The sequence below is a fragment of the Moschus berezovskii genome, chromosome 8 (assembly GCF_049115385.1).
Source record: "Moschus berezovskii isolate FMDL1 chromosome 8, NW_MosBer_1.0, whole genome shotgun sequence".
NCBI lineage: Eukaryota > Metazoa > Chordata > Mammalia > Artiodactyla > Moschidae > Moschus > Moschus berezovskii.
The window spans coordinates 82483476-82627654 of NC_142467.1; the positions used below are offsets into that span (position 1 = coordinate 82483476).

At 38.6% G+C, this 144179-nt stretch overlaps 1 protein-coding gene across 4 annotated transcripts; it reads right to left on the reverse strand.

Annotated features, from left to right (window-relative positions):
- Nucleotides 1-23294: 23294 nt before the first annotated feature.
- CEP120 (centrosomal protein 120) lies at nucleotides 23295-111595 on the reverse strand. 4 transcript variants are annotated; one of them, XM_055429287.2, is made up of 21 exons: nucleotides 111578-111595; nucleotides 111213-111291; nucleotides 103884-104040; nucleotides 102180-102294; nucleotides 96394-96535; nucleotides 72699-72847; nucleotides 64757-64954; nucleotides 62788-63015; nucleotides 61607-61823; nucleotides 59893-60070; nucleotides 56447-56596; nucleotides 55510-55692; nucleotides 53677-53773; nucleotides 53420-53572; nucleotides 52575-52664; nucleotides 48387-48479; nucleotides 47106-47267; nucleotides 43425-43547; nucleotides 38302-38400; nucleotides 27817-27962; nucleotides 23295-25044 (listed from the first exon to the last, which is right to left on the reverse strand). In XM_055429287.2, the coding sequence occupies exons 2-21, from the start codon at nucleotides 111259-111261 to the stop codon at nucleotides 24810-24812; spliced, it is 2964 nt and encodes a 987-aa protein (XP_055285262.2). In that variant the 5' UTR covers nucleotides 111262-111291; nucleotides 111578-111595; the 3' UTR covers nucleotides 23295-24809. The 4 variants fall into 4 exon arrangements, with proteins under 4 accessions (XP_055285262.2, XP_055285263.2, XP_055285264.2 ...); XM_055429288.2 differs by lacking the exon at nucleotides 111578-111595 and adding an exon at nucleotides 111545-111562; XM_055429289.2 differs by lacking the exon at nucleotides 111578-111595 and having other exon boundaries at nucleotides 111213-111514.
- Nucleotides 111596-144179: the final 32584 nt, after the last annotated feature.

Here is a 144179-nt window from a genome sequence, read left to right on the forward strand (position 1 = left end):
TTTCATATAGATCTTCTGACCCCTTTTTTTTTTATTGGTTTGTTTGTTCCTTTATATAGAACTGCATGAACTATTTGTATATTTTAGACATTAATCCCTTTTAGGTTATATAATTTGAAAATATTTTCTCTCATTCTGTAAATTATCTTTTTGTTTATGGTTTGTTTGCTGTGCAAAAGCTTTAAAGTTTAGTTAGGTCTCATTTGTTTATTTTTGTTTTTATTTTCATTTCTCTAGGAGGTAGATCCAAAAAGATACTGCTGAGATTTAAATAAGAGTGTTTTTCCTGTGATTTCCTCCAACAGTTTTATAGTATCTGGTCTTATATTTATGTCTTTAATCCATTTTGAGTTTATTTTTGTGTATCATATTAGACTGTTCTAATTTCTTTTTTTACATGTAGTTGTCCAGTTTGCCCAGCACCACTTATTGAAGAGACTATCTCTTCTCCATTGTATATTCTTGCTGCTTTTGTCATAGATTAATTGACCTTAGGTGCATAGGTTTATTTCTGGACTTTCTGTCCTGTTTCATTGGTCTGTAAGTCTGTCGTTGTGCCAATATCATACTGTTTTGATTACTGAAGCTTTTTAATATAGTCTGAGATCAGGAAGCCTGATTCCTTCAGTTCCATTTTTCTTACAAAAGAGTACTTTGACTCTTCAGGTCTTTTGTGTTTCCATACAAAGTTTAAGTTTTTTAATTCTAAATCTGCAAAAAAATTAAAAAGGCATTGGTAGTTTGATAGGGATTGAACTGAATCTATAGATTGCCTTGGGTAATATGGTCATTTTGACAATATTGATTCTTCCGTTCCAAGAACATTTTACATCTTTCTATCTGTGTAATCTTGTTTCTTTCATCAGCATCTTACAGTTTTTGAAATACAAGTCTTTTGCCTCCCTAGGTAGGTTTATTCCTAGGTGTTTTATTCTTTTTGATGTGATTCTAAATGAGATTGTTTCTTTAATTTCTCCTTCTGATTTTTTGTTATTAATGTATATTAATGCAACAGATTTCTGTATTAGTGTCCTGAAACTTTATCAAACTCATTCAGTTCAGTTCAGTCGCTCAGTCGTGTCCGACTCTTTGCAACCCCATGAACCACAGCACACCAGGCCTCCCTGTCCATCACCAACTCCCGGAGTTCACTCAAACTCATGTCCATCGAGTCGGTGATGCCATCCAGCCATCTCATTCTCTGTCATCCCCGTCTCCTCCCACCTCCAATCCCTCCTAGCATCAGACTCTTTTCCAGTGAGTCAACTAGTCGCATGAGGTGGCCAAAGTATTGGAGTTTCAGCTTTAGCATCAGTCCTTCCAATGAACACCCAGGATTGATCTCCTTTAGAATGGACTGGTTGGATCTCCTTGCAGTCCAAGGGACTCTCAAGAGTCTTCTCCAGTACCACAGTTCAAAAGCATCAATTCTTCGATGATCAGCTTTCTTCACAGTCCAACTCTCACATCCATACATGACCACGGGAAAAACCATAGCCTTAGAGAGCATCACTATGAACAAAGCTAGTGGAGGTGATGGAATTCCAATTGAGCTATTTCAAATCCTGAAAGATGATGCTGTGAAAGTGCTGCACTCAGTATGCCAGAAAATTTGGAAAAGGTCAGTCTTCATTCCAATCCCAAAGAAAGGGAATGCCAAAGAATGCTCAAACTACCGCACAATTGCACTCATCTCACACGCTAGTAAAGTCATGCTCAAAATTCTCCAAGCCAGGCTTCAGCAATATGTGAACCAGAGATCAAACTCATTAATGAGCTCTAATAGTTTTCTGGTAGAATCTTTAAGATTTTCTATATATAGGATCATTTCATCTGCAAACGGTGACAGTTTTAAAGGATTCCTTTTATTTCCTTTTCTTCTCTGATTGCCATGGCTAGGACTTCCAGAACTATGTTGAATAAAAGGAGAATGGACTTACCTGTCTTGTTCCAGATCTTAGAGGAAATGCTTTCAGTTTTTCAGCATTGAGTGTGATGTTAGTTGTGGGTTTGTCATATATGGCCTTTATTGTACTGAGACATGTTCCCTGTATGCCCACTTTCTGGAGAACTTTTATCATAGTTTAGACTCCACATATAAGTGATATCATATAGTATTTGTTTTTCCCTTCTGACTTACTTCAGTTAGTATGATAATCTCTAGTTGCGTCCATGTTGCTGCAAATGGCATTATTTCATTCTTATTTATGCAAAGTAGTATTCCATTGTATATATGTACCGCATTTTGTTTATCCATTCACCTGTTGATGAACATTTAGATTGCATCCATATCTTGACTACTGTAAACAGTGCTGCTATGAACGTTGATATGCATATATTTTCAAAGTGTGGTTTTCTTCAGATATATGCCCAGGAGTGGGATTGCTGGATCATATGGTAGCTCTCTTTTTACTTTTCTGAAGAACCTCTATACTCTTTTCTATGGTGGCTGTACCAATTTATTGTAACAACAGTGTAGAAGAGTTCTCTTTTTTTCATACCCTCTCCAGCATTTGTTGTTTGTAATGATGGCCATTCTGACTGTTGTGAGATGGTAACTCATTGTAGTTTTGGTTTGCATTTCTCTAATAATGAGTGATGTTGAGCATCTTTTCATGTGCCTGTTGGCTATCTGCATGTCTTCTTTGGAGAAACGTCTATTTGGTCTTCTGTCCATTTTTCGATTTGGTTGTTTACTTCTTGGTTTTTGAGTCATATGAGCTGTTTGTAGATTTTGGAAATTAAGCCCTTGTTTGTCACATCTTCTGCAAATATTTTCTCCCATTTTGTAGGTTGTCTTTTCTTTTTGTTTATTGTTTCCTTTGCTATGCAAAAGCCTTTAAGTTCGATTAGCTCCCCCCCTTTTTTTTTATGAATTTCTATTGCCTTGTGAGACTGACCTAAGAAAACATTGGCACAATTTATATCAGAGAATGTTGACCTGTGTTCTTTTCTAGGAATTATATGGTGTCATGTCTTACATTTAAGTCTTCAAGCATTTTGAGTTTATTTCTGTGTATAGTGAGAGGATTTAATGTCATTGATTTGTGTGTGGCTTTTCAACTTTCCCAACACTACTTGCTGAAGAGACTGTCTTTTTTCCCTTGTATATTCTTGCCTTCTTTGTCAAAGATTAATCGATCATAGATGTGTTTATTTCTGAGCTCTCTATTCTGTTCCATTGATCCACATATCTGTGTGCCAATATCTTGCTGTTTTGTAATTACAGTAGCTTTTTAGTATTGTCTGAAGTCTGGAAGGGTTTTACCTCCTGCTTTGTTCTTCTTCTTCAGGATTTCTTTGGCAATTCTGGGTCTTTTAGGGTTCTATATGAATTTTAGGATACTTTGTTTTAGTTCCATGAAAAATATCATGGGTAATTTGATAGCGATCAGGTTAAATCTGTAATTTGCTTTGGATAGCATGGTCATTTTAATAGTATTAATTCTTCCAATCCAAAAACATGGGATATCTTTCCTTTTTTTGAATTGTCTTCATTTTTGTTTATTAATGTTTTATAGTTCTCAGTGGATAAGTCTTTCACCTCCTTGGTGAGGTTCATTCCTATTTTATTTTTGGGGTTGTGATTTTAAAAGTTATCATATTTTTACTTTCCATTTCTGACATTTCTTTGTTGATGTAAAGAAATGCAAATGATTTCTGTATGTTAATCTTGTATCCTGCTACCTTGCTGAGTTTACCAGTTATAGTAGTTTTTGTGTGGAATATTTAGTGTTTTCTATATACAGTATCATCTCATCTGCTTATGACAATTTTACCTCTTTACTTCCAATTTGGATACATTTTATTTCCTTTTCTCATGTGATTGCTGTGGCTAGGACTTCCAATACTATGTTGAATAGAAGTGGTAAGAGTGGGCATTCTTGTCCTGTTCTGGATTTAGTGGGAAAGCTTTCAATTTTAACCGTTGAGTATTATGTTGACTGTGTATTTGTCGTAAATAGCTTTTACTGTTTTGTGATATGTTCCTTCAGTACCCACTTTGGTAAGAGTTTTTATCATGAATGGATTTTGAATTTTGTCAAATGCTTTTCTGTATCTGTTGAGATGATTTTGTGGTTTTTGTTTTTCTTTTTTAGATGTGGTGAACCGCATTGGTTCACATATGTTGAACCATCCTTTTAAACTAGCATGAATCCCACTTGGTTGTGGTATATGATCTTTTTGTATTGTTTGATTGGTTTGGTGATATTTTGTTGAGAATTTTTGCACCTATATTCAAATATATTGGCCTGTAATTTTTTTTTTTGGTGGTGTCTTTGTCTGGTTTTAGTATCAGAGTGAGGGTGGCTTCATAGAATGTCTTTGAGAGTGCTCCCTCCTCTTCAGTTTTTTGAAAGAGTATGAGAAGAGTTAGTATAAATTCTTTGCAAGTCTGGTAGAATTCACCTATAAAGTCATGTGGTCCTGTACTTTTGTATGTAGGGGGTTCTTAAATTACAGATTCTATATCACTTCTAGTGATTAGTAATTTCATGTTATCTAATTTCTTCTTGATTCAGTTTTGGTGGGCTGTCTGTTTCCAGAATATTGTCCATTTCTTCTCGGCAGTTAAATTTGGGGGGATAAAATTACTCATAGTATTCCCTTATGGTTTTTTGTATTTCTGCAGTATCAATTGTTATGTTTCCCTTTTCATTTCTTATTTTTGTTTATTTGGATTCTCTCTCTATTCTTCTCTGGGAGCCTGGCCAGAGGTTTATCAATCTTGTTTATATTTTGAAAGAGCTAGCTCTTGGTTTTATTGATTTTTTTTCTATTTTTTAAATCTCTATTTCCTGTCTGATCTTTATTATTTCTTTTTTTCTTCTGACTTATTTGAGATTTTTCTTGTTTTTTGAGGAATACCTGTATTGCTATGGATTTTCTCTAAGAATTGCTTTTGCTGTATCCCACAGATTTTGTACAGGTATATTTTCATTGTCATCTATTTTTTAATTTCCTCTTTGATTTTATCATTGACTCATTGATTTCTTTGTAGCATGTTTTTTAGTCTCCATATAATTATTTTTCCTCATATCTTTTTCTGTGGTTAATTTCTAGTTTCATGTCATTGTGATCAGAGAAAATGCCTGAGATGATTTCTATATTTTACATTTGTTTACATTGTATTGTGCCCTGATATGTTGTTGGGGGCCTAGAGACGAAGGTGAATGTGTATTCTGGGTTGTTTTGGGGGGGGTTGTATATAAATCTTGAAAATCTCAATTAAATCTACTGTTCTGTTGTATCATTCAGTGTCTCTGTTGGCTTACTGATTTCTCTGTCTGAAGATCTGTCCATTGATGTCAGCGGGATGTTAAAGTTTTCTGTTACCGTATTGCTATCAATTTCTCCCTTTATATCTGTTTGAAAAAATGTGAAACACCTGATGAATTTGCATGTCATCCTTGTGCTACCAAGGTGATCATATGGTTTTTTCTCTCCAATTTGTTCAATTTGCTGGGTTTTTTAAAAAGTATTTATTTATTTGACTGTGGCAGATAGGCTTAGTTGCCCCACAACATTTGAGATCTCAGTTTTCTGATCAGGGATTGAACCTACATCCCCTCATTGCAAGGATTCTTAATTACTGGATGACCAGGGAAGTCCTGATTTGCTGGGTATTTTGTTGAGGATTTTTGCATCTATGTTTATCAGTGATGTTGGACTGTCTTTTTTTTGTGTGTGTGTGGTATCTTTGTCTGGTTTTTGGTATCAGGGTTATAGTGGCCGTGAAGAATGAGTTAAAGAGTGTTCCTTCTTCAGCAATTTTTAAAAATAGTTTCAGAAGGATGTTTTAACACCTCACTAAATATTTTATAGAATTCACCTTGAAGCCATCTGGTCCTGGATTTTTGTTTACAAAGAGTGCTTTAATCACAGTTTCAATATCAGAGCTTGTGATTGGTCTATTCATACTTTCCATTTTGTCCTGATTCAGATTTGGGCGATTGTACCTTTCAAAGAATTGTTTCTTCTAGGTTTTTTTATTGGCATATAGTTGCTTGTAGTAGTGTCTTATGACTCTCTGTATTTCTGTGGTGTCCATTATAACTTCTCCCTTTTCATTTCTAATTGTGTTGATTTGAACCCTCTCCCTTTGTTTTTTATTAGAGTTTATCTAAAAGTGTAACAATTTTATCTTTTCAAACAACCAGCCTTTAGTTTCATTGATCTTTTCTATGGTTTTCTTAATTTCTATTTCATTTATTGCTGCTCTGAATCTTATGATTTCTCTTCTTCTGCTAATTTTGGGTTTTGTTTGCTTTCTTTTTCTAGTTGCTTTAGGTATAAGGTTAAGTTGTTTATTTGGTATTTTTGTTTCTTGAGGTAAGACTGTATTGCCATAAACTTCCCTCTTAGAATTGCTTTTGATGCATCTCATAGTTTTTAGATCATTGTGTTCGGGTTTTCATTTTTCTCTAAGTATTATTTTATCTCCTGTTTGATTTCTTCTGTGATTCTTTGGTTGTTTAGTAACATATTGTTTAGCCTGCAGTGTTTGTGGTTTTTATAGTTGGTTTGTTTTTTTTTTTTTCATTTTTCTTATAGTTGATCTTGTAGTTATAGCTGATTTCTACTCTCATAGCATTGTGGTCAGAAAAGATGTTTGATATGATTTCATTTTTTTCAAAGTACTGAGATTTGCCTTATGGCACAGCATATGTTCTGTCCTGGAGAGTGTTACATGTACACTTAATAATGTGTATTCTGCTGCTTTTGAATATAATGCTCTATAAATATCAATTAAGCTTATCTTGTCCAATGTGTCACTTAAGGCTTGTGTTTCCTTATTGATTTTATGTCTGGATAATCTTGTTTGTTGGCATAAATGGTGTATTAAAATCCCCCAGTTTCATTGTGTTACTGTCAGTTTCCCCTTTTATGGCTATTAACATTTGCCTTGCATATTGAGGTACTTCTGTGTTGGGTGCATATATATGTATAATTGTCCCTCTTAGTCTTTTGTAACAGTCTTGTGTTGAAGTCTATTTTGTCTAATGTGAGTATTGCTGCTCCAGCTGTCTTTTAATTTCCATTTGCATGGGATAATTTTTTCCATCCCCTCACTTTCAGTCGATGTGTCCCTAGCTCTGAATGGGTCTCCTTTTGACAGCATATACATGGATGTTGTTTTTGTATCCATTAAGCCAGTTTGTGTGTTTGGTTGGAGCATTTAATCTGTTTATGTTTAAGGAAATTTCTCTTACTGCCATTTTATTAATTGTTTTGGATTTGTTTTGTAGATCTTTTTTCTTCCTTTTCTCTTGTGTTCTAATCTTTTTCAATGACTGTTTTTAGTGTTGTGTTTGGGTTGCTTTTTCTTTTTTGTGTGTATATCTACTATGGATTTGTGGATTTATATCTATTGGTTTGTGGTTATCATGAGGTAAATTTTGATGTAGTAGTCTGTATATGTACAAGATCGTCTTAAGTTGCTGGTCTTCATTTCCAATATCTTGCATATGTACTCTTGCTTGTTTTGATATCATATTTATGTTTGTTGTTACTGGTGAGCTTTACCATTCATAATTTTCTTGTTTCTAGTTGTGGCCTTTTCTGTCTAGAGAATTTCCTTTAGGATTTCTTACAAAAGTGGTTTGGTAGTGCTGAATTCTCTTAGCTTTTTCTTGTTTGTAAAGCCTTTGATTTCTCTGTCAAATCTGGAGGAGAGCCTTGCTGACTAGAAAATTCTTGTTTGTAGGTTTTTCCCTTTCATCACTTTAAATATATCATGCCACTTTTGGCCTGAAGGGTTTCTGATGAGAAATCTCCTGATAACCTTATGGGAATTCCTTTGTATACTGTTCGTTGCTTTAATCTTGTTGCTTATAATATTTTCTCTTTGTCTTTAATTTTTGTCAGTTTGATTACTGTGTGTCTTGGTGCATTTCTCCTTGGATTTATCCTGCCTGGGATTCACGGCATTTCCTGGACTTGGGTGACTATTTCCTTTCCCATATTAGGGAAGTTTTCAGCTATTATCTCTTTAAATATTTTCCCATGTCCTTTCTCTCTCTCTGATCCTCTGGGAACCCCATAATACAAATGTTGATGTGTGTGATACTGTCCCAGAGGTCTCTGAGCCTCTTCACTTTTCATTCTTCTTCATTCTGTTCTGTGGCATTGATTCCCACCATTCTTTTTCCCATTCATCTATTCTATTGCTTCATTTATTCTCTCATCCCTTTGGGTGTATTTTTCATTTTCATTATCCCATTGTTCAACTGATGGTTTTTTACATCATCTAGCTCTTTGTTAAGAATTTCTTGTATCTTCTCAGTCTGTGCCTCCATTCTTTTTCTCAGATCTTGGATCATCTTCACTATCATTACTCTGAATACCTAAAAAGGTCTCTGAATTCTTTTTCAGATAGATTGCCTGTCTTCATTTCACTTGTTATTCTTGTTTTGTCTCATTCCTTCATCTGGAACATATTCCTCTGCTGTCTCATTTTGTGTAAGATGCTGTGTTTGTGATCCCACAGGCTGCAGGATTTCAGTTCCTCCTGTTTTGGGTGTCTGCACCCAGCTTGTCGTGGCTTCTTCTTTGTCTTTGGAAGTAGAATATCTCTCTTTGTAGGTTCTATTCTTTTTTTTTTTTTTTGCATGGTTGTGAAGCAAGTAGTTGTGATTTTGATGTTTCCTTGAGAGGAGGTAAACTCAGGTCCTTCTACTCTGCCTTATTGTCCTCAGACCCTATAAAGCTTTTGTTTTTCTTTGCTCTGTCTAGTTTTACTTGTTCACAGGTTCTTGAATCTGCCGATTCAAGCACAATTCCTGGTGAGAAACAGATGTGTCACCTCGTGATGTATGCAGAGGTTTTCCCCTTGTTCTTGCATTCAAAACAAATTCCTTTGTCTTCTCATTTTCCATAAGTCTCTCTATCTCTCTGAAGTTGGGTAAAGTAGTTACCTATCCTGGTCTTTGTGTGGCTGTGTCCATCCACAGTCTGTGTGTATCTAGCGGCTTTTGGTGGGAGAACATGAGTCATGTCTTCTCCCAGGGCATGCTGGCAGCTGTCACTGAGGTGGGGAGCAGAGATGGCAAAGCTAGAGCCAGAGCCACATGTGAGCTGGGGTTTCTTCTATATTCAGTGCTTGACACCACCCCACTGGGGGTGGGTTCAGTTCCCAAGGTGCTAGAGAAGATGGCTTGAGGTTCAGATCCAAACTGGTTCTGTTCTAAGTGTGTGCTCTGCATTGTCCCCAGCACTGAAAACTTCACTCTAGACGGAAGCAGAGTTGGAGCAGGTGAGGCCAGATCAGGCACCCAGTGCAGGCCAGGACACGTTCTGTGGTGGTTCCATATACCCAGTCAGAGTTTTGGACCACTTCTGATCTGCTGCCTCTAAGAGTGCCAGCAAGGGCTGCCCTTGCCCCATTCAGATATAGCACCAAGTATAAGCCAGCTCTGTCCCCCGTAACAGCACATGCCCCCTGGCAACAGCAGCCTTCATCCTACTGGGGGGCTCCCCCACAGAGCAAGAGGGGCCAAAGTGGGCCCTCATTATGGGCCAAGGTACAGTGTTGGGTGGTCATGGGAAACTGGCCAGAGTCCTGGGAAGTCTCAATCTGCTTACTCAGCCTTGATTGGGGAACAAGGAAACATGTGAACTTCACAAGTGGAGTCCAAGTTTCTCATAGTGCCCCCCACCCCTGCCAGTCCTACTGGTCCTCAAGCCAGCCAACAGGACTCATCCTCCTGGTATGGGACCCAAAGTCTGGTATATCTAATATGTGGTTTGAATCACTTACTCCCTAGGAAATATCTCCAGGCCTGTGTAATATCCCCCTTCTGTGTCCCCTCCCAGGGGTGCAGGTCCTGACGTGATCACTTCTCTTTTATTCCTACCTGACACTCTTTGTGGATCTTTCTTTATAGCCTTTATAATTTTTCTGCCAGTCTCCAGTTTGTTTTCAGTGAGAATTGCTCCACATGTAGATGTATTTTTGATGTGTTCACTGAGGGAGACCAGCTTAGCATCCTCCTACTCCCATCATCTTTATCTCTCCAGTCATTATTTCTTTAAGCTTTCTGCCCCTTTCTCTCTTCACTTTTGCTTCTCTCATAATACAAATATTATTTTGCATAATGCGATCCCATAATTCACATAGGCTTTCTTTGCCTTTCATTCTTTCTTCTCCTCTGACTGGATAATATCAAATGACCTGTTCTCAAGTTCACAAATTCTTTCTTCTGCATGATTAAGTCTGTAGATGTACTTGCATTTTTTTTCATTCCATTCATTATAATCTTTAGCTCCAGAATGTTTGGTTCTATTTTATGATTTCTCTCTCTGTTGATCTTCTTGCTTAGCTTATGTATTTTCATAATTTTATTGTCTATATGTAGTCTCTTATAGCTCATTGGTCTTCCTTAAACCAAATATTTTGAATTTTCTGTCAACTCATAGTTTTTATTTCTTTGGAGTTGATTACTGGAAAATTATTGTTTCTTTGGTCATGTCATTTTACCTTGATTTTTCACCTTTTCTTGTAGTGTTTTGTTGATGTCTCTGCATTTGATGGATCAGTCATCTCTTTCAGACTTTATGGACAGATTTTAGTGGGAAAAGGTTATCAGCAGGTGGTCTAAGGGCAGTGGCTGAGTGAGATGTGGTAGTCCTTGGCTCCAGTTAGGTCCTGATAGTGCTGCTCCATGCAGGTCCACCAGCTGAGGTCACTGTTCCCAAAGATTGCTGGGGTCTTCACTGGCCCAGGACTGTGACTGTCTGAAGCAGTGGTGGGGTCTGACGAGGTCTTTGGTGGTAAAGGCTTCTGGGGAACTCTGATCAAAATTTTATCATCTGCTGGGCACGTCATGTGAGAGGGTATCCCTTATGGATCCATGTCCAGCTCATGAGTGCCCTCGTGTTTAAGTTGACACTGGTGTCTGATACATAGGTACCATGGAACAGCTGTGAAGTTGGGCTCTGGAGTGTGAATGATCACAGAGCAACAGTGGCTCCAGGGTTTGGGGCAATGGCTTCCACAGTGGTGGTTGCTCTGCTGTCTGAGATGTGCATACAAGTCCAGCAGCCCTGGTAGCTGGGATCTTGGAAGTAGGTGCATCTGCTGAGACAGGAACTATGCTAATCTCACAAGGAGTCATTTTTGTTCTTTATTCTCCAGTTCGGTTGCACTGTCTTGCTATAGGCTTTTATTGGACTCTTGAGTCCTAGCAGGGCTGTTTTCATTCATGAATAGCTGCATACTTGTTATATGTTCTTGAGGCTGGGTACCTGCAACTCTATTACCTTGTTCTTTTCTGCCTTACTTCACTGGGTATACCACGCAGTGCTATTTGAACCTTCCATACAATATTGAACAGAGATAGTGAGAGGAGAAGCTTTTTTGTTCTTGATCTTTTGGGAAAGCACTCACTCTTTTATCATTTAAGTGTGTTAACTCTGGGCTTCCCAGATGGCTTAGCAGTAAAGAATCCACCTGCAATGCAGGAGCCACAGGAGACGCAGGTTCAACCCATGGGTAGGGAAGATCCCCTGGAGGAGGGCACAGTAACCCACTCCAGTATTCTTGTCTGGAGAATCCTGTGGACAGAGGACTTGGCAGGCTACAGTCCATGGGATCCAAAGAGTTGGACATGACTGAAGCAACTTAGCATGCACGCATGCGTGTTAGCTCTAGGGATTTGTAGATGCCCTTTATCAGGCTGAAGAAGTCCCCTTATATTCTTGGTTTTCTAGTAGTGTTCATTAGGAATGGATGCTGGATTTGGACAAATGCTTTTTCTCACTTGACCACTACTATCACTTGTACCCCAAAATGTCTATTGCCACATCCTATGGAAATACTTTGGACCCTAAGGACTTTAAGGCCATCTTAGATTCCAGCTGTGGTTGCCTATTCACCCCCTTTGCAAGCTAATTTTTGGGAGCACAGGCTTATAAACATATATTTTTTTTAATTTTTTCATTCTCCCCCTATACCTACCTCTGAAATTTTAAGGTGATTAGTAGCTGCTGCTGCTGCTGCTGCTAAGTCACTTCAGTCGTGTCCGACTCTGTGTGACCCCACAGACGGAAGCCCACCAGGCTCCCCTGTCCCTGGGATTCTCCAGGCAAGAACACTGGAGTGGGTTGCCATTTCCTTCTCCAATGTGTGAAAGTGGAAAGTGAAAAGTGAAAGCGAAGTCGCTCAGTCGTGTCCGACCCTTAGCGATCCCATGGACTGCAGCCTACCAGGCTCTTCCATCCATGGGATTTTCTAGGCAAGAGTACTGGAGTGGCTTGCCGTAGCTACTTTGATGTAAATTGTTCCTCTGGTTCAAACAGATATGATGCTCCTTTTAATATCAAATTTAATGTCCAAATACTCATGTGAACTTTGAGGGAAAGTCTTGTGAGATAAAATAATTAACATGCTTGAGGAGAGCTTTTTTTAATAAAGCTGAGATTGGAAACTTTTGTTCACTCTATAGTAACAGATTCTATCATAGAAATGATAGAACAATGAGTGTGGATAAAGGATGTTATTGTTGTTGTTTAGTAGCTAAGTTGTGTCTACTCCTTGGGACCACGTGGCCTATAGCCCACCAGGCTCCTTTGTCCCTGGGATTTCCCAGGGAAGAATACTGGAGTCGGATTGCCATTTCCTTCACCAGAGATCTTCCCAACCCAGGGATTGACTTGCATCTTCCGCATTGGCAGGCAGATTCTTTACTGCTGAGCCACCAGAGAAGTGCAGATAAATGATGAAGAGAAGGAAAATGCAGAAATGCTATTTTGGTCATTCTCTGCTGGTGATTCCATAAGGGGATTGGAGGCCCACTGTCACCAATAGTTTCTATTGATCACCATGAACAGTATAATGTATGTTTTATAACATAATAGGAAGAACAGTGTTGTTGTTCAGTTAAGTCATGTCCATTCAATCAGTGATGCTATCTAGCCATCTCAACCTTTGCCACCCGCTTCTCCTTTGCCTTCAGTCTTTACCAGCATCAGGATTTTTTCCAATGAGTTGGCTCCTCACATTAGGTGGCCAAAGTACTGGAGCTTCAGCATCAGTCTTTCCAGTGAATATTCAGGGTTGATCTCCTTGCTGTCCAAGAGACTCTCAGGAATCTTCTGTAGCACCACAATTCAAAAGCATCAGTTCTTCAGAGCGCAGCCGTTTTTATGGTCCAACTCTCTCATCTGTACATGACTATTGGAAAAACCAGCTTTGACTATGCAGACCTTTGTCAGCAAAGTAATGTCTCTGCTTTTTAACACGCTGTCTAGGTTTGTCATAGCTTTCCTTCCAAGGAGCAGGTATCTTTTAATTTCAGGGCTGCAGTCACCATCTACAGTGATTTTGGAGCCCAAGAAAATAAAATGTGTCACTGCTTCCACTTTTTCCCCATTTATTTGCCGTGAAGTGATGGGACCAGATCCCATGGTCTTCTTTTTTTTAATGTTGAGTTTTAAGCCAGTTTTTTCACTCTCCTCTTTCACCCTCATCAAGAGACTCTTTCGTGCCTCTTCACTTTCTGCCATTAGAATGGTATCGTCTGCATATCTGAGGTTGTTGATATTCTTCTGGCAATCTTGAGTCCAGCTTGTGATTCATCCAGCCTGGCATTTCACATGATGTACTCTGCATACAAGTTAAATAAGCAGAGGGCAATATACAGCTTTATCATACTCCTTTCCCAATTTTGAACTAGTCAGTTGTTCCATGTAAGGTTCTAACTGTTGCTTCTTGACCCTCATACAGGTTTAACAGGAGACAGGTAAGTGGACTGGTACTCCCATCTCTTTAAGAGTTTTCCACAGTTTGTTGTGCTCCACACAAAGACTTTGGCATAGTCAATGAAGCAGAAGTAGACATTTGTCTGGAACTTCCTTGCTTTCTCCATGATCCAAAGAATGTTGGCAATTTGATCTCTGGTTCCTCTGACTTTTCTAAACCCAGCATGCACATCTGGAAGTTCTTGGTTCACATACTGCTGGAGCCTAGCTTGAAGGATTTTGAGCATAACCTTACTAGCATGTAAAATGAATACAATTGTATGGTAGTTTGCACATTCTTTGGCATTGCCTTTGGAATTGGAGTGAAAACTGATATTTTCCAATCCCATGGCCACTGCTGAGTTTTCCAAATTTGCTGATATTTTGAATGCAGTACTTTACAAAAATAATTTTAATATTTTAATTGATTGTTTTACAATATTGGTTTGATTTCTGTCATACATCAATTGAAATAACCATGGGTATCCATGTGCCCCCTCCCTCCTGAAATTTCCTCTCACCACCTGCCCATTCCCAACCCTCTAGGTTCTTACAGAGCCCCAGTTTGAGTTCCCTGAGTCATACAGCAAATTCCCATAAGCTATCTGTTTACATATGTTGGTGTATAGGCATTCATGCTACTCTCTCCATTCATCTCACCCTCTCCCTCTTCTCCCGACCCTTGTCCATAAGTCTGTTCTCTATGTCCATAAGCAGTATCTCTACTGCTGCTGCTGCCGATAAGTCGCTTCAGTTGTGTCTGACTCTGTGCGACCCAATAGAGGGCAGCCCACCAGGCTCCCCCGCCCATGGGATTTTCCAGGCAAGAGTACTGGAGTGGGGTGCCATTGCCTTCTCCGGTATGAATGTGAGAGTTGGACTATAAAGAAAACTGAGCGCTGAAGAATTGATGCTTCTGAACTGTGGTGTTAGAGAAGACTCTTGAGAGTCCCTTGGACTGCAAGGAGATCCAACCAGTCCATCCTAAAGGAGATCAGTCCTGAATCTTCATTGGAAGGACTGATGCTGAAGCTGAAACTCCAATAGTTTGACCACCTGATGTGAAAAACTGACTCATTTGAAAAGATCCTGATGCTGGGAAAGATTGAAGGTGAGAAGAGAAGGGGAAGACAGAGGATGAGATGGTTGGATGGCATCACTGACTCAGTGGACATAAGTTTGAGTAATCTCCAGGAGTAGATGATGGATCGGGAAGCCTGGTGTGCTGCAGTCCATGGGGTCGCAAAGAGTTGGACATGACTGAGCAACTGAACAGAACTGATGATGGTTTTATTCCTAGTTTTCTAAAGTAATCTCCATACTGTCTTCCATAGTAGCTGCATCAATTTACATTCCCACCAGCAGTGTAGGAGGGTTCCCCTTTCTGCACACCCTCTCCAGCATTTGTTGTTTGTGGATATTTTGATTATGGCATGAGGTGATACCACACTGTAGTTTTGATTTGCAGTTCTTTAATAATGAGTGATGTTGAGCATCTCTTCATGTGTTTATTAGCCACATGTCTTCTTTGGAGAAATGTCTATTTAGGTTTTAGCCCACTTTTTGATTGGGTTGTTTTTCTGGTATTGAGTTGTGTGAGCATTGAATGCAGCATTTTAGCAGCAGCATCTTTTAGGACTTTAAGTAGCTCAGCTGGAATTCCATCACCTCCACTAGCTTTATTTACAGAAATGCTTTCTAAGGCCCACTTGACCTCACACTCCAGGATGTCTTGCCTATCCTTGCATGAAATGTTCCCTTTATCCCCAATTTTCTTAAAGAGATCTCTAGTCTTACCCATTCTATTGTTTTCCTGTTTCTTAGCACTGTTCATTTAAGAAGGCCTTATCTCTCCTTACTATTCTCTGGAACTCTGCATTCATTTTCCCTTTCTTCCTTGCCTTTTGCTTCTCTCCTCAGCTGTTTGTAAGGCCTCCTCAGACAACCAATCTACCTTCTTGCATTTTTCTCTTGGGGATGGTCTTGGTCACTATTTCCTGTACAATGTTATGAATCACTGTCCATAGTTCTTCGGGTACTCTGTCCACCAGATTTAATCTCTTGAATTTGTCACCTCCACTAAATAATTGTAAGGGATTTGATTTAGGTCATACCTGAATGGCCTAGTGGTTTTCCCTACTTTATTTAAGCCTAAATTTTGCAATAAGAAGCTCAAAAGCTGAGCCACAGTCAGTTCCAGGTCTTGTTTTCACTGACTGTATAGAGCTTCTCCATCTTTGACTGCAAAGAACATAATCTGATTTTGGTATTGACCATGTGGAGATGTCCATGTATATTGGCCACGTGGTGATGTCCATCCAACATCTCTTGCATTGGATATGGTGTTTGCTATGACCAGTGTGTTCTCTTGATAAAACTCAGCCTTCACCCTGCTTCATTTTGCACTCCAAGGCCAAACATGCCTGTTACTCCAGATATCTCTTGACTTCCTACTTTGGCATTCTAGTCCCCTGTGACAAAAAGGACATTTCATTGTTGTTGCTAGTCCTAGGGAGTCTTGTAGGTCTTCACAGAACTGGTCAACTCCAGCTTCTTTGGCGTCACTGGTTGGCATACACTTGGATTCCTGTGATGCTGAATGGCTCATTTTTGAGATTGTGCCCAGGTTCTGCACTTCAGACTCCTTGTTGACTATGAGGGCTACTCCATTTCTTCAAAGGAATTCTTGCCCTTAGTAGTAGATATAATGGTCATCTGAATTAAATTCACCAACTTCCATCCATTTATCTCACTGATTCCTAAAATGTCGGTTCACTCTTACCATCTCCTGCTTGACCATGTCTAATTTACCTTGATTCATGGACCTGACATTCCAGCTTCCTATGCAATATTATTCTTTATAGCATCAGACTTTACTTTCAGCACCAGACAGGTTCACAGCTAAGTGTTGTTCCCACTTTGGCCCAGCCATTTGGCCCATCTTCATTCTTACTGGAGATGTTAATAATTGCCCTCCATTCTTCCCAATAGCATATTGCACACTTTCTGATCTGGGGGCACTTATCTTCTGGTGTCATGTCACATCTTTTTGTGTTTTCATTACTGCCCATGGGGTTCTTTAGGCAAGAATACTGGAGTGGGTTGCCATTTCTGTCCCCAGTGGACCACGTTTTGTCAGACCTCTTCACTATGACCCATTCATGAGCCATGGTATGGCTCATGGCTTCAATGAGTCATGCAAGAACAATAGGTATACTTCATATATAACCATAGGTTGACCACTGAACAACACGGACTTGAACTATATGCGTCCACGTATATAAATATGTACTATAGAGCTATGTGATCTGTGGTTAAATCTACACATGCAGAACCACAGATAGGAGAGCCAACTGTAAAGTTATAGATGGAGTTTTCACTGCCAGTGTTGGCACTCCTAACACATGCATTGTTCAAGGGTCAACTGTTATGCAGAATTGTATATTACATAAAGCACTTGTATATATGTATATATTAAATAATTATACATATAATTTTATATACTTATATATGTATATATTAAATTGTATAATTTTTTTTAATTTCAGTGGGACAGGCAGATTATTCTCGCCTTTGGTAGACTGGCATGCCACTGGCAATTGCCAAATAAGTACACACATGGAAGGGAGCATTAAAGACTATCTCATATATGTTCCAAATTTTAAGTTTGGATTCATGCCAGAATATGCTAGCTGGACAGTTGTTTCTCAAACATATGTATACTGCTGGGTTCATAAATGCATTCAGATAGATCTGGAAGTAACACTGAGGTTCAAATGAAAAGGAGTCAAGAATAACTGAACCACTGAAACCACCTATTTTATAGACCTTGGATAGAAAAAGAAAAGGTAGACCAAAGGAAAATTGAGGGGTGAGCTCTTCTATCCACTCTTTCCTTTTTTTCTTTTTTCCTTTTCTTTTCCGAGGAGTTAGAGGCAAATTTTGGGTGTCATTTGTTCCTGATAAACACACATTTCTAGGGAGATAAGAAATAAGTGTGGACTGGTAACAGGGAAAGAAGTGATCAAATATGGGCTGGCTATTTCACCTTTTATTGGTGAAAAAAATCTGTTGGCCTAAATCACTTCTGAAGACTATAAAACTTCCCTATTTGGTACCTTTATTTTCTTTGTGCAAATTTTACAAATTTTGGTTGGTTATCTAAATAAACTTCTGCTAGAAACCAAAAGAAGACCATTACACTCATCTGCCAACAATGAAGCTAAGTCAGAAATTGAAAGTTCTTTCCTTGAGGCAACAACCAGGCCACTAAACCAGTCTGCTTTCCTGCCTAGCTCAGTTGGTAAAGCATCTGCCTGCAATGTGGGAGACCTGGGTTTAATTCCTGGGTCAGGAAGTTCCCCTGGAGAAGGAAATGGCAACCCACTCAAGTATTCTTGCCTGGAGAATCCCATGGACAGAGGAGCCTGGCAGGCTACAGTTCATGGGATCGCAAGAGTTGGACACGACTTAGCGCTATCTTTTTCTTTTTTCCTATCTCATCCAATCTAAATAGAATGACTCAAGATACATGCTGAATATTAATGCCTCGAGTTCCTGATCTGACATCCCATCTTCAGGGCATCTTTGCACACAATCTGAACTGAACTCAAGTAACTCAATAATAGCCTTGCTTGAAATTCAGTATTTCTCTCCAGAAAACAGATGGAAATTTTAGTGACCAAATCTTTCTCAGTTTTTCAGACTACAGAAAGAAGTCATAGACATAAAGCCAGTTCTTTAATGCTTTTAGTCTTGCTCCATCTATTAATATGAGAATCTGCTAAAAAACTGAGCAAACCTACTAGGCACAGACCTTCTCACTATCGGGTTGGCATTCACTAAAATTTACAATAATGTCAAAGTAGGATTCTTGTGGTAATATTTTATTTGTTCTGGCCAAGTTTTAATCTGCAGTATTGAGGAAAATTCAGCACTCATCCAACGTGTCTGCAGGCTTTTGACTAGTTAACATGTTAATCGAGAAAAGGGTTATGCTGTCCAACTATTAGATAAGCTATTTGGAAAAGAAAAAATATTTGTCTATGAATTTGTGGATGAAATGTTTCCAAGAAGAAATTATAAATGGGCCCTATTTTAGTTCTCTCCTATTATGAATGACAGGTTTAACATTCCTAGAAACCCTAAGAATATAATGACTACATCTTTAAAAGCCTCTCGGGATTATTGTACGTTAACGTATCAGAGTCAGTAAATTATTTATCTATAAATTAATCTTTCTAAACAGATTTCCACCCCCCTTCAATTTGAAAGCTAAACTTCTGAGTCTCTATTTCAGCAACTTTATATCTGAAGAGCCTACATCTGTAAAAACATTCCTAATGAAAACATGAAGACAACCCCCAGAGAAGCAAATAAAATGAGATTTAAGTATATAGCAGCCTTTCTACAGTTACATTCCTAACAATAGTGGATTCTAATTTGATGCCAAATAGAGGTTATATAACAAAATCAGTGACCACTCTAATTCTTTTGGTTTCAGTGAAAAATGTAGGTGCTTAAACAATTCTGTCTGTATTTCCACATTTACACCAGAATGAAGGAGTTGCACCCTCGTCTGCCAAGTCACAGAAGCAGAGAGGCCACTGGACAGGAAGAAGCATAATGACTATGCTCTCGGGCAGGTGACAAAAGAACTGCAGGCGGAAAAGTCTGGGTTCCCAGGCCTCTGTCCCAGTTGCCAAAACCGAAATATCAAAGATGGCTTTTCATTTTCAAGTTACACCATGTTAAAAATTATCCACCCAGACTTTATTTAGCACTTACTCCCACGCAAACCATTTTGTCAGTTAATAAGACAACCAACCAACAATCAGACTACCTCAAACAAAAAGATTTATTAAGCCCAATTTAAGAAACTAGTAATTTATTGTAAAAAATTACCACTCAAATTTATGTCCATGGTCTGGACTATCTACTAAATTACATAACCAGTATTGTTTTGATTTTGTCATTTTTCTTTCTTATAAGGATAATAAGACCTTAATTTTATAATACGTGAAGGCATTATAATTCCAAGTTTCAAGGATGCTCCAATTTTACCTTTAGAAGTTGGGATGAAAAAGTAGCCATTAATTTTCACAAATTGCAGATTTTGCTAACAAAGATACTATAAATATATAATGAAGTATCTGATGCATTCCTAGGAATGAGAAGATAAATATCTTTAACAATGGCTTGCCGGGAGACTCGTGCAAAAACCTTTTAGCATTTAAACACTGAGGAGAAGGAGACAATAGAGAATGAGACGGCTGGATGGCATCACCGACTCGACGGACATGAGTTTGAGTGAACTCCGGGAGTTGGTGATGGACAGGGAGGCCTGGCGTGCTGTGATTCGTGGGGTCGCGGAGTCGGACACGACTGAGCAACTGAACTGAACTGAGGCAGATTTGAAGCAAACATTTTTTAACTGTAGTAAATATATTAATTCATAAAACAAAAATTTAACAGTTTTAAGTGTATAACTCAGTGGTATTACATAGCAATATATTCACAATGCCATGCAGTGATTTTCTACAATCATTATCCTAAGCAGAAACTCTGTACCTACTCAACACATAGCTCCCCTATTCCTGCCCCCCCATCCCTTAGGTAACCTTTGTTCTACCTTTTGTCTGTGTAGTTGAAGCATCCTTTTAAAAAGGCCAACAACCCAACAAACAAATCCCTCAATTTCAGCAGGGGCTGGGCAATGAGGCCAGGAAAGCCTGTTCTCCCTGTACCTCAGTCATCGTTCATTTTTATGTCTATTTTGACTGGCAGACCATAAATGATTTGTTTCTTCATGTATTTCTTCATGAATGCAGCAACTCCTGAGTGCCTGCATGGGGCAGGCAAATGGCAGACAGACGTAACCTCTGTCTTCATGGACCTTATATTCTAGTTAACCATACTTCTCCTTATTCACACTCTAGAAATCACATGGGAAAGTGTGCAATTTTTCTCTTGAATTTTTAAATTTTTTATTGGGATATACCCAATTAACAATATTGTGATAGTTTCAGATGCACAGCACAGAGACTCAGCCATACATACTCATGTATCCATTTTCCCCCAAACACCCCTCCCATGCAGGCTGACATATAACACTGAGCAAAGTTCCATTTACTATACAGGAGGTCCATTTTAAATACAGCAGTGTACACATGACCATCCCAAACTCCCTAACTACCCCTTTCCCCCAGCAACCATAGTTCATCTGAGTTTCTTTCTGTTTTGTAAGTAAGTTCATTTGTGTCATTTCTTTTTGGATTCCACATGTGTGGGGTGTCATACAGTGTTTCTCCTCTGACTGACTTCACTCAACAGATACTCTCTAGGTCCATCCATATTGCTCTGAATGGCATTTCATTCCTTTTAATGGCGGAGAAGTACTCTATTGTATACATGTACCTATGTACTGCATCTTCTTCATCCATTCCACTGTCCATGGGCCTAATGTTGCTTCCATGTCTTGGCTATTGTAAACAGTGCTGCAATGAACATATGGGTGCATGGATCCTTTTGGATCATGTTTTTTCCTGGATATATGCCCAGGCGTGGGATTGAAGGGTCATACGGTAGCTCTACCTTCAGTTTTTAAAGAACCTCCATGCTGTTCTCCATAGTGGCTGTGCTAGTTTGGAAAGTGTGCGATTTTGATAGGGTGTCTGTGGCATCTCACATGCCTTGTATCAGTAATGCATTTCCAGCACCACAGGACTGATCAGAGGGGTCAGCGCAGAACATTATCTACCTTTCACTATTTCTGGTGACTGCTTTACAAAGGAATGGATAATAGCACAGCTAAGCTATAGTAACTGATTGACAAATGTTATACCCTTATTTGGGCCTTCTGTCACTTTTCACTGTCACACATTGGAGAAGGAAATGGCAACCCACTCCAGTGTTCTTGCCTGGAGAATCCCAGGGACGGCGGAGCCTGGTGGGCTTCCGTCTATGGGGTCACACAGAGTCGGACACGACTGAAGTGACTTAGCAGCAGCAGCAGCAGCAGCATCTATCTCTATTACTTAACATATATATATATATATATACACACACATAAAATACATTAAGCAGAGCAACTCTATATATACACACAGAGTCCCTTCGCTGCTATATAGCATTTTATCAGATGTTAAATGATAAGGAGATGCAGAAGGCCCAAATAAAGTTTTATATATATATATATATATATATGTATGTATGTATATATAAAATCACTGACTCAATGGACATGAGTTTGAGCAAACTCTGGGAGATAGTAAAGGACAGGGAAGCCTGGCATGCTGTAATTCATGGGGTCGCAAAGAATCGGACACGACTGAATGAACAACAACAAAAGTGCTATATACCACAGAAATTGGGCACACGAAAAATATTTCAGGGTTCCAATTTTAGTATCAAATTTAGAATTTCATTTAAATGAAATATCCAGAATAGGCAAGTCCGGAGAGACAGAAAGTAGATTAGTGGCTGCCAAGGGCTAGGGGGAGATGTAAAGGGGTAATGATTACTAATGAGCACGCTGCTTCTTTGGGGGAAGATGTTAGATAGTTAGTGATGACTGTGCAACCAGGTGAATATACTAAAAACCACTTAAGTGCATCAAAATGGTGAATCCTATGGTATGTGAATTCTATCAATAAAAACATCAGGTTAGGTATTCAGTCAAGCCAGACACAAGGGTAGCGAGAGGCCAAATTTTAAAAGTCCATACATAGCTACCAGAGGAGAGGACTCTTTTTTATAGACTGCAAGAACCAGATCAGGTGGTCCATTCTGAGGTGGCTAAGGACAAGCAGTATGGACTGAGGTGATCTGAGGATTCAGGCTGGGAAGTAACTGGACAGAGCAGTATGTGGATGAGAAAGTCATCTGGTCAGACTCACCTGCTGTACTCTTAAGCTGTTCATGCAGTGCCTTTATACATCCTTAAATCCTACCCAAAACTCCCACCGCTGCTGAAAGCAACAGGATCCCAGGTCTATATAGAAATCACTGGGTTACACCTGTAAAGGAACTCTTCCAACTTATACAGACATGGCACCACACGTACCTGGAAGATGTGATTCACCTCCCCTGCAGTATGTGCTGGCCTTAGGCATGGAAGCTAGGCTTTCTTCATGAAAAGGAATCACAAACATTTTAAAGGTAAATTTTGTTTCACAGGAAAGTATCTGGTGAAGCGTCTGCTATTACATCCAGTACTGAGGAAACTTCTTATTCACTCACCTACTCCTTTTCTCATTCATTTATCTGTCTACTGTGGTCATACTCAAATCCCAGGCACTGATGACAAGCTAGTAGAGCAGTCAGTACAAACACATTAAATATCACTGACAAATGAAACGTCTGTTGCTGAAGGACCACAAAAAGGTGTTAAAATGTCAGACTCTCCCAATCAATTTTAGAACATGTAAAGGTATCTGCAATGTAAACATTTAAAAACCAAAAATACAAAGTTAGTTACTTGATACAGGAAGTGACAACCACTAGCCCAATTTATTTAACAAAAAAGTAACAGACTGCTCAGAAACTCAAAGATGTATACAATTATGATTTTTATTTGATAAAATACATAGCCTAAAGATTAGAGAAGGCAAACCACACATCCATTTTAGAACTGTCCCTTTTGTTTCTTTAAATCTAAGGCCCCCTCTAGTGTTTGAAAACATCACATGCAGCACACAAGGCAGTTGAAGGCACAGTCACAATATTTCACCTGAGACCTTCCCAAACAAAAAGAATACTTGTTTTCATGTGGCACAAAAATTAATGAGAGAAAATGTTTAGCCATAATTAATATTTCACATTCTTTCTGTAATTCTCATATTCATTATTCTCTCATTCAGTAATTTCTTTATTTACTGTTCGGTTGTTTTTGGATTAACACTTGGTAATAAGGGAAAAAAAGAAAATATAAAGCATGGAGGGACCTTAATTTCCCAAACAAGAAATACACCTCCTTGAAAACAACAGAAAATAGCCTATTCTGCTTTTGTGGAAGTTATCAGTAAACAGTATATACTTCCTAAAGTATATACTTAAATTTATTATATTTGGGAATAAGAAATTTTAAACTACATCTATTGTAAAGCTGACCTAATCTGTGAATTTGCTAATTAAATCTTTTTAGTACCTGGTAAAAGGAAGTAGAAAGTGTTGCTCTGAGGGGAAATGTTTGCTCTGAACAATTTTACACAAAGGAATCCTTAAAAAATTTATACTGACATGGCACTATATCGATACAATGACTTAGTCTCATGTACTTCCGTAAAAGATTGATTAAAACTAGGGAAAATCAAAAATAGGTTTCCACTCTACCTTCTTAGCTGAAGCGTTTATGCGTCTGCTTTTATGTTTTATTAGAGAAGGTTTACGTTAACAACTAGTATTACTATTCCTGGACAATGAAATCTCTTTTCAACAAAACAATGCAGTCTTGAGCAGGAGACTGACAGAGAAGACTTATTAAGCTATTACTTCATATTCTTAAAAGTTTGAAAATTTAATAGCTATTGAAACAAGTTTAATCTGTATTAATTTTATTTTAAATAAACGACTAATTTGTCACTCAGTAGATCACATATGATTTCTCTGCAAATGTTTCAAGCTAAAAAAAGGTAATCTAAAATGAATTAAATAAAACTAGTTGGATTTTAAGTGGTATCAACTTTTAAGACATCACTTCAAATGAACAGCATTTTTAAAGTGCAACATATACTCTTTTGGCTCAACATAAAAAATTATATATAACTGGAAATTAGTATAATCATTTCTCTGAGAACAAATTTAGAGAAAAGCTGTTTTGAAAATTAGCCATGAAATGATACACACTGACGTCTTTAAAAAATGAGTATATAAAATGCAATTACAAATAAACAGGGTGGGAGAGGTAGCACACAGCAAATAAAACCAAATAAATACTATACAATAACGTACAAAATTCTGCTTATAAAAAATTGAAAACTGCATTTTAAAACAGCCGTTTTCCCTTCTTTTGAGGGCTTTGCAAGTAAAATTTAGACCTGGAGTCTGAGGCAAAGTTTTTCAAAATGTTACTAGTTACTGGCATTGTTTTTTGCCAAAACCTCTCTGATCTGTCGGTCGAGTTCACTTATTATTCGATCCTCATGATTATACACACCCGTCCTCATCAAAGTATCCCTTTCTTCTATTAGGCGAGTCAAGTAATCATCCAAACCTTCTTCCAATGCACTGCCATGGGGGCCATCCATTTTTCCACTTGCAATCTCTCTGGAATCTGGGTACTGTTTTTGTTCTTGTTGCCTTAACCTGAGAAGTCAAGAACACAGGCCACTCGAGCAGGCAACACTGTTTTGGTTTTTAGTTAATACCGCCACTTAAAAAAATGACTCAATGGTAAAATACATTTTCAGTAATATTTTCAGGAAGAAAACAAAAACCTACTTGGCTATCCAGAGTTAGCACACTTAGACAGTTTTAAAAACCAATACTTGCATAAAATACATGGAAACTGTAGAAATTTTGGGAATATGAAGGAAAAAAATCATTTTAACCAGAGATAAGCAATCTAAGTAATTTTCTATAACTCTTCTCAATTAAAAAATGCATGCATTTTAAATAGTTTTCTAAAAAGCAATTGAATATATGCAATTCTGTACAATTATCAATATATTTTCACTATTATTAATATAAAGAATATTTTCCTATATCATTATTATTGATATTTAGATTGCTATTAAGCCCTTGTTATTGTTTCTTGAACATAATTTTCTTCTAACTGTATCCCACAAATATTTACTCATACCAAAAGGTGCTAGGTTTGGGGGGGATACTGTGTCAAATCAAGAAGAAAAGTTTCTGTTATTATAGAGCTTATATAAATATTATTTGTAGAAAGTGATATTCTATAGATGTGAATGCTTGAATCTAGGGTGTGCACCTTTTAAGAGTTTGTATGGATAGCTTCAAGTTATGTTTATGATGATACCTAAAAGATGAAGAAAGGGGAGCAGGTGCCAGCCTGGGATCTGGGTATTTCCAATGGAATATTATCAATCACATTACCTTGAAAATGGGGAGTACACCTGGCATTACTATCACTTAGAAAGTATACTAAGTTAGTTTGGACATGGAGTAGGTTTTAATTTGATTTGGAATCTACAACTAAGATACAACTTTATACTTCTCTAAGTAACTAGCTACAAAAATATTTTAATTTGCAACTACTCCTGACTTTTGTGTTTATAAAGAAGATAAAAAACAGTTGAATCTAAGTCCCTGCTTCTAGATAGCCTTCACAGTAAGCAAGCCAATGAGAACCGGTTCTGAAATTACGTATGGTGCGGGGGAGAGGAAGAGCCAGGAAGAGTTCTGCCAGGCCCCAGAAAGGGTGAGGGATCAGTGGTAGCGCACAGTTTTGTTTGTTCATATGGCTCTTTGAAACCTGAACTGACTCCGAAGATCCATCACAGAAGAATAAGAAACTGAGGTGTACAGTCCAAACAAGAAACAAAATACCTCCATCTGTTCTAAGAAAGGAAATAAAAAACAGGGCCCTGTGCTTTGGGACTCGGGAGGAAATCAAGTGATTAACGGGACACTGGTAAAATGGAGCAATACATGGGGATGATTAATAATCAGATTCAATTTTGTGTGACCTACACATACGCCGGCACATGGCTATCTTCATTTAAACCACCAAAACAGTGCTGAGCGAAGAGTAGTGCCTTAATATGTATTTGCTAAACTGCCATATACAATAGCAAAATTTTGGAAGCAAGGGGCATCTTAAAATTAATTCATAACATCCTCCAGATCTGTGACACAGCTGACACCAAATAAGTATTTGCTGAATTAAGAGACTAACAGAGTGAACTGAGCCCTGTAGCATGTACTAAAGACCTTGACCTTTTTCCAACTGATATTTATACATTTTCTAAATGCATTTGTGTAATCCAGCTCCAAACCCACCGAATACAGTGACTGAGCTTCCCCAGTTTGTGGAGGGATCTATCACGGGGTCATCTGTCAAATGCATGTCCTATGTCCTGAACCGTGTCTTCCCCACATTCATATGTTGAATGAATACGATGCAACCCCAGTGTGATGGTGTCTGGTGATGGAGCCTTTGAAAGAGAATTAGGTTTAGATGAGATTGTGAGCCAGGGGCGGTCATGATGCAATTTGTGCCCTTCCTATAGGAGACATAGGAGAGCTAGTGAGGACAAGTGGTCAGGCAGCTGTCTAAAAGCTAGGAAGAGAGTCCTCACCAGAAACTGTGTTGGTGCTTTGATCTGGAATTTTTAGCCTCCTAAATTTCTGTTGTTTAAGCCAATCTATGGTATTTTGGTATGCCAGCCAAGCTAAGACAGTATGCTTCGCTGCAACAAAATATTAGTCTCTTGATAAACTTTAAAAGTCTTCCCCTACATTCTCCTCAAAAAAGACACTAGTTTGTTCTAATATTGCTTCCTAACCATTACTTTTCTAACACAAAATACTTAAAATAGTAACTAAGAGCACCATGGCACTACAGAGAAGCCCAGTGTTGCACAGTAGTTACAAATACAACCTCTGGCAACAGATCTGAACTCTGGCCCCCCGACTTACTAGCTGCGTGACCCTGGAAGGGGTGCTGAAATCTGTTTAAAACTCAGTTTCCTCATCTCCAAATGCTGATACACAGTAAGGGCAATAATTAAGAGCTAATCTATTATTTATATAAATAATGTAACAATATTTGAAATTTGTGATACTTTATATAATTAAATTCATTATCATGAATTACCTTGAAATAGTTGCAATAAACCTGAAATAGTCACACAGGAATAAAATTTAAAGTACTAACGCTATGGAAACAAAACAGCTACACAGAGCTATACTCACATCAAAAAAAAGTGTGGATGTAATGGTCTTTGGCAAAGACTTTCTATTCTATAACTTAGCTACATTTTAGAAATGATGTCCCTTATTCTTAGACTTGATGTTGTACTCTCCCTGGACCAATGAATAAATAAAAAGTTGTACTATTTAAACTTGAGTTTTTGTATGGAAAAGAAAGTAATTTTTTAGTCACTATACCTGTTCAGTTCATTTCTTATATCCAACAATTCTTGTCTCTCGGTTTTTACTGTATCTTTTTCCTCAGCGGCCAGGTAACGTAGTCTCATCTGTTCCAATTCTTCCTGCTGTTTTTTAAGACGAGCCATTTGACTTTCTTGTTCTCGCTTAAAAGAAACAAGCCAGATCTCTAATGTTAGGAATACATCTACTTATATGACTTTGATTTCTGATTATAACCCTCCTTGATTGTGCCCACGATACAGCCATACACTGCAGATTCTGGAGACACATATTATCTAGAAGTGTCCATGTTCTTTTTACAAACTTTTCCATGACTTCCCTTCCTGTTATAAGCCATAACCAGTCATGTTCCAATCAGTGCTTGAGGTTAGCTGAATATAAGATAACAGAAGTTAAGGGCAAGAAAGAGTCTGCTGTCAACACAGTAAGTTGCCACAAGAGCAATGGTAAGAGTAGCATCTAAGAAATGGCTTTATAAAGGAATGATAAAGTATACAAAGTAATTATATAAAATACAAATTATACAGAGTTACCAAGAAAAATTCAGTAACTGCCCCTGTACTAGTTAGTAATTCCACTCCTATCTATCTCAAGAAATAATATGCCTTTCCACTCTTCAGACTCACAAAAAAATCTATGCACGTAAAATTTCTTTTATATAAATGTGTAACATTCCACAGGATGGATATTCCATGATTTAGTCAACCACTCTCTCAGTAACAGACATTTTGGAATGCTGCAGTAAGACATCCTGTCATCTAACACAGTGATCTCATGAACCTTTCTACATCGTTACTATGAATGGGTACCGACTTTTTCTGCATTTTTGATAAGAGCATTTGATTTCTTCATTTTTTAAGGTGACAGTCAACGTCCCCTTTGTTTAATAAATTTATTGTGCTACTTACAAGCTTTATATGTATGTTCATGAGATTGACTGACCAATTAATAATATTATAACATCCTTGTCATATTTTATAATGAAGATAATGGTGGTCTCATTGTTTTTAAGTGAGAATTATTCTCTCTTCCTAGCTTCTGAAACAGTTTGTGCAATGCAACAGGAACAGCATTGAATCTGTAGCTTGCTTTGGGTAGTATAGTCATTTTCACAATGTGTTTCTTCCAATCCAAGACATGGTACATCTTTCCATCTGTTTGTGTCATCTTTGATTTCTTTCATGCTTTTACACTGATGAAAAGTACTCATAATTTTCAGAGTATAGGTCTTTTGCCTCCTTAAGTAGGTTTATTTCTAGGTATTTTATTCTTTCTGATGCAACGGTAAGTGGGACTGTTTCCCTAATTTCTTTCTCTTATCTTTCATTGTTAGTATATAGGAATGCAACAGATTTATGTGTATTAATTTTGTAGCCTGCGATTTTACCACATTCATTGATGAGTTCTAGTTGTTTGACTATTTTAATTTAAAAAAGAACCTCAGTAGAGTTCCCCAGTGGAAGGATGGCTATTTATAAACTAGGAAGTGGATCCTTTCCAGACAGAAAACCTGACTGTGTGTACACTTTGATCTCAGACTTCAGCCTCCAGAAATGTGAGAAACAAATTTCTGTTGTTTATAAGCCATCCAGTCTGTGCTGCTTTGTTACAGCAGCCCAAACAAACTGAGAGAGGGTCTGCAGTTACACAAAAGGTAACCAGTTCCATATACCTATCCTGTGTGTCACATGTTCTATGCTGCATTTTCTATCCTTTTTTGTTATCCAGTTTGGATACTTTTTATTGGTTTATCGTCAGTTCACATATCCGTGGTTCTGCTATTAATTCATCTACTGAATTTATAATTCCGTTGTAAAACTTTTCAGTTCCAGGATGTCTACATGACTAAAAAGGTTCCACTTCTCTAATACATTTCTCAATCATATCGCTTATTTTCTGGTAGTTAATTCTAACTTTCTGTCTGGTAATTCCAAAATCTATTGATTTCTACTGAGCAAAAAACAAAAAGACATTCCACATGCAAGTATTATAAACAAAAGATGTTCAAAGTCAATAATCAGGGAAATATATAAGTAAACCACAGAGTGAGGCCACTTCACACCCACCAAACTGGAAAATAATTTATACATCTGATAAAAGCCAAGTGTTCGACATGGTGTGAAGAATAACAATTACACACCCCTCCTGGGAAATGCAGGTTTGTACAACCACTTCAGAAAGTCACTTGGCAACATTTAGTGAAGCAGAAATGAGCAAACTCTACTACCCAGAAGTTCTACTTTTAGACAGAAACAGAAATGCTCACATGAAAAAAAATTTTCCATTGTTGTCTTCAGTTCAGTCGCTCAGTCGTGTCCTACTCTTTGCGACCCCATGAATCACAGCACGCCAGGCCTCCCTGTCCATCACCAACTCCCAGAGTTCACTCAAACTCACGCCCATCGAGTCGGTGATGCCATCCAGCCATCTCATCCTCTGTTGTCCCCATCTCCTCCTGCCCCCAAACCCTCCCAGCATCAAGGTCTTTTCCAATGAGTCAACTCTTCACATGGGGTGGCCAAAGTATAGGAGTTTCAGCCACAGCATCAGTCCTTCCAATGAACACCCAGGACTGATCTCCTTTAGGATGAAATGGTTGGATCTCCGTGCAGTCCAAGGGACTCTCAAGAGTCTTCTCCAACACCACAGTTCAAAAGCATCAATTCTTCGGTGCTCAGCTTTCTACACAGTCCAACTCTCACATCCATACATGACCACTGGAAAACCATACCCTTGACTAGATGGACCTTTGTTGGCAAAGTAATGTCTCTGCTTTTTTGTATGCTGTCTAGGTTGGTCATAACTTTCCTTCCAAGGAGTAAATGTCTTTTAATTTCATGGTTTCAATCACCATCTGCAGTGATTTTGGAGCCCAAAAAAATAAAGTCTGACCCTATTTCCCCATCTATTTCCCATGAAGTGATGGGACCAGATGCCATGATCTTAGTTTTCTGAATGTTGAGCTTTAAGCCAACTTTTTCACTTTCCTCTTTCACTTTCATCAAGAGGCTTTTTAGTTCCTCTTCACTTTCTGCCATAAGTGTGGTGTCATCTGCATATCTGAGGTTATTGATATTTCTCCTGGCAATCTTGATTCCAGCTTATGCTTCTTCCAGCCCAACGTTCCTCATGTTGTACTCTGCATATAAGTTAAATAAGCAGGGTGACAATATACAGCCTTGACGTACTCCTGTTCCTATTTGGAACCAGTCTGTTGTTCCATGTCCAGTTCTAACTGTTGCTTCCTGACCTGCATACAGGTTCCTCAAGAGGCAGGTCAGGTGGTCTGGTATTCCCATCTCTTTCAGAATTTTCCAGTTTATTGTGATCCACACAGTCAAAGGTTTTGGCATAGTCAATAAGGCAGAAATAGATGTTTTTCTGGAACTCTCTTGCTTTTTCCATGATCCAGCAGATGTTGGCAATTTGATCTCTGGTTCTTCTGCCTCTTCTAAATCCAGCTTGACCTCTAGAAGTTCATGGTTCACGTATTGCTGAAGCCTGGCTTGGAGAATTTTGAGCATGACTTTACTAGCGTGTGAGATGAGTTGAATTGTGTGGTAGTTTGAGCATTCCTTGGCATTGCCTTTCTTTGGGCTTGGAATGAAAACTGACTATATGTTTAAGTTGTGTGAACCAGTAAAAATAAAATCAGGCTGCTACATCGAAATAGTTAAAAATCACAAAAACCATTTTGAATCACACTAGGCAGTCACAGAATGATTCAGAGTATTTCCATCTATATAAAGTTTAAAGACATACAAAAGTAAATAGTATTATTTACCAATATTTTTAGTATCTTTATAATCTTATAAAAAAAAAAGCAAAGGAATAATAAATACCAAAGTCAGCAAAGCAGTTACCTGTGGAGAGGAAGCAGGTGAGAAAAGGCCCACAGAGCACAGATAATGCTGTTTCTTAAACTAGAAGCTGGGGGTGGAGGAGCATAAGAATCTTCGATTCCCTTTTTGGAACACATAACGTGTTTCATTTCAAAAGTAATTATTAAAAAAACAAAGGAAAAGAAATCCAGACAAAAAACACACTGGATTTTTATATCTGGCTGAAGAGGTGATAAGGTTACTAGCGACTTTTTTCTTGTATGTTATGCCGCAAAAAATTTGGACCTATTTTTTTTTTACAGTGAGCAGATATAATTGCAAATGGGGGGGGAAGGGAAGGTCAATGATTTAATTTTAGGTTACTTTGTAAAACTGTAACATTATAAAACTTGAAACACTTTAATTCTAAACCATAAGAAAAGCCTTTAAAGGCCCTGAATTTTTAATCCAGTGTACAGCATTAATCAACATCACACACGAACACACAAAAATTAGAGGTTCGAGGAAGAACTCCTCTGCTGCCAGGTGCTCCGGGTCAAAGGCTCCTCAATCAAGTGAGTATAATCTTTATTTTGCCTTGGCGGCCTATAAATCCAGAGAGGAGATGTAAACATACATACACTAGACTAAACAGCGGCTAAAACGTGGCCACTACTGACTCTCCCACTCACACATACCATGTAAGTCTGTGGGAAAAAACTTACAACTAAACTAAGGAACTCAAGTCAAGTTTTCTGAAAATAACCCAGAGCTGACAAGTCAGTAGGAGGGCCTGGATGGTTTCAAGACACAGTTTTTAACCAAGACTTGGACCTCCAACTGTTTTCTTAAACAAAGATTTACATCCCATCCTTGGCTAAATTACTTATAAATTAATCAAATTAATTACTCTGAGTGGATAAGCAGGAGGCTGGACAAGATAGTGCTGATGTCAGCCAATGAAGTCTGTGTTGTTTTAACTAAATATATCAGCTCAGTTTTAAACAGATCTACTGTGCACAAATATGGTAAGGGGCCCACATCCTACCCAAATCTTAGTTCTGTTTCCTGTCCTGAGAACAAACATACCTAGTTTTAATGTATCAGACATGATGAAAATGTTAAATTGCCCAGAACAACAAATTCATATCTCTTAATGATGATTCATTTGTTTTTAAAAAGTAGTAGCTATTATTCTTCCTCCATAACTATATTCTAATGTGTCAAGAAATGTTTTTAAGTAAATATAGTACTTAGGACACAGTAAAGTAACAATCTTAACTTAGAACTGGGGGGAAAAAAAAAGAAAGTAAATTACCCCTGAAGTATCTGAAAACTAGAACTCTTCAAAGTCAGTGTTATACATCATACCAAAGACAGCAAATCCAGAATGTACAGGCATCATTTCCTTATCTTCTAAGTTAGGACCCATTTCATGTTACACTTATTTATATTTTATAGCTGTTGCCTACCCAGTTACCCAAGAACAAAAAAGTTTACAACATGAAAAAACACAGGCTTTTATACTTATGAATCAGAAGAAAAGATTTTTTTTCCTAAATAACTGGAAGATTATGATTTTTTAAATTCACCAATTGACTATACGAGGTCACCTCTGAGTAATGGAAATCTCATGTTTAAACATTCTTTTGGCAATAGGCACCGAGCATTAGGTCTTATTTCCAAGCTTTACCAGCTGGGTTTTGTCATTAACATTTATTAACAATCTAAGATACGGCTTTCGCCGTCTAATCCGCACTACACAAATGTTTTGTACTGCCCTCCAGAGGAGTTTGCTGTGACAAATTACTGGCAGAGATTATAGCCCCGTGGCTATTCACCAGAGGCAATGTAAAATTAACATGGTACTAATCCAATTTAAACAAGAAGTTGCACAAACAATCCTCTGAACAAAAGCAGATAGAGGATTCCAATTTTATATTCAAACACAATGTGTTTTTAATAAAAAGTTTTAGGAAAAAAACTGAAGTAATTTTCACACATATAAATTGTGCCTATTTGATGAAGTAATTAATTTTAATCTTCCAAAAACAGTTAGTGGCAGAGCACAATTCACTATGGAAATCCCAAGGTCTATTACATTTTTAAAGTGCTGCATCTCTCAAATGTGGCCTGTAGAACATCAGCAATTCCTAGTGACCCTGAAATTAGTTTACCGTGTTGTTTCTAAAGCAGAAAGTCTGCGGGATAAGGAATAGAAGTGGTCTGCAATGAAGCTTACTGCACTCAAAGAACTTGAGACTATTTTCTTTCATGAAGCAGACGTCTGGAGTTGAATCAGTAATTTAACACTGTTCTCTCCTTAATTTCACTTGTAGAAACTTAAAAGACGCATCTGAACTTTTGTGATGTCTTCTGCTATTAGGTACAGATAGCTAAAATTACTATGCTAATGGTTTTTAGGCAAGAGGGTAGGAAAAACATAGGAAAAAAGGGTAAATAGAAAACAAGGAATTAAAGGAAAAACCCAGAAGATAGCAGAAGTATATGAGAATGCATATGTTAGAAGGAGGGGTTGCTTGGGTGGGAGCATTTTTAATTGAACCTTTTTTCAAGAGTCGGTTTCAGTTCATGAACTGGGGGGTTTATATTCAAAACAGTATTTTTTACATTTTAAAAACTACCTCAGACAATGTGAAAACAATATCATCCATCAATACACACATATGAACATAACTTAAATCAATTTACTTACTCATTATTCTTGCATAGGTATTTCTTAGTAAGAAACGTGACAATTATAATGAAATTATGCTCTGATAATTAATTCCTCATTTCTCCAGAAGAAACACCCTAATCAACAACTAACAGGTTTCCATCTTTTCATTACTGATTTTGGTAATGCCTTATAAGTATTTACCACTGCATTAGTCTCTTATCCTTCATAAGTTGCATAAACTTCTTCAGGGGTAGGCATTGTCTTCCACTGCTTTCCTACCTGCTCTTTATTTTTAAACTTAAAGTGACTTCATATCTAATACTGCTATTTTTACCAATTTCTAACTATTGTTTTTAAAATGATGAGCTCTAGTAGTTTTCTGGGAGCACCCTCAGGATTTTCTGTGTGTCATGTCAACTGCACACCGTGACAGTTTCGCTTCTTTTCCAATTTGGATTCCTTTTTCTAATACTGATATTAGAAACACTGGTTTTGAACCATTTCTCCTTTAGCTTTGAATGACAAAATGAGAACCCCACAGTCCTCCTGTTTGTCTAATACTTATTTTCTGTTAGTTTTGCTAACTTCATTTGCATTTCTTACAACCCTGCCATATTCCTGTTAAGTATCAGCCCTCCCAGCTGGTTTCCTGTGGAAGAGAACTGCCACCTCTTCTAGAACAGAGCATCCTCCACTCTTCAAGACACATCCTAGGCTCCTGCTCAGTACGTGCTAATGAAAGAATGAACAAATAAAACAACTCCAGATGTTTCTACAGACTTCATGGACTCTCATCTTTCTGCACCTGCTGACTGACACTACTGCATATCTGCACAATTAGCCCTTATGTAGGTTTTTCTCCCTTCTCTCAGTTTCTACAGAATATCTACCTTACAACTACCATCCAAAGTACTATTCTTACTCAAATTATATTGAACCCCACTTCCCTACAGCTATTATATATAGCAACATCTTATTTTCTAGACTTAAAAATTTTCAAATTTTTGTTGTTGCCATTATCTTTCAGCTGCTGCTGCTGCTGCTGCTGCTGCTGCTGCTGCTAAGTCACTTCAGTCGTGTCCGACTCTGTGTGACCCCATAGACGGAAGCCCACTAGGCTCCCCCATCCCTGGGATTCTCCAGGCAAGAACACTGGAGTGGTTTGCCATTTCCTTCAGCTAGTCAGTCACAAATCTTTCTTATATTTGTTCTGTTCATCAATATACGAAACTACCATCTCACTAGGTCCCCACCCACTGAAACCAAGAACACTACACAGTAGCATTATGGCTCATGTTCTTTTAACAAATTACCATTTATTGAGCATATACAAAGTACCAAATGCTAATAATGCTTTACAGACCACTCGGTAATTCTCAGACAACCTTAAGGAAAGATTTTTCATTGTACAAACAAGGGGACTAATCAGAGAAATCAAATTCCCTAAGTTGCAGAGTTATTAACAGCCGAGATTCAATTTGGCTCTCTTGACACCAAGGCCACGTATGCTGCCTCTGATAGAAGTTGTATTCTGTTATTTTTAATAGCCACTCTCATCACATTATTTCCTTGCTCCCAGTTCCATGGGGACTCTTCCCTATGGAACTAAAGGGAACTTCAATGTCTTGGCATCATGACTTTATATTAGCTTCTTCTCTTTCAAAGTCACTTTAATTTCTCATTTCCAGAGCTGGTCTATCTAACAGTCAACGATGGCATTTTCCTTGCTTATCACAGGACAAATCATTACTCCTTCTGCTTCAGTACTCAGGCAGAGATCCCTAATGTCTTCCAGGCTCACTCTGAAATACTTTCATATGTGGGGTCTATGGAATTAAGCCATAACACTGGAAAGGGGAAAGAGCGTGTCTATGCTCAGTTATATGATTCTATCCTCACTCTTACCATTCAGTATCTGTGTGATCATGTGCAACTTAACTTCTCTTTTTCTTTCATCTATAAATTGGAAATAGTACCTGCTATATAGGGGGGGTCTTGTTGTTCAGTCACTAAGTTTTGTCCTACTCTTTTGTGACCCCATGGACTGCAGCCTGCCAGCTCCTCTTATTCGTGGGATTTCCCACTGGAGTGGGTTGCCATTTCATTCTCCCGGTGATCTTCCTGACCCAGGGATTGAACCCACATCTCCTGCACTGGCAGGCAGGATTCTTTACCACTGAGCCACCAAGAAAGGCCATACAGGATCTTGTTTAGGATCAAATGAAAAGATATGAAGGGCTTAGCACAGTACCTGAGACTTATCAGCTTTCCTTCCTCCTTCTTAAACACAAGCATTCTAAGTTCTATCTAGCACATACTCAGTTATCATCTCGGCAAAGGATTCCTTCATCTGTCCTTAATCTCAAACATCCTCCAGATATCAGTCCATATTTCTGATTACTGAATTTCTTTCTGTAAAAATTAAAATGTTCAAATCTGCACGTCCTATCTCCTTCCCATGCTTCAATCAGCTTCTTATCTTAATAACCATAATTCCACTACTGGAAAACTCTCTTCCCAGACACTAAGGCTTGAACACTTGACATCATCTTTGACTTTCCACTCTGCATGCGATTAGGTATAGTGTCCTGTACAGAATCTACCAAAATCAAATCTTTTAAAATAACCTCTCTGTCACATTCTCACTGCTACCACTTAAGTTCTAGTCCTTATTTCCTGAAATGACCTTTAAAGTGGGACCTCCTCTGTTCTCCATGAAGTCTATGCTTTCTGACTTTTTGCCTCTTTACTATAATCATTCTATTCATTGTATTTACAACACTTCTCCCCCCGCCCAACAACTTCTCTAAACCACAAGCAATTCTCCAGAGGTCCATCTCAAATACCTCATCTTCTATGACACATTTTCTAAGTTCTATTAAATAAACGTACTTCCCCTCTTGAGTACTCTGTACGGTTCTTTTCAGAGCTCTTACTATTAGGCAGTAAATGTCATAGTTTTCTTCCCTATTACTAAATGGCAAGCTCCCTGAGACAAAGACCTATGTTTAACTTGTATCTATAAATCCAGGGCAGTGTCTTGAAAACAGGAGGCCCTGATACTATATATGATTATCCTTAGTCTTGTAAGCATTTATAAAACATATTCACTGTGTATGATATTATTTTATGCTTACAATCTCAATTCATCCACAAGCTATATCAAGGCAAACTGTGCTATTCTCAGGCAGTCTAGTAAATACTCTTCTATGACACTGGTATGCATTTAGAACAATACCATAAAACGTTTAATAACGTTTGGTGCTTTGGGAGACAAGTTAAAAAAAAATCTAAGAGACCCTATGTACCAAATTTCATTCAGAATTTAAATGGACACATTTAACAAAAGCAAAACTTAGACTAAACTAACCACTAATTTCAAAATGAAAATCTTGTTCATACTTTATTTGATCTTAATAATTTGTAGAAATTATACCCCAAATTAATTTCTCATAAAGCTAACAGCATTTGTCACCCAGTACCAGGAAGGGGAAAAAAAAAGTAACAAAGAATCCAGGAAAGTACTATCACTTTTAAATTCTTATAAAATTATGCAGAACTACCCTGTGATTCCTTTTCTTGATAAAGAAATTACTATGTCTTCCTAGGAGGTAACATTTAAAAATATGTTCTTAAAGTTCTCCCTCCAAAAGGCACTCCCAATAGAAGGAAATTAATACTAGGGAGAAAAGGATGGTAGTTTTATAAGTAGAAGAAATTATTCCCAGTTTTCTGTGGACTAGAGGATAGTTGCAATTAAGGAGAAAAAAAAAGACCTAGAAGTTTCAGTTTTCAATTAAGGAAAGGAAGATCTTATATATAATACATTAAAAAAAAAAAGGCCCTAATCTCAAATATAGAACTGGAGACTCAAATATGGACATCTGAACATAACAGATATTGCCACATGTGCAAACTTGTAAAGAATCAAGGGAAAATGACATAAAAAGAATAATCCATCATCAGCTATAAACTACATACCTGTTTAAGTCTGGCAAGTTCTTTCAAAGCTCGTCCCCACTGCTGCTTGTAATGCAGTTTAGACTTGGTTGCGGATTCCAACTTTCTTTCAAGTTCAACCTAACAGTGATTAAAATCATATCAAGTGAAACACTATACCACTGTGTACAATCACTGAAAGATAATATATACAAGGAGTCTGGCTTAAGAAAAGAGTTTATATAGTGTAACATACGACATCATCTAAAACTGTTATATAATTTACTATAAATATTATGGCACGTGAACATTTTCTTGTTTAAAATATAGTCGTATTTTTACTGCCTAACAGCCTATACTAAAAGGAACTGAATCAGTCTTAACCTCCAGACAGTTATTATAAATGTATTTAAAACATATAACAAAGATCATAGAGTAAAAAAACATTTTTTTTGGTTGTTTTTTTTTATAAAAAGCAGTTGTTAGCATTCCAATTTAGCTGACACTCTCAACCTTGAAACCAGATTACTCCTTTTGGAGACCTATCATTATGTGGAATTTTGTCTTACACTGAAGAAAGCTTGTAGAGATACTTTTATAACTCATTTTGGCAAAAATCACAGAATTCTGAGAACAGTGAACTGTTTTATCAGAAAGCAGTTTAGTAAGAGTACAAAGTCAAAAATATTTTAAGAATGTTCAACCCAAGTAAGAAAAATAATGCTCCTAAAAACACTCATCTAACTTTTATTTTCTATTTTTCATCAAATACATGAAGAGAAACATCAAGAGATTCAATTTTTAAAATACAGTTATTTATACTTGCAGCAGGCAATCTGTTGTGCATGAACTGAAGCCAACTTGGCTAGGTCTTGGAATGTACTCTCTCAAAGTTTCAAACCAAGTACCAAACAAATTCATGCAGCCAACAGACAGTTTTACTATTGAAGTGATAAGGTGATAATATGGCTGAATTACAGTAACATACTGTTTATCAATTCTGAATATCAATTCTAGTTCTTCCCATACACACAACTCCTAATGTTTTGCAGAAAAATAAAATCGAAGACACTATCCAAATATTCAAACTTCAGAAAACTCAGGAGGAAATAAAATGAAAGGAAAAGTAGATTGCCAAAACCCCTTCACAAAAGACCAGAACGTTCTCTGCAGTAATATATGACTTCACAGAGTCAAGGTTTTTGCTGCTCTACAAATCCCTAGAGCTTGGATTTAAATGTGTTGACATTTCACAACTAGACTCATACATCTTAAGCTGAATAATATTCGAGATTATCAAATATGATGTCTTCCACTTATGCCCCCAAAGATTTATTCCTATTACTTAACTGGATATATAACAACTGTCCAGTATAATTATGTAACAACTGGTAATTAAACAACTGGACATATGTCAGAGGAAAAGCAAAAATCTGTTTGTAACTGTGAGATACAAGAATAGTATTCAGTTATAAAAGTGATCATGTCCCTAGGTCTTGAAAAAGGTATAGTGTCCTGGACAAGCCCCAGGATGAGGGTTAGGACAACTAGAAAGATCGTTTGTACCAACTAAACTGACTCCATCAGAAAAAGCTGGGTAGGTTACATCTGTTTTGCCATGATTATCAAAATAATTCACATTTGCATTGTTATTCACACTAATTTAAAACACATATATAATCAAAACATATAATTTCTTTATTCTTAACCAACAACAAAAAAGTGATAGCTAACAAATCTGAGATGTAAACATCATTTTCCTAATTCATCCCAAACTATCAAATCAGTGATTCCTAACTTTTTTTAATGATACAAATGCCTCTGTGATTCTAATGTAATCAGTTCAGTCGCTCAGTCCTGTCCGACTCTTTTGCGACCCCATGAATCGCAGCACGCCAGGCCTCCCTGTCCATCACCAACTCCCGGAGTTCACTCAATCTCATGTACATCGAGTCAGTGATGCCATCCAGCCATCTCATCCTCTGTCATCCCCTTCTCCTCCTGCCCCCAATCTTTTCCAGCATCAGAGTCTTTTCCAGTGAGTCAACTCGTCACATGAGGTGGCCAAAATATTGGAGTTTCAGCTTTAGCATAAGTCCTTCCAATGAACACCCAGGATTGATTTCCTTTAGAATGGACTGGTTGGATCTCCCTGCAGTCCAAGGGACTCTCAAGAGTCTTCTCCAGCACCACAATTCAAAAGCATCAATTCTTCACCACTCAGCTTTCTTTATAGTCCAACTCTCATATCCATACATGACCACTGGAAAAACCATAGCCTTGACTAGACGGACCTTTGTTGGCAAAGTAACGTCTCTGCTTTTAAATATGCTATCGAGGTTGGTCATGACTTTCCTTCCAAGGAGTAAGCGTCTTTTACACACCCAATTCCCAGAAAAATGTACACTACCAAAGTTTTGACACAATTTCAGGACAATGAAAGACCTCGAGTTAAGAGCCCTTTTTGTGGGTAGATACAAGACTTGAGGAAACCTTTTTGGCACTTAAATTACAAGCCAAGTTACAGACTGAAAATAAAATTCAGCTCAGCACCTAGCATCAATTCAGGGCCTAGTGAAGACCAAGCAGACTTTCAGTGATTTTAATGTCCCTATTTCTAGCCTTGATCTATCCACAACTCCTAATTCTATACTGCTGGCATGGCATTGTCTTTGCCTTTAATCTTCTATTCTCCAGTTTCGATCTGTCATAAGAAACTACAGATTTCCCCTCTGAAATATTTTCCAGTTTTATTCTTTTGTATTCTTACTAACATTTCCTAAGTTGAGGCTCATCTTGTCTCCTCAGCCTTAAATGTATTCTATCCACAAATCCTGTAAGCCACTATTACATCAATTTACTCTCTACTGAAGAATCAAATACTCGCCTACTGGCAAGTATTGAACCTAAACTCCTTTGCCTAGGTGTTAAAGCACAAAAACACAATTTCCATCCTATTTGTTCAACTTTCTTGATGTTCAATATGAAATACCACCCACCAATTTTGTCCCCCTCCATCTCCTAGTCCAAGTTACTTCCTGAACCTGTCCATTCTTTTGCTTCATTGCTTACTTAAAACTTAAGGTTCAGCTCAAATTCTATCTCTACATGGAGATGCCTTAAAACTACTATATTCTGAACATCAAATGATTTCTTCTTTCTGAGTTGCAAACAGTTTCTATCACATTCCCTGGTGTTTAATTATATATAATCATTTAAGCCTCTATGGGTTATCTCCCCAATTAGGTTACAAACTCTTTAAACGTGAGGTCCCTTTCAAAAAGGTAACATACTTTTCCTCTTATTCTTTTCTTTTCTCTCATTTTCCCCTCTGTCTTAAGTTAGGGGTGGGCACACAATAGGAACTCACCAAATACACCAATTTACACCAACTCACCAAAATACACCAATTTTAGCTTCTATAGAACTTCTGTCTTCTTCTTTGTGCTCTACTAAATTATAATGCTTTCCCTATCTTATTTTCTAAAATCCAAATTATTTTTAAGCAATATAAAGTCATTTCCTAATTTAAAGCAAATCAAACTATTTTTTACTTCTTATAAAGGGAATCAAGAAGTGAATTTAGTAAAACTGTTAATGTTAACCTAAATCTTAATGTTAACTTATTTGTAGACCATTTCAGTGAAAAATGGGAATATTTGTGTTACACTGAAGAGATGAGTGAACAGAAAAGAAAAAGCTCTCAATCACCCATAACTAGAAGTTGCAGACTAAATCAGGGACTTCTTCACTTAAGTCTTCCTTTTTGTGCCTTTATGTCTTTACTACTTAAGAAATAAGATTCTGCCCTCTTCTGGCTCCAAAAACACTCACAAAGAATTTTCAAAAGAGCTGAGAAGTCTTGTTTTCAGTCAGTTCAGTTCAGTTCAGTCGCTCAGTCGTGTCCGACTCTCCGTGACCCCATGAATCACAGCACGCCAGGCCTCCCTGTCCATCACCAACTCCCGGAGTTCACTCAAACTCATGTCCACGGAGTCGGTGATGCCATCCAGCCATCTCATTCTCTGTCGTCCCCTTCTCCTCCCGCCCCCAACCTTTCCCAGCATCAGAGTCTTTTCCAGTGAGTCAGGTATTTAAAAACAGTAGATGACTTCATTAGGTCTGATATAAAGCCACTTCAATTACACATTTTTTTCCCCTCAACAAGTTCATGGTACTATTTATACTTGTAATATGTTTGGTGATTTCTGTTTTATTGGTAGAAATGCAGCTGGAAGAAGGAATTTTAAAAATCACTTACCATTTATTTCTGTGGTGGATATTATCTAATTTATATTCAGAAACAATGAATAAGATAATATTTCTGTTCCAATTTTGAGATATTTGGTCCTGAATTTCCCCAAGGTAAAAATGGAAGTACTTTTGACACCTACTTAATAGAGCTTGTGAGAATTTATGAGATATTGTCTGAATGCTTCAAAGACCTCTCGTAGGCCACAGAATTCATAATACAAAAACAGAAGTACTTTAAATACTTGGAATAATCAAAAAGGGTGGGAAATGTCCAGCTTGATTCAAATTCAAGGTCACTGGTAAAGAAATGAGGAGAAGGCTGAGAGCGAGGAGACTGTCTAGATATATAAGAAGCAGAACTTTGCAATTAAATAGATATGAGGTAAGAAGAGGAACCAAAAATAGCATGGCATTTGACAAGCTCCAGAAACATTTTAATGAATTCAGAAATGCTAGAAGAAATCAGTTAATACCCTTTTCCAACTCATATTTTTTAAACCACATTCTTATTCTTCTCTCCAAATTTTCTATATACACCCTTTTTGCCTCTTGAATAGTTATATCACGGACTAAATTTTATTTCTATGGTCCAACTATCCTCTCCTTTTTTAAAGCTTCAGTTTCTCCTTGCTGTTATAGCTTTCCTGACAGGTTTGTGAATTCCTTTAGTCCAAGAGTTCCTCAATTCTGCTGTTTTCAACCAATGACTCCAGTATAGGCTATAATTGATAAAAAAGCGATGAAATTCAAGTGACAGTGTCATGTGCATCAAATTCTTTGATGATCTGTATTATCTGATATCAGAATACTACAGTTAAAATGTTATTACACTGAATATGCAAGTATCATTTACTTATCTTATAAAATGATCATTAGGGCTAGTTAAGATGCCATAAACTTAACACAGGTACCTTTTCCAAAGTGAGAAGATTTATTTCAGACTGTAGTCGAATTTCTGGTTTGCTGCTTTGCTGATCTTTGAACTGATGGAACTCTTTTTCTAAAGTCTTATACTTATTTTCAGCATCATTGAGCTGTATTTAAAAAAAGATTATAGCCGTTTTAAAACAGAGGTATGCAAAGTGTAGTATTACAGAATTCAACCATTTTATCTTTAAGGCAAGTTAATATTTAGAAAATTTAGAAAATATATAAACTATAATAAGGAAAATTAATTGCTCTAGTAATCTTAAAAGTTCAGTAAGTCAACTGATTAATATACAAAAGCTTTTTAGGAGTATGAAATTTCTTACAAAACCAGTATCTTGAGAATACTGTTGTTAAATTTTAGGTGACAAACAGGAAAGTAATATTATAAAAATACTGGAAATAATTTTTAAAAATGTGTCATGAATGACTGAACTTTATAGGTATACCTGATTATTGATGAAAGTAATTTTAATGCAGTGTTTATTCTTATAATTTGATACTCTATGAATTTCATAATTCCAATATGATTACAACTTAAAGATTTGGCTCAGTCCCTTCATATTTATAGGTAACAAAACTGAGGGTCAGAGAACTGGATTACTGAGGCAGTGCCACAGAGCTAGTTAAGTGTCAGACATACGGACAGAACTCAGATATTTTCATCTCCTAGAATGATCCTCTAATGAAAGCAGACAATACTTCCTTAAATTAAAAAAAAAAAAAAAAAGACTGTCTTGACTAAACACTGTAATTTCCCTTAAAACAGTTTCAAAACTTTCAAGAAAAAAAGATAATAAAAGTGTTCTTTCAAAATCTGGGATTTTTTTTTTTTAATCAAATAGAAGTAAGCACAGGGATTCCCTGGTGGCTCAGACGGTAAAGAATCCATCTGCAATGCAGGAGACCCGGGTTTGATCCCTGGGTCAGGAAGATCCCCTGGAGAAGAAAATGGCAACCCACTCCAGTATTCTTGTCTGGGAAATTCGATGGACAGAGGAGCCTGGTGGGCTACAGTCCCTGGGGTCACAGAAAGTCAGACACGACTGAGTGACTAACACTTTCCCTTCCCTTTTAAGTACTGTTAAAGCTTTCCAAAAACATATCAATATGACTAGCCATCATTAGATAAACCAATTATTTGTTTCTCTAAGACTAAGACTCAACTAAATGTGAAATACTGAGAAAACTGGTAGCAAAAATGGGACTTAAATTACCAATAATAAATTCTTATTTTATGCTAGTAATTATCAATAATTCTAATCAGGATTTATCTAGCATCTTAAGGTAATCAGTATTCCATACATGGAAGTTTTCCATATAACTGAAATTTACCTCTTTGAACATGCAAACTTTTAAAATTGATAGAAACTTCTCTAAAGAATCTGTCACATTTTTGTTTAAAACAAAAGCTAATAAACTTAGTATTTGGCATTTTTTGACAGGCACATTATCAATCTACTATTAGGCATACTGGGCTCTTTTTCCTTTGCTAAGTGGATCATAATTTACATTGGCTTTTTTCAGTTCTAATAAATGCTTTTATATATTTGAATGTATATACTTCATCACTGTGCACTGATAGTGTATCTGTCCCTTCTACCTGTCTTGTTAGAATTGTGTGTACAGTACATGTAACCTGGTTCAGAGTAAGAGCCTAGAAAGTTTTCTAATATAAGAGGGGAAATGTTTACAGTCATGCACTTAGTAATTGGGCATCCCCAAAACTTCTGCTTTCTACCACAGTTTTTCTAGCAGGTTTTAGCTTATATTTTAGGAGTGCTCTGGGGAATTTTTCCAAAATACTAATTCTTCCCACAAAGATGTAAGCTAATTATACCTCAGGTAGGGTAGGGACAGGGTAGCAATGCCCATGTTTTGTTTTGCTTTTTTCAAGAGCTCCCCTAGGGATTCTAACACATCTTAGAAGCATTTTTTTCTAGATGGCTCAATCTTCCTGATAAATCGTAGAAGAGAAGCAATCCTAGAGAATCTTATCACAATTGCCCACTTTTACAACTTTATCTTTCATAAATATACATGAGACTGCCATAATAACAATCAAATTTATCTTTATAACCAACTAAATAATATGGTCTTACCTGACCCTGAACTGCTATGGAAACTATTCTTCATGCCAGAATTTACTAAAGACTTCAGAGGCATTCATCATACATATCTAATCTACACTGATATTTTTCAAGATAGACAAGCTTCATTATTAACAGCTTGAGCCTTGTTTTTTTTTTCCAACAAATATTTTTTAAGCCCATATTATGTGCTGAAGACTGGCCAGGCTCCAGGCATACAGATAGAAACCACAATAGTTTTATTGAACTAACAATCTGACACTGATCAAATTATCACACTAATGAAAATAAAAACAAACTGTTATAACATATCATAAAGAAATAGAATAAGAGAAAAATACACCAAGAAAACATATAACAAAAACTTGACCTAGACTCGGACAGCAGGGGTCAGGGAAGATTTCTCTGGGAAAGTGATGCCTCAGCTGGAAACAGAGATTAGTATAGTTCACAGGGCCAAGAAAAAGCAGCATACACAAAGATTCTAAAGGGTGAAGCATGCATGGTATGCCTGAGGACCTGAAGAGGACCATTCAGCAAAAGCCAGAGACGAGGTGAGGTAGGCAGGCTGGGTGCAAGCTATGCAAAGGTTGGTAGGGCAAGGTAGTAATTCTCATCTTTATTCTATGAGCATTAAGACAACCGTAAATGGTTTTAGAAGAGAGTGTCATGATTCCCAAACTTCAAAAATATCACTTAGGCTGCAACAAGAACAGGTTACAGGGGTCGCTCAGTGAAGTAAAGAACACTTACAGCAAGGTCAAGTATGGATAGGAGGCCCGTGTTGAGTTTTAAATGCCTAAGACACCCAAGTAGAGATGTCTAAAAGGCAATGAGATTAAGTGGGTCCAGGGTGCAAAGGAAAGGTCTGGATACAAATGTGCAAGTCCCAGAGATACAGCCTGTCTCTGAAACCACAAGCATGAATAAGATTGCCTAGCATGGTGTAAGTCTGGAGCTGGCTAGATAAAGGAAAATAAGCTTGCAGAGAGCCTGAGGCACGGCCAGAAAGTAGAGAAAAACAAGGAGAGTGGCGCTGAGAGAAGAGAATATACAAAAACAAGGACAACAGTGTTGATGCTGGTGATAAGTGTGATTTAGATGAGAAATGAAAAACGCCCACGGAACTTAACTGCTGAGCCACTGGTGGTTTCTCTGACAACTGCCTGGGGCAATGGGGATGGGAAGCTGAGGAGAAGCGGTTGAGAGGTGAAAAATGGGAAGGAGCACAGACAATTCTCTCATGAAATTTGGTTTTTAACTGAACTTGGTCCAGTCATATATGAAGAGTATGTCTGCTAAGAGGAGATTTTTCTGGAAAAAAATTCTAATTTGAGATTTAACTCAAATATAGCACAGACTCATGCAAATAATTATAAGAGATTATTCCAATATAGTCCTTAGTTTTGACTCAGGAAAAGAAGGTTCAACCTACATTTGAATCTCAGTGCAATAAATACGATTAATAGTCCAAATTACTGAGAATTTTTATAACTCTTCAGTGAACCATTTCTATTATTTCTAGAATGCAAATAAACTCTCAGTTTAAAGAGCTAACACATATTTTAACCCTACTTGCTGCTGAAGTCGGTGTTTATCCTCTTCTAGTTGCTTCATCTTCAACCTTTCCAGTTCTACTTGGTGAACACAATCTTCCTTGGCCCTCCGGATGGAATCCTGGAGTTCTTGCAGGTTCCGTTCACGTTCTGATTTCAGTTCTCTTCTTTCTCTTTGAAGCTTAAAACAGGTACATCTTTAAGAGCGTGATTCACTACTAGTTGCATTATATTGCTCAATATTATCCTTACATATATGGTCAAGTGTTCAGAATACTTTACAAACTGATTTTCATATTTTCAGGTATTAGAGAGTTGATGTTTAGGTATATTAAAATTAAAATTTTCAATCATTTACTACTAAAATACAAAGTATATCCCCAAATCCATATATGAAGCATAAATTCAACTGAAAAGGCCTTAACTGTTTAAGACGCTGATCTAAATAACCCATTTTATTATACAAGCAAATATAACCAAGTTTCATTTCTTTTTTAGAAACTTATTTTTTTACCTAATCATACAGAAGATAACAGAGCCTTAGTATTAGAAACAAATACATATTATATTTAGGTTTAACTAACTAAATCAATTTAGAAATCCCAGAAAATGTGTAAAGGTAAGGTTAGAGTGATATACTGAGAAAATCTTAAGAAATATTTGGGCAAGGAAAGGGCCTATAAATTTCATATGGAGGAAATTCTATTAATTTGAAGTGAGCTTTATAGTAATGCAAAAAAGTATATCAGGTAACATTCAATAAAACCTAACAAAAATGCTAACTACGCACGGTATTGGGTTGGTTAAAAAGTTCATTCAAGTTTTCTGCAAGACGTTACAGGAAAACCCAAACAAACTTTTTGGCCAACCAATCCTAACATGTTTATCCTTTCTTGGGATATAATCTTTAATGGGCAAGAAAAAGGGATATTCCCTTCTTACTGAAATCAAAAATATAATTCCTGGCCCCTGATGCTTTTCTGTAGGTAGCGCAACTATCCATTCCTTCCACATCATTGCAAAGATAACCAAAAGTCTCCACTATTGCAGAAGTCAGCCAAAGCTGACTGAATAATAATTAACCATTTTAAACAACAGTTTTCTACCTATTCCTCATCTTTTAACATATAAAAATATGCTTTACCCAGTTAAATAGCAGTTTCCCCCATAATGCCTAAAAGATAATTTCCATGAAGTATATTTTATACAAAGGAAAAACAAATGAATAGGACAAATTCATGAATATCTATTAATAGCTGTATTCTGTGAAACAAAGACATATGATAGATGAATACAGTACCTCTGATTCTGCAATGGCAAGCTGCTGCTCTCGCTTCTCCAAGTCAATTAAGGTTTTTTGAAGTTTTCCTTCGAGAATAGTATATTCAGCCACCTAAAATATAATAAAAATTACTTTTATCTTTTTCCCAAATTCAAAACACAAATTCAAAAGTGTGTATATTATTATTTTACTGAAACAAAGGATCTGAGAATAGGAAAATCATGAATTATATGTACTAATTCTACTACGCTCTAAGCAAAAAAGCTGACCTAGCTTCTGCTTGGGTATCTGCAGTAATTTTCAGTCTCTGGAGGAAGCCCTTCACCCATGGGGTGCTAAGTAGACTGCCAGTAAAATCTTGTGTTTAGTTAAAAGAAAAAAAAACTAGCTTCTTAAAAATCTACCTTGTTCAACAATCCAGTTTTCTTTTGAAGCCTTCTTATTCATTTATTTATTTAGCTCTCTCCCTGGAATTAATATTGTTGATAGACCAGCTAATCAGTTTCAAGTCAGTCCTCCTATTGTTCAGACCTGGTCCTTTACTACAGTTCAAATAACTGAGTTCTTAGTTGTTTCTAGAGTTCCCGCATGGGCCCATACTCAGTATGCCAAATTCTACCCCAATGCCTAAAGTCCTGCTCTGCTCTGTCTTTAAAGGTGTGAGTCCATGATGGATGCTTGGTCTCCACAGGATCCTCTCTCATGGTTCTGTTCAGACTGATCATGTTTACTAGGACTTTCTGAACCAAATTTTTTGTCCTCCTTACCAAGTCCCAGGCCCCAACCTGGTTTTCTCTTTACTACTGCCAATAAAGCTCTGGTTTGATGCTCCTTAGAAGCCCACCCTTTAATAATGTTTCTCTCCCTTGGGAAGGAGAAAAAAAGTACCTTCACATATTTGACTCTAGTGATAGCCATCATATATCCTCCTAGTCTTTTTTTCTACTCCAAGATAAACACAAGCTTCAACTATTATCCATATGTTATTATTTCCACATCCTCTAGTATGCTGAACTTAATCTGGAAGCTATATTCTAAACTAAGTCCTTTCACAAATATGGCACCCAGATGTGAGCTCACTCTTTCAGAAACTAAAGAACGTGCACTGCCAGAGACCAAGTCAACACATGTCTATGAATTTCAACTAAAACTGCATTTGCTATCTGAGAATCCTAATCACACCATTTGTTATGTCAAAGAAAATCCCCAAGGTTTTTATTTATGAACCTGGAATAACTATATCCACTGTCCAAGTTAATGTTTTACTCTGATGACAGAATTTGACATCTGTCCTTGTTAAACTGTATTTTATTTAGCCCAACATACTAATCAACCAAGATCATTTATTTATTAATTCTGTTAACTCTACCACTGACTTTTGGTTTACCTTTAAATCTTAGGAAAATCACTCATATAAATGTGTCAAATTCTGTGTGCCACTTTGCAAAAGCAAAAGTAGAGACAGACCTAGAGAACAAATATATGGATACCAAGGGGGCAGGGGGTTAGGAGGAGGTGGGAGATTGGGACTGACACATATATACTATTGATACTATATATAAAATAGATAATAATGTGAACATACTGTATAGCACAGAGAACTCTATAATGTACCATGGTGACCAGAATGGGAAAGAAGTTCAAAAGGGAATATGGCTGATTCACTGTGCTGTACAGGAGAAACTAACACAATATTGTACGGCAACTGTACTCCAATAAAAACTAATTTAAAACTAAATTAAAAAAAAAATTCTGAGTGCCACATGTAAAAATGTCTTATAGGAAGACAGGTAAGAGTATTCAAACCACGTGTACTTCCTCTGACAACCCAAATATATCTGTGTTCCCAGAATTCTGCCTCAGGATGTCTTCTCCTCTCAAACTATGTGACTTCCTGGGGTGACCTTATCTACATACCATCACATACACAAAGAAATCCCAAGTTTGTATCGCAAAGTCAAACCTCACTCCACAGTTACAGACCTGTAAATCCAAATACCTGCTGAACATGCCAACATTCCCCATAAATCTCAAACTCAAAACTATGTAAAACCCGAAATCATTATCCTTTTATTTTAAACAAATGTTTATTGTACACCTCGCAGACAACAGGCAAAATAAAGTCATGTGGAACCTATCCTCTGAGGGGAAACAAACTATAATCAAAGAAGTGACTCTTTAACGTAATAGCAGGGAAATGCTATGAAGGAAACAAACCAGAATGAGGGGATGGTGAGTGCCTGGTGGCAGGTGAAGAGGACACTATTTTGGATACAGTGATCAGAGAAGGCCTCCCTCAGATTACTCTGAGCAGAAACAGAAAGTATCTCTAAAGAAAAGCAGCCTGTAGATGCTGAGGTGAGAGGTGGCTCCGCATGTCTGACGAAATACAAAGAGGTCAACATGGTTAGAACAGGCTCTGTGACCGGAAGGCTGGCAGACAATGAGGGCACAGAGGAAGTGAGGGGATGGGCCACATACAGCCTTGTAGGTGTGGTAAGAACGCTTGAGTTTTATTCTAAATGTGGTGAGTTGGATGGGTTTTAAGAAGAGGAGTACACAATCTGACTTCCTCTACTCTTGGCTGATATGAGTATTAAAAAACTACAGGGGCCAGGAAAAGAGGACAGGGTACCAAGTTAAGAAGTAAACGCAGTAATCTAGCAAAGAGATGATGAATGCTTAAACTGGCAAAGTAGAATGAGAACTTTACAACAGTGTATGTCCATATCCCCACTTCCACACTTTGTGTTATCATCAACTATTTTGCTTCTACATATGTTACAAACATCAACAATGAAACACTCATCAATCACATTAGAAAAATGGCTCAAAGATTAAAGTGTGTTAAAAATTAAATGTGCTGTATCATCTGAAGATAAACTGTGATAAATAAAGATGCACGTGCTTTCCTGGTGGTCAAAGAATACACCTGCCAAGGCAGGAGACGTGGGTTCGATCCCTGGGCTGGGAAGATCCCCTGGAGAAGGCAATGGCAACCCGCTCCAGTACTCTTCCCTGGGAAATCCCATGGACGAAGGAGCCTGGCAGGCTACAGCCCATGGGGTCACAAAAGAATCGGACGTGATGGAGCAACTAAACAATAACAAAGATACATACTATAAGCTCTAGAGCAATCCCTAAAAAAATACAACAAAAGAGATGTTACTAATAAAGCAACTGTAAAAAAAAATGGAATCATTAAAAAAAAATCCAACAAATTGCAAAAGAAAACAGAAGAGCGAAAAAGGAACAAGAAACGTGTGTGACAAACTGAAAACTGAGAGCAAGATAGTAGAATTAAACCCAAGCACATCAATAACTAAATTAAATGTAAATGGCTGAAAGTCAGAGAAGAGACCTGAAACAACTTTAAAGAATTTTCGAGTCCACATACTGGGCGGTGTCTTGGTCTAGTGTAGCAAACTCCCCCGCCACAGTTTGTCTTCTCCCATTTATAGACATTTCACGAACCACTAATATAAGAGTATTTTTAGAGACTTAAATTTGGACTATCTGAGCCAGGTCTAATTTTCAAGGTTGTCTTACTCAGTAACTTGAGTATGAATAGATAAATATTAAATTTTGGCTTTCTGGAATAAGCTCAGATGGTCTTATGCTATCCTTTTTAAAGATGTGATTTATTTCATGATTCAGTCTTTTAAAACAGCTTAAAAGTTTGACATACTTTTCATTAACTAATAGATTATAATGTAATATTTATATACACTTAAATGTTTAATTTTCTTTATAAATATAGAGATAGGCTCTTTCTCTAGAGTGTTCACTTTTTTTGGTTTTGAATATGTTTGCTTTATTAACTTTTACTGATAAAGTTGCCTCACAATGTCTGTGCTGTACGCAAAGTGAATCAGCTATACGTATACATATGTACCCTCTTTTTTGGATTTCCTTCCCATTTAGGTAACCACAGAGCATTGTATAGAGTTCTCTGTGCTGTACAGTAGGTTTTTTATATTTATTCACTTTTTGAACAGGCAACATATTTGCAGGGTTCAAAATCTAAGAAGTACAAAACACTTCATAGTGAAAACTCTTCTTTCTACCCCGACCCATTCATTCACTTTATCCAGGCCAATATATAACCCCTATGCTTAGTTATTCATTCCAGAGACTTTTATGTCTATAAAAGATACTATCATTAATACTCTTTCTTCCCTCCTTCAGTCTTTATATAGACATTACCTTTTTCTTTACTAGTGACTCTCTCTCTCGGTCCCTTTTCTTCCATTCCTCAGCAAGAGCTTGCATATGAGCCAGTTCTTTCTGCTTTAGCTGCCAAAGGAAGAAAAAAGAAAAATAAAGTTAAAAAAACATTTCAAATAAATAAATATTTCAAATAACAGTTGTTCTCAGTTAAATAATACTGACCATTGATATTTCTTTCAGACATTCCATTCTATTTAGGACACAACAGAGGATGCCTGATGTGAGGTATACCCATCTGAGGGTAATTCAGGACAGTATAAAGCTAACAGTTAAGTTGGTTTGTACCTCTCTTATTTAACAACTGATGATTCCAGCTTCTAGGAGGGTATGGTAAATGAGATCCTGCAATTAAAAGAAACCTTCAAGTCCTTAAATTCTGACTTGGAGAAAGTTTAGAAGACTCCTTCTGAATGGCTTCGGCAAAGTGGTCACATTTTGAGTATTTTTTGGTAGCTCATCTTTTAAAATATTTATACTTATCTATTTGGCTCTGCCAGGTCTTAGTTGCAGCACATGGGATCTTTTTAGTTGGGGCATGTGAACTCTTCAAATGTGGCCTGTGGGAATCTAGCTCCCTGACCAGGGATTGAACCTGGGCCCTCTGCATTGGGAGTGGCAAGTCTTAGCCACCTGACCACCAAAGAAGTCCCTAGAATATTTTTTAATTCTTAGGTTAGTCTTTTTTTAAAGAGTAAGGCAATTCTTGAATTCAAAGGGAGTAGATAAGGTACCCCTGGAAAACAGAGAAAAGCCTACCTTGCAGAAAGAAAGATACACTAAAGTGGACAAAAATACTTTTTAAGTAACATTTAAAAGGTAACCTGATTTTCAAAAATGTCTTCTTGCATCTCTTTCCACATTTCTAGCTCAAGTGCTGCTTTGTATTCTAAGGTTTCACGAGGCTCTGTCTGGATTTCTGAAGGACAGGGTGCTGGAGGAACAGAAGATGGCTTTTGTTGTACAGCAGATAAACCCTACAATATGAATTTTAAAAAACAGCATATTGAAACAAACACACACACATACACACATTACGTCCATTTTAAAGAATAATTTCATAACATTCAATGACACATACCTGAGATGAATCAGAGACAAAAATCTCACGCATTTTCACTAGTCCGTAATCCTCTAAAGTCACTGTGTAAGAAAGATCTACTATCCTGTTATTTGACCTACAAATGAAATCAGAAATATTTCAAACCTCATGGAAACACTTTTATGTTTCCTTTTACTTCCCCAACGCTAGAGCATCGAGTAGGCAACATGCCTTGCTCCTGACACTTGTTGCTCAAAGTGCAGCTTCTATAGACTTCAAGACCTTCTATATATGTCATTTTTATTTGGTCACAAACACAGCATTAAGTACATACCTACGTTCACTACAAAATTACCCTTAACAGTAGTAGGTTATTTGAAAAACTTCAAAAGTATAAAAGAGAAATTTTAAATCTCACTGCCCACAAATAGTGCTAAAATTTCATTTTCTTCTCTTTTTTAGATTATGTAGATATGCATGTACTCATGCATATTAAAATTCATACAGTTTTGTCCATTTTTCCATTTATACAGGAACATTTTCTCCAGTGTAATGACAAACACTAATTCAAAAATGTAACTTTTAAAGCCTGTAAAACATACTAATGAATTTATGTAGTAAAATTTTAAACACATAACAATTCCCCTACTCAATTATAATATAAATTATTCTGAACTTTTTTTTCTGCTTTTCTTGGACTGTACATACTCGTTCATAAATCTTTTGCTGGCTATGAGCATTGCTTCAGGATTAAATCCTGGAAGCAGGATAATGATATGTTTATCATAATGAATACCTCTCTGTATCACAGGACTGCATGGGGCATTAAATAAAAGACAAAATGTTAAAGGAAAATAAAATTTTGGCAACAAAAATATGTGGCTTTGTTTAAATCAAAACTTTAAGGATTGGATTCACACAATTAGAACTCTTAAATAATCAACTTTTACATTTCCTTCTTCTCATCTCAGATTTTAGAAGAAATGAATAAAGTAAAATGAAGCAGTATCATCTCTGAAGTTTTCACTTAAGTAAATCTCTTAAAACTTTTCTACACAGCAGGTCAATAAAAGTTAATATTCAAAGCAATCATCATTAAGATAACTTCCAACAAGTAATGATTGTTTTCATTATATTCTACTTGACCTAACAGAAAAGAATGCTAAGTTTTAAAAGAATTTTCAATTAACCAGAATAACGGATTTTCTAAAAATTGTTCCCAGATCTTCAAATAAGTAAGAAAGTTTACTAAACCCTTCAATCTCTGGAAGTGGCATGGAGAAGGAAGAGTGAGGGAAGAAATTCAAATAATGCTTAAGACATCTCAGCTTTTCACTGGGCCTGCTTTTCTTCCACATTCTTACTGCACTTTAAAAATAAAGGCAGGTGATATATAAAGAGATAATTGTTGAATGATTTCATTTAAAATATACGAACTCCAGTTTTTCACTGTGGCAGTGAATTTCAGAGCCAAAAAACAGTAATCATTTTTTAAGAGTCAAACATCTATAACATTCGCCAACTATAGTTAGGGCAAAAGTTTATAAATTTTCAAGTAGAAAAATTCAAAATAATGTAAAAATACATTATAAATTTGACTTGAATTACTAACTAAAAAAAAAAAAAAGCCTGATCCTGAACTCAAAATTATGAGTCTAAAGAGAGAGGAGAGATACTCAACACTCTTAAGTACTGTGGCACCACAGATCCACTCTGTGAGGGTACACTAGGTGTCAGAAAGCTAACGTGCAAACTGGGATATAGCCCCCATGGGTCAAAGAAAAAAAGACACGAAAAAATGACATTAAAGGATAAGGTTATAACTAGCTAAACAGAATAAAAAGCAAAGACTAAATACAGGAAATGCATTACCCTTGTGTTGCAATAATAGGCACACTTTCACTGTAAGTCTGTCGCCAACACTGTTCACCATTAGAACCTAAAAAGCGAGTTTTTTCTGAAGACAAGATGTTAGAAAGTTGGATTCTGGCGATTCCCAGAAGTAAATCTTTACTCATTTTATCCTTGTGCCATAATTCAACCAGCAATGGAATCCTAAGAAAAAGAGAAACACATGTTCATACTTATCAACTGTGAACTAAGGCTTTTCTGGACTAAAAAGTTTGAAGTCCTTTAATGTAGTCAAGCATGTTTTTGTTACCTGGAATGTAAAGGCTCAATTCCACAAATAACAAATAGAAAATATTATTACAATTTTTTTTTTACACCTCTTCCTATGCAATCAAGAAAACCCTTCAAACACTATTCCTGCAAATGGTCACATAATGTTTATTTTTTCTCTTTTAAAATTCTTTTTGAATTGCGATACTCTGAGAAAGAAAAAGATATTTCAAAGATCTCATTTTTCTTCACAAATCCATTTCAGATAGCTGGATCAACATCTCTATTTTATACAGATGAAAAAAACCAGAGAAAACAAATAATGCATCAGTCATTAAATGAATCAATAAAAATTAAACAGCCTGTATTTACCTTCACACATTGTATTAGGAAAAAGCAAGATTACTTTTCAGAGCCTTCATTACTCACATATTGTTTTAATAAAGTTCTAATATCCCAACTCAGGCAAACAAGATATGAAAATCTGAAAAGAGCCTTCCTAAACACATACTGATAAAACCTTATAGTGGAAGCACCAGTGGCACAGATGTTACGCTGCTTTCTAGATTCTCAAATGCATACACTGCTGTGGATTTAGACATGTAAAGGAATTCCTCTTGTCAATAAGATGCAAATTTTCGAGAGCTGATTTGAAAAAATACTATCATACACACCACGTATACATTACCTTAGGAAGGTATCCTGGAGCTGATGAGGCAAAGTTGCAAAATCGAATGCACAGTAAGACTGGGGAAGAAAAACCTCCATGTTTTTCCGAACTTCTACAGGAGGGTTAGTCATAATAGGAGCTGCACTTCCGAAGAAAGGATATGAGTACCTAGAATTTAAGAAAAATAAAAATCTTAAAGCAGTGTACAGGTGAGACTTATAACCTGTGAAAAAGAGAGTATAATATGAATATTATGAGCAAATAAATTTTAATAGATAAATGGTACAAATACATTATGGTTTTATTATCACCAACTTTAAAATTATATAAATATTTTTGGTATTAACATAAAAAAATCAGAAATTACAGAAAAAAATGCATTATTTGCCCAGCACTGGCTTCCAAAGTTGCTTCACAAGTCATCTTCAAATGATACTCTGGGGAAGGAGAATACTGTAATTTGAACACAATATTCTGAATAGAAAGAGAGAGTCACTTTGATAAATTCCCAATAAGACAAAGATTTAGAAGTGAAAATTACTCCCTTAAACAAAGACAGTGCTGATACCCTTGAGGTGTATAAATGCAGCAAATTAACCTGCTGTACACATTAAATTCACACAATGTTATACGTCAAAAATATTCTTATGAAGAAACAGTAAAACTAAAATGTGGGGGAAAAAAATTCCTTGAGGGCATGGGTCTTATCATTTTCATCTTTGCACTCCAAGGAACAGCTTTTGTAACATAGTATACTGTCAAGAAACGCTTAATAAGTGTAATTTCTAAACTTATTTTCGTTTATATAATAATGTCCTGATTTTTTTATGGGCTAAAAAAACCCTTAGTCAACTCCTAAAGGATGCATTCATAGTGTTGTGTCTCTGAACTGAGAATATACTACAAAAGAATCAAAGAGTGACATAACATTATTTCTTTCAACATAAGTCACACCAGATTAAACAGAAGAATGCCTGGCCTATTGCTGAGCTTATTTTGTATTTAAAGTCACATATAAAGATATTGTAATGTTCACTTAAATTTCATCTTATAATTTGTTGTTTATTGACAAAACTAGGATTTAAACTCTAGGCAAGCCACTCCAGTACTCTTGCCTAGAAAATCGCATGGACAGAGGAGTCTGGTGGGCTGCAGTCCATGGGGTCGCTACTAGTTGGACACGACTGAGCAACTTCACTTTCACTTTTCACTTTCACACATTGGAGAAGGAAATGGCAACCCAATCCAGTGTTCTTGCCTGGAGAATCCCAGGGACGGCGTAGCCTGGTCGGCTGCCGTCTATGGGGTCGCACAGAGTCGGACAAGACTGAAGCGACGCAGCAGCAGCAGCAGCAGTGAAAACTACTTTTTCTATTAATACAAGAAGAATCCTGTGCATGCATTCAACTCCTAAACAATTACATAAACTGAATTTCGGTCACAGAGTTCATCCTCTAGAAATTTAACCCCCTACTACAGATGTAGTGATTAAAAAAAAAAAAAGGAAACACATTAAACTTTTTTCTAAGTGTTATCTCACAAATTACATTAGGTAATTGGACACAATTTCATATCAAAGAAGAGCATGATAACATAAAATCTATCAAACATAAAACGTCCAACATTTTTTTTAAAGCATTAAAATGATTCAAAGAGAAGCAGTAGTCCTTATGATCAAGTAATTTCTACAGAGTATTAAGTGGATTCTAACTATTTCCTTGGGGCAGAATATTCTTTCCACTTTTGTCAAGTGTCTGGCCTCCCTCATACATTAACATATTTCTGAATCTGTCTTCTTCACTAGGTTGAGCTCTTTTTCTATATGCCCCCTGCCCTAAAACTGGGCAAACTGCTGGCTTACTGTAGTCACTTGATGATTAAACAAATGGCCCTGTGGCAATCAGGAAACACAAAATCTAATATGTGCTTTCTAAGTGAGCTTGTTCAAGACTTTCCCTCAAAACATCTATTCTATTTATTTTATTTTCTGGCTGTACCACAAGCATGTGGGATCTTAGCACCCTGACCAGGGATTGAACCCATGCCCCTGCAGTGGAAGTGTGTAGTCTTTACCACTGGAGCACCAGGGAAATCCTTCATCCAATTTTAGATCATCCCTGTGCTTCTGGCCAACATCATCTCTAAGACCAGTTTCTCCAGTAGCAGCAAAAGAGAAAAAGGGACAGTTCTATATTATATAAACCCCATGAGAAAAGCTATAAGAGAAAACCCTTTCTGGGCTTTCAATTTTTCAATAAAAACAGTCTTTCAGCCATGATTCTCGGTCTTTAACATGAAGTAAAAGGCAGAACTTAAGTTGTGAGGACAGACTTGCATTCTATGACTTCACTGTCAAATTCAGTGCTGGGTCCCTTTGACTCTGTCCTTTATTCACACCAAAGCTCAGAGGACTTTGGAAACAATTTGATAAATAATCAAAAGAACTGTAAAATTAGATAAAATAGGAGTGGACTTAAGGCTTCCTGGGTGACTCAGTGGTAAAGAATCCACCTGCATTGATGGAGACCCGGGTTTGATCCCTGGATAGGAAAGATCTCCTGAAGAAGGAAATGGCAACCCACTCAAGTATTCTTGCCTGGAGAATCCCATGGACAGAGGAGCCTGGAGGGCTACAGTCCACAGGATCACAAAGAGTCGGACACAACTAAGCATACACACACACAAGGAGTTGACTTAGGCATCTGAAAGGCAGCTGTGCCTCAAAAAACAGCAGGAAGCAACAAAAAGCTGATCAAGTTCTTGGGAATGGTCATCCAAGATGACAGAAAAATTTTCTAATTTTCTGCATGTTAGTCACATAAAGACTAAAAATTTTATTACAAATGCTAATGCTTGCTCCAAAGTAATTTATAAGAACCTAAAGACTCCAAACTAAAACACACAATATTACATTTAATATATTTATCATCTGAAAAGTCTATGAAAATGTAATATTAAAAACAAGCCACTGCATAAAAAGTCATTTAACAGACTGAATTTTAATTCTCTAAACAGTGTGAACACATTCCACTTCCAGTTCATTAGGTATAGTTTTTAGATTCATATGTATAAAAGGTAGATATCAGGCATATAACCTTCCATTATAATGCAATTTTATAGAAAAATCAGATACTATACATCCAAGTATTTTGAACCGTGGCAACTTTTCCAGAAACAAGACATTTTAAGTTCAAGAGTCAGTGTATTTTGAAACAGAGCATTAACAAATATTGTAAAATACCCATAATTACTATATCAGAATAGGCAAGATTACTACCCTTCACACCAACAATGCCACCCTCCATTATCTTCAAAGTCATTAGGACACAACAGCTTTAATCCTTCTAGTCCATTGATTCAACAAATGTTATAATTTCTTTGGTGAACATTGTCTGCAACACCCCAAATACAGAAAAGGCATTTCTTCTCAGAAAATAACATTCTGAAACAAAATCAAATCATACCTTAGTATACAGTTGATTGGAAAGCCAACCTCCAAATCATGGACACTCCTCAAGTCTATTGAAAAGCAAAAATGATGTGATGTTGCAGGAACAGCAATCTTCTGTCCTGAGGCTGTTTCTGAAGCAATAGATGTTGTCACTGGCTGGGGCAGTAATGCAGGTACAGAAGAACTGATAGCTAAGGTGAACACAAAACTTTTTTAAAAATTCCATTTGCAAACAATTTCTAAGCTACTCAGATAATTTAAAGATATAATCTCAAAGACTCAACTATTTGATTAAATAAACATATGAACTGAAGCATAAACTTCCAAGTGATTTATCCAAAATTATGTAGGCTTTAATTCCCATCATAGAACTGTGGGAAAAAAGACCTTACTCTCATTCTCAAGATGTTTAACTCCCATCATAGAACTGTGGGGGGGAAAAAAAGACCTTACTCTCATTCTCAAGATGTAGTGCAAAACTTAAAAAGCATATAGTACTGATGCAGCAATGGCTGACAGCAGCCTGGCACTAAATTATTTTTAACAAGCAGGTGAATATAACTTAGTATTGCAAAGATTGTATTTGAGACTTACTGCACGTATACATCAGTATTTTACAGTAATTGATTCATGGGGTCGCGGAGAGTCGGATACGACTGAGCGACTGAACTGAACTGAACTGATATAAATAATTACATCTATTTTTTTAAAAAAAGTAGCTTGGTTATTTTAGACACGTATGACATAGTCTAACAAAATAAAACTTGACAAAGACAAGTATCAACAATAACACTTATATGTGGAATCTACAAAGAGTGGTACAAATGGTCTTATTTACTATAACAAAAAATATAGTCACAGATGTAAAAAACAAACTTATGGTCACCAGGGGGTAAAGCAGGGGGAGGGATAAATTGGGATATGGAGCTGACATATACACACTACTATATACAAAACAGAGAACTAATAAGGACCTACTGTACAGCACAGGGAACTCAATACTCTGTAATGACCTTGGGAAAAGAATCTCAGAAAGAGCAGATATATGTATAGTTGATTCACAGTGCTATACACCTGAAACTGACACACCATTGTAAATCAACTATACTCCAATAAAAATTTTTAAACTGAAAAGACAGAGGTATCTATTCCAATCCTATTATATATCACAGAGGTTTAGTGAATGGCTCAAGTCCTAAAGCTACTTACGGAAACATCTATAACTTGTACCCAAACTTCTAATTCCTAATCCACCACTGCTCTTACAATTTATACTACTAAATTTAACTACAGATTCTTATGTAACAGAAAAACTGTATAAGACAGATAAATATGTATTCTCAAACTGTCTCAACTTTAGGATCAAAAATGATTATTTTAAGTTTACAGGCAATTAGTATCTCTTTTCTCTAAAATTCTAATGAATTTAGACAATGAATTTGAGATCGCTAAAAATCTACTTCAAAGAACTATATTCTTTAATTTCCTTTGAATAAGATACTATTTCTAGTATGAAAGTCAATGAAAAATTCTCTGTTAGCAAAGTTCTATTATTAAGTTAAATAAGTTGCAATTACTTTAAACTGATTTAAAAAAAAAAAAATCACCACACATTACTGGTTCTTTAAAAAAACTTACAGTTTTTAGCACCCGTGAAAACTCTCACAGTCATTTATCAGATGGCCAGAAAATCTATACCTAAAAGATCTGTGAAAAGAACATCTCACCCTTTGGATTGAGTTTCGTGTCCTTATCGTACAGTAAGCTTTCCACTTCACTTTCTGTCGCATCGTCTTTTGTTGGCGGTGACTGGTTGTGAGGTGGAACAGGGGACTCGCCTGGTGACTGTGGCCCAGTATGTGTCTTCTCCTTTATGGGGGTTAAAACTCTCTTCTTTGAATGGTGTGGCTCATGTTCATTCTGGGTCTTTAATTCAATTAAAGACTAAAAACAATTTTTAAATAAAGTATAATTTGCAAAGAACTTTCCTTCATAATTAAGCAAAAAAACGTGATGTTGTTTTTTTAAAAAAAATTAGCTTCCTTTCCCAGTTTGGATATTCCTAGTCTATTTTTCTTCATAATTTGCATATTTTCTTATAGCATCTAGGACCAGAAAAAGGGAGATGAACAGGAAGGAAATATGATATCCAGAGCTCAGTATCAAAATGCATCCAAATGCCTAAGAAGTGATATTCAATAAAAGAAGTCAGGCATAGGTGTCCCCGAGAATGGTTATTCCTACCAAAGCAATATAAAGGAGGTCCACATTACTAGAAAACAAAACAAAAAACAAAACCCAGGAGTCTAGTATGATTTTCTTCCTTTGCTCCACTGTCCTCCAAAAATACGTGCATATGTGTCTTTTTAAACTCTTACTTTAGTTCACAGTCTGCATAAAAATCATTCTTTAAAAGAACAGGACACTAAAGTTGACCCGAGGGCTATATATAATCAAAAAACATCTACATTCAAATAAATGTTTCTATTGCCTGGAGACAGCATGAGGACTGTGAAGCACTAATGAACCGAGAACCTTAGCTAAGGCTGAGTCAGCTAAAACAGATCTATTAATGCAGATCCCCAAACACCAGGTCTAAAGTCTCTTCTACCAGAGTCCCATAGTCACCGACTGGGAGCTGGGGTGTGGGAAATGGTTTCCACCACGTGAGAAAACTGGACTGAAATACTCTGGGCGGAGTCACTTATGAACCATGGCAGAAGCCACAGCACTTTTCAGAAGGGTCTTTTTAGAGAAGGGGTTATCCTATAACGAAGACCACTAATTAAGAGTGATAAATATTCTCTTACGTGAGATAACGCTAATGCACCTGAAATTTGACTTTTGTACCTAATCATGACTGACATATCGGAGAAGCTGGAGGAGGGGAAGGCGGGTTGCTACTTGCCTGGGCGTCCATGCCTTCTCTCTGCAGAGCCACAGACACTCCCACAGTGGGGGCCAGCTCCACAGGAATAGGTGCAAGCTTTTGTTTGGCTCGGTTTGGAGGGTCAAGGGTAAAAGCACCCTCCACTGTGACTGGGCGATGGTTGATTTCTGTACTACCCTTCTTTAGTAGTCCTGTTAAGGGTATTTCTGTACTTCCAAGTGACTGATCTCCACAGCAGAGATGGATCTAATATGAAAGGGAAAGTCAAAACCAGGATTTACACTTTCTCCTTTATCTAAACACACAAACTTAACAACAAAGTTCTAAAATGATCCAGAGAAGGAAAACAGAATGCAGGTTATCTTACTGACTGCCAGTGACTAAGAGTCTCACACCTGATTGCTAAAACTGTTGATAAAGCACAAAGCTACCCAGAACGCAATAATAAAGTTATTAATTTTTTTTCACTTTTCCTTTCTATGTGTTACTTTTTTAAATTTTTCTTTATTTTTTAATTGAAGGATAATTGCTTTACAGAATTTTGTTTTCGGTCAAACCTCAACATGGATCAGCCACAGGCATTATGTGTTACTTCTTGTTCTCTTTTCTGTCTCTTTGGTGAGTTATGGTTACTTCAATATCTTACTATACTATCTTATTGTACTGTGCAGATTGTATCACAAATACATGAATTTAAACAGAAGAATACATCCACCATTCTTTTCTCTTTTCATTATAACGTTAATTTAAGCACAGTTCATAAAAAATAAGTGAGTGGATCCAGCCCTATTTGAACTACTTCAAATAATTCTGTTTTATTCACCCATAAAACACTATGAATCTTTCTTTTTTCTTGTTTTTCAAACTCTCTATATAAAACAGTGTTTAAGAGTAAAACAGAATACCACTGAGATGGAATGTACTGTGAATCACTGCTAGCTAATCAAAACTTGGACATTATTACGTTTGGAAACTACCAAAAAAAAAAAAAAACAAAAATGGCTGTTCCAGGTATGTGTTACATAACTATTCTTTTCCCTTACTACACTGAAGCCTCAGCAAACCTACTATTCACATAAACAATGTGAAATCATTACATAAAAATATTTTTAATTCTAGTGTCAGTAACGACCTATAACATAATGTTATTAAGTGTGATATTTTTAATGGGCTGGAAAGAAAGGATTTTTATGACTTATAAGTCCATAAGAATCAAACCGATATGTAAGTCAATAGTTTGGTGAGGAATAAATAATATGTTAGATATAAGATCAAACTACTTTTTTCCTTCATTTCATCATTTTATATAATCTTCAACATTCTAAATACCCTGGATTTAGCAACCACCTCTAAAATTTAGTTCCACTAAAATTTCTTTATTCTTTTTGTACTATCCACCCAAAGTACAAGCAAAGTCTATTGAATCACTTTAGTATAAAAATAGGACTACCCCACCCAACTTCACCACCCATTTCAGTCTGATTAAAGTTAATCATAATGAACAGAGAAGTAATTTCAGATTAGATAAACTTTTCTAAAAAATAAAGTCCTATTTAAAATTGGTTTACAAAATTACTTAATTCAAGGGCAGGTTTTAAAAAGTTGCTTTATTATCTCTTTGTTTTAATAGCAAAAAGGTTTATAAATTCTGAACTCTAAAGTGTGATCTGTATGGTAACAGCTAATCTCCAGTAACAATAATGAAACCTGCCTGATGCTCACAGGTTTGAGTTCCAGGTACAGTTTGTTTTTGAATATGATAAATGATTGATAACTGACCTGCCTCTTTTCAAAATAACTAAAGTGTTACATCTCCTAACATTCTGAAATAACTGTCATTTTATGACTTACAAGTCAGGATAATTCCTAAAAAAATAAGAGATGTGGTAGAAAGATGGTATGTACTTCAGAAACAAGAGAGTTTAGGCACCTCTTTAATGCTTAAAAAAATAACCTCTAATTGGAAACAATTTTCTGCTATACTTACCTGTAGTTTAGAATGAAGAGTCAGGTAAACACGAAGAATTTCTATACTGCTTCGTATACGAACAGATGCTCTCTCTGGCTCAAAGTTTGGGTTGATCAAATCACTGAAAGGTTCATTTGTAACATCATTTCCCAGTAAAGAATAATAAAAGAAAAACTCAGGCTGTCTTTCTGGAAGTTTCATGGTACATGGAATTAACTAAACATTTAAGGGAAAAAAAAAAGATTATTACTTTATAAACCACTAACCATGCTTATAAATATCTGATAAACTCCAAAAACATTTGCTAAAATGATTTTTATTTCAGGCCTTAAATTAGTAAGTCAGAATTTCTAAATCTCTGCCAAATTGCTACTAAGTTACTAGTTTTAATTTTTAAAGGTTTACTTAGACAAGCAAAATGAAACTAAAGTATTTTTATACATTTATGTTGTATAACATAACACTTATGTTGTTTTAGAGTTCACTTTTCATTTAACTAGTCCATGAAAAGTCCATAAATATTATTTTAGAAGAAAGTAGTAAAATATTCGACACTGAACTTTTCCTTATAAATTCTCAGTCCAAGGCTTTTGATGAAAGAAAAAAAAAGTGGCTTTTTAGTTATTCCTACAAAACTTGGAGACCTATAAATTAACAGCTACAAAAGGCTGTCTTCCGCCCACTATAAGGAACTACTGCGGGGGAAAATGGAGCCCTTCACCAATGAAATGTTTACTGAGGGTGGGACAAGAGGGTGGAGCAGAAGGATGTGAGCTCACCTCTTCTCAAAAACCACCAAAATCACAACTGCTAAACAACCACTGGAACCTACCAAAAAAAGATATCCTATATCCAAAGACAAAGAAGCCATAACAAGGGGGTAGGAGAGGGACAATCACGATAAAATCAAATTCCATATCTCTGGGTGGGAAACCCACAAGATGGAAAATAATTATATCACAAAAGTTCTCCCACAGGAGTGAAAGTTCTGAGCCCCACATCAGGCTCCCCGATGTGGAGGACTGGTCTTGCAAGAAGCCCCCACAGCATCTGGCTTTGAAGGCCAGCAAAGTCTGCTCACAGGAAATCCACAGACCAGGAAAATTGAAACCACACTCTTGGAGGATGCACACACGGTCTCGTGCACACCAGGAACATGGGAAAAAGCAGTGACCTCATAAGATCCTGGGCCAGACCTAACTGCTGATACTGCAGGGTGTCCTGCGAAGGTGTGAGAGGTGGGTGGATGTGGCTCACTGCAGGGATAAAGACACTAGTGGTGGTATATCTGGGGAGTACCCATTGGCGTGAGCCCTCCTGGTGGCCACCATTTTTTAAACCAAGACCTGGCCCCACCCAACAGCCTGCAGGCTCCAGTGCTGGGATGCAACAAGTCAAGCAATGAACAGGGCAAGACACAGCCCCACCAATTAGCAGATAGGCTGCATAAAGGCGTTCTGAGCCCACAGCTGCCCTCTAAACACAGCCTTTAATATGGCCCTGCCCACCAAAGGATGACTCCCAGGTCCACCAGCCAATAGGCAGGGACCAGTCCTTCCTACCAGGAGGCTGTACAAGCCCCTTGGGCTGGCCTCATCCACCACAGGCAGCAAGCAGAAGCAAAAATGAACTACAATCCTACATCCTGTGGAAGAGAAACTGAAATCAAAGAAAGACAAAATGATACACCAGAAGAATTTGTCCCAGACAAAGGAACAAGATAAGACCCCAGAAAAGTAACTAAGTGAAGTGAAGATGGGCAATCTATGTGAAAAAGAATTCAGAGTAATGACACTAACGATGATCCACAATCTTGGAAAAAGAATGGAGGTATAGACTGAAAATCTGGACGATACTAAGGGAACATTTTATTTAAAGATGGGCACAATAAAGGACAAAAACAGCAAGGACCTAACAGAAGTAAAAGAGAAGAAGAAGAGGTGGCAAGAGTTAACAGAAGACAAAAGTGGTCTTAATGGCCCATATAACCATGATGGTGTGCTCACTCACTTAGAGCCAGACATCCTGGGGTGTGAAGTCAAGTGGACCTGAGGAAGCATTACTACAAACCAAGCAAGTGGAGGTGATGGAATTCCAGTTGAGCTATTTAAAATCCTAAAAGATCATGCTGTGAAAGTGCTGCACTTGACATGCCAGCCAATTTGGAAAACTCAGCTGTGGCCACAGGACTGGAAAAGGTCAGTTTTCATTCAAATCCCAAAGAAGGGCAATGCCAAGGAATGTTCAAACTACCGTACAACTGCATTCATTTCACATGAAGCAAGGTAGCACTCAAAATTCTTCAAGCTAGCTAGGCTTCAACAGTACGTGACCCGAGAACTACCATATGTACAAGCTGGATTTAGAAAAGGTAAAGGAACCAGAGATCAAATTGCCAATATCCATTGGATCATAGAGAAAGCAAGGGAATTCCAGAAGAACATCTACTTCTGCTACTTCTGGGTCATGAAGATCTTTTTTGTATAGTTCTGTGTATTCTTGTCACCTCTTCTTAATATCTTCTGCTTCTCTTAGGTCCATACCATTTGTCCTTTTTTGTGCCCATCTTTGCACAAAAAGTTCCCTTGTTATCTCTAATTTTCTTGACGAAATCTCTAGTCTTCCCCATTCTACTGTTTTCCTCTATTTCTTTGCACTGATCACTGAGGAAGGCTTTCTTATCTCTCCCTGCTATTCTTTGGAACTCTGCATTTAAATGGGTGTATCTTTCCTTTTCTTCTTTGCCTTTCGCTTCTCTTCTTTTCTCAGCTATTTGTAAGTCCTCCTCAGACAACCATTTTGCCTTTTTACATTTCTTTTTCTTGGGGATGGTCTTGATCACTGCCTCTTGTACAATGTCATGAAGCTCTGTATTATTATATATGTTATTACTTTAATCCTATACTTTAAAATGCATCTGTTTAATTGATTAGATTTTAATCATTAATCAAATCTAAAATCACAATCAAAAACTACTAATATTGTAGTTATTAAGGACAAATTCTGGAGCACTCTCCATTCCTCAACCTTGGTTCCAACAATGGCTTGCCTTGAGACTAGACAAGTACTTAATCACTCTGCAGCTCCACTTCTCTTATGGTTTATTTGAAGGATTAAAAGAAATAATACATGTTCACTTCTACAATTCTACCTAGCACACAGTCAACTGTTACATCAATGGGAAAATATCTGAGGAAAAAATATTCTGCCCTTATGGGTGATTATTTCTGAGTTTACTTAAAAGAGACTTTCATTTTCTTTTACTTTCTTCCATAATCAGAAAGCAACAAAAATTTTAAGAAATAAAGATAGCCCTTTTATATTTCATAGTACACTTACTTCTAAGTAATTCCCATTAAGGGAAGAGATGCTTTTAAAAATCCTTTATCACCCTTGGATTTAGAAACAGTTTTGTTTTGTTGTTTTCACCCTTAATTTCACTATTTAAAAAGGAGGTAAGATTATTAGCATCCAGTACTCTTACTCTAATCTCACTCCTCCATTCTACTACTTTACAGTATCAGTATTCTAAGTCCCTTATCTGCATCTGAAAAATATGTTTATTTATTGCCAGATGTTTTCTCACTTGGCCTTTGACTAGCTTGAGAACAAAAAAAGCTAAAATGCTATTTTTAAAAATCCTTGGGCTAGTCCAAAAAAGCAAACAAGTAATACTAAGCAATATCAGGGTATGAATAAATTACTGGGGCTTAATTTTTTGTGTTTTAAAAAATTATTGTAAAATACATGTAACAAAATTTAACATTTTAACCATTAAATACTGTGCATTTCAGTAACATTAGGTATATTCACAATATTGTGCAACCACCACCACAACCTTGTTCCAGACCCTTCCCATCACCCCAAACAGAAACACCAGAACCATTAAGCAGCCACTCCCATTCCACACCCCTGCAACTTTTCCCACCCCTGGAAATCACAAATCTGCTTTTTGTCTCTATGAGTTTGCCTATTCTGGATACTTTTTTATAAATGGAACCATACAGTATGTGGCCTTTTATATATGGCTTATTTTTGCTCAGCACACTTGCAACATCCATCCTGTTGCAGCACGTGTCAGTACCTCATTTGTTTCACAGTTGAATAATATTCCATTAATATTCCATTGTGTGTGTATATATAATTAATCCATTCATCCATGGATGGACACTGTGTTATTTCAGTGATATTCCGGGATTGTGAATAATGCTGCTATGAATATTCAAATATTTTTTATTTGAATACTTTGTTTTCAATTCTTTTGATATATACCCAGTAGTGAAATTGTTGAGTTCTATGGTAATTTTCTGTTTAATCTTTGGAGGTACATATTTGGCTTAATTTTTATCAGAGATATCAGATAGCTTGCCAGACAAGCTTGTTTTACATTTTTAACTAAGCTGAGTGATTTGTCCTAATCAGTTCCTTTGTATAACCAAGAACTGAATTACTTCTAGTGATGGATTCAAATAGGTTGATTAGCTTTCACCATATAGCACGTGTATGTGTGTACAGCTTCACACATATAAACTACATGTTAAGCATATTAATTTTATTTAATTACTCACACATACCCACAAAGCTGGTGGTACCAATACCATACAACCAAGAAAGTTCAAGCCTGAGAAAGGTTAAGTAAGTTCCCTAAATTAAAGAAGCTAGTAAGCATGAGAATGAGACTCCAGCTCAAATTGATCTTACTCCAAAACTCCTTCAGAGGGAGCAAATTACGGCAACAACAGAATGTGGAAAGTGATCCTATGGCTGGAAATTCCTAAGTATATTTACCAGTTACAGAACTTTCTCAAGAGTTGGTTTCCTTATCTCAAAAGTAAAACTAATAACCTCCTAAAGTTGTGGTATGAAAAACCCAACATTAGCAAAGTATTTCACAAAACATAACAAAAGTAGGTGATTGATAAATCTTAACAATTATGCCTTCCCAGGGAAGCTGAAAAAATATTTTTAAAAATAAAGTTCAGTTCAGTTCAGTCGCTCAGTCGAGTCTGACTCTTTGCGACCCCATGAACCACAGCATGCCAGGCCTCCCTGTCCGTCACCAACTCCCGGAGTTCACTCAAACTCATGTTCACAGAGTCGGTCATGCCATCCAGCCATCTCATTCTCTGCTGTCCCCTTCTCCTCCCACCCCCAATCCCTCCCAGCATCAGAGTCTTTTCCAGTGAGTCAACTCTTCGCATGAGGTAGCCAAAGTTTTGCAGTTTCAGCTTTAGCTTAAGTCCTTCCAATGAACACCCAGGATTGATCTCCTTTATAATGGACTGGTTGGATCTCCTTGCAGTCCAAGGGACTCTCATGAGTTTTCTCCAGCACCACAGTTCAAAAGCATCAATTCTTCGGCAATCAGCTTTCTTCACAGTCCAACTCTCACATCCATACATGACCACGGGAAAAACCATAGCCTTGACTAGACGGACCTTGGTTGGCAAAGTAATGTCTCTGCTTTTTAATATGCTATCTAGGCTGGTCATAACTTTCCTTCTAAGGAGTAAGCGTCTTTTAATTTCATGGCTGCAATCAGCATCCGCAGTGATTTTGGAGCCCAAAAAAATAAAGTCTGACACTATTTCCACTGTTTGCCCATCTATTTCCCATGAAGTGATGGGACCAGATGCCATGATCTTCGTTTTCTGAATGTTGAGCTTCAAGCCAACCTTTTCACTCTCCTCTTTTACTTTCATCAAGAGGCCTTTGAGTTCCTCTTCACTTTCTGCCATAAGGGTGGTGTCATCTGCATTTCTGAGGTTATTGATATTTCTCCTGGCAATCTTGATTCCAGCTTGTGCTTCTCCCAGCCCAGCATTCCTCATGATGTACTCTGCATATAAGTTAAATAAGCAGGGTGACAATATACAACCTTGACGTACTCCTTTTCCTATTTGGAACCAGTCTGTTGTTCCATGTTCAGTTCTAACTGTTGCTTCCTGACCTGCATACAGATTTCTCAAGAGGCAGGTCAGGTGGTCTCGTATTCCCATCTCTTTCAGAATTTTCCACAGTTTATTGTGATCCACACAGTCAAAGGCTTTGGCATAGTCAATGAAGCAGAAATAGATGTTTTTCTGGAAATCTCTTGCTTTCTCCATGATCCAGCGGATGTTGGCAATTTGATCTCTGGTGCCTCTGCCTTTTCTAAAACCTGCTTGAACATCTGGAAGTTCACGGTTCACATATTGCTGAAGCCTAGCTTGGAGAATTTTGAGCATGACTTTACTAGCGTGTGAGATGAGTGCAATTGTGCGGTAGTTTGAGCATTCTTTGGCATTCCCTTTCTTTGGGATTGGAATGAAGACTGACCTTTTCCAGTCCTGTGGCCACTGCTGAGTTTTCCAAATTTGCTGGCATATGGAGTGCAGTACTTTCACAGCATCATCTTTCAGGATTTGAAATAGCTCAATTGGAATTCCATCACCTCCACTAGCTTTGTTCGTCGTGATGCTCTCTAAGGCCCACTTAACTTCACATTCCAAGATGTAGCGATTTAAAATACTTTGTAGGTAATTTAATAACATAATAAAAACACAGTAGGCTCACTATCTAATGTGTGTTCTGCATGTGATTAATGAACAGACAATAGGTAGCTAGCTTTCCCCTCAACCAGTGAGGCATATTGAGCAGGGCAATCAACAAGCAGAGTTTTATGTAGAGAAGAAAAAAATAAGGAAATTGATGGAGAAAGACAAAAGCACATACAAAGTATTAATGAGAAAATGACAGGACCAAATTGGGAGAGAAAGAGTAATGCTCAAAGAATATGCATATATAAAAGTACTTTGTGCAGTGGGCATGCATTCAGTGTGACAAAACTAAATATGATTTCCTAAGAAAAATCTTTACCTGATAAACCTTACGAAGATTTAGTGTTGTCACTAACTCCTATTTCACTTAGGAATGTGGATTATCTGGAAAATGTATACCTCTAAGAAAGTGAATAGTATGATAAAAATGTAAAGTCCTAAGTTACAGTCTCTATTTTTTTAAAATATTAATTTATTTCACACACTATATATAGATCAACATAATGTCAAAAAAACTAAACTTGATCCTGAAAAGGGCAGGAAATAACAGCTACTGTTGTGCTGAGCCACTGATGGGAAGAGATAATCAGCCATGGGCCTTAAGCATCTCCACACATTCTGGGATTAGATATTACCTTGTTTACAAACTAACAAATTAGCCTGAACGCTGCCAGAATTCATCCTGGTTGGTACATTCTTACTGTGTACCAAGACTGTGAGCCCTGACTACTGTGCAACTCATAACCTTGTAACATGTCTTCCCAGACAAAGACCAGGACTGCTTATGCTAAAAGTGGTACATTCCCTAAACTCTGTGCTCCTAACTGTGACATACCCAATGAGTGTGAAGAAACCACCTAGGCCCCTCTATGTCACCTCCATGGTACTTGGGGTAGAAGAAACTGAAAGAAATACACTGACAGTCATACCATTTGCTGGGCTGAAAGTAATACACTCCTTTATCTCTGATCTAAGAATCTACTATCTTCTGGCAGCATTTAGGATAACTTGTTAGTCTGTAAATTGGGTAAAATCTAATCCTAGACCTGACAGCTATTAAGGAATGACTGAGACAATGCTACCAACGTTATACTTTTCTCCAAAAAGTAAATAATTTAATACTTGGTGGTGGGGGTGAGGGAGGGGAATCATTTCATACCAGCCCTAACAATGTTACACAATACAATGTAAAACAACGTTTACTCATGGTCTTTCGTCTAAATTCTACGAGATTGAATTTATTCTCTTACTACCAAGATCATCCCTATTTATTCTTTTCCTGAAACAAAAATGTTTTCTGATGTGAAAGAAAACATTATTCTAAATTATTTTTTAAGTCTACTTACAAGTCTTTTCAATACCTAAAAGACAGATTTTAAAAATAAAATGTTTTCAGATTCTTCATGAATCACTAATCTCACCTGCTCCAATTGGGTGGCGAATGCTATGGTCACTGACATGATGAAGAAGTCAGTACAGTATCCTGCTGGTCCGATCTGATGGTAGCCTCCCTCCTCATTCAGCACTGCCACGATGTCCTTTGGGTCAAGTCCAGACAGGATGCCAGGTACTTTATGGAAAAACACACAATTAACTACATTGTAGTTTGCATAAACTAGTATAAGATTTTGTGCTATGGTATTTCCAGTGGTCATGTATGGATGTGAGAGTTGGACTGCGAGGAAAGCTGATCGCCGAAGAATTGATGCTTTTGAACTGTGGTGCTGGAGAAGACTCTTGAGAGTCCCTTGGACTGCAAGGAGATCCAACCAGTCCATTCTAAAGGAGATCAATCCTGGGTGTTCATTGGAAGGACTGATGCTAAAGCTGAAACTCCAATACTTTGGCCACCTCATGCGTCGAGTTGACTCACTGGTAAAGACTCTGATGCTGGGAGGGATTGGGGGCAGGAGGAGAAGGGGATGACAGAGAATGAGATGGCTGGATGGCATCACCGACTCAATGGAGGTGAGTGTGAGTGAACTCCGGGAGTTGGTGATGCACAGGGAGGCCTGGCGTGCTGTGATTCATGGGATTGCAAAGAGTAGGACACGACTGAGCGACTGAACTGAACTGAACTGATACTTTTTCATTTACTTGGCCATTTTCACAGATAAAGTTAATATCTCAGTAAGGTTTGACTTCAGTTTAATAAACCACATAGAAAAGGCATCACAGGTTGCCTGAAGGAAATGAACTAAACCATGAACTGAAATATAAGCAAAACCTGGCTGAAAAGAGCAAAGTGACTAGATAGAGGAAAAGGTATTCTAGGGAGAAGGAACAATATATACAAAAACTCAAGAGGCAAGAGAAAGGATGTGGTTAGAGAACTGAAACAGGTGGGGCGTGCTGGACCATAATGGAAGGACTTAGGTACAGAAAGAGGAGAGAGGCCACATCATAGTCTTCTTGAAGACCATGCTGAAATATCTGGACAATGTACTAAGAATAACAGAAAACAATAAACAATTTTGAGAAGAACAGATATAAACAAACAGGCTTTGTTATGAAGAGATGGCAGAGGGATAGGGGTTTTTGCAACTGATTAAGTTGAAAAGTGAAACTATATAAAACTAAAGTAACAGACAATATTCAGTGTTAGGGAGACTGCCAGCAAGTCAGCACTGTCCGTGCTGTTAGGCACAGACTAGTTCAACCTTCTGAAGGATAATACATCAGGGCTTACCCAAACTTTATACATGCATACCCTATACACCAGCAAACCCTGACTCCTTCAGGAATTAATCCTGAAGAAATACGCTTATGGCAGTACTGGCTCAAAGTAGCTTAATGGTTAAGAGCACAAACACCCCAGTCACACAGACTAAAGTTCCAACCCGAGTTCTGCTACTCAGTGGGCTGTATGGGGAAATTATACCACTCCGCTAGTCTCCGGTTTTTCTTCTGAAAATCCTTTACACTGCTGTTGAGAAGATCAAATTAGATAAAATAAAGCACTCAGCATAGTACCTGACAAGTACTCCGATAAAGTACTTAAATAAAAGTCAAAATATTAACTATGATGGGTCTCATTACTCATTATCAGAAAGGGACACTAGGATAAATCTTGTGGTGAAGGATTAAAAGGACTGAACACTACAATGTGAGTATATGTTGTTAGGTATATAAATGGACAAATAAATATACAAAACTATATATGTGTATGTACATGTGTTTGAGTATTTATCCATGTGTATACAGCCCAACAGCAACTGGCACACCTAGGGAACAGCAACAGCCCAACAGCAACTGGCACACCTAGCAGCCGAATCTTAACTTCTAAACATCATTCTTTTCTAAAAGGAAGCAGAACTCCTTATAGAAATAGCTGAATCCAGGACTGAGATAGGGAAAGTATAGGATGAACTTAGACTATCTTCTTATTGCAAAAAAAAAAAAAGCTCAAAGAGTTACTGACGTACTAAAAAACAGATGATTGAAAAGAGTTCTTAATGCTTAAATCTCTGACAAATAATGATGGTTAAAGATTATAATCCACTAAACTAAGAGAAAACTATAAATCCATATTTAGATAATATAAGTAAGTGAATAAATTGAAGGTATAAGGAAGAATAAATATTTTTCTAAATTTCTAATTGTTCCCCACAAAATATTTATTAATGATAAAGGAAAACACAGACACACATCACCTTAATCAAATAATCAAGTGAACATCATCAGTAATGAGACTAAATCAAAATAGTGCACCAACCAATAAGATGCAATGGGAAAGAGCATCTTGATACTCCTGCCAAAGACGCCTAACCAAAGCCTAGTGTCAGACAAGCCAAAATGCCCAGGGGACACGTCTTCACCAAAAGACTGAAACTGATCTTCTGAACAGAATGCTCTCCTCCCCCTTACCACTCACTGCATTAGTAGTATATCAGGTCCATCTTTCAATAAAAAATTATAAGGCATACTAAAATACAAAAAAAAAAAATCCATAACCTAAGCTTTCATTTTAAGAAAACAGGAGCAAATAAAATTAAAAGTAAGCAGAAGAGAAATAAAAACTAGAAGCAAAATCAATGAAACTGAAACTAAGAAATCAATGGGAATAAAAACAAAAGCTGGCTCTTTGTAAAAGATCAGTAACAATGTAGTCAGCCTAAGTGGGGGGGTGGGGTAGGGGGAGACACAAACTACTATCATCAAAAATGAAAGAGGGGATATCACTATAGATTTCATGTACATTAGAAGTTTAATGAAAGAACACTATAAATGACTCTATGTCCACAAATTTGATAACCTAGATGAAACAGAAAATTCTTTTTAAAAACAATCTGCCAAAACACACATAAGAAGAAACAATCTGAATAGGCCTATATAATGAAACTGAATCAATAACTTCAGAAAACAGAAAGTACTGGATCCAGATGGGTTCACTGGTGAATTCTACCTAACATTCACCATACCAATCCTCTACAATTTTTTTTTCACAAGTCAGAAGCAGAGAGAATACTTCCTAACTCATTATATGGGGCTGCTGCTGCTGCTGCTGCTAAGTCGCTTCAGTCGTGTCCGACTGTGCGACCCCATAGACGATAGCCCACCAGGCTTCCCTGTCCCTGGGATTCTCCAGGCAAGAAGACTGGAGTGGATTGCCATTTCCTTCTCCAATATGGGGCTGCTGCTGCTGCTGCTAAGTCACTTCAGTCGTGTCCGATTCTGTGTGACCCCACAGACGGAGGCCCACCAGGCTCCCCCGTCCTTGGGATTCTCCAGGCAAGAATACTGGAGTGGGTTGCCATTTCCTTCTCCAATGTATGAAAGTGAAAAGTGAAATGAAATCGAGGCAAAGACATTACAAGAAAACAAGAGACCTACATCTTCCATGATCACAGATGTAAAAATCCTCAACCAAGTATTAGACAATCAAATTGAACACATAAAAAGAACTATACACCACAATGAAATGAGATTTATTCAAGGTACAAAAAGCTGGTTCAACATTCAAAAAGCCATGAATATAACCCACTATGTCAACAGACTAAAGATGAAAACTCACATGATCTTACCAATACATGCAGAAAAAGCATCTGACAGAATCCAGCGCTTACTCATGATAAAACACTATCTGTAAACTAGAAATAGGGAGTAACCTCCTTACCTTGATAAAGAGCATCTATAAAAATCTACAGCTAACATCATACTTATTGGTGAGAGGCTTTCCCACTAAATTCAAGAGCAAGGCAAGGATGTCCCCTTTCACTCCTGCTTTTCAATAGTACACTGGAAATCCTAGCTGTTGCTGTAAATCAAGAAAAGGAAACAAAATCATGCAGATTAGGAAGAAAGACATTAAACTGCCTTTGTTTGCAGGTAAGTGCAAAACACTACACAGAAAACCAAAAACCGGAACAAAAAAACCCTAATCCATCTACAGAAAACCAAAACAGGAACAAAAAAACCCTAATCCTGGAACTAATAATAAACAATTATAGTGCAGCAGACAAGGTTAACATGCAAAAGCCAATTGCTTTCCTACAGATCAAGAATAAACAAGTAGAATTTTAAATTTAAGACACCATTTACAGAGAATTAACCATCATGGAGACAAGATGGTGGAGTAATACTGTACATAAGCTCACTTCTCAAAAAAAATCAAAATTGCAACTAAATGATGAACAATCATCAACCAAAAACCAAGCAAAACAAACAAAAAACAACCACACTGGAACCTACCAAAAAAGATATCCTACACCCAAAGGATAGGAGCCACAAGAAGAAGAAGCCACAAGAGGGTAGGAGAGGCAAAAATGCAATAAAATCAAAATGCCAGTCCCACTAGATGGGCAACTCACAAACTGGAAAATAATTATACTGCTGAGGTTCTCCCACAGGAGTGAAAGTTCTGAGCCCCACGTCAGGCTCCCCAGCCTGGAGGTCTGGTATGAGGGAGAGCCCTCAGAGCAAACTGGCTTTGAACTCAGCAAGCAGGTTTGATTACAGGAAATTCACAGTACTGAAGGGAACAAAAACTCCACTCTCGGAGAATGCACACAAGGTCTCCTGTACAGTACCATGACCAGGGTAAAAAACAAACAAACAAACAGTGATCTCATAAAAGCCTGGGCCAGACCTACCTGCTGGAATCAGAGTGTCTCTGGCAGAAGCAGGGCTTAGGTATGGCTCACTGCAGTGACAAAAACACTGGTGACAGTAATTCTGGGGGATACTCGGTGGCGTGAGCTCTCTTGGAGGGTGTTATTTTCTCCCCAAGATCTGGCCCCAACCAACAGCCTATAGACTCCAGTACTGGGATACCTGAAGTCAAACCAACAGAGCAGGAACACAGCCCCACCAATCAGCAAATAGGCTGCCTAAAGTCTTTCTGAGCCCACAGCTGCCCACTAAACACACCCCTTGACATGGCCCTGCCCACCAGATGGTCAAGAACCAGGTCTACCCATAAGTGGGCAGGATCCAGTCTCTCTCACAAGGAAGCCTGTACAAGCCTCTTAGGTCTCATCTACCAGGGGTCAGAATGCAGAAGCAAGAAGACTATTCGATGATGACTACTTCACTTTCACAAGCCTGCAGCCTGTGGAACGAAAACCACAATCACAGAAAGCAGACAAAATGAGACACCAGAGGAGTGACTCCCAGATCAAGTGAAAATATAAAACCCCAGAAGAACAACAAAGTGGAGATTCACAACCTACACAAAAAAGAATTCAGAGTAATGACAGTAAGATGACCCAAGACCTCAAAAACAGAACGAAGGCAGAGAATGAGAAGATACAAGAAATGTTTAATAAAGAGCTAGAAGGCCTAAAGAACAAACAGAGATCAACAGTACAAGAACTGAAAAGAAAAATATACTACAGGCACCAATGGCAAGTTAAATGAGGCAGACGAACAGATAACTGAGCTGGAAGCCATATGGTGGATATACTGCTGCAGAGAATAAAGGGAAAAAATCGGAAAACAAATGGGGACAGTCAAAGAGACTCATGGTACATTAAAGGCAACATTCACATTTATTTCCCTGGTAGCTCAGTTGGTAAAGAATCCACCTGCAATGCTGGAGACTTCAGTTCAATTCCTGGGTCGGGAAGATCTGGTGGAGAAGTGATAGGCTACCCACTGCAGTATTCTTGGGCTTCCCATTTGGCTCAGCTGGTAAAGAATCTGCCTGCAATGCAGGAGACCTGGGTTTGATCCCTGGGTTGGGAAGATCCCCTGGAGAAGGGAAAGGCTACCCACAGCAGTATTCTGGTCTGGAGAATCCCATGGACTGTAGAGTCCATGGGGTCGCAAAGAGATGGACATGACTGAGCGACTTTCATTCACATTATAAGGTCTCAGAGAAGAGAGAGAAAGGGCCCAAGAAAGTATTTGAATATTATACCTGAAAACTTCCCTAACATGAGAAAGAAAACACTCACTCAAGACCAGGAAGCTCAGAGAGTCCCAGGCAGGATAAACCCAAGGAGGAATACAGGCAAATATCACGGATGAACACAGATACAAAAAACAAAATACTAGCGAACTGAATCCAACAATATATTAAAAGGATCACACGGCTCGATCAAGTGGAATTTACTGCAGAGATGCAAGGATTCTTCAGTACTGCTCACCACAACTACAGAAAGTCCATGCAGCAATGAAGACACAACACAGCTCAAAATAAGAATAAATAAATATTATAAAACCATATGCTATTAGGGGATACAAAAGTACCTTTTCACAAAATTCAATACCCATTAATGATTGAAAACTCTCCGGAAAGTGGGCAAAGAGGGAACTTACCTCAACATAATAAAGGCTATATATGACAAACCCACAGCTAACATCATTCATACAGGTGAAAAGCTGAAATCGTTCCCTCTGAGATCAGGAACGAGACAAGAACATCCACTATCACCACTTGTATTCAACATCGTTTTGGAAGTCCTAGCCATGGCAGTCAGAGAAGATAAAGGAACAAAAGGAATCCAGATAGGAAAAGAAGTAAAACTATCACTGTTAGAAGATGACATGACACTATATATAGAAAACCCTAAAGATGCAACCAGAAAACTACAACAATGGATTCAGTAAAGTTGCAGGATACAAAACTAATGCACAGGAACCTCTTGCATTTCAATACATTAACAATGAAAGATCAGAAAGAGAAATTAATGAAATAATTCCACTTATCATGACATCAAAAGTAATAAAATACCTAGAATAAACCCACCTAAGGAGGCAGAAGACCATAAAATACTTATGAAAGAAATTAAAGATAACACAAAATAGATACCAAATTCTTGGATTGGAAGAATCAATATTCTCATAATGACTGTATCGTTCAAGGCAATCTACAGATTCAATGCAATCCCCAGCAAATTACCAAAGGCATTTTTTGCAGATGTAGAACAAAACATTTTTTAATTTGTATGGAGACACAAAAGACCCCAAAGAGCCAAAACAACTGTGAGAAAGAAAAATGGAGCTAGAGGAATCAAGCACTCCAACTTCAGACCATACTACAAAACTATAGCAATCAAAACAGTATGTATGGCACTGGCACAGAAACAGAAATACTGGTCAGTGGAATAGGATAGAACACCCAGAAATAAACCCACACACCTACAGTCAATCTATGACAAAAGAGACAAGAATATACAATGGAGAGAAGTCTCTTCAGTAAGTGATGTTGGGAAAACTGGATAGCTACCTGTAAAAGAATCAAATAACATTCTCTAACACTAACACAAAAATAAACTCAAAATGGTTTAAAGGCCTAGATATAACACCAGATACTATAAAACCGTTAAGAGGAAATCATAGGAAAAACACTCTTTAACAGAAATTTCAGAAATATCTTTTTCAATCTGTCTCTCAGAGTAACGGAAATAAAAACACAAATAAACCAATGGACTAAAAAGAGCTACCATATGATCCGGCAATCCTATTCCTGGTCAAATGTCCAGAGAAAACCATAATTTGAAAAGACACATGCATCCCAATGTTCACTGCAGTACTATTTACAATAAGCAGCACATGGAAGAAACCTAAATGTCCATCGACAGAGGAATGGTTTTTAAAAAATGTGGTACACATATACAATGGAATATTGCTTAGTCATAAAAAGATCAAAATAATGTCATTTGTGACAACATGGATGGATCCAAAGATTGTAATACTAAGTGAAGTAAGCCAGAGAAAGACAAATATGATATTGCTTATATGTGGAATTTTAAAACATGGTACAAATGCATCCATTTACAGAACAAAAATGGTGTCACAGATGTAAAAAACAAATTTATAGTTACCAAGGGGGAAGCAGGGAAGGATAAACTAGGAGACTGTGATCAATACATACACACTACTATATATAACATAAATAACTAATAAGGTCCTACTACATAGCACTGACTCTTGAGAGTCCCTTATACTGCAAGGAGATCCAACCAGTCCATTCTAGAGGAGATCAATCCTGGATGTTCATTGGAGGGACTGATGCTAAAGCTGAAACTACAATACTCTGGCCACCTCATGCGGACGAGTTGACTCACTGGAAAAGACTCTGATGCTGGGAAAGGTTGGGGGCGGGAGGAGAAGGGGACGACAAAGAATGAGATGGCTGGATGGCATCACCGACTCTGTGGACATGAGTTTGAGTGAACTCCGGGAGTTGGTGATGGACAGGGAGGCCTGGCGTGCTGTGATTCATGGGGTCGCGGAGAGTCGGACACGACTGAGCGACTGAACTGAACTGAACTGAACTGAACATAGCACTGAGCACTCTACTCAGTATTGTGTAATGACCTATATGGGAACAGCTGCTGCTGCTGCTGCTAAGTCACTTCAGTCGTGTCCGGCACCTTAACACATTATATCTACCATATTCCAATAAAAAAGTAACTTAAAAAAAATAAACAAAAAAGGGACCTAATTCAACACAGAAGCTTTTGCACAGCAAAAGAAACCATGAACAAAACATAAAGACAACCCACAAGATGACAGAAAATATTTGCAAACGATGTGACCGAAAAGTGATTAGTATCCAAAATTTACAAACAGCTTATGTAGCTCAATATCAAGAAAACAAACAACTCCATCAAAAAAATGGTCAGCAGGGGCTTCCCTGGTGGTCTAGTGGTTAAGAATCCACCTGCCAACACAGGGGACACAGGTTGGATCCCTGGTCCAGGAAGATCCCACATGCCATGGAACAAATAAGCTCATGTAACACAACTTCTGAATCCACACACCACAAATACTGAAGTCCACAAGTTTAGAGCCTATGCTCTGTAACAAGAGAAGCAATTGCAATGAAAAGCTCATGCACTGCAACAAAGAGTAGTACCTGCTTGCCACAACTAGAGAAAGCACACACACAGCAAAGACCCAGTGTAGCCAAAACCAAATGAATAAATAAATCTTTTTTAAAACATGGGCTTACATAGGCATTATATAGAGGACCTATATAGACATTTCTCCAAAGAAGACATACAGATGGCCAAGAGGCACATGAAAAGATGCTCAGCATCGCAAATTGTTAAAGAAATGCAAATCGAAACTACAATGCAGTATCACCTCATAGCAGTCAGAATGGCCATCATGAAAAAGTCTATAAAGGAAAGAACAAGATGGTGAAGGAGTAGGTGGACATGGAGTACATCTCTCTGCACAGACATCAGGAACACACCTTCAGAGACAGAAGTGCATGCAGAACACCAGCTGAGAGTGGACAGGAGTACCTGACCAGTGGAAAAGAATATATAGAACCATGCAAAACTCAGGAGGATGAAGGAACTAGGGGGGATAAACAGGAGTGTCAGTAGGACTGGACCTGCCCCCGGCAGGTGGGGGAACTGAAGCAGGAGTCCAATCCCCATATCGGGGCAACTGTCTGAGTCAGAGGAGGAACATTTAAGGCTGAGAGTGAAACAGCTGATCGTGGCAAGCTAAATGGAATGAGAATCAGACAGCCCTTGCTGCAGCAATACATACCCTGGACAGGGACACAAGTCCCCTGGAAAGCGCAGCGGCTGGGAGCTGGAGTTTAGGGATTGTGGAGCAATCCCAGGCAGGGCGAGGACTGATGTTGACTTCGGAGAGACAGATCAAGAGGATGTGAGGGAGGAGACTGTGGTGGGAAATGCCTACAGAGGAAAGCTGCCATAGAAGCATAAAAGATGTAGAAGCAAGGTGATACTGCTGAGTCACGAGTAAGGGGTGGAGCCATCACCATAGCCTCTCTCTCCCAACACACCAGCATTGGCAGCTGAACAGCAGAGAGGCTGGCCCATCAAACACCTGATGCACTGAACTACAGAGGAGGACCCCACCCAGGGTGCCCCTTTAAGTGCCTGATGCGCCCATCTACAGAGTATGACCCCAGCCAGGGAGGCCCCCTCTAAATGCCTGAAGCACAGATCAACAGAGAAGGACCCCAGGCAAGGGAGCCCTCTAACTGCCTGAAAGGGCGGAGCTGTGGAGAAAGACAGGTCAAAGAGGTCTTCTGATCACCAGCTACAAGACGCTCAAAAAAAAGACTCTGGTAGGGCCATAACTCCTAAGGCAGATGCAGTCCGTGTCCCTGCACACTTGGTGCTGCCAGGATTCCCATAAGCCAAGCAGCTGCACCGCCTTCACACTCAACTCTAACTGGGGCAGAGCTGCCACAGGCAAAAAAAGTCTTGCGTCTATGTGCACAGGTCACTTTGGTAGTGTCTGACTCTTTGAGACCTTGTAGACCGTGGCCTGCCAGGCTTCTCTGTCAGGGAGGCAGATTCTCCAGGCAAGAATACTAGAGCATATGGGCCAATATTGGTTGCCATACCCTTCTGCTGCTGCTGCTAAGTCACTTCATTCGTGTCTGACTCTGTGTGACCCCATACTCTTCTAGAGCACTATATTTCCTGCTGCCCTAGCCGCCAACTCCCCTGAGTACCTGGTGCTGCCAGAACCCCTGCGACCCAAGAACCTGCACTATTTCCGCACCTGGCCCTCATAGGGGCAAACCCAAGTCCTCCTGGGCAGCCTCAGGAGCAAACCCCAGTGGACAACCCACATGCAGAGCTGGAAATAAAATCACAATTAAAACCCAGGGGCAGTGAGGCTAAGGAGGAAGACCCAAAACCTTCCCACCAGCTGTACAAGCTGCAGATTAAATCCACACAATCAACTAGGCAGACTCTGTGTCTATGGAATATATAAAAGGTCATTGAGAGCTCCCACAAAAGAAATCACACTAGTTCTGATAGCTGGGGACACTGGAGGCAAGAACACACAGGAGTAGGACCAGATTACAATCTGAGTTGTCCCCACAGCAGGTTCAGAGATCAGCACAATGTTGGAGGGCATCCTAGGGAGGTGAGGTGGACTGTGACTCCCAGCAAGGAGGAAGAATCTGACAGCAGTGACTCAAGAAAAACATTACTTATTCTCATGTTTTGACTTGTTCTGTAGATACTTTTGGATTTTTTTCCTCCCTCCCCCCACCGCCCCGTTGTAGTTGTCGATTTTATTGACACTATGAAATCTAATTAAGCTTTGAGCTTTTTTTTCCCCCTCTCAGTCACATTTTTTATGGTTGTTATAAACCTTTGCCTCTACACTGGGCTTGTGCAGTTCTGTGGAGTTTCCCTTTTTTGTTCTTTTTTCTTTTCTTTTTAAATTGTTAATTTCTAATTTTTTAAACCTATTATTACTTTTTCTACATTTATTCCTTTGTTTGCTTCTCCTACTGTTGTTTTCCCCTTGCAGTTAATCTTTAATGTATATAAATCTTATCTATCTCTATTTAGGCGTGCTGTGATTCATGGGGTCGCAAAGAGTCAGACACGACTGAGCGACTGAACTGAACTGAACTGATTGATCTCTATTTAACTTTGTGTATCTATTCTTTCTTTCATCTTAAAATACTGGTTAGTGTTATTTTCATTGCTTTATTCCCCAATTGGCACCTTCCTTTAGTTTTGATTTCCAGTTTGTGCTTTACTTAGTTTTGCTCTGGTAGATACAGTTTTTGGTTTCTTTTGTCTGCCGAGTCAATCTATTGTACCTTATTTTTGCTGGACTGTTTTGATTTTGCAATTGGGTGTATATGTGTATATTCAATCACACTTTATATTGCTGATATAAACCTCTGCCGCTACATTGGGCTTTTGAAATTCTATAGAGTTTTCTTTTCTTTTTTTCCTTTTTTCTTTCTGCTTCCGTTTTTTTTTTCTTCTTCTATTCTTTCTTATAATTTTAGTTTTTAATTTTTTAAACCTATTATATTTTTTCTACATTTATTCCTTTGTTTGCCTTCCCTACTGTTCTTTTCCCCTTGCAGTTAAACTTTACTGTATATAAATCTTCTTCATCTACCTCTATTTAACTCTGCATATCTATTCTTTCTTTCCCTTCCTCACAACATCTTTGTTAGTTTTATTTTCATTGCTTTATTACCCATTTGGCACCTACCTTTAGTTTTGTTTTCCAGTTTGTGCTTTAGTTAGTTTTGTTCTTAACTGGTAAATATAGTTTCTGATTTCCTTTGTTCATCTGGTAAATCTACTATATTTTTGTTGGACTGTTTTGACTTTGCTCATGGGTGTATATGTGTATATTCCAATATTTTAATTATTATTTTCCTGATTTTGTCACTGTCATTTGTCTGGGGTTCATCTTTGGTTTCTCATTTTTGGATATTTGTTTTAATCTGACTTAATGCCACAACAAACCACTTGTGGAATCTTCGTTCCTGACCAGAAATCAAGCCCTGATCCTTTCAAGTAGGAGCACTGACTCCAAGACCATAGATTACCAGATAACTAACCTTTCAGTTCAGTTCAGTTCAGTTCAGTCGCTCAGTCGTGTCTGAGTCTTTGTGACCCCATGAATCACAGCACGCCAGGCCTCCCTGTCCATCACCAACTCCCGGAGTTCACTCAAACTCATCTCCATCGAGTCGGTGATGCCATCCAGCCATCTCATTCTCTGTCGTCCCCGTCTCCTCCCACCCCCAATCCCTCCTAGAATCAGACTCTTTTCCAGTGAGTCAACTCGTCGCATGAGGTGGCCAAAATATTGGAGTTTCAGCTTCAGCATCAGTCCTTCCAATGAACACCCAGGATTGATCTCCTTTAGAATGGACTGGTTGGATCTCCTTGCGGTACAAGGGACTCTCAAGAGTCTTCTCCAGCACCACAGTTCAAAAGCATCAATTCTTCGGCAATCAGCTTTCTTCACGTCCAACTCTCACATCCATACATGACCACAGGAAAAACCATAGCCTTGACTAGACAGACCTTTGTTGGCAAAGTAATCTCTGCTTTTTAATATGCTATCTAGGTTGGTCATAACTTTCCTTCCAAGGAGTAAGCGTCTTTTAATTTCATGGCTGCAATCAGCATCCGCAGTGATTTTGGAGCCCAAAAAAATAAAGTCTGACACTGTTTCCACTGTTTCCCCATCTATTTCCCATGAAGTGATGGGACCAGATGCCATGATCTTCGATTTCTGAATGTTGAGCTTCAAGCCAAACTTTTCACTCTCCTCTTTCACTTTCATCAAGAGGCTTTTTAATTCCTCTTCACTTTCTGCCATAAGGGTGGTGTCATCTGCATATCTGAGGTTATTGATATTTCTCCCGGCAATCTTGATTCCAGCTGGTGCTTCTTTCTCCCTTAGAGAGTACCAAATAGTGATAACAAACACAAATAAAACCACTAGAATACAAGACCCGACCCAGCATCACCCAACTACCAGTAGCACCCTGTGAACGATGCCTCATCTAAACAACAAACAAAACAAAAATATAAACCCAATCATCAGCACACAGGATTACCACCTCACTCAGCCTTGCCAATCAGAGGAAAAACAAACAAACAAAAGTCATACCCTACACAAAGCTTAAAAAAACCACTGGACCAAACTAAAGAGGATAGAAACCAAAAGGAAGAAAGAATTCAACCCTGAAGCCTGGGAAAAGGAGACCTCAAACACTAGAAGTTAAAAAAAAAAAAGAAAAGGCAGAGAAATACTGCACAAATACAGGAACACACTAGAAACACAGAAGTTCAAATAAATGAAAAGGAAACAGGCAAACTACCTGAAAAAGAACTCAGAACAATGATAGTAAAGATGATCAAAAACATTGAAAATATGGAGAAAATGCAAGAATCAATTAACAAAGACCTAGAAGAATTAAAGAATCAACATGCAGAGACAAACAACAGAATTACTGAAATTAAAAATACTCTAGAAGGAATCAGTAGCAGAATATCTGAAGCAGAAGAACTAATCAGTGAGCTGGAAGATAAAATGGTGGAAATAACTCCTGAAGAGCAGAATAAAGTAAAAAGAATGAAAAGAGTTGAGGATAGTCTCAAAGACCTCTGAGACAATATCAAACACACCAATATTCAAATTATAGGGGTCCCAGAAGAAAAAGAGGAAAAGAAAGGATATGAGAAAATTTTTGAAGAGATTTTAGTTGAAAATTTCCCAAACATGGAAAAAAGAAATAGTCAATCAAGTCCAAGAGGCACAAAGAGTCCTATACAGGATAAACCCAAGGAGAAACACACCAAGACACATACTAATCAAACTAACAAAGACTAACCACAAAGAAAGACTCTTAAAAGCAGCAAGGGAGAAGCAACAAGTAACATACAAGGGAAACCCCTTATGATTAACAGCTGATCTTTCAGCAGAAACTCTGTAGGCCAGAAGGGAATGGTAGGATATATTTAAAGTACTGAAAGGGAAAATCTACAACCAAGATTACTGTGCCCATCAAGGATCTCATTCAAAATTGATGGAAGAATAAAAAGCTTTTCAGAAAACCAAAAGTTAAAGACAATTCAGTACCCCAAATCAGCTTTACCACAACTGTTAAAGGGACTTATATAGTCAACAAATACAAGAAAAGAAAAAAGATCTACAAAGTCAACCCCAAACAATTAAGAAAATGGCAATAAGAACATATATATATCAATAATTACTTTAAATGTAAATGGATTAAATACTCCAACCAAAAGACACAGACTGGCTGAATGGATACGAAAACAAGACCCATATATATGCTGTCTACAAGAAACCCACTTCAGACCTAAAGACACATATAGACTGAAAGTATATGTAATACTTTCATATACTGAAAGTCTATGACAATATATTCCACGCAAATGGGAAGCAAAAGAAAGCTGGCGTAGCAATCCCTCATATCAGACAAAATAGATCTTAAAGAATATTACAAGAGATAAGGAAGGACACTACATAATAATTGAGGGATCAATCCAAGAAGACTTAACAATTGTAAACATGTACACACCCAGCATAGGAACACCTCGATACATAAGACAAACACTAACATATATATATAAAATAACTAACATATATATATAAAACATATAAAAGGAGAAATTGACAGTAACCCAATAATACTAGGAGTTTAACACCCCACTCACACCAATGGACACATCATCAAAACAGAAAATTAATAAGGAAACACAAGTCTTAAATGATACATTAGATGAAATGGATCTCATTGATTGTATCTTCAGGACATTCCAACAAAATGCAGAAGAATACACCTTCTTATCAAGTGCACATGGAACATTCTTGAGGAAAGACCACATCTTGGGTCACAAATCAAACCTCAGTAAATTTAAGAAAACTGAAATCATATCAAGCATCTTCCAACCATGATGCTATGAGACTGGATATCAATTACGGGAAAAAAAACTGTAAGAAACGCTAACACATGGAGATTAAACAACACGTTTCTAAATAACTAACAGGTTACTGAAGAAATCAAAAAGGAAATTAAAAAATTTTTAGAAACAAATAACAATGAAAACATGACAACTCAAAACCTATGGGATGCAGCAAAAGCAGTCCTAAGAGGGAAGTTTACAGCAATACAATCCTACCTCAGGAAACAAGAATAACATCAAACAGACAACCTAACTTTACACCTAAAACAACTGGAAAAAGAAGAACAAAAGAAAAAACCAAAATCAGTAGAAGGAAAGAAATCATAAAGATCCGAGCAGAAATAAATGAAAAATAAAAGAAACAATAGTAAAGATGAATAAAATGAAAAGCTGGTTCTTTGAGAAGATAAACAAAACTGAGACACCTTTAGCCAGACTCATCAAGAGCAAGAGAAGAATCAAATCAACAAAATTAGAAATGAAAAAGGACAGGTTACAACAGACAATGAAGAAATACAAAGGGTTTTAAGAGAAGAGAGTATCATGGACAACTATATGGCGACTTCACTTTCACTGTTCACTTTCATGCACTGGAGAAGGAAATGGCAACCCACTCCAGTGTTCTTGCCTGGAGAATCCCAGGGACGGGGGAGGCCATCTATGGGGTCACACGGAGTCGGACACGACTGAAGTGACTTAGCAGCAGCAGCAGCTATGGCAATAAAATGGATAACCTGGACGAAATGGACATATTCTTAGAAAAGATCAATCTTCCAAGACTGAACCAACAAGAAATAGAAATTATGAGCAACTCAGTTACAAGCACCGAAACTGAAGCTGTGATCAAAAACCTCCCAAAAAACAAAAGCCCAGGACCAGATATTTTCACAAGAGAATTCTATCAAACATTTGAAGTGAAGTGAAGTTGCTCAGTCGTGTCCAACTCTTTGCGACCCCATGGACTGTAGCCCACCAGGCTTCTCTGTCCATGGGATTTTCCAGGCAAGAGTACTGGAGTGGGGTGTCATTTCCTTCTCCAGGGAATCTTCCCGACCCAGGGATCGAACCCAGGTCTCCCGCATTTCAGGCAGACGCTTTACCATCTGAGCCACCAGGGAAGCCTATCCTTCTAAACCTCTTTCAAAACACTGTAGAGGAAGGAACCCGTCCAAACTCATTCTTCAAGGCCACCATCACCTTGACACCAAAACCAGGCAAAGACAACACAAAAAAAGAAAACTGCAGGCCAATATCACTGATGAACATGGATGCAAAAATCCTCAACAAAATTTTAGTAAACAGAATTCAGCAACACATCAAAATGCTCACACACCATGATCAAGCTGGGTTTATTCCAGGCATGCAAGGATTCTTCAATATATGCAAATCAATCCATGTGATTCACCATATTAACAAATTGAAAGATAAAAACCATATGATCATCTCAATAGATGCAGGAAAAGCCTTTGACAAAATTCAGCACCCATTTACGATTAAAACTCTTCAAGAAATGGACACAGAAGGAACCTACCTCAACATAGTAAAGGCCATATATGATAAGCCTACAGCAAACTTTATTCTCAATGGTGAAAAACTGAAAGCATTCCCACTAACATCAGGAACAAGACAAGGGTGTCCACTTTCACCACTATTATTCAACATAATTATGGAAGTCCTAGCTACAGCAATCAGAGAAGAAAAAGAAATAAAAGGAATCCAGATCAGAAAAGAAGTCAAGCTCTCACTGTTTGCACATGACATGATACTATACATAGAAAACCCTAAAGATAGTATCAGAAAATTACTAGAGCTAATCAGTGAATTTACCAAAGTTGCAGGATACAAAATCAATACACAGAATTCACTTGCATTTCCATATGAAAAATCAAAAGAAATTAAGGAATCAATCCTATTCACCATTGCAACAAAGAGAGTTAAATATATAGGAATAAACTTACCTAGGGAGACAAAAAAACTACACAGAAAATTATAAGACATTAATAAAAGAAATCAAAGACAACATAAACAAATTCCATGTTCCTGGGTAGGAAGAATCAAATTGTGGAAATTACTATACTACCAAATGCAAGCTATAGATTCAGTGTGTTCCCAGCAAATGACCAATGGCATTTTTCACAGAACTAGAACAAAAAATTTCACAATTCATATGGAAACACAAAGACTCTAAATGGCCAAAGCAGTCTTGAGAAAGAAGAATGGAGCTGAAGGAATCAACCTTCCTGACTTCAGATAATACTACAAAGCTACAGTCATCAAGACTATATGGTACTGGCACAAAAAAAGAAATACAGACCAATGAAACAAGATAGAAAGCCAAGAAATAAACCCATGCACCTATGGGGACCTTATTTTTGACAAACAAGATATACAATGGGGCAAAGAGAGCTTCTTCAATAAATGGTGCTGGGAAAACTGGATAGCTACATGTAAAAGAATGAAATTAGAACACTTCCTAACACCACACAAAGATAAACTCAAAATGGATTAAAGACTTAAATATAAGACCAGAAATATAAAACTCTCAGAGGAAAACATAAGCAGATAACTCGAGGACATAAATCAAAGCAAGATCCTCTATGATCCACCTCCCAGAGTAACAGAAATAAAAACAAAAGTAACAAGTGGGACCTGATTATACTTAAAAGCTTTCGCACAGCAAAGGAAACTATAAGCAAGACGAAAAGACAACCCTCAGAATGGGAGATAAAAATAGCAAATGAAACAACTGACAAAGAATTAATTTCCAAAATATACAAGCAACTCACACAACTCAATGCCAGGAAAACAAACAACCCGATCAAAAAGTGGGAAAAAGACCTAAGCAGACATTTCTCCAAAGAAGACATACAGACAGCTAATAAACACATGAAAAGATACTCAACATCACTCATTATTAGAGAAATGCAAATCAAAACCACAATGAGATATCACCTCACACTGGTCAGAATGGCCATCATCCACAAGTCTACAAACAACAAATGCTAGAGAGGGTGTGGAGAAAAGGGAACACTCTTGCACTGTTGGTGGGAATGTAAATTGATACAGCCACTATGGAAGATGGTATGGCAATTCCTTAAAACACTAGGAATAAAACCACCATATGATCCAATCCCACTCCTAGGCATATACCCTGAGGAAACCAAAACTGAAAAAGACACATGTATCCCGTTGTTCATTGCAGCACTATTTACAATAGCTATAACATAGAAGCAATGTAGGTGTCCATCAATAGATGAATGGATAAAGAAGTTGTGGTACATATACACAATGGAATATTATGCAGCCATAAAAAGGAATGCATTTGAGTCAGTTCTGATGAGATGGATGAACCTAGAAACTATTATACAGAGTGAAGTGAGTCAAAAATAGAAAGATAAATATAGTATTCTAGTGCATATATAACAATTAGAACTGGACATGGAACAACAGACTGGTTGCAAATAGGAAAAGGAGTACCTCAAGGCTGCATATTGTCACCATGATTATTTAACTTATATGCAGAGTACATCATGAGAAATGCTGGGCTGGATGAAGCACAAGCTGGAATCAAGTTTGCCAGGAGAAATATCAATAACCTCAGATATGCAGATGACACCACCATTAAGGCAGAAAGTGAAGAACTAAAGAGCCTCCTTATGAAAGTGTAAGAGGAGAGTGAAAAAGTTGGCTTAAAACTCAACATTCAGAAAACTAAGATCACAGCATCTGGTCCCATCACTTCATGGAAAATAGATGGGGAAACAGTGGAAACAGTGACAGACTTCATTTTGGGGGGGTAAAATCACCACATATGGGGACCGCAGCCATGAAATTAAAAGACGCTTGCTCCTTGGAAGAACAGTTATGAGCAACCCAGACAGCATATTAAAAAACAGAGACATTACTTTGCCAACAAAGGTCCATCTAGTCACAGCTATGGTTTTTCCAGTAGTCATGTGTGGATATAAGAGTTGGACTATAAAGAAAGCTGAGTGCTGAAGAACTGATGCTTTTAAATTGGAGTGTTGCAGAAGACTCTTGACAGTCCCTTGGACTGTAAGGAGATCCAACCAGCCCATCTTAAAGGAATCAGTCCTGAATATTCCTTGGAAGGACTGATGCTAAAGCTGAAATTCCAATACTTTGGCCACCTGATTTGAAGAACTGACTCATTTGAAAAGACCCTGATGCTGGGAAAGATTGAAGGCAGGAGGAGAAGGGGACGACAGAGGATGATGGTTAGATGGCATCACTGACTCGACGGACATGAGTTTGATTAAGCTCTGGGTGATACAGGGAAGCCTGGCGTGCTGCAGTCCATGGGGTCACAAAGAGTCAGACATGACTGAGTGACTGAACTGAACTGAACACATATATACAGAATCTAGAAGAATGGTACTGAAGGACTTATTTTCAGGGCAGCAACGGAGAAGCAGACATAGAGAATAGACTTATGGACATGGGGAGAGGGAAGGAGAGGGTGAGATGTATAGAGAGAGTAACAGGGAAAGTTACATTACCATATATAAAATAGACAGCCAATGGGAATTTGCTGTATGGCTCAGAAAACTCACAGGGGCTCCGCATCAACCTAGAGGGGTGGGATGGGGAGGGAGATGGGAGAGAGGTTCAAAAGGGCGGGGATGTATGTATACCTATTGCTGATTTGTGTTGAGGTTTGACAGAAAACAACAAAATTCTGTAAAGAAATTATCCTTCAATAAAAAAATGTATTTTAAAAAAGTCTGTAAACAATAAATGCTGGAGAGGGTGTAGAGAAAAGGGAACCCTTCTCCAGTGTTGTCACAGGAATATTAAATAACACAGCTACTATGGCAAACAGTATGGAGATTCTTTAAAAAACTAAGATAGAGCTACCATATGATCCAGCAATCCCACTCCTGGGCATACGTGAGTACCTATGTGCATGTTAAGTCGCTTCAGTTATGCCCATCTCTTTGCAACCCCATGGACTGCAGCCTGCCAGCCTCCTCTGTCCGTGGGATCCTCCAGGCAAGAATACTGAAGTGGGTTGCCATGCCCTCCTCCAGGGGACCTTTCCAACCCAGAGATCAAACCCCTGTCTCCTATGTCTCTAAAATAGGCAGGCGGGTTCTTTACCACTAGTGGCACCCAGGAAGCCACTCCTGGACATATATTCAGAGAAAACCATAATCTGAAAAGATACCACCCCATGTTCACTGCAGCACTATTTACAATAGCCAAGACATGGAAGCAACCCAATGTCCACCGACAGGGTAATGGATAAAGAAAGATAGAGTATGCACATGCAATGGAATATTAATCAGCCATTAAAAAGAATGAAATAATGCTATTTGTAGAGATTTATATAGAGATTACCACACTAAGTGAAGTCAGACAAAGACTGATATTATACAATACCCCTTATTACAGAAACTGGAAAAAATGATACAATTGAACTTATTTACAAACAGAAGCACTCACAAACATAGAAAAATAGAAAAACAGACTCATGCTTACCAGGGGAAAGATGGGAGGGAGAGATAAACTGGGAATCTGGGATAAGGTGGATTTATTTAAAATCCCAAATTTTAAATAAACAAACTATATTTAAAACAGATGATCAACAAGGAACTACTGTATAGCACAGGGAACTCTACTCAATATTCTGTAAAAACCTAAATGGGAAAATAATTTGAAAAAGAACAGATATATGCATATGTATAACTGAACCACTTTGCTCTAACACCTGAAAGTTACACAAAATTTTAAATCAACTATACACTCCAACATCAAATAAAATTTTTCAACGTACCATCAAAATAAGATACTATTTACATCAGCACCCAAAACAATTATATACTTAGAAATAAGTCTAACAAAACATGAAGATCTATATAAGATAAACTATAAAGCTGTGATAAATAAAATCAAGAACTAAATAAATTAAGCCAAATTCTATGCTTATGAGTAGAACAATTCAATATGGTCAAGATGTCAGTCCTTCCAACTTGATCTACACAATCAGTGCAATCCCAATCATAATTCCAACAAGTTATTTTGTGGACATAAGGACAAAATGATTCTAAAGTTTATATGGAGAAGCAAAGGACCCAAAATAGGCACCTCAATATTGAAGAACAAAGTTGCTTGACTGATACTACTCAACCAACACACTTACTACAAAGCTGCACTAACTAAGACAGTGTGGTACTAGTGAAACACACAAAGATCAATGAAACAGAGAGCCCAGAAATAGACTGACATAAACACCGCCAACTGATGTTTGACAAAGCAGCAAAGACAATACAATGGAGCAGACAGTCTTTCAACAAGTGGTGTAGAACGGGACAGCCACATGTAAAAAAGTGAACATAAATTTATTTTAAGGTCTGTATGACCTTAAAATCTTCACAAAAGTTAACTCAAAATGGTTCACAGATCTAAGTGTAAAGTACAAACCTTTATTAAATCCTAAAAGACCAAAGTACAAACCCTATTCAGTTCAGCTCAGTTCAGTTCAGTCGCTCAGTCGTGTCCGACTCTCCGCGACCCCATGAATCACAGCACGCCAGGCCTCCCTGTCCATCACCAACTCCCGGAGTACACTCAAACTCATGTCCACAGAGTCGGTGATGGCATCCAGCCATCTCATTCTCTGTCGTCCCCTTCTCCTCCCGCCCCCAACCTTTCCCAGCATCAGAGTCTTTTCCAGTGAGTCAACTCGTCGCATGAGGTGGCCAAAGTATTTCAGTTTCAGCTTTAGCATCAGTCCTTCCAATGAAATCCTAGGAAACCTGGGTGGCTGTAGTTATGGAATGACTTTTTAGATACAACACTGTAGGTACAATCCGTGAAAGAATTGATGAGCAGAATTTTGTTAAAATTTTCAAACTTCTGCTCTGCTAAAGACAATGTCAAACAAATAAGAAGACAAGCCACAGAATGGAAAAAATATTTGCAAAAGACATTTGATAAAGGCCTATTATCCAAAATATACAAAGAACACTTAAAACGCAAAAAAAAAAAAAAAATTTAAAAATGGGCAAACAACCTAAACAGACACCTCACTTAAGAAGATATACAGATGGCAAATAAGCACATGAAAAGATGTTAACATCATTTATCACTAGAGAATTGGAAATAAAAACAATGAGATACCACTACATACCTATTAAAATGAACAAAATCCAAAACACAGACAACACGCTATCAAGGACGTGGAGCAATAGAAACTCTCATCCACTGCTAGTGGAAATGGAAAATGGTACACACCCACTTCAGAAGACAAGTCTGTTGGTTTCTTACAAAATTAAACATTCTTACCATACACTCTTACAGCTTGGCAGTTTCTTATATTAATAAAACTTGGCATGCTTTTACCATACGATCCAATAATCATGCTCTCTGGTATTCACCCAAATGAACTGAAAACTCAGCTCCACTTAAAAGCCTGCACAAGGATGTCTGTAATAGCTCTATTCTTAACGGCCCCAACTTGGAAGCAACTAAGATATTCTTCAATAGCTTGAGTGGATAAATAAATACTGGTACATCCAAACAATGGCATATTATTCAGCTCTAAAAAGAAATGACCTATCAAGCCACAAAGTGACACGGAAGAAACCTAAATGCATATTACTGAGTGAAAGAAGCTAATCTGAAAAAGCCACATGCTACATTATCCCAACAATACAACATTCTAGAAAAAGCAAAACTATGGAGACAGTAGAAAGATCAGTAGTGGCCAATGGTTAGAGGGGGAGCAGAGAAGAACAAAGAGAAAACAGAAGATCTTCAGGACAGTGAAACTATTCTGTCGGATCCTCCAACCATCGATGTGTCATTACATGTTTGTCAAAACCTATAGGATGTACAATACCAAGGACAGATCCTAGTATAAATTATGGACACTGAGTGATAATGATGTCAGTGTGGGTTCATCAATTGCATAAATGTACCACTCTGGTGGGAGATGCTGAGAGTGGTGAGGAGGGCTGTGCGGGAGCGGGGTAGTTTTTGGGAACACTCAGTACTTCCCACTTGATTTTGCTGTGAACCTAAAAAAGCTCTAAGAAAACACAAGTTTATTAAAGAAAAATAAAAAAGTGAAGGTTTTCTTAAACTGCAGCTGAGTTAATAGAGAAACATAAAGACATTTTTGGTTTCCCTGCACTCATCCAAGGAAGAAAATTTTCCTAAGAAGCAATTTTTATAAATAATACAAAATTCTGCTTTATTCTGCTGTATATCAAACAATGAAAACACAATGTTTCCTTATTGCTAATTTTTGAAGACAACAGCAAAGAGAAACAAGTGTTCCTGTGTAACAATGTCACAGCATTTGTCTGACGCTCTGGAGTAAAATCAGTTTGCACCCTTGCATTTATCTCCCTATAATACCTCCACCCCTCCCTTCCTGAAATTCTAGTCCACAGGTGTACTTCTCAGAGAATAACCTTAGAGATGATGCACAAACCTTTTCCATCACGAGGAGGGGCTCCCTTTGCTTTAAAACTGTCCACTGGTGCCTTTGTGTCTGTTTCCAAGGCAATGCTTATCTGTATCTCCGACTTGAACTTGGTGTATTTATTACTCAGCAACTGGTACCATTTTGGTGTCTACAGAGTAATAGAAAAAGCAAAACTCTTTAATAGTTAATAGGAAATAAACAGTAGTGGGAAATGTTCTATAAGGTTTTAAATATATTTCCTGTAGTTTCCCAGAATTTCCTCCTCTTTTAAAGTATTTTTCCCCCACATTTTCCTCAAAAGAAATGAATCTTGCTTAGGAAACTAACTGAGTTTCCTGTTGGAAAAAAAAACAACAAGAACAAGTTTAGATTGCCTTGCTTGTTTTTATTCCTATGCTTCAGCAGGTATGTGTGTTTCTATCTTCACTCTTCTATCATCTGTCTTACTTCATCCCTTATAACAACAAAGATTATCCGTTTTCCAATTTCTAACTGCTAATTTTCCACTTTTTCTGCTATACCTTTTCTGCCTGCCACATTTCTGCTTTGTTCTGTTTATATCAAATAAGGAAAAGAAAAGCTTAGCGTTAATAAAAACACAAAATACTAAAGTAAGGTCCAGTGGTAGAGTTCTGGGTTATGAGCCATGTATTTGACTGACATCGAGATATAAAAGCTTTCTCACAGAATGAGGAATCCTAAAAAACCTGAATAGCCACCGCCTCCCCTCAAACCCAAGAGTAACCTCAAGAATTCTAACACCCAAATCAGCCTGCAAAATCTCATGGCCCACGATCACATGTACCATTAGCGCAGGGGCACCATTTCAATACCTATAAACAGCATTCTTACTCTGAACACTGTAACAGAAATGCAAAGGAACTGGTGATCAAAACCAAAAACTGCAGCTTTACATTCAAACTATGTTTATAGGTAAAATAGGATGAAATAAACCATACGTATTTATTTAAATCCATATCCAAGTTTTTTTAAGGCAAAAAATCATAGTTTGTTGCTGTATTTATAACAGATATTTTCTAACTTTAAGCATTAGCCTAAAAAAAAAAAGACTTTTAGTTGCTCGCAGAATTTATGATATATTTTATTTTTCTGGTATTAACTCAAAAAAACAAATCTGGTTTCTTCTGTTTGTGTTTATTTACAGAGAATCAATTTACCCTGAAATTAAAATATTCTACTGCTGCTGCTAAGTTGCTTCAGTCATGTCCGACTCTGTGCGACCCCATAGACGGCAGCCTACCAGGCTCCCCCCGTCCCTGGGATTCTCCAGGCAAGAACACTGGAGTGGGTTGCCATTTCCTTCTCCAATGCATGAAAGTGAAAAGTGAAAGTGAAGTCACTCAGTCGTGTCCAACTCTTTACAACCCCATGGACTGCAGCCCACCAGGCTCCTCCATCCATGGGATTTTTCAAGCAAAGAGTACTGGAGTGGGGTGCCATTGCCTTCTCCCAAAATATTCAACTATCCAACTTCAAATATTTCTGCTGGCAAACAAAAAACATTAAGCAAGACAATATTTCGTTTTCCCAAAACTAAGATACTTTTGAAACATTCCTTTTTAACTCTGTTCACCAGTATGAAGACTAACTGCCCTAAAGGACTAATCAGGTAAAAGCAACGCCAAGAGCATTTAGAGACAAGAGCTTGGCTCGGACATCCTCCTCTTCAGAGGAGTTACCTTCTCTTTAACCAAAGAAACTACACAAGTATTCCAGGTCTAAGCCTAGAAGGAAAACCTTTCTCAGGACTTTGGGGGAAGAGAGGTGACCCAAGGATGGAGGAGAAACAAGTCCTCCTTTAAAGCATTTCAGTTTTTTTTGAATAGTTCCAAATTTGGGTCAGACTGACTGGCTTATTTGCAATTACACACATACTCTTGGAGATATTGCAAGGTGGGTCCCAGACGACCACAATAAACTGACCATTGCAATAAAGGGAGTCGTACAAGTTTTGGGTCTCCCAGTGCATACAGAGGTTCTGTTTACACTATACTGTAGTTTAAGTGTGCAGCAGCATTATGCCTAAAAAAAAAGTACATACCTTATTTAAAAAATACTTTATTGCTAAAAATGCTAACCATCAGCTAAGCCTTCAGTGAGTCATAATCTTCTTACAATAGTAACATCAGAGATCACTGATCACAAATCATTGTAATAAATATAATGATGACAATGTCTGAAATACTCCAGTTACCAAAATGTGAGCAAATGCTGCTGGAAAACAGCTCCAACAGATCTCCTTGACAACCAGTTGTCACAATTGGTTTTAAAAAAAAAAAGCATATCTGTGAAGCACAATAAACTGAAGTGCAATAAAAATGAGGTATGCCTTTATCTTTCTACCAGGAGCAGAAATGTCAGTAACAGATAAATTTTTCTTCACAGAATCCTTATTTAAGATCCAAATCCATCAAGGACTTTAAAATAAGAGAGAATATTTTTTTACTTTATTTTCTGAAGAAAGTAGGACCAAAAGATGTCATTAAGGAAAACTGAAATTAAGAACTTCTAAAGTCAGTAACATACAAAAAAAGTTGTAAGATACTTTAAAAGACCTAAGAAGCATTTTCAATAACTAAAGCATAATCAAGACCCTGAGTTGTTTTACCATCTTGCCAAGGGGATACTATTTACATAAAAAGTGTGTTTCAAGAAGCTCTCTTTCTTAAGTAATACAAAAGGCATGCAAGGAGCAGGAAGCCAGGACACCGATTAGAAGGCTCGTCATGTATGGATGTGAGAGTTGGACTGTGAAGAAAGCTGAGCGCTGAAGAATTGATGCTTTTGAACTGTGGTGCTGGAGAAGACTCTTGAGAGTCCCTTGGACTGCAAGGAGATCCAATCAGTCCATTCTAAAGGAGATCAATCCTGGGTGTTCATTGGAAGGACTGATGCTAAAGCTGAAACTCCAATGCTTGGCCACCTCATGCGATGAGTTGACTCACTGGAAAAGACTGATGCTGGGAAGGATTGGGGGCAGGAGGAGAAGGGGACGACAGAGAATGACATGGCTGGATGGCATCACCGACTCGATGGACATGAGTTTGGGTGAACTCCGGGAGTTGGTGATGGACAGGGAGGCTGGCGTGCTGTGATTCGTGGGGTGGCAAAGAGTCGGTCACGACTGAGCGACTGAACTGAACTGAACTGATGAAAGATGGCAAAATTAAGGTTTAAACTGAAAGAAGTAGGGAAAACCACTACGCCATTCAGGTATGACCTAATTCAAATCCCTTATGATTATACAGTGGAGGCGATGAATAGATTCAAGGGATTAGATCTGACAGAGTGCCTGAAGAACTATGGACAGAGGTTCATAACATTGTATAGGAGTTAGTGACCAAAATTATCCCAAAGAAAAAGAAATGCAAGAAGGCAAAATAATTGTCTGAGGAGGCTTTACACATAGCTGAGGAAAGAAGAGAAGCAAAAGCAAGAAAGGGAAAGACATACCCACCTGAATGCAGAGTTCCCAGAGAATAGCAAGGAGAGATAAGAAGGGCTTCTTAAATGAACCATGCAAAGAAGTAGAGGAAAACAACAGAATGGGAAAGACTAGGGATCTCTTCAAGAAAATTACAGATACCAAGGGAACATTTCATGCAAGGATGGGCACGATAAAAGACAAAACAGTAAGGACCTAACAGAGGCAGAAGAGATTTAAAAGAAGTGACAAAAATACACAGAAGAACAATACAAAAAATTCTTAATGACCCAGATAACCACAATGGTGTGGTCATTCACCTAGAGCCTGACATGCTGGAGTCTGAAGTCAAGTGGGCCTTAGGAAGCAACACTACAAACAAGGCTAGTGGAGGTGATGGAATTCCAGCTGAGCTATTTCAAATCCTAAAAGATGATGCTCTTAAAGTGCTGCACTCAATATGTCAGCAAATTTGGAAAACTCAGCAATGGCCACAGGACTGGGAAAGGTCAGTTTTCATTACAATCCCAAAGAAAGGCAGTGCAAAGAATGTACAGATCAGGGTATAATTGTATTCATTTAGCATGCTAGTAAGGTTATGCTCAAAATCCTTCAAGCAAGGCTTCTGCAGTATGTGAACCAAGAACTTCCAGACATATAAGCTGGATTTAGAAATGGCAGAGGAACCAGAGATTAAATTGCCAACATTCATTGGAACACAGAGAAAGCAAGGGAATTCAAGAAAAAATCTACCTCTGCTTCATTAACCAGGCTAAAGTCTTTGACTGAGTGGATCATAACAAACTGTGGAAAATTCTTAAAGAGACGGAAATACCAGACCATCTTACCTGTCTCCTGAGAAACCTGGATGCGGGTTCAGAAGCAATAGTCAGAACTTTACAGGGAATAACTGACTGATTCAAATCTGGGAAAGAAGTACAATAAGGCTGTAAATTGTCACCCTGTTTATTTAACTTATATGCAGAGTATATTATGTGAAATGCCAGACTGGATGAATCACAAGCTGGAATCAAGACTGCCATGAGAAATATCAACAACCTCAGACATGCAGATGATACCACTCTAATGGCAGAAAGAGAAGAACTAAAGAGCCTCTTGATGAGGGTGAAAGGGAAGAGTGAAAAAGTTGGCTTAACTCTCAACATTCAAAAAGCAAAAATCATGGTATCTGGTCCCATCACTTCATGGCAAACAGAAGGGGAAAAAAATGGAAGCAGTGACAGACTTTGTTTTCTTGGGCTACAAAATCACTGAAGAAGGTGACTGCAGCCATGAAATTAAAAGATGCTTGCTCCTTGGAAGGAAAGGAATGACAAACCTTGACAGTGTATTAAAAAGTAGAGACATCACTTTGACAATAAAGGTCCATATAGCCAAAGCTATGATTTTTCCAATAGTCATGTATGGAAGAGACAGTTGGACCATAAAGAAGGTTGAGTGCCAAAAAATTGATGCCTTTGAATTATGGTGCTGGAGAAGACTCTTGAGAGTCTGTTGGACTGCAAGGAGATCAAACCAGTCAATCCTAAAGGAAATCAACCCTGAATATTCACTGGAAGGACTGCGCTGAAACTGAAGCTCCAATACTGTGGTCAAGTGATGTGAAGAGATGACTCACTGGAAAAGCCCTGATGCTGGGAACGATTGAAGGCAAAAAGAGAAGAGAGCAGCAGAGGATGAAATGGTTAGATAGCACCACCGACAAAATGGTTAGACGGCATCACCGACTCAATGGACGTGAATCTAAGCAAACCCTGGGAGATAATGAAGTACAAGGAAGTCTGGTGTGCTGCAGTCCATGGGGTCACAAAGAGTTGGACATGACTTAGTGACCGAACAACATGACAGCCTAGGTGAGTGGCTTAAGTTTGAGATGGCAGCATGAAACGCAGGATATTAGATGGATCAGGAGGGAAAACCAACTGGAAGGGGTTGGCTCTGGAGGCCAGGAAAGGGGAGTGTCAAGGAAGACGTCTGGAAGGAGAGCAGTGACCATCACTGAAGCAAGGAACTCTAAAAGAGGAGCACTTTGAAGGTGAAGTGCAGGAGCTGAACATGTTAAACATAAAGGTAATAGCAACTTGAACACAGATTTGAACTCAGAAGTTTCTTTGAGAGATAGGTTTAGGTCAAAGGAAGGATCAAAAGGTCAGGATTTTTTAAGCCAAATTCACCTTAAGAACTGAGAACTACCATACCATATACCATGGTACGAGCCCATGATTTATTAGGTCTAATAGTCCATGTCCTTTCCATCAATCTCTTATCTACTGAAAATAACCAACTGTTTGACAGAGTCAGTAATAAAACATCAAAAGGTCAGTACCTGCTTTGTTTCTTGAGCAGTTCTTAAGTCTAGAACAATGTAGCCAACAGTTTCTCTGGCTGAAGTTAAAGGATCCAAGGCAAAACACTGCAGTTTGATAGGAGTACGCTGTAGCCTGTAACATAACAATTCATGTGATCAATAAAATCACTTTTGCTTAACACTGAACTTTCTATTAGCTTTTAAAAAGCTACTTACTACTATTCAAGACAACTATTATTTTGTTGGATAACCTATATCTATTCTGTACTTTCTAAAAAACTCTTTGACTGGCATGAACTATTAATTATGTCTACTTATCTATATACCAACTAATACACAAAACATGTCAAATAAAACACTTTAAGTCTCTCTCATCCAAGAAGTTAACATCTAGGTCAATGTTTCTCAAGCTTCTGTGACACACAGAATGCTTTCAAAGTCAAAAATTACCATTAATCCTCAAGACTGATTTTAAATTATTTTTCTTACACACATAAAGCTTTGAATACACATATATATGCTTCTTTTTCTTTACACAGATCTTTTTATGTAGACAAAAGAATTCTTTATTGAATCTGTTACAATACTGCTTTTGTTTAATGTTTTAGTTTTATGGCCCTGAGGCATGTGGCATCTTAGCTCCCAGACTAGGGATGGAACCTGCACCCCTGCACTGGAAGGCAGACGTAACTACTGTACTGCCAGGGAAGTCCCTATTTATATGCTTATAACACTTTTTGTTGCTTAAAAAAAAAATGAAATAAACTTAAGAATTAAATGTCATAACATTGTAAATTATTAAAATTAAGTTAAAAACAATTTGGTGTAATATATGATAAGGTCATGTAAGCATGAGCTTGACTTGTGGAACATAGCTTCTTTTGAGTCTGGAACTCCTACACATACAGCAAGCTGACTGGATTTTGCCATCACTGCCATTATCTAATGGAATGACTATGAACCCTACACTGGGCATAAAAATCATCATTTATGTATTTATCTGTGTTATTTTTTCAGTCTACAAAATACAGAGTGGTGACACTTTATACTCACACAATCATATACACAAACACCAATGCAGGCGCTAATATCTCAATACGAAGACACTATCTGAGCAGATATTCCAGAAGTCACTGAGATGAAATGCAAAATTCTGGTATCCTCTAGGAATTTAATACCATTTCAAAGAAATTCATGGACTAATCCAGGGATCTTCCCAATCAAACCCAGGTTTCCTGCATTACAGGCAGATTCTTTACCACCTGAGCTACCAGGGAAGCCTACCTAGATATATGTGTGTGTATATATATATACATATACATACAGTAGCTCTGCTGGTAAAGAATCCACCTGCAATGCAGGAGACCCCAGTTCAATTCCTGGGTCAGGAAGTTCCCTTGGAGAAGGGATAGGCTACCCACTCCAGTATTCTTGGGCTTCCCTGGTGGCTCAGATGGTAAAGAATCCACCTGCAATGCAGGAAACCCTGGTTCGATCCCTGGGTTGGAAAGATCCCCTAGAGGGCATGGCAACCCACTCCAGTATTCTTGCCTAGAGAATCCCCAAGGCAGAGGAGCCTGGTGGGCTACAGTCCATAGGGTCACAAAGAGTTGGACACAACTAAGCAACTAAGCACAACACAGCACCTGCGAGCATGCGCACATGTGCACACACACAACACAAATTGAAACAAGAGCTGAACAGATTGAAAATAACAGTCACCTGTGCTGATGAAGTGCTTTCCTGTCAATTTCCCAGGCTAACTCAGTAGCAAATTCCGGCTGGTCTGTATGGGCCACAGGATCAGTAGCTAACTGCTCTCCATCAAACTTTGCTTCTACTATAAGCATATGTTTTGGACGTTTGGGGAAATGGCGACCTAGAAAAAAAGACTGTACAGGTTAAATGGAAGTGTACAAAAACCAAATATGGTCACTCGGCATGTAAGTTTTAAAAACTGACATGTTAACAGTGGTTAACTTATCATGTATTCCATAAACTAACTCACTAGCACATACTCACATATGTACTCAAATTCATGATTCATAAAAACATCAGTCAAACTGAAAGCTGTAATTAATAAATTAGTGCTTCTCTAACACTAATATGCAATGAATCACCCAAGGTCCTGTTAAAATGTAGATTCTGGTTCAACTGGTCTGAGATGGGCCTGGGATTCTGCACTTCTAACAAAATCCCAGGAGATGTCAACAGTGTTGTTCTTGGTTCACACTTTGAGCAGCAATGATCTCAATAACATTCAGAATTAATGTGTTAAAAATGTGATTATACAAATTTTAGATATTACTAAAATCACTGTGGAGAGTGACTGCAGCCACAAAAGTAAGAGATGCTTGTTCCTTGGAAAAAAACCGATGACAAACCTAGACAGCATAATAAAAAGCAAAAAAATCACTTTGCCAACAAAGATCCATAGAGTCAAAGCTATGGTTTTTCCAGTAGTCAAGTACTGATGTGAGAGTTGAACCATAAAGAAGTCTGAGCACCGAAGAACTGATGCTTTCAAACTGTGGTGCTGAAGAAGACTCTTGACAGTCCCTTGGATAGCAATGAGATCAAAGCAGTCAATCCTATAGGAAATCAACCCTAAATATTCATTAGAAGGATTGATGCTGAAGCTGAATCTCCAATACCTTTGCCATCTGAAACGAAGAGGTGACTCCCTGATGCTGGGAAAGACTGAGGGCAGGAGGAGTAGGGGGCAACAGAGGACAAGATGGTTGGATGGCATCATTTACTCAATGGTAATGAGTTTGAGCAAATTCTGGGAGATAGTGAAGGACACGGAAGCTTGTCATGCTGCACTCCATGGGGTCGCAAAGCGTCAGACAGGACAGAGCAACTGAACAACAAATACCAGTATTTAATATAGAACAGGTTATCTAGAGAGTCAAGAAATAATAAAATTAGAAAAAACAAATTTACCTGAATCTTAATTTTCCTGTTAACACTAACAGGATCAATGTGATCACATGGACCATAGCCTTGTCTAACTCAATGAAACCACGAGCTATGCTATATAGGGCCATCCAAGGCGAACAGGTCATGGTGGAGAGTTCTGACAAAGCATGCTCCACTGGAGAAGGGAGTGGCAAACCACTTCAGTATTCTTGCCTTGAGAACCCCATGAACAGTATGAAAAGGCAAAAAGATAGGACGCTGAAAGATGAACTACCCAGATCAGTAGGTGCCCAACATGCTACTGGAGATCAGTGGGGAAGTAACTCCAGAAAGAATGAAGAGACAGAGCCACGGCAAATACAACACCCAGTTGTGGATGTGATTGGTGATAGAAGTAAAGTCCGATGCTGTAAAGAGCAATAATGCATAGGAACCTGGAATGTTAGGTCCGTAAATCAAGGCAAATTAGAGGTGGTCAAACAGGAGATGGCAAGAGTGAACATCCACATTTTAGGTAGCAGAGAATTAAAATGGACTGGAATGGGTGAATTTAACTCAGATGACAATTTAATTCAGACAACAATTACATCTACTATTGTGGGCAAGAATCCCTTAGAAGAAATGGAGTAACCATCATCGTCAACAAAAGAGTCTGAAATGCAGTACTTGGGTGCAATCTCAAAAATGACAGAATGATCTCTGTTCATTTCCAAAGCAAATCATTCAATATCACAGTAATCCAAGTATATGCGCCGAGCAGTAATGCTAAAGAAGCTGGAGTTGAACGGTTCTATGAAGACCTATAAGACCTTCTAGAACTAACACCCAAAAAAGATGTATTTTTCATTATAGGGAACTGGAAGGCAAAAGTAGGAAGTCAAGAAATACCTGGAGTAACAGGCAAATTTGGCCTTGGAGTACAGAATGAAGCAGGGCAAAGGCTAATAGAGTTTTGCCAAGAAAACACACTGGTCACTCTCTTCCAACAACACAGCAGAAGACTCTGCACATGGACATTACCAGATGGTCAACACCAAAATCAGACTGAGTATATTCTCTGCAGCCAAAGATGAAGAAGTTCCATACAGTCAGCAAAAACAAGACTGTGGCACAGACCATGAACTCCTTATTGCCAAATTCAGACTTAAATTGAAGAAAGTAGGGAAAACCACTAGACCATTCAGGTATGACCTACATCAAATCCCTTATGATTATACAGTGGAAGTGAAAAATATATTCAAGGTTTTAGATCTGATAAGAGTGCCTGAAAAACTATAGATGGAGGTACATAACATTATACAGGAGGCAGGGATCAAGACCATCTCCAAGAAAGAGAAATGCAAAAAGGCAAAATGGTTGTCTGAGAAGGCCTTACAAATAGCTGTGAATAGAAGAGAAGCGAAAGGCAAAGGAGAAAAGGAAAGATATACAAATGCAGAGTTCCAAAGAATAGCAAGGAGAGATAAGAAAGCCTTCCTCAGAGATCAATGCAAAGAAATAGAGGAAAACAATAGAATGGGAAAGTCTAGAGATCTCTTCAAGAAAATTAGAGATACCAAGGGAACATTTCATGCAGAGACGGGCTCGTTAAAAGACAGAAATGGTATGGACCTAACAGAAGCAGAAAATATTAAAAAGAGGTGGCAAGAATACACAGAACTATACAAAAAAGATCTACATGACCCAGAAAATCACGATGGTGTGATCACTCACCTAGAGCCAGACTTCCTGGAATGAGAAGTCAACTGGGCCTTAGGAAACATCACTACAAACAAAGCTAGTGGAGGTGATGGAATTCCAGTTGAGCTATTTCAAATCCTATAAGATGAAGTTGTGGAAGTACTGGACTCAATATGCCAGCAAATTTGAAAAACTCAGCAGTAGCTACAGGATTGAAAAAGGTCAGCTTTCATTCCAATCCCAAAGAAAGGCAATGCCAAAGAATGCTCGAACTACCGCACAATTGCACTCACCTCACACCCAAGTAAAGTAATGCTCAAAATTCTCCAAGCCAGGCTTCAACAGTACGTAAACCATGAAATTCCAGATGTTCAAGCTGGATTTAGAAAAGTCACAGGAACCAGAGATCAAATTGCCAGCATCCGCTGGATCATTGAAAAAGCAAGAGAGTTCCAGAAAAACATCTACTTCGGCTTTATTGACTATGCCAAAGCCTTTGACTGTGTGGACCAAAAAAAAACAGTAGAAAATTCTGAAAGAGATGGGAATACCAGACCACCTGACCTGCCACCTGAGAAATCTGTATGCAGGTCAGAAAGCAACAGTTAGAACTGGACATGGAACAACAGACTGGTTCCAAATAGGAAAAGGAGTACGTCAAGGCTGTATATTGTCACCATGCTTATTTAACTCATATGCAGAGTACATCATGAGGAACACTGGGCTGGATGAAGCACAAGGTGGAATCAAGATTGCCGGGAGAAATATCAATAAACTTAGATATGCAGATAACACCACCCTTGTGGCAGAAAGTGAAGAAGAACTAAAGAGCCTCTTGATGAAAGTGAAAGAGGACAGTGAAAAAGTTGGCTTAAAGCTCAACATTCAGAAAACTAAGATCATGGCATCTGGTCCCATCACTTCATGGGAAATAGATGGGGAAACAGTGGAGACAGTGACAGACTTTATTTTTTGAGGCTCCAAAAACACTGCAGATGGTGACTGCAGCCATGAAATTAGAAGACGCTTACTCCTTGGAAGAAAAGTTATGAGCAATCTAGATAGCGCATTAAAAAGCAGAGATATTACTTTGTCAACAAAGGTCCATCTAGTCAAAGCTGTGGTTTCTCCAGTAGTCATGTATGGATGTGAGAGTTGGACTATAAAGAAAGCTGAGCACCAAAGAATCGACGCTTTTGAACAGTGGTGTTGGAGAACCACAAGGTGCTGCACGACAAGGAGATCCAACCAGTCCATCCTAAAGGAAATCAGTCCTGAATATTCACTGGAAGGACTGATGCTGAAGCTGAAAGTCCAATACTTTGGCCATGTGATGTGAAGAACTGACTCATTTGCAAAGACCCTGATGCTAGGAAAGATTGAAGGAGAAGGGGACGACAGACGATGAGATGGTTGGATGGCATCCATCCATGACTCAATGGACATGAGTTTGAGTCAACTCTGGGAGTTGGCAACGGACAGGGAGGCCTGGCATGCTGCAGTCCATGGGGTCGCAAAGAATCGGATGCGACTGAACTAAATTAACACAGTAAAGGATACTTTACAGATTAGCTAAACACATTCATTCATTCATGTTATTTTCAATGACAATGCTGTACACTATCAAGAAATATTAAAATATTCTCTCTATGCATTACTGTTCATTTGTACTGCCTGACTTCATTCCTTCAGTTTGCAGAAGACATATTCAGAGTTAGGTTTATGCCAGAAAATGGGATGCAAAAGGAAGAAAACAGAGTATGTGTTCTTGAAGAGTTGAGGGTCTAGTGGAAAAAGACTTAACACAGTGAAACCAAAACACTAAAAAATAAATAAGCACTAAACATCTTCTAGCCAATATGTCTGCAGGTCTGGTGAGGGGATTTCAGTGAGAGGAGTTTAACCACTGTCAAATAAGCACATCCCTCCTGCTACTCACCCTGGTTCAAGCTGCTTAAAAGGAATTAAGCTGGTCATAAAGACCTTGATTGCAAACCTGTCAATGTCAACCTAAAGTTCTCATCTGAAACTCCCTATGAAGAGTTTGCTACATGGCTCTCCCAATTAGAGCTCAGGGGCCTCTCACAGGACATCATTGTTGGCTACTCTAATCGATCACTAAGTTTCACAAATGAATTTCATACGTGTCCAAAAACACCCCTATATTTTCAGACGGTCCTAACTACAACTTCCAATTAGCTTGAAAACAGAAGATAAGTACGGGATCAACAGGTACCTGCCTCATCCTAAAGACAAAGAAGACCCTGAAAAGAGAAACGCTTGTCATTCTCATCCCTGGAATCTAGTCCTTAGGCCAAAGTTTGCTCACGGTAGAGGCCCAGTCGTCTTCTTTTGAATAAAGAGCCCTTCTAGAAGCATAGGCAAGAAACTGCAAGCAGTTCAAATAGTTGCAGGACTGGGAACATATGAATACACACGGCAGGAGAGAGAAGGCTGAAAAGGTAGGTCACAAGTCCATCCTAAAGGGCCATGTGTGCCACTCTAAGCAGGACCTTATCCCTCAGCGCATCAAAGGACTTTAAGAAAATTAGATTGACATTTCAGAAGTTACCCCTGACAGTAAGGTGGACAGTGTTTTCTGAAAACATTTATGAACGAGAATACTGAGAAGATTACTACAGTCGATTAGGGGGATAATGACAGCCCTACAGCAAGGCACTCACAATGGAAACGCGTTCATTTAAAAGTTTACATTTTAAAAAAAGTTATACAAAGTACCTACTATTATTTTTAAAATAAAATCAACACTTGGTGACCATCTGGATGTTGGGGGTGGAGAGGGAACCCAGGAAGACGATGCCTCCCAGGGTCTTGGCTTGAAGCAACAGCGTGGTTACAATGAATGGAAATACAAACACAAAAGAAGGAACAGCTTGGAGGTCTGCACATGTTTATAGCAACACCTAACTGACCTTCCCAATTCCAGGTTCTCTGGAAACCAGCATGCGCATCCCACAGTGGTCTGAGTTGTCTAATCGCCTGATATGACTCTTCTATCCTGATGACCTACCAACCAAGGCACTTCGGCCATCAACTTCATCCACCCCCCAAACCTGTGTTTGCAGCCTGTATCATTTATGTTTACTTTATTTACATTACATGCCAACGTACCATGTCCTGCACATTAATTTGACCTCCCTAAGAACACAGAACCCTACAACCTTGAAGGGAAAGAGAGTGCCTTACATTTCTGTTACCTCATAGCATGGGCCACAGTCCAAAAGCTTTTGTTCACCAAATTACAAGGGGATTTTAGTCCTATGTCTTTAAACAGTCAGTAACCTGCCATCTCTGGGGTCGCACAGAGTCAGACACGACTGAAGCGACTTAGCAGCAGCAGCAGCAACCTAACAGTTAAATCTTCCCCAACACTACGGATTCCGGTCCATCTTCTCCTCCAAATGTTTTCTTTCCTCTCACCTCCCAGAGTGCCAGGCCTCCATGAGATACCTCCCCTGAAGGGCAGGGGTCCCCAGCCATTCCTCACACCATTCAAGATGACTCCTTCCTGTCATGTTATTCAAAACCTAACCTCAATTTACCCATCAACTCCTATATCCTTCACTTCCCTGACCTCCAACCACACTGAATCCAAGCAATCAAAGAATATGTCTGGCTTTAATATCCCTTAAACACCACTGGCTCTTCCCTTTACCTGGAATGCCCTTTCTTCCTTTTTTCTCCCCCTGACAAACTTTTAATCATTCTTTATGACCAAAAAGAAAATGTCATCTCCTTTGGGAAAACGTTCCCAGCTTCCCCAGACAGAGGTGGTCATTCCTTCTTCCACACCTTGATAAGTATTTATTCTTCTCCAGGCTACACCGGTAGCTTTTGGAACCAGGTCTGTTGTGCTTTTACACCCAGCACAGAGCCTGACACTCAGCGAGTCTCCAAACAAACACAACTTCCGGGCATGTGCAACAGACCCTCTTGACAACTGCAGTCTTATAAGCACCCAGTAGAGACCTGTAAACGGAAGGGCCCCCCACAAGGACATCTGAAAATGCAAGAACACATAAACACTTCTGAAAAATGCAAGAAATGTGTATTTGAGTCAAAGCAAAGTTCTCAACACTGATACCAGGGGGTCGCTGAACAGAACGTGCTTTCCAGGTACTCTTTCAGCTCATATTACAAGCAGCACCGATATGCTGCTTCTGATGGAAACTTTCTCCAACATTCTCTGGGTCTACGGCTAATCACGCTAAATATCACCTACCCTTAATAGCTCTCATACTCCCACTCACCTGGGGCACTTTTAAATCAACTGCCCAACAGACCCTAGAGCACACAACTTCAAGCAAGTCTCTGGGGACCGCACCAGCGACCATGACAGAGTTCTTCAGGTTAACAAAGCCTCGGTCCCACACTACTCCGTTACCATTTGAAGCAGCAGCTGCAAACGCCAAGTCCCCGGTCGCTCACCTTCTAGGATGGACACGACGATGAGCAGCTGGTCGGACTTGGAGACCATGGTCGCGGTCAGCGGCCGGTAGGCGGGGGTCTGCTGGGAGGAAGAGGGGCCCGGGTGAGTGGCGGGCAGCCCGCGACCCCCGGCCGAACTCCCGGCGAGGCTCCCGCCGCCCGCCCACAGCCCCGGACACCCCGATCCCGCTCGGCGGGAGGCCTGCAACGCGCCAGGCTGCCCGGCCCGGGGCTGCCGGTCCACCCGCAACCCGGTCCCGACCCAAGGCAAAAGCCGGTCGGCCACCGGCCCGGCCTGTCTGCAGGGAGACACGAGCCCGCCGCCAGAGGACCTTTTGCCGCCTGAGGAAAAGCTTTTCACACACCCGGGCCGCCGCAGTTCCCCGCTTCCGCCTAGCAACCAGGCCCGCAGGCCCAGAGCCCCAGGGAGGCTGGAGGACAAAGGGCGATAGAGATCAGGGCAGTCGAGGATAGAACGCCCCTCGGCCCGCCTCACCTCCTACCCTTTTACGCTACGTTCCAGAGCCCTGAAGAAAAGACTAGCCGTTACCTCACAGCGCCCCCTGCTAGCCGGACTGGGGAAAGCGGGCGATTTGGTGGAGCCCAACCGCGCAGGCGCACTACTGCAGTAAACCCTTCCGGAACTTCCCCAGTAAGGAAAGTGAATGTAACGTATTCTCTGCTTCTCGTCCTAGACAAAACCTGGAAAATACATCAATATAGATATAGAAAACAAAAAAAGGTAGCGCTGTTCAGGCCACCAGTGTCAATACTGCTTAAAAGTTAAATCCTGGAAAAATAATGATTTAAGTCTGAACTCTAAAATCAGCAAACATTGTCCTGGCGGCAGTTCAGGTTTCACGCTTTGTAAACTTAAGTAGCGTCATTACGGTAACTGCTGCAACTGCTGGCTGTGACGTAAGCTCGCTGAGAATTTCCTGTACAGTAAAAACTACCCGAAAACAAAAACATTGTCACGTGGGCAGGAAAATTAAAGGTACAGGCTCTTCTACCTCCTAACGACAAAGTAATTAGCGAAATCAAGACCAGAAATGAAAAAGCATCTAAAAGCTTCGTTTTAGATGACATTTCCCGCTTTCCATGCCTTCTCCCCCACACACTCCAGGCTTTATTTTAGGAAAGATCAGAAGTCTTTTGGAAAGCACCTAGTTTGAAACTGGTTCTTGGGCGGGATCGGTGGGAGGAGGAGGAAGAGAGAACAATTTCTACTCCTTCACTCCACCCCACCATCCCATCTCCCAAAGGAAAGGAGAATGTGGAGACCGGACTAGACTACTAATAAAACATTTTCAGGCCCCCTTAGAGGCCTCCCTGAAATAAAAGTGAAAGTGAAGTCGCTCAGTCGTGTCCGACTCTTGGCGACCCCATGGACTGTAGCCTACCAGGCTCCTTCGTCCATGGGATTTTCCAGGCAAGAGGACTGGAGTGGGTTGCCATTTCTTTCTCCGGGGGATCTTTGCAACCCAGGGATCGAACCCAGGTCTCCCGTATGGTAGGCAGACGCTTTACCATATGAGCCACCACCAGGGGAGTTGAAATAAAGCATTATACAAAATAAAACCAAAGTAATGATCTACTTTGGGTTCCATACATTCTTCTGCGGAAAATGTCAGACTCAAAAGTGGATCGAATCATATAAGAACCCCCAGGTACCCAGAACGCAGCTTGGGAAATTATCAGCGGAAGACCAGCCATCTTCATCCGTTGCAGAGGAATAGGTATTTGAAGGAAATGCCTGATAACTCGGTTGGTAAAGAATCCACCTGCAATGCAGGAGACCCCAGTTCAATTCCTGGGTCGGAAAGATCCACTGGAGAAGGAATAGGTTACCCACTTTAGTGTTCTTGGGCTTACCCTGTGGCTCAGCTGGTAAAGAATCTACCTGCAATGTGAGAGACTGGGGTTTGATCCCTGGGTTGGGAAGATCCCCTGGAGAAGGGAAAGGCTACCCACTCCAGTATTCTGGCCTGGAGAATTCCATGGACTGTATATAGTCCACCGGGTCGCACAGAGTCAGAGGGGACTTTCACTTTCACTTTCCTAATGTCACATCAATTCATCTCTTCCAATAAGTACCTCTAAAAGATAAAGTTTTTTTTAATATCTTAAATATTAGATTTCATGAGAAAGACTGATGCTAAAGCTCCAATACTTTGGCCACCTGATGCGAAGAGAGGACTCATTGGAAAAGACCCTGATGCTGGCAAAGATTGAGGGCAGGAGGAGAAGGGGACGACAGAGGACAAGATGGTTGGATGGCATCACTGACTCAATGGACATGAGCAAGCTCTGGGAGATGGTGAAGGACAGGGAAGCCTGGTATACTGCAGTCCATGGGGTCGCAGAGAGTCAGACATGACTGAGCAACTCAACAACAAAATATTAGATACTTAACCACAATATTAGATACTTAACCACAATACTTAACCAGTGCTGGAGAAGACTCTTGAGAGTCCCTTGGACTGCAAGGAGATCCAACTAGTCCATTCTAAAGGAGATCAATCCTGGGTGTTCATTGGAAGGACTGATGCTAAAGCTGAAACTCCAATACTTCGGCCACCTCATGCAACAAGTTGACTCAATGGAAAAGAGTCTGATGCTGGGAGGGATTGGGGGTGGGAGGAGACGGGGACGACAGAGAATGAGATGGCTGGATGGCATCACCGACTCGATGGACATGAGTTTGAGTGAACTCCGGGAGTTGGTGATGGACAGGGAGGCCTGGCATGCTGTGATTCATGGGGTCGCACAGAGTTGGACACGACTGAGTGACTGAACTGTACTGAACCACAATTGTACTGTTACACCTTAAATTTAACAATAATTCACTAAGACAATTAAATATACACTGTCCAAATTCTCTGGTTGTCTAATAATTTTTTTCAGCTGGTCTGTTCAAATTAGGACTCAAAACACAATGTAGTTGATTCATCTGTCTGTTCAAATTAGGACCCAAAATACAATGTATTTGGTTCATTTGTCTCTTACCTTTTTTAATCTATAGTTATTCACTTCCACTTTTTTTTTTTTCCTTGAAAGTCTTTGTTGAAGAAACCGGTCACATAATTTTACAGATTTTACCACAATCTAAATTTTTTGATACAATACCAGTGTTGTTATTTAACATATCCTCTGTTGAGCAGTCTAACAAATACGTCCACACTGACAATACTCCAAGAATATTAGCAAAACAGATCAACAACAAGCAAAATACAAGGTTGCTGCTGCTGCTGCTGAGTCACTTCAGTCGTGTCCGACTCTGTGTGACCCCGCAGACAAGGTTATCAAAGTGTAAAACACTACTTAGCATTAAACTCTCAGAAAAGGGAAGTCAAAGCACTGAAACTAAGGGTCTCCAATGGAAAGAATACCCAGGAGATAAGAATTTGGGTACCTACCTCTGCTATTTGCATGCTGGTGACCTTAAACAAGTCATTTGACTGCTTTAGCCTCTGTTTCAGCTGTACAATGGTAGCACAAACAATTCCTTAGTTTAAGACTTAACTGTAGTAAATGCCATTGAGTTATTACCTTTGTATATGAACAATCTCAGACCTTACCTAATAGCTGTAAAAGAACCAGGAACTGCCATCAATATACCTCATTGTTTTGCTTTAGTATATCTACCAGGGCTGAAAACCTGGACCTAAACCATCACCGAATGCCAAAGAATAATCTCAGGTCAGAAAACAAATCTGCAAATCATTGAAATTAACTAAGAAACGTTTTCACATAGAAAAATTTTCACATAGTTCTCTTTCTCTGAATTTTTACCCCAAACGACGCTATTGCTTCTAAAATCACCTCATCAAAGCTACTGAAAAGTCATCAACTTTAGTTGGCATGGTTTGGTTTTTTTGTTTTGTTTTTTATAACTACAAAACTGATGACATAAAATTTCCCATTTATCCCACCTAGAAATGGAATTATAATTCTATCAGTATCTAGAGCCTCCTCATTATCTGTTATTCTACAATCTAATTTCCTCTCATATGATATTTAGCAGTAATAACTTCAGTTCTTACATAAATCATATTTCAACTTAAATTCATGAGAAAAAAATTTGTTATAAGTTTATAAAGTATCAATTATTATTTCAAAATATATCAGTAAATGCTAATGAAATGCAAAATTTGTGTCCATTACATAATGTGAGATTCATTACACTCTAAACATGCAAATTCAAACTAACCAGTGTGATTAAATGCTTGATTCTGAAATCATGTCTGTCAACCTAAAAGTTTATGTTAGGCAGCTTTCTATTTCTAGGGATTTCCCAGAACCAAAGCATTCTGACTCATTTCAAGCCTTTCAATTTCTGTAGCTATTTTACATTTTGGCAAACCACTTTCCTGGTAGTATATCTCTATTTTTTTTTTTTATCTTTTCAACACTTTTGTGGCCAACACAGGAGGCATCATGAGTTGTGTTCTCCTCCGTCAGCTCCTTGCCTCTTCTGGTCCCCTCCCCACATACACATGCCCACTTAGTAAAATTTAAAGCAAGCTCCAAGGACTAATAAAATGAACATATCTATTGGTAACTGCTATTAGTAAAAGCATGGTGCCACTCTGATCTTCAAGTGGTGCTTAGAAATAGCCTCCTTCTAGAAGAGGAAATGGGAGTAGACTTAGTAACTAGTACTCAGTGTCAAGATGACTTCCAATCTAGGGTCTGACCTCATTAAACTTGGCAACTAATTTCCGTGCCTTTAATCCCTTAAAGAAAGACCACTAATATCTATAGGAGGGGAGACTATATAGCCCCACAGTAAAGAGACATACATGGCTTCATTCCAAGTTTCTCAACCTAGCAACTTTGTGGCTTAGCCAAATCACTTTGCCCTGAAACTCGGTTTTCCCATCAGTAAACTAGGGTTAAGTAGTCCTCAGCTCACATGATTTTTGTGAGAGTTAAATGGCATTGCCTCTTTTAAGGGCCTAGGATGTGATGAAATCTCTGAATATGACAGCCATTTTTATTATGAATGTGGAGGGATAATTTATTCTGCTATTATTTTGTAGTTTGTTCCTCTTCTGTTTTTTTTAAAGATAACCAGATCTTCTATACCCCCTCACTTATGCCTATATATAAGTTCTAGCCCTTCTGCTTGACTTTTGTGAAAGATCACAGCTGCTGCTAAGTCACAGTCGTGTCCGACTCTGTGTGACCCCATAGACGGAAGCCCACCAGGCTCCCCCGTCCCTGGGATTCTCCAGGCAAGAACACTGGAGTGGGTTGCCATTTCCTTCTCCAATGTGGGAAAGTGAAAAGAGAAAGTGAAGTTGCTCAGTCGTGTCCGACCCTTAGCGACCCCACGGACTGCAGCCTACCAGGCTCCTCCATCCATGGGATTTTCTAGGCGAGAGCAGAACCTTCTAAAGTCAGATACTACTCAGGTCAGGCAGGTGCTGTTAACTAGTGCAATGGGCTGGGCTTGGCCTGAGCAGAAGAAGGGAGAGCCCTTCTCTTCCCCCGCTGTTTATTGTCATGCAATAAAAACCAGATTTTCCAAATTTCCATAAGCAACTAACATTTATGTGAACTCATTCAATTTTTAAATGCTAGCACAGTGGTGAAGAATCTGCCTGCTGATGCAAGAGACGCAACTTCAATTCCTGGGTTGGGAAGATTCACTGGAGCAGGAAATGGCAACCCACTCCAGTATTCTTAACTGAATTTCTGCCTGTTGGAAGGAACTTTGAACTGAAGTTAAGAGTCTAAAGAAAAGCAATATTTCTGGCGTATATCCGTGCTTGCTAAATTGCTCCAGTCATATCCAATTCTGTGACCCCGTGGACCATAGCCCACCAGGTTCCTTTGTCCAGGGGATTCTCCAGGCAAGAATACGAGAGTGGGTTATCATGCCCTCCTCCAGGAGATCTTTCCGACCCCAGGGATGGAAACCTCATCTCTTGCATCTCCTGCATTGGCAGGTGGATTCTTAACCACTAGCCCCAGCTGGGAACATAACTGGCACTCCCTCCTATGTGGAGTAAGTTTCATGGGGTTACTTTAGGCTGGGATGAGCTTTGAGCCACTGAGTCACAGTATGTTGTCACAGCGGCTCTCTGTGGAGCAAAGTGTAAAGGGTGGGAAACTTCCCCCTACTCCAGAGAGACCAGAAGAGTTGGAGACACTTCTGGAACTCTGGGGAAGGGCTGCAGGCCAACAAAAACGCCTCTGTCTTGCTTTGGAAAGAAAGACTACGCTATCTGTAGAGTGCCCACGTACTAGGGGCAGCAGACTTTAAGGGGTCCCTTTTAACACTGGAGCATAGAACAGATGGTAGACACTGGGATGAAAGACCTGCCACGGGAACACTGTGACATCGAGAAACAGTATGTGACATTTTGGGGCTTTGCTTCACCTATTATGTAATGTCTGATGTGTGTTGATATTTTTTCCTTCTAAAAAGCTCCCTTTTGAAACACTGAAGCCAATACTGGAGGAGGAGCTTGTGCCAGCCTACTCAGCTGTCTGGTGGCAAAATTCCCCAGGCTTCTGGGTGATTGGCCTGTAGAAGTCTGACTCCACTAAACAGTAACACAGAGTCTTCTGTACTACAAGAAATTCCTAGCACAAGAGTTCTATTTTTTGCTGCTATTACAAGTATACCTGCAGGGGATAAAACTATTCTCTACCTCACTGTGTTACAGTGAACCAACAACAAATTACATACCAATAATTACAGCCCCCCACCCTTGAGTTAAGAGAAAGTTTCTAAACACACGGCCTGGATTCAGAGAAAACAGAATCCTTCTTCTCACATGCATCCTTAACCCATACCACAAACAGCTTCCCCAGCCAGCAGCTAGCAAACTTTGTCATACCACTAATGGTACAACAAAACTGTTATCCCATGTGATTCGCGTAAATCACAGTACTGTCCCTCCTGAATTTGTGCGTGTGTTCCTCCTGCCAACGTAATACTTTGTATGTGCATAAATGAGTACTTTTCCCAAGCAGTAATGAGCATAAGAAGGTAACATGATATTGCGTGGGGATTTCACTTGACACCCAGGAACCAAAGGATGGCAAAGAGGTATCATGTGTCCGTCTTTCTGAAGAGCACCTTGGGCAACTCAGGTCCACACCCCTCTTGGGTTTTGTAAGAGGTGACTGCAACAGCTTTGCTACCCACTACCATCAGTCCAGCCCCCAGTGAACACTATATTCAAGATGGTGGGCTGAGGAGGAATGAGTGATAAGCCTGACACCCTTCCCATTGTAGAGAGTGGAAATACCCACACACACACACACACCCCTGCCCACCTCATCCCAAGACAAGTAAAAGGTGGTGAATCCAAAGGAACTTCTCAGAGACATGGACAGACTTGCTGGTCAAAGCTCATTGTGGATACTTGAGTTGGAAGGAGAGAGAGAAACTCTGTGTGTTTATGAGAGAGAGAGAAAGGGAAGAGAGAGTTATTCAGATTTTGTTATGGCAACAATGTAGAGGAAGATTCCCATGGTTGAGATGACTATGGTGGTAGGTCACTTTGATGGAGCTATTTGGTGTCCATGAAGAGAGGCCATAAGGTGAAGAGACTGCAACCACCAGAGGCTGTGGGGTCTAGAATCCGAGGTGGGAACAGATCTGGTTTCAGAAGCATTTGAGCAGGAGTCAAAAGTGACCAAGTCAGGCTGATATCCCAGAAGAGAATATAGTGCACTGGAAAGCCCCCCACACCACTCCCACCAACATCGCCCCTGGAAAACTCACATACATATCCCAGGAGAGACTCGGCGTTTACCTGGGAGCTACTCAGAAGGCCTCAGAGATAGATGGATCTTGAACTGAGAAAGAATGACAGGCAAGGGAGGACTGACATCTGATACTTGCAGTCTTTCTCCATCTTTGATCCCAATTCTATGGAGGAGAAGGGGTCCCAGAAGAAAGACAGGTGAGGGTGTAAGACAGCTGATCCCATTCCTTTCCCACTCTAAATTACTTAAATGCAAGCTTCACTGGAATGGGGAGGTTGAGAGCCAATGAGATTTCAAACATATGTGTAAAGTGAAATTTTAAACTGGAAGAAGTTGAACCAAACTGATATTTTAATAGCTGAATGATCAGAAAGGTGTAGGGTCTGACTAAGCTGTCTTGAAGGGATAGGAGAAGGAAACTCAATGTTGCATAGTTGAAAGCAATAATTGGAGAAAAATGGAACCATTTCATATTTCTACACTGACCTAAGCACGGATTGTTGAAGAAATCAGTTATTTAATAATAATAGTAGTAATATTCTATTGACTCTTCTGATCTTTCCAGCTACAAAGTAAAGCAGGGGTTTTTACTACTTTTTAACAGTTGAGAAAATCTGAGGTTGGATAACAATTTGATAACAATCAGATGTCAGGGTGTCTGAGTGCTTCTGTTACGCCGCCGCCGCTAAGTCACTTCAGTCGTGTCCGACTCTGTGTGACCCCATAGACGGAAGCCCACTAGGCTCCCCGCTCCCTGGGATTCTCCAGGCAAGAACACTGGAGTGGGTTGCCATTTCCTTCTCCAATGTGTGAAAGTGAAGTCGCTCAGTCGCCTCCGACCCTTAGCGACCCCACGGACTGCAGCCTACCAGGCTCCTCCATCCATGGGATTTTCTAGGCAATAGTACTGGAGTGGCTTGCCATCGCCAGTGATATTCAAATGCCCTGAAAAGTGAAAAGTGAAAGTGATAGTCACTCGGTCATGTCCGACTCTTTGTGATCCCATGGACTATAACCCACCCGGCTCCTCTGTCCATGGAATTCTCCAGACAAGAATACTGGAGTGGGTTGCCGTGCCCTCCCCTCCAGGGGATCTTCCCAACCCAGAGATCGAAACTGGGTCTCCCGCATTGCAGGTAGATTCTTCACCACAGGAGTCACCAGGGAAGCCCCCTACCAGGGTACATATATGACCTGAGAATATGGATCAGTGCTGGAACCCTGGAGTAGAAATTTCTTTATAACACTATGGGTGGAACAACAATGTTAATAAGTGATAAGAAATGAAAACATTGTTTTTATATTAAAATGAGCATGAAACTGTTTGGATACAAGAACTATTTTGCATGATTTTCAAAGACAGAGCATAACACTTCAAAGAAATTTGCTTTGGAGGACACTTTCAGCCTCCAGGGACTTCCCTGGTGGCTTAGTGATAAAGAATCTGCCTGCAGTTTGGGAGACAGTTTCAATACATGTGTTGGGAAGATCCCCTGGAGAAGAAAATGGCAACCCAATCCAGCGTTCTTGCCTGGAGAATCCCATGGACAGGGGAGCCTTCTGGGCTCCGGTCCAGGGGGTGACAGTCAGACAAAACTGAGTGACTTTAACACACTTTCAGCCTCCAACGCCACTGCCGCACCCCCCAATCCCGGTCTGCCAACTCCATTCATGTCAGCCCTCCTCTCCAGTTGGTTATTTACTAGATCCTTAGAAAAGGCCCTCACTTATATTCTTGAGCTAGATTCATATCTTAAAAGCTATTTGCAATAGCGAAAGGAGGAAATATAATGTCTTGTTTTTGTTGTTCAATTGCTAAGTTGTGTCCAGCTCTTTGCAACCCATGGACTGCAGCATGCCAGGCTTCCCTGTCCTTCATTAATTTCTGAAGCTTGCTCAACTCACATCCATTGAGTCTGTGATGCTATCCAACCACCGCTTTCTGCCATTAGAGTTGTTTCATCTGCATATGTGAGGTTGAATATAATGTCTAAGTGGAAGTAATATCATACTTCCGCACAGCACTCTATGAAGTTGAAAAGTGAAAGTGAAACCCTCTCAGTCGTGTCCAACTCTTTGTGACCCCATGAGTCCATGGTATTCTCCAGGCCAGAATACTGGAGTGGGTAGCCTTTCCCTTCTTCAGATCTTCCCAACCCAGGGATCAAACCCAGGTCTCCCATATCACAGGTGGATTCTATACCAGCTCAGCCACGAGGTTAGCCCAAGAATACTGGAGTGGGTAGCCTATCCCTTCTCCAGCAGAAGTTAGAGAAGATTAAAGACTAATTATATATTGAAATCATTATTATTTTAATGTAGTAAATGAAGTTCTGAGGATGGTTGACTTTGATATTCTAGTCATGCTAGATTTAAATGGTCCTGGGAGGTACTCTTAGGACTATCGAGTATGATAACAGAATGTTAGTGTACTCTGCAAATTTCTACAATTTTGAATTGGTTTTTTATCATAAAAATGACTAATGTCACAGATGAAAGTTGAACAAGGTAAAAATCAGTGGGCTTTTTTTTTTTTTTAGTTTGTGGCTAAAAACTGCAATGTCAACATTGACTGACTTATCCTAACATTAACCAGAAATATATAATCTTCCACATATCAGTGAATGTAAATCCCAGTAAGTTAGAAAGCATGTCTATTTTGTTCATTATCCTATTGCTAGTACTTGGAAGAGAGTCAAGTCAATTTGTAATAGAGGCTCAATAGATTCTTGCTAAATAAATAAAGCCAAATTTACAGCAATCATAGAATTATATCTACACCAGTGACAGAGAGTAATGGAGATGTAATTCATCCAAGTGTAGAGTACTAAAGTGAATACTTAATTTGGTACAGCTCAAGAAATGTAGCCTTGAAATTTTCCTGATCAGATTGCAACAGCCATTCTCCAATACATTAAAAAGACTTTGCAATCCACTTGGTCTCCAGAACTTTTAACAATATGAAAAGAAATAATTTATTGAACTAAACTGTGTGTGTGCGCACACACACACACACACACACACACTCAGTCATATCAGACTTTTCAGCCCCATGGAGCTAACCAGGCTCCTCTGTCCATGGAATTTTCCAGGCAAGAATACTGGAGTGGGTTGCCATTTCCTCCTTCCAGGGGATCTTCCCAACCCAAGGATCAAACCCACATCTCTTGTGTCTCCTGCATTGGTAGGCGAATCCTTTACCACAGGGCCACCTGGGAAGCACTTACTGTAGTACTTTGGGAAAGTCTCAAAGGTTAAGATGACAATAATGAAATGATTTTGCAAGGATGTCAAAGATGAGAGTGAGTAAATTACCCTTGAAAAGGATAATTGTTCTACATGTGTTAAAAGGAGAAAAAAGAAAAGTTGAATAAAAGGAAAAGGAGATATTAAACTAATGTGTTTCATTAGTATCCTCACTGGCAGTGCCATAAGAAGTCTGAGAAGGAAAAAGGAATACTCCATCAGGGAGTGAGAAGCATAGTTAAAATAAGAAAAAAGAAATATTTTAAAATCAGGACTTCTGCAGAATTCTTCTTTATAGTTTTGTCCACCATCCAGCAGTAGTTATTAACAAACTGGTTTCCATCATCTCTATTAACCAATATGAACACACCAAAATGATTTCTATTCAGCAGGGTGAAGTCAAGCTCAACATTCAGAAAACAAAGATCATGGCATCTGGTCCCATCACTTCATGGGAAATAGATGGGGAAACAGTGGAAACAGTGTCAGACTTTATTTTGGGGGGCTCCAAAATCACTGCAGATGCTGATTGCAGCCATAAAATTAAAAGACGCTTACTCCTTGGAAGGAAAGTTATGACCAACCTAGATAGTATATTAAAAAGCAGAGACATTACTTTGCCAACCAAGGTCCGTCTAGTCAAGGCTCTGGTTTTTCCCTTGGTCATGTATGGATGTGAGAGTTGGACTGTGAAGAAAGGTGATTGCCGAAGAATTGATGCTTTTGAATTGTGGTGCTGGAGAAGACTCTTGAGAGTCCCTTGGACTGCAAGGAGATCCAACCAGTCCATTCTAAAGGAGATCAATCCTGGGTGTTCATTGGAAGGACTGATGCTAAAGCTGAAACTGCAATATTTTGGCCACCTCATGCGACGAGTTGACTCACTGGAAAAGACTCTGATGCTGGGAAAGGTTGGGGGCGGGAGGAGAAGGGGACGACAGAGAATGAGATGGCTGGATGGCATCACCGACTCTGTGGACATGAGTTTGAGTGAACTCCTGGAGTTGGTGATGGACAGGGAGGCCTGGCGTGCTGTGATTCATGGGGTCGCGGAGAGTCGGACACGACTGAGCGACTGAACTGAACTGAAGTTAAAAGGACATTTTATAACTTGTTTGTTACTGTTTTCTTATTGGAAATGCTAACAGCTTTGATACAGTTCACTCCAAATCTTTAAATTAACAAGTCATTATATTAGTTGAACAAGTACAAATAAAAGACAATCTATAAGTTCCATGGGACAGGATCTTATTTGTTTTACTTTCTATCTCTAGGGTCTAGAATAGTGGTTGGCACACAATAGGCATTTAATAAATATCTGTTGAATGAACTGACAAAACTAGAATGGATTTTAACCAGCAGATGGACTCTAAACCTAACATGATATGACGTATTTGACTAATATCCTCCATTATAAAGTAAATTTATCAAAATATTAAACATTTTCTTGGAATATTTACTTCTTCAAAACAAAATGCTATAATCCTATTTTGTTATATTTGGCTAGTAGCTTACTTTTGTCAAATTTTTACACTTCTTTTTTTTTAATGTAGAAATTAAATTTTCAAGGACTTTCTCTTATTTCTTAAGTGGACCAAATTAAAACCATAAGGTTCCCAGGAGTTTCTTCAGATTTCAAATACCCCACTTCACACTGCTATCTATCCTGGAAATTTTACCTCTGAACTTAATCAGGGCAATTATATAAATTTATCATATATCTCTGTTCCATCAAGTTCACTGTTTTTTTGTTTTTTTAATTAATGTAAGTTTCTAAGTTTTAGGAAAACTGAGCAAACATTCTGAAGCTTGAATTGGTTTCCATTTAAAAAGTATTAAATGGTATAACAAATGCATTGCAATGGAACCGAACTATCAGTCCATCCAAATGGTTAATTTACCACTTCTCAGAATAGAGCTGAGGGAGCGCTCATTTTACACACGGGGCCAGGTTTCTTTTCTTCTTGTCCTTTCCCCTGAAGGGTTTCTGCCTAGATCAATTAACTTTCTCCCCACCTAACCTGGTTCTCATGAGTATGGGTGCCTAATGTTATCATTTTGATAAGAAAAAGGAGAACTTCATAGCAGTTCCCTGTATTCATTAACTTTACATCCATTTAAATCAAACAATTTAATCTGATATCCAATAATGAGGCAACTATTCCATGCATTTATTTCTCTCTTTCTCCCTAAATCAATCGTGGTTATATTAAAAGATAGTAACATATCCAGATACATTATTTATGTTAGTCGAAACTTCACTCACTGGGATATTTTGTTTATAAATCTTCCCCCTAAAACAAAGTCTCACTGGATTAAAATTTTGGAAACAGAACCTATAAATCAGCTTATGTTAGTTATTTGGACTTTATCAGCTACTGTTTTCTCTTTAAAATTCTCATATGTGAATCAAACACACAAAAAATAGAGTTAATTTAATACATTTACCTTAATTAAAGAACTTCCTCTTTCAGTGAAGCTCTTTCTTTTTCCTACTTTCATATGACAGCAGAATAGAAATCAGTTTAAATCTAGATGATCAATATTCAGCCAGCTTGTATACTTTATTTCTTCTGTGGCTACATGCTGTTATAATATGTAGGAATTTTGAATCTAGCAGATTAAATGCAAGTAATAATGAAGGATGGATGCCAAAGTACTTATGGATCTGTAGTCTGCAGAATAATTACTGCCGAGTTTAATGGAAAATGGAAATGCCCAAAATAAGCATCTCTGAAGGACAGAAGATTTTCTATCAAAATATAACACAAGTTTTCCACAATTATTTTGGCATCTAAGTAACTTTCAAAACATATACTTTTAGTGCAGTTACCTTTCTGCTAGAAAACAATTATATGAATCACTTTGCATTTGTTTTTTATCACCTCCTCCTCTTCTCATGCCCCTAAAAGGTACTGATTTCTTAAGACATACAAGCTATGGAACAAAATATGAAATTTCACCAAAGAAAGAAAAGGTTGAGTTCATTTTTTTTAATTACCTGCTTCTATTTTTTTTGTTCTTAATGTTATTTTTAAACATTTCAATAAATTTGAAGGAATGAATTATTTGAAAAAAGACCACTAAAAAAATGTAAGGATTATTTTTATAAATAGTTATTGAACGCTCTTCAGTGTAATTCTTCAACTTGATGACGTGATACATTAATTATTCAGGAAGAAATGTATCTTAATCACTTATCAGCACTCATATTTTAAGATTAGATCTCAAGGACATTACAGGTAAAACATAGTTTAAGTACAAATCCTATTATTGAGATTTGCTTTAAGATCTTTGGCATTTTGTGATTGCTAAAAGCCTCTTATAACCAACCATATTTTATGCTGTATTTAATGGAAACTTTTAGAATGAATATTTAAGATGCTGTTTAAAGTGATTAACTTAAATCAATAATTACAGAGAGTCAAGCAGCTTCTCTTTCCCTGTTACTCCAGCCTGGGAAGTGAAACTCACTTCACACTAAAATTATAAAACTATATTTTGAGGAATTCTTCTATATTTCATATATTGTAGCAGTATGCTTTCAGCTTCAAGAGGTGGAAAACTTGACCCTAACTGGCTTATAGCATAAGCTAACGTTTGTACCTGGTACTTTGGAAGTAGGGAGAGGTTCAGGGTTCATGCAGTCCCTTCTGGTCTGTCATTTGTACCCTTTGTTTTGAGTTATTTCATCTTCAATCAGCATCACTCAGTGGGAAGAGATTGTAATAACCCAGAATGATTTCCAGAGAAACAGCACCTATCAGAGGGGCTTTCTCCTAACACTGAGGACATTCCTTTTTAAGCAGCTGGAGTCCCATTGGCTCACACTGTCCCTCAGGCTCATTTCTGAACAATCCTATGGCCAGGGGAATGTCACAGCTGACTTGCCTAAACCAGACACTGTTGCAAGAGTTTCAGATTCACTTTAAACCAGCCAGATCTAACCCTGAGGCTGGAGATGAAGTCACATTTCCCTGAAGCACATGAACTGTGGAGAAAGGACAGCAAGATTGGATACAGTTGGGAAGGAAGAAGAGAGAATGGACTAGCACTAACAAAGTTCGTGGGCTTCCCTGGTAGCTTAGTAGTAAAGAATCTGCCTGCCAATGCAGGAGATGTGGTTCGATCCCTCACTAGGGAAGATCTCCTGGAGAAGGAAATGTCAGCCTATTCCAGTATTCTTGCCTGGGAAATCCCATGGACAGAGAATCCTGGTGGGCTACAGTCCATGGGGTCATAAAAGAGTTGGACATGACTTAGTAACAAAACAACAATAAAAACAACCATGTTTAGCAGAATAAAGCTTTTTTTTTAAACAGGTAGTTGCCTGTGATGTTGAAGTAAATATTCAATAAAAGATAACAAAGTAACATAAAGCAGTAATTACCCAAGTGGGGGATATCAGAAGCATCTAAAAATATTTTTTATCAAAGTTACATTCCCCTCCCTATTCTGATCTGTACCTGTATGAGGCTCTTTTACTTGTCACACTGAAAATTAGTTACTGTTGGGAGCCTTGTTGGACCTGAAGGATGAACACATCAAAACTACTGAGAAACATGGCTGCAGAAAAAGCTTTTTAATGTGAGGGGCCAAAAATAAATGTTCGTAAAGGAATAAAATAATGTAGATGGTTATTCAAATTTCATCCTGATGTCAGCCTCTTTCACTTACTGTTTTGGTTTCACAAGTCACAAGTCCTGTGATAAAGACTGTTACTGTTTTTGTTTTTTTAAAAAAACAAATTTCACCTAGCCTAGTGATAATAAGGAAAGCAGCCTAACTTTTATTGTTTCATTGACCTTGTATCTCATCTAAGACCATATCTCTTTGGTAGAGGTTCAAGACTAAGTATTGCCATCCTTTTCTCATTTTCTCAAAAAAAACACAAAACAATGCAGACATGATTTCTTAAAAAATCCTGGCCAGCAGTAGTCACCTTTTTACATGGTATAGACTTCACCTTTGAAACATTTGAATAAAAGAATTTTTTTATGTAAGCTAATTTAATGGTTTCTTCTTCAAATTTTAAACAAAATAAAAATTCAGTGCAGAAAATTAAGATACCTTCATACATTTGGTGGGAATGGAAATCGGTATAGCGACTGTGAAAACATTATGGAGGTTTCTCAAAAAACTAAAAACAGAACTATCATATAATCCAACAATCCTACTTCTGGGTATATATCTGAAAAAAATGAAAACATGAATTTGAAAAGATACAGGTATCCCAATGTTTATAGCAGCATTATTTACAATTGCCAAGTGCCCATCAACAGATGGATGGATCAATACATACTGATATAGATATACACACACACACAATGGATTACTACTCAGTCATAAAAAAGAACAAAATTTTACTATTTGCAACAACAAGGATGGACTTGGAGTGTATTCAGCTAAGTGAAATAAGTCAGACAGAGAAAGACAAATACTGTATAGGATCACTTACATGTGGAATCCAAAAAATAAAAACATTGATTATATCAAAAAAGAAACAGACTCATAGATTCAGAGAACAAACTAGCGGTTAACAGTAGGGAGAGGGAAGAAGGAGGGGCAAGACAGGGGCAGGGGATTCAGAGTCCAAACTACTATGTGCGAAATAAATAAGCTACAGGGATAGCTTGTATAACATGGGGAACATAGCTGATATTTTTCAAAAACTGTAAATGGAGTATAACCTTTAAAAACTGTGGATCACTGTTACACACCTAAAACTTGCATAATTTTATCAACTCTTCCTCAATTTTTAAAATTGCAAATAAAAGGTATAGTCCAAAAAAAAAAAAACCAACATATAGAAAAGTAAAAAGAATAAATTTAAAATCCTCATACTCCCTCTAGCTAAAGAACCATTGATAACATTACAGCATAGTCTTTCAATTACATATGAATAAAGTGTAATATATGTATGTGTGTGTGTGTATAATGCTTTTCAAAGTAGTGCTTTACCAGAATGCTGTTTTGTAACCTGTTTTCTTTATTATACCATAAGCACTTCCTCCATGTATTAATAACTTTTGAAACCTTCAGAGAATTACATAATAGATTATTAAGCCAATCTCTAGTGAGCAGATAGCTTATTCTTGCAAATAAAACATTTTACAAGTGTTTACAAAGCTCAAATGTCCAACACAAACATAAGCCTAGCCTCCTATTTGAGCTACTTGACTCTTAAAGTTAGTATTAAACCAGAAATCGAGAACAGAAGCTAGGAATGAACTCCAAGTTGTAATACAAAAGTGTGACAGAGGAAATAAGCATAGGAAAGAATTATGAATCAGACACTTACTGGAATTTCCTGGAAGTTTTCAGATTCAAGTCACAAATGCTTTGTCTACATGTGTCTGCACTAAACTTCTCTTAGTAGATGCTCCTTAGCTGAGATGAGGGCCTTACAAATGTCAAGGTTGGAACTAAAGTAAAAGAGGGAAGATCTAGAGAGTAAACCTCTGTCCTGGGGATAGAGATTGTTTAGATACTAGACATGGCAGTTGTCAACAGAAAAAAAGGGACTGGCATCTCTGCCCCGCTCTATCGCCTCTTGGGTGCTCGTGGAGAAGAGACATCACTCTGGGAAGTGAACCAGGCCCTTGGCGGCAAGGTTGACCACAATACTGGCAGTGGAGGCTCAGAGTGGAGCCGGAAGTGCCATTTTTCTATGGAGTGTCCCCTAGTGAACAACTCAAGGGTCAGTAAGACCAGTGTCTCTGCTTATCTTACATGCTGTTGTTGTTCAGTTACTAAGTTCTGTCTCTTTGTGATTCTATGGACCGCAGCATGCCAGACTTCCCTGTCTTTCACTGTCTCCCAGAGTTTGAGCAAACCCATGTCCATTGAGTCGGTGATGCCATCCAACCATCTTATCCTCTGTCACCCCCTTCTCCTGCTGCCCTCAATCTTTCCCAGCATCAGGGTCTTTTCCAATGATTCGGCTCTTTGCATCAGGTGGTCAAAGTATTAGAGCTTCAGCATCAGTCCTTCCAATGCATATTCAGGGTTGACTTCCTTTAGGACTGACTGGTTTGATCTTGCTGTCCGAGGGACTCTCAAGAGTCTTCTCCAGCACCACAATTCCAAAGCATCAATATTTTGGTTGATGCTTTATGGTTCAACTTTATGGTCCAATTTACATGTTAGAGCTGCATTTCTGAGACTTCAGATTTCTTGCAGATCACCTTCCTGATTTTTTCATATCTGCCTCCTACCTGTGCCATCATGAATAGTTTTCTTTGAATTGATTCACTTTTTAACTTAAATACTTTGTGTTAAATAAAACACATATCACAATTTGAAATGGAAAGCAGAATCACTTGCCACCGATGCAAAAATGGGTGACCTCATAAATTCAAGGAAAACAAATAGGCAAGATGCCTAGGACTGGATGCTGGTGCTTGACAAAGGCTCTCGAGCCTAAGCCCTGATTTCTGTTTGTTTAGGGCAAAAAAGGTAGGGAGTGGGTATGGAGAAATCAACAAGCATTCAAAAAAAAAAACAAAAATGGCCAACATACCCAGACTGCCCATGGATTTCTTCAGAAGAACTGCAAGGGAATGGCATCACTTTCATGAAATGATTCAGCCTCCTGGTGGCTCAGACAGTAAAGAATCTGCCTGCAATGCAGGAGACCTGGGTTCAATCCCTGGGTTGAGAAGATTCCCCTGGAGGAGGGCGAGGCAACCCACTCCAGTATTCTTGCCTGGAGAATCCATGGACAGAGGAGCCTGGAGGGCTACAGTCCATGGGATTGCAAAAAGTCAGACACGACTGAGTGACTAACACACACACACTAGCTTCCTGTCCAGTGGTGCACACACCTCTGAAGCAAGCACTGTGCCAGGGGAAGCCGCTCTGTGTAAAGGGGTGCAGGGGAGACCCCCATGTCACCCTTAGGCCATATTTAGGAGCTATCAGGAATTGAGGAGTTACCATAAAGTGCTATACTCCGTAAGTGAAGAATAGCCTTGGCTGGGTACCTCTCATTTCTTATAAACGCTCCTGTTGCAAGCTCTGTTGTGCACCTCTCCAACCTCAAGTTCACATGTTGAAATCCTGACTCCCAGTACCTCAGAATGTGCCTACATTTGGAAACAGGGCCTTTAAAGAGGCAGTTGAATTACCATGAGGTCATTAGGGTGGCCCCAAATCCAATATCACTGGTGTTTTTATAAGAAGAGGAGATTAGGATGCACACAAACATAGCATCACGGACTCAATGGACATGAGTTTGAGCAAACTCTGGGATATAGTTGAGGACAGAGGAGCCTAGTGTGCTGCAGTCCATGGGGTCTCAAAGAGGCAGACAAGACTTAGTGACTAAACAACGCACACACACACACATACATACACGGGAAACCATGGGAAGACATGGAGGTATTACAGCCAGCAACAAGCCAGGAAACAGGCCTCAGAAGAAACTAACTGTGCCGACACCTTCATCTCTGATTTCTAGCCTACAGAACTATGAGGAAACAAATTTCTGTCATACCTGGTCTATGGTACTTTGCTATGGCAGCCCTAGAAAATTAATACACCTTCCTAGCAGTACAAAATTCACAAGAAATGAATGGTGTACAACTGCTTTGACTTGTTTCCTGAAAAATCACAAAGGTACTAAGGTCCAGACCTCCTGTGGAAGCTGTTTGGATTTGCTTCCTTGGGTGGTAATGGGTATTTTTAAGGTTACTGATGAAATGTAAGTATAAGGCGCCTTCCACTATTATATATACAAGGGACTTGTTCAAGTCACGAGATTAAAAGCAAGCTTGTGTTCTGTTATGTCATCAGGCGTGTACCTCAAATGACGAAACAGTCTTAGGTAAAAATGGAGCTGTGAGTCTGATTGACAGTATTCTTTGAGGGGCAACCCTTGCCTCAAGATGCAACTGGAATTTATTGAAATATAAGGCCCTGATAAAATCACGTGTGTGTGTGTACTCAGTCATGTCCAACTCTCTGTGACCCCATGGACTGTAGCCTGCCAAGCCTCTCTGTCAGTGGGATTTTCTAGGCAAGAATCCTGGAGTGCATTGCCATTTCCTTACTCCAAGGGATCTTCCAAACCTGCATCTCTTATATCTCCTGCATTGGCTTTACCACTAGTGCCATGTGGGAAGCCCATAAAATCATAAAATAAGCCATAAATGGGATGGTAATTGGGTTGTTTCCATTGGGTGATAGCCATCTGTCCTGGTATACACATTTTAAAAGTCTGACCCTGTCTACCAGGTGGATCTGAGACCCAGTCCGGCCACTTTGAGGAGTGGCATGACTCTAGACTCTGGCAGCAAGCTTCTGATACGGAATGTGGATCATCCATCCAGACATATAGCTCTCTAGGTTCCTTTATGGTTTGAGGAATAGTCCCACTGATAGATGTTTCAGTGTGCCTGCGTGCGTGCATTTTAAGTCACTTCAGTCGTGTTCAACTCTCTGCGACCTCCTGAATTATAGTGCACCAGGCTCCTCTGTCCTTGGGATTTTCCAGACAAGAATACTGGAGTGGGTTGCCATGCCCTCCTCCAGGGAATTTTCCTGACCCAGGGATCAAACCCACATCTCCTGCATCGGCAGGCAGATTATTTACCACTGAGCCACCAGAGAAGCCCAGATTTGTCAGTAATACACATCGAAGAGTTTTCTGTTTTCTGTTTATTCAACTTCCTTGAGAATGAAAACAGTGCAGGACAACAGAATATCAAACAGATGTTACTGCATAAACTAGATGACCCAGTTACGTCAGGAAGAACTGTCTAACTCAGCAATGCCCTATTCCCAGGAGATATGTTTGTGCTACACTGCTCACAACTGTAATTATTTTAGTCATTTGTCTTTTAGATTTTTTTATTTGTCTCTCGTGCTTAGCTTCATTGAAATCAGGAATTTCCTGGTTGATTACCTTATCCTCATTATATAGTAGGGTGCCTGACACATAGTATATACCCAAGAAGTATTTTTTGAAGTAATAAATGAGAGTTAAGGGCATAGGCTTTATACCTGTGAGAGCAACTAGATTTGTATCTTAGGTGTCCCCTTGTGACCTTGGGAAAGTTATTTAACTTTCCTGAGCCTTAATTTCTTCACCTGTAAGGTGGTTATAGTAAGACTTACTTCATAGTGTTATTTTAAGTATTCAGTGAGCTAGCATAAGAGCTTCCAAGGTTGCTCAGTGGTAAAGAATCTGCCTGCCAATGCAGGAGACTCGGGTTTGATCCCTGGGTCAGGAAGATCCCTGGAGGAGAAATGGCAACCCACTCCAGTATTTTTGCCTAGAAAATCCCATGGACAGAGGAGGAAGGCTACAATTCATAGGATCACAAAGAGTTGGACATGACTAAGCAACTAAGCTTATACAGAGCTAGCATAGTACCTGGCACATAAGTGCCAAGTAAATATTAATATTATTATAATTATTATAAGATAACAGAAAAATGGAATCTGCGTAATTGACAAAGAATGGATTGTTTAGGCAAAAGTAGATCATGGAAATCATTGATTTCCTGTGTGCCTTTACATTTTTTTCCTGTGTGCCTTGTAAACTTCAATTTAAAAAAGTCCTAACTACCAAAACATATCTTTGGAAACACTCATGATATTATACTGTAGTAGTGATAAGAGTTAGAGTCTATTATTTTTATTTTAGAATTTTGGTGTTCAAATCTACTTAACCTATTTTATGCAAAATTAAATATTAATTTATTATGTAGGGTCATAAAGACATTTACTAAAAATAGTCTATTACACTATAAAATGTATTAAAATATTTTTAAATTATGTTTTTAACAGAACATTCCACATCTTTGTCCATTATTAATTGCTTATATAGGATACTGACATTAATGCAAATCAGTATGAAAGCTCCAGATTATGACTGACTTATCATATCAGTTCAGTTGCCCAGTCATGTCCAACTCTTTGAGCTCCCATGGACTGCAGCATGCCAGCTTCCCTGTCCATCACCAACTCCCGGAGTTTATTCAAGCCCATGTCCATTGAGTTGGTGATGCCATCCAACCATCTCATCCTCTGTCTTTCCCTTCTCCTCCTGCCTTCAATCTTTCCCAGTATCAGGATCTTTTCCAATAAGTCAGTTCTTCACATCAGGTGGCCAAAGTATTGGAGTTTCAACTTCAGCATCAGTCCTTCCAATGAATATTCAGGACTGATTTCCTCTAGGATGGACTGGTTGGATCTCCTTGCAGTCCAAGGGACTCTCAAGAGTTTTCTCCAACACCATAGCTCAAAAGCATCAATTCTCTGGCACTCAGCTTTCTTTATAAGTCCAACTCTCACATCCATACAGGACAACTGGAAAAACCATAGCTTTGACTAGACAGAACTTTGTTGGCACAGTAATGTCTCTGCTTTTCTTTTTTTGACTGATTTATAGAAGCATCTAAATGAAACTCTTCTATTTTAAAAAATGTATGTAGTAAGACATCATTTAATCACCTGTTATCTAGAAGCAAGTGTAGGTGTGTATTTTAGGAACATAAATGCTGTTTGCTCCTCTGAATATAGAGGGTGTAGTTAAAGAGAAAGGTTAATGAAACCTGAAGTTCCAGTTTAGCTTTAGAGATATGTCTTTTATGCAAGAACAAATAGCTGGTGGTCAGTTTTCTATTTGATTGCTATTTTTGCATAAAATAGAAGCTTTTAATAATGTATTTTTACCTAGGAATCAAACTTATAAAATGCTGTGTGCTTCTATCCTTAATTATTTATCATATCTTAGATAAAAATTGATTTTACACCATGGTAGAGAACGCATGCAGACATACACACACACACACACATAACACAAAGAATATATAGTAATGGTCTGTTTTCAGAAGAGATTCACTGTAGTCCATGAAAACTATTAAATATGTCTTTTTAAAATATTTTGAGATACACCCTGTTTTGCAGAATTCTTTGTTATTCATATCATCTTCAAGGCACTATTTTATTATAAATAAATTGTGTCACATAATTGTAGATATGTTTAGCTCATTTTCCCAAAGTCATGCAAAGCAATCTATTATATAATACTCACTGCATATGCTGTGAGAGAACACAAGAAAATTATTAGTCTTCAATCTAATTAGGAAATAAGATATTCTCATAAAACCAATAGAGAACATAAGAATAAGATAGGCTTTTTACGTGAACACAAAAATCACTTTTTTTGATTTTATACAAACATTGGACACTTCTCCCACATATCCTGTCTCTAAAAGACAACTAGAGGAAGAAGAAACTCACATTTCATTTCTCATCTCGTATTACTTATGGCTTGAACAAGATGAATCATCCTATGCTTTTCAAGAGCAGAATATTGTGCCATAGACTTGCACACCGAGTAAAGAGCGCATGCTTTCCACAGAAAGGGATGAAAGAGAGAACCTGATTAAATATGATGGTGTCTCTTTGAGAGCTGTTGTTTCACAATTAAGGAAGGCTAAGAAATTTTGTTGTAGATCTGTTTCTTGATGACCTAGATTATAAGCCTAAGTCTCTACTCAACATTTCTATACAGGAAATCCACAAATATTGTAGTATATCCTTGATGGGCTGAAAAACTAACTCCCAAAAAAAAAATCAATCTAGTGGCAACAAACCCACATGCTATACTTCTGCTGTCTGTTTCAGGCCCTTCTCTAGAGACCTCAGAGGATGACACCCATTTATTTTCTAGACTCAGAGTTAAAAAGAAAAACTTTTAACTGCCAGTAAATCACATTCTTTAGGGACCCTGGAATAAGGCAGATCCTGGAGACTTAGTTGAGTAAATGTCTGAATTTACCATGTTCCTCAGGAAACAATGTAGAAGCATTAATTTAGGGTAGCTTGCTCTCTGGGGTGACATGGAGTTCCTAATTAAAAACAATTGGGGACACATATGGCTCTGTGATTTTCACAATGGGGGCATGGTTTTATGCTGATTTACTTTCTGAGTTTAGGTTTTTTTCTGCAAGTGATACAATGAGTAGACCTTACATACTATCATTTTAGAGTGCCAAAAAGAACTCATAGGGACCATCCACTAAAAGTGGTGTACATGCATACACAAACTAGTTCTGTGCTCTTTGGTTTGCCTTGATTTTTATTGCTAGTGAACAACTATCAGAAAATGACTATTAGAAATTATATTTTTACAACTGTCATTTGGACTCTCTTCAGCGATAGAAATGAAAGTCATTTAAATTATTTTATCCTAGCAATATGTGTTTTTTTCCTTAGAAGAATTTAAGTAATTTTGCTGTACAGTTATGGATAAAACCTAAAGTTTCAAGCTTCCAATCCAAAACTTAAGCAGCTCCTCTAAAAATTCAGTAAACTCACTTTGCTTAGTTTAATATAGAGTGAGATCTTCAGCCAACCAGAAAAATATTATCGAATAGAAGAAACCTGGACAAAATTAAAACAAATAATCAACAGGCAAATGAAAACATGTTCAGCTTCAAATTTAAATAAATATAAGTAGGCATATCATTGAAATATAATTTTTTACCTATAAGTACTTTTTTAATTTATCAAATACCCATGGTTGTTAAGTTGGTGAGAAAATGCCAGCTCTTTCATGTTGGTAAGAGTTTCTCCTGCTGCTGCTGCTAAGTCTCTTCAGTCGTGTCCGACTCTGTGTGACCCCATAGACGGAAGCCCACCAGGCTCCCCCGTCCCTGGGATTCTCCAGGCAAGAACACTGGAGTGGGTTGCCATTTCCTTCTCCAATGTGTGAAAGTGAAAAGTGAAAGTGAAGTCGCTCAGTTGTGTCTGACTCTTAGTGACCCCATGGACTGAAGCCCACCAGGCTCCTCTGTCCATGCGATTTTCCAGGCAAGAGTACTGGAGTGGCTTGCCATTGCCTTCTCCGAAGAGAGCTATAAAATAAACAATATAACCATGTAATGGAATACTATGCAGCCATCAAAAACAACAATAATTAATTACATTTGTATCTACCCTCGGAGAAGGCAATGGCAAGCCACTCCAGTACTATTGCCTAGAAAATCCCATGGATGGAGGAGCCCGGTAGGCTGCAGTCCGTGGGGTCGCTAAGCACAACTGAGCGACTTCACTTTCACACATTGGAGAAGGAAATGGCAACCCACTCCAGTGTTCTTGCCTGGAGAATCCCAGGGACGGGGGAGCCTGGTGGGCTTCCATCTATGGGGTCACACAGAGTCAGACACGACTGAAGTGACTTAGCAGCAGCAGCAGCAGTATCTACCTTGGAAAGAAGTATAGAACATAATACAGACTTTAAAAGATAGATTATTAAGCATAATATATGATGTTATTCTTACTTTATAAGCCTATATGTTGAAAGATACCTGGAAGTATGTTACCCAAAATATTAATAGTGATTATTTCCAGGTGTTGAAATCTGCAGTGTTTTTTTTATCACATTCTTATTGTTTTTCCACATTGTTAAAATTATTACACTGAACACACTTTACTTTTATAGTTTGAAGAAAAACCAATTGATATTTCCTCAGTTTTAAGGTAAAATCTCCTTTCGTTGATAACAATGATACTTTAAAATAAAACTAGAAAACACCTCAGTTTCTTTACACTCTGTAGAGGAACATGCATATTATAATTATGCAGTATTTTTAGTAAATTGGTGTGAGTCTTTTGTGTTTGAAGCTTTGTCTGACTAAGAGTAACCAGTAAAACAGGTGTGCTGGGCAGGGTAGACCATCTGTTTCTCTTCACAGAGAATTTTTTTAAGAGGATGGAAAAGGATTTAAAATCCATCCTCACTGACTGAAATCCTGGGGGAAGAAAATTAATACCTTTCCTACAATGCAGCATTACCTTCTGTTGTTATTTTCAGTGAATGTATACTTAAAAACTACCAACAATACCATTCACAAGGTTTTGGAAATACAAGCTTTGACTAAGGCCAGAATCCCAAAGTTTAGTTGCCAAAAGGATGTTAATAGCTGAGGTGAAGATGAAAACAACCATAACACTAAGTTCTTTTCAGAAATTCCCAATTACGATTAAAACTCTGTGTTGTACAACAAAGGCTTTGGGGTTTCTTGAGCAGAGAACATTTCTACCTTTCCTTCCTGCTTTATTACTTCTTTCTGCTACCTGAAGACAGAATCACATTTGTGTCCCTAAGAGAGAAGCTGATAAGATTTCACAAAGGTATTATTTTTGTTTTTTAAAGAGGCCACACAATACTCCCCTATTTAAAAACCCATTAATGTGTACAGCCACTTTGGAAGACAGTCTGGCAGTTTCATACAAACATACTCTTACTGTTTGGCCCAGCAGCCACAGTCCTTGGTATTTATCCAATAAGTTAAAAACTTAAACTTAATGGTATTTTCCCAAATGAGTTAAAAGCTGTTATATGAATGTTTATAGTAGCTTTTTTCAGAACCACCCAAACTTGGAAGCAACCAGATGTTCTCCAGTAGATGAATGTATAAACTAACTGTGGTACATCCACACAGTGACGAAAAGACATGAATCTTAAGATACAGAGAACCAGAGAAACTTAAATGCATAACTTAAAACATATGCAGGGACCTTGAACACTTTCTGCTAAGTGAAAGAAGCCAATCTGAAAAAGCTACCTAGTGTATAATTTCAACTATGTGACATTTTGGAAAAAAAGAAAAACTATGGAGACAATAAAAAGTTCAGTGGTTGCCAGGGGTTTATAGGGGAGGAGGGGATCCAGAGATGAATAGGCGGAGCACAGGGTATTTTTATGACAGTGAAACTATTCTGTATGATACAATAATGGTATTATAGATATGTCTCATTATACAAGGCTCCCAGAATGAGCAAGACAAGGAGGTACACCCAAATGTAAACTATGGACATTTAATAATATATCAATATTGATTCATTAAATGCACAACAGACTAAATTTGAGCAAACTCCAGGAGGTAGTGAAGGACAGGGGAGCCTGGTGTGCTACAGTCCCTGGAGTCAACAAAAAGTCGGACGTGACTTAGGGACTGAACAACAACAACAAATACACTAAATTCAGATATTAACACTAGGGGAAATTATGGGGAGTAAGAACAGGGAGAAGAGTATTTGTGAATTCTTTGTAGTTTCCACTGAATTTTTCTGCAAAGCTAAACTGCTGTAAAACATAAAATCCATTAATTAAAAACAAACAAACAGGTCATTAATGACTGCTACGAGAACACTTGGATCCATCATAGAGTTCTGAAAGTTATTGGCAACTTTGCTTTTGCAGGCGCTGCCAGACCTGGACTGCAGCTTTGTGTCCTGCAATGTACAGTATACCACATGAATGGTAGAAACTTTAAAGAATTACATTGAATGCATACATAAAAGCTGATGTATTAATTTTTATCACATGATACATTAGAACATTCTATGAATAGTTTGAAGCCATATTTTAAAATTTTTGACACTAAATTCCTTTAAGAATATCTTAGCGGCCATTTGTTGTAGTCATGTCAGAGATTTTCAAGTATGAGACATGTGATTTGGAAGATTTGAAGTATGACACCACTATAGCTTGATAACTATGTAGTTAGAACAAGCAGGCGGCTGTGCATGTGTGCTCAGTTGTGTCTGACTCTTTGCAACCCCATGGACTGTAGCTGGCCAGGCTGCTCTGTCCATGGGATTTCCCAGACAAGAATTCTGGAGTGGGTTGCCATTTCCTCCTCCAGGGGATCTTCCCAACCCAGAGACTGAACCCACATCTCCTGAAACTCCTGCATTGGCAGGTGAATTCTTACCACTGAGCCATCTGGAAAGTCCTTGAACAGACAGAGCATATACTATTTTCATTATTACGACTTTTGTGTTTTTGAAATCACTTGGATGAAAACCCCAGCAGTCACAGAAAGGCACCACCCAGATCTCCTGCTACAGGGGGCATTGTTTATGGACAGCCATCTAAATTCACCTCAGTGTCCCCAGTGGCTAAGCACAGAGTACAGAGAATTTGTTAGTGCAAGCCTACTCTGCCAGAAGATGGGCTCATCTCCAAGGACTCACCCTGGGAATGCAAAGTTCTCTTAGTTCCCTACAGTCTGAGACTTCTTTCCAAACCTCTTTGCCTTCCCCTCACCTTTCACAGGTTTCAGACCTACACTGTGGTCTGATGGCACTCCCTGAAACTCCTACGTCCACCCTTTTAACCCTCACAAGCATCTCCCCTATAAATTTCTTGCTTGTCTGATCCTACCTTGGCATCTGCTTTGGAGAAGATCTGAACTAATACAAAGACCAATCCCTAACACACCGTCATTTTTATCCTTAGAAACATAATCATGTCAATGAAACTCTATAAAGCTCACACATCTACTTTTCCGATTTAAACTCTAATAGGGTCTTCCCTGGTAGCTCAGCTGGTAAAGAATCTGCCTGCAATGCAGGAGACCCTGGTTTGATTCCTGGATTGTGAAGATCCCCTGGAGAAGGGAAAGGCTACCCACTCCAGTATTCTTGGTCTTCCCTGGTGGCTCAGACAGTAAAGAATCTGCCTGAAACAAGGGAGATCTGGATTCGATCCCTGGTTTGGGAAGATCCCCTGGAGGAGGGCATGGAAACCTACTCAAATATTCTTGCTTGGAGAATCCCCATGGACAGAGGACCCTGGTGAGCTACAGTCCATGGGGTTGCAAAGAGTTGGACACAACAGAGTGACTAAGCACAGCATAGCACGGCCACAAAATGGGGGCTTCCCTGGTGGTTCAGTGGTAAAGAATCCTCCTGCCAAGGCAGGAGACGTGGGCTCGATCAGGAAGGTCCCCTGGAGGAGGAAATGACAACCCACTCCAGTATTCTTGCCTGGGAAATCTCATGGACAGAGGAGCCTGGCAGGCTGCAGCCCATGGTCTCAGTAAGAATTGGACACCACTGAGCGACTGACCACACAGTACAGCCACAAAACTCTTTTTGTTAAGATAATCACATATCCTGTATAATTCTCAGTTTTGAAGAATACCAATTTCATTGATTATGGTTGGTCATGTAGTTCCCAAGTAGATGCGATACCTTTGGAACTCATGCGTTTCTCTCTCTCCCCACTAGTATGAAGAACAAAAGTGACAGGTTTCGATATAACCCAGGCTGCTTAGTAAGCATCACTGTTTCCTCATGTAAGCGCCACTAGAATATCTTATCTTTCACATGTAAATGCAACTCACAAACTACTCCTTTTATTATCTGTAAATGTGTGACAGAGAAGATGTGGAAACAATGAAGTCTGGCCAAGGCGCAAAGTCATATCTTCAATGAGATTAAATTACTACAAAGCGATTGTGACACAGTGGTGAAACTGAATCGGCTGAACTGTAATCTATTGAAAGAAAAAAGTTATTCACAGAGAAGGAGTGGTTTGTATAGAGTCTGGAAAAGGAAATCCTTCAAGGTAGAGAAAAAAAATTTGGCGTTATCCAGAAGAGCGCAATGTGACTAATTGATATGAATATTCAACAACCTAGAGTAGCCATGCTCAAATCAGACTGGATGACTCTAACCACTGAGAACACAGAATTATCTCTTAGATTATTACAGCTGACTTGCATATGAAAGAGAGATGTATTTGCCTTTCTTTTCTGGAAAATTTCTGATCTACTTAGAAATGATTTTTAAAAATATAAATGAATAAATCACCATTATGGACAATGTCTCAGGCTCATATGAGCTGTATCAACTCTCAATCCAGTTCAGTTCAGTCACTCAGTCATGTCCGACTCTTTGTGACCCCAGAGACTGCAGCACACCAGGTCTCCCTGTCCATCACCAACTCCCAAACTCATGTCCATTGAGTCAGTGATGCCATCCAACCATCTCATCCTCTGTCTTCCCCTTCTCCTCCCGCCTTCAATCTTTCCCAGCATCAGGGTCTTTTCAAATGAGTCAGTTCTTTGCATCAGGTGGTCAAAGTATTGGAGTTTCAGGTTCAGCCTCAGTCCTTCCAATGAACACCCAGGACTGATCTCCTTTAGGATGGACTGGCTGGATCTCCTTGCAGTCCAAGGGATTCTCAAGAGTCTTCTCCAGCACCACAGTTCAAAAGCATCAATTCTTCGGCACTCAGCTTTCTTTATAGTCCAACTCTCACATCCATACATGACTACTGGAAAAACCATAGCTTTGACTAGATGGACCTTTGTTGGCAAAGTAATGTCTCTGCTTTTTAATATGCTGTCTAGGTTGGTCATAACTTTTCTTCCAAGGAGCAAGTGTCTTTTAATTTCATGGCTGCAGTCACCATCTCCAGTGATTTTGGAGCCCCCCAAAATAAAGTCTGTCACTGTTTCCATTGTTTCCCCATCTATTTGCCATGAAGTGATGGGACCAGATACCATGATCTTAGTTTTCTGAATGTTGAGCTTCAAGTCAACCTTTTCACTCTCCTCTTTGACTTTCATCAAGAGGCTCTTTAGTTCTTCTTTGCTTTCTGCCATAAGGGTGGTGTCATCTGCATATCTGAGGTTATTGATATTTCTCCTGGCAATCTTGATTCCAGTTTGTGCTTCATCCAGCCCAACGTCTCTCATGATGTACTCTGTACATAATTTAAATAAGCAGAGTAACAATATACAGCCTTGATGTATTCCTTTCCTGATTTGGAACCAGTCTGTTGTTCCATGTCTGGTTCTAACGGTTGCTTCCTGACCTGCATACAGATTTCTCAAAAGGCAGGTCAGATGGTCTGGTATTCCCATCTCTTTAAGAATTTTCCACAGTTTGTTGTGATCCACACAGTCAAAGGCTTTGGTCTAGTCAACTCAAAGAACCGGAAATATAGAATTTCTGGATGAACAAGTACTGCTACCCATATGGGCTTATTAGTCAGTCAGACTCTATACACACATTCATCTCTCCATTGTACACATCCTGAAAAATCATTTCAAATACAGAAAGCTTTTTCACTGCTTACCAAAACTCCAAAGAGAAGAGACCACTATGTTTGCAATGTAAGCATTTGTTAAATGTAAGCATTTATACAGAGAAGGCAATGGCACCCCACTCCAGTACTCTTGCCTGGAGAATCCCATGGACGGAGGAGCCTGGTGGGCTGCCATCTATGGGGTCGCACAGAGTCGGACATGACTGAAGCGACTTAGCAGCAGCAGCAAGCATTTATATAAATGTAAGCATTTATTGTCAAGACCTGTGGAGGTTCTTAATCCACCTGTGAGCTCACAAGTTAGCCTGGCATTGTGTCATGGATGCTGATAGAAAACACAAGATCCCCAGAACAGAACTGAAGAACACAATAGCACTAGCCAAAGTGTCAGTATGTTTGTGCTGGTTACCTAAACCCCACCTCCCGCAAGACAACAGAAAGAGGGCCAGGGGACAGCTGTAACTCACAGTTGGTTGTGTTAAAGTAAAGGAATCCTGAGTCTAGAGAGCCAGAATCTTTTCTTATGGGCAGTGACCATGCCTGGGCTTTTCTCTGGAGACTGATACTATCCTTTTTTCAAGGCTGTAAGTAAACTTGTCCTTTGCTCCAAAGGGCAACACTTTCTCTGTTTTTCAGGTGTGCCCATTATGTAAACAGCCTTGAGATTGTCCAGAAATGAAGGGCAGTGCCTCGCTTACAATAGGTACAGAAATATGAAAAACCCCTAAAGAATTATCTCCTAATAAGTACATATTGCAAAAATTCTCAGTTCTGAAGACGTTAACTGATAGACTAATGGTTTGCTTCTAGAAATCGTGTCTTTCCCAGTCCTCTTAATATAAATCAGAGACGAAAAGTTATTACCCAGTCTAGTCTACTTTAAGATAAAAGCAGATTTGTTATAATAAAAATAAAAAATGGCATACAGATATAAAATGCCATGTCCTTCCAGAAACTGACTCTTGGGCTTCCCTGGTGGCTCAGTGGCCAATGCATGAGAAACGGTTTGATCCCTACTTCAGGAAGATCCCACATGTCATGCAGCAGCTAACCCCATGCACCACAGCTACCAAGCCTGTGCTTTAAAGCCTGGGAGCACAAGTACTAAGCCTATACGCTACAACTACTGAAGCCTGAGTGCTCTAGAGCCTGTGCTCCCCAACAAGAGAAGCTACTACAATGAGAAGCCTGTGCACTGCAGCCTGAGAGTGGACTCCATTCGCCACCACTAGATGAAACCTGCCCAGCCGCGAAGACCCAGCACAGCCAAAAATAAACAAAAATAAAGAAAGTAGATTTTCAAATACTCTTTTCCCCCTTAATATTTCTATATTTCCATCACTGTAAGTTTTCTGAAAGATTATTTGGTTTCTGTTCTTTTCACCTTTAGAACTGATAGAAAATGTTCTGATTTTTATCCTGCAAAATACCTCACTAGTTTAGAGTCACTCCTGAGTCTTGGCTATTTTGAAAGTTTAGCAAACTGTTATGTTGTTTCATTATTACTATAGTGGTTACAGTTTTCTTCTCCCTTCTGCTTTCAGAGCTTTTGTTTACGTTAAGTTGCAAAATACTTTTAGTCCTTCCTTGATAATTTGTACCAGACATAATGTCTCCCATCAGAGATCTGAGACTGCAGTAGAAAGGAAAATCTTTATTGTCTGTTTATGCTAATTGGAACACACTGTCTTGCTCTGTTTTTCTCAATGAGATGTAGAAATGGTAATTTTATCTTGTTTAATTTTTTCAAAAAGCATTTAGCGTTTTACACAGAATAGGAAAGTGATGGTCTTTAAAATACAAGTGGCTAATCTTGTAAACACTCCCTGTCATTAATGGTTAAACTTGAAGGGACCATCATTTCTAATTTTGCAATAATTGTCTATGGCAGCTTCATTTGATGTGGATATTAGATCTGTAGGCAGTGGAACACTCTCAGCTTGGAGTCTGCTTTCCTTTATTATAAGCAGGCTGCTCACTGAAAGAACAAAAACAGTTTTGGCCTCTTCAATAGCTCGTTATTTGGAGGAGCCGGCTTCAGCTTGGTAACCGGAACCAGTTCTGGCTCTTGGCCAGCTTTGTCTCCTTTCACACACGCATATGCAGCAGCTTACTAGAATCACAGA

Excerpts from the sequence above, each read along its gene's own strand:
- CEP120 (XM_055429287.2), bottom strand. The coding sequence starts at position 111,261 with ATGGTCTCCAAGTCCGACCAGCTGCTCATCGTCGTGTCCATCCTAGAA. Across the intron at positions 64,955-72,698 it reads TCGCCACCCAATTGGAGCAG|TTAATTCCATGTACCATGAA; the intron begins GTGAGATTAGTG and ends TTAAATGTTTAG. Across the intron at positions 25,045-27,816 it reads ATAAGAAATGAACTGAACAG|GTTAAGGCAACAAGAACAAA; the intron begins GTATAGTGACTA and ends TTGACTTCTCAG.